General features: G+C 39.1%; 1 protein-coding gene across 2 annotated transcripts; it reads left to right on the forward strand.

The window, feature by feature from the left end:
- Positions 1-823: 823 nt before the first annotated feature.
- Positions 824-119137, forward strand: LOC121349269 (collagen alpha-1(XV) chain-like). 2 transcript variants are annotated; one of them, XM_041459519.1, is made up of 42 exons: positions 824-940; positions 1060-1142; positions 39061-39608; positions 43184-43258; positions 43693-43785; positions 46150-46276; positions 47536-47654; positions 50211-50339; positions 50913-50939; positions 53311-53373; positions 56960-57037; positions 58691-58753; positions 60527-60652; positions 64197-64259; positions 66327-66362; positions 67911-68063; positions 71956-72024; positions 74376-74420; positions 79387-79449; positions 80353-80388; positions 80482-80565; positions 86072-86137; positions 87970-88005; positions 90514-90576; positions 92580-92657; positions 92778-92813; positions 95965-96018; positions 96099-96158; positions 98430-98498; positions 98857-98898; positions 101246-101291; positions 101750-101839; positions 104726-104775; positions 106513-106623; positions 107989-108133; positions 111603-111667; positions 112658-112786; positions 112954-113013; positions 114213-114272; positions 115141-115326; positions 116302-116417; positions 116747-119137. In XM_041459519.1, exons 1-42 carry the CDS (start codon positions 930-932, stop codon positions 116961-116963), a joined length of 3870 nt encoding a protein of 1289 aa, XP_041315453.1. In that variant the 5' UTR covers positions 824-929; the 3' UTR covers positions 116964-119137. The 2 variants fall into 2 exon arrangements, with proteins under 2 accessions (XP_041315453.1, XP_041315454.1); XM_041459520.1 differs by lacking the exon at positions 50913-50939.
- The last annotated feature ends 13964 nt before the right edge of the window (positions 119138-133101 follow it).

The following is a 133101-nucleotide window of genomic DNA, read 5'->3' on the forward strand; positions in this document are numbered from 1 at the left end:
GCAGCCTTTGTTAAACATCTGATGACTTAAAAATTGTCAGATTAATTTCAAGCATATCCTTGCAGAATTTCTTTCTTGGGCAAGTGCTAGCTTAGAAGAACTACAAGTGGAAAAAAATGCTTTTCATTGAGTTAGGAGGGAGGAGTGAAGTAACACTTTTAATGGAAACTATTAGAAATGCTCAGCTACAGGATCTGTATAGCAGACACATAAATGTGCAGCTGCTGAGGCAGAGACACACTCTCAAACTACATGCAGGGTGTAAATCTCTGTAAATATGAGTATTAAACTTAGAGAACTTGTCAGAGAAAAGGGTGTACTTCAAAATGTCTTTGTAGGTGATAAAATCTGTAACACAGTGCAGGTGTGAATCCCAGGCGTTTGTTGCCATTTAACTGCCGCTCTGTCCTGCACGTACCTTCAAACTTGCTTCTGATGAAGTTTGGCTAGAATGGCAGGAGAAATGTTCATTCCATATAAGAATTTGTATCACTGCCTGTGTAATGCTGGATGAAAGGATGTTGGAGGTAATTTTTTATTGAATAAGTGGAGACTGTGAGCAGGCAGGAGGGGAAGCTGGAGAAGCTGTGCTGCTGCCTGTCAGGGTACACAGCATAACGAGTGAGCTGGATAATGACAGCGCTGGGATGGTGCACAGCAGTAAGGGGTGTCCATCCATAAATACAGTAGGAAGTTTTCGGCAGTGGTCTGACAGGAAAGTATACACGGAGTCAGATTTCAGAGCTGGAGCAGTGAATTGCAGTGAGTCACACAGAGAGCCTGAGTGCTGCCTTTGTTCCACTTGTGTCTGAACGTTGGAGGCGAAACAGCAGGCTCCAGTTTTTATTAACTTCTTATTTTCATAAGCATAAAACTCATGTGCACTGCACTTTTTTCTCACTTAAGTTCTTTCCACTGACTTTCAGAAAATGCTCTCATGGTAAGAACTCTTTCTTCTAAATTTTACTTTTTCTTTCCCCCCTACCATGTGTTTCTGTGTTACACTCTTTGGTCTCATTCTTCCCCCACCCTCCTTTTTTTTTGGCACACCTGCTCCAGGCATGCCTGGTGGACCTGGGACTTGTCGCTACTGCTCTTTGGCTTGTCAATCCATGCTGGTGCAGCAGCTCAGATCATAGAAGGTAAGGCTTCTCCAAATCATGTTTATAATTTGAGAGTAAGTGTGGATTTTAAGATTTGCTTTCCTAATATGGAAAGAGGCTCTGCCATTTCAGATCTTCATTTTATCTGCTTCTTACTGTTCATCATTTAATATAGGAAAGCTGCTGTGAGTTAGGAGCTTAAATTCCCATTCATTCTGAATGAGGATAAATAAATACATTGGTTCTCCAGCTCTAAGGCAGCCTGTCATGACAGCTTTCTCAATGTATCTTCAGAGTGCAATCGTTAACAGAAAGTACTTTAAGGAAATTCAGAATACTGTAAGTTTTACAATTCGGATAGATACATGTGTCACTGTGGGCACATCAGGAATGTGCCAGGGATGGTGTGAGTGCAAAGACAGATGTGATGCTCGTTCCAGTGCATAGAGATTTCTCCGGGTAAAAGCCTGGACAAATTGAGATTTTCTAATTACTTGAGTTAAATGTTTAGTTTTACCAGTCCAGTCTTCATGGACTTTCAGTGAAAAGTCTTTTTGTAATTTCAGATCATACGTTCTTGTAACACAGCCAAATTCCTCAGCATCACCGGAAGGCTTAGCCTTACATTTAACTAGTGAGAGACAACACTGATTTAAAAGTTTACATGTAATTTTGAGAAAAGAGAAAAAGTTTCACATACTACTTTGCCATTAGGAATGGTGATATTTACACCAAAAAGCTTTTTTAACTTTCTTGCAAAACTAGTTGGCATTTGTTATGTAAATGACCTCTAGATAACTGTGTGATAGGAGCATTAGAAAGTATTGATGGGAAGTACCACACATGAAGACTTTATTGTTATTCAATGGTTTTTGCCTTTCAATTGACACTCTCATAGATCACTGACACTTTAGCATCTAAAAGCCAAAGCCCCAGGTAGTTATTTCAGTAGAAGAAAAAGTCACGTATTAGTTATCAGTAAAAAATGCTGTAGGTACAGACGAGAAATATGTAATGCTGTACATGTAATTAATTAAGGAAACAAACAGAAACCAGCTCTTAGAATTAAGAAATGTATATCAAAATGGTGACTGATATATAATAAATTGTCTATCCACTGGAGGCAGATATGTTGCAACAGGTAAAAATGTTTTTCTTGAGCTGATGAATGACAGTGCATGAGACAGGTCTGGACAGGAGAGAACCAAATTTGGCACACACAAGTAAATAATCAGAAGATCATTAGAGCTGCAAGTAAAGTGACAAATCCTGCAAATATTTATTGGACACACAACTTCTTTTTTGGTGGATCTATGCTAGTTTCTCTTACCTGAATATCTGTTTTTTTAAAATCTCCTATCTGTGAAAGTCAGATCAGATGTCAGAAGTAGGAAAGATAATCACTATTGTTTCTGAAGAGTTTCTTTCAGTGCAGAATTTTACTGCTGCTGGAAGGACTCCTAACCTTACCATGAATGAAGATCAAGTGAGGTTATGGAAGTGTCCTAATATCACTGGAGACTTAGACACTGCTCTGGGAATATATTCCTTCATAATTGACTTGGCCTCATATTCCCTACTCACGTGTCTATTAACACAGAAGTTCCTGTTCCCAAATGTTTATTAATTTTTCACATATGATTTTTAACTGCTTGACATAATGGGGGTCTCATGCTTTCTATTACCCAGCACCTTTTCCTAACACTTGATTTAAATTATTTCATCTTCTGATATCAGGTGTTGAACGTCAGAGACAGGAATAATATTCCTTTCCTTCTGGTGCTGCAAATACATGACCAATAGAAATTCTACCTGTAATTGAAGGGAAGAGTTTCATACTTTAAATCTTTCAGTCTAACTATTGGAGAAATAACCTCATTTTCCTTTCTCACAGTTCCTTTCAGCAGTAGAGTGCACAGAAATAAACTGTGTATTTAAGATGAAAATGCTTGGAGACACAGAGTGATGAACTGGCCCTCTGCTATTCAGGTCTTTTGCTACTAAACATATGCTTTATCCAGTGTCCTTTTGGTCACTGTCTCCTTCTAGGTTACTGCTTTCCAGGATTCTCCAGCCCTGTGAATAATGCTGTACTGCTTTTCTGAGCCTAGCTCTACTCTATCTACCCATAGCACAGATGGGTATCTCTAAATTAATTTGAATGAAAAACTGTGAATGAGTAAGTGCAGTTTTAGAGGATTGGCGCATGTGCCTTCTGTTGTACCATTGTGCTGGCCACATGCAAGAAGGAAAAAAATACCTTAAGATGTTCTTGAGTTGGTTAAATAATGGCAAGAAAATTGTTCAGGGATTGAACTATTCACTGAGAGATGGGGAAGGGGTAAGTTATTTTTTACAAACCTGAAAACAAAGCAGTCACCCTCAGATTTTAGAAAAAATTGCCATCTTTGCCTTCACCATCTTTGTCTTCTTGTTTTCCCCAGGGGAGCACTGAATTGTGGAGCAGGGTTGAAGGTGCTGAATAAAACAAAAGCCTCAGCAGATGTCCAGCAGAGGGCTTGAGCTCTTTTATGACTTTGGGAGAGATACTAGAAAGATTAGTTAGAAATTTTTAATCTGTTTCCTATCAGGAACAATGTTTTGACCAAGTCTTGTTTCTCTTGAGGAAATTCTGTAGTTATGATTATTTCCTACATAGAAAAAGAGGGGGGGAAAGAATGATGGAAAGTTGTCATTCAGATGATAGTCTTTGAAATTGTTTGAGAACTTCTGGGCTGTAGTTTAACTTTGTAGTAAACTTGTGAGATGTTGGGTCTTTTAGTAGAAGTCTTGCTTTCATTTCCAAGTCCTAGAATTTCTGGTTACTGCTTTCATGGTAGAATAAAACAGCAAATAAAAAAAGAGAAAGTATCTAAAAATTATATTTGAAGCAATGAACTACTAGTTGTAAAACAAACATTTAAGAACTTCAAAATTCAGTTCCATGGTCTGTAAATTGATGGGATTTAGTCATTACTTCAACAAAACTTTTAAGAAATAATGTGACCTTGCTTCAGAGTGAAACTGAACAGGAGTTATGAAATCTCAGCGGTTTCTCTGAGTTAGAATGATGAATTTTACTACCTCTGTTGATAGTTTTTTGTCCATTTCACTGCAGCTAGGATAGCACATGTGCAAATAGATAAGGAATAAAATGCTGTCTTCCTCTTCACTCAAATGTAACGTTATTTGAGCCATGGGGAGCTTTTGCAGTTTTTCTCTTGTGTTCACAAAAATTTTGCAAATACAGTACCCTATTCTTCTTGGGTTTGTATAGGAGGACTGAAGATATGTTGGTGTCTTAATGAATTACTTAATCACTCCTCTTTTGTTCAATTGACATGCATCTATCTGTTCATAAAAGCATGGTCTGTCTTATTTATCTGGTACTGCCTTGCAGTGCATGTACTTCGCCCTTAATTATGCCTGACAATGTATCTTGATTTACACTAATTACCCTGGCTGCTCTTAACATGTTTTGCTTCTTCAACAACGAATTAAGTTAGTGAACTGCAGGTACTCAGAGCACAGTCTTGAACGTGCTGGCACCCAAACTGTGGAGAGAGGAGAGAGATAAAGTTAGAAAATCTCAATGCCAGCCCTGCTGAAGTTTGAGTGATAGACTCCTCCCTATGACTTGCTCTAGTTCTTGCAGAAGTGACAATTATTCTTCTAGGCTATCTAGGCAGTTAGCAGTGTTTCTCAGTTCTTTACAGTCAAATCAGTGCCTGCATTTTAAAAAGATATTTTAAAAATGTTTAAATGTGTGTGGTTCTGCAGTTTATGTTATGTTTATGAGCTCTAAAAGAAGCTTTACAAATTTCTCATTGACATCTGGGTTTTATTATTAGCCAAACTGAACAGCTCTTTCTTGGCCTAAATAACATGCTTAGCAATAGTTTATATAAAGTAAATATTTGTCTCTTTCATTGGCCCTCTGTACACAGAAAGGCTGTCATTAGGCTGTTGACATAAACTCTGCACTCCTGACCTGCTGAGTTTAATGGAGGAATTGTGAATTATTGACTTTCATTGGCTGATGATCAGCTGGTGTGATTCTTACAAGCAGAGAACCGGAACTTCTCTTCACAGTAAACTGACATCATGAGTGTAAACAAACTTGTCTATGCATCTAAATCTTGTTTCTACCAAGTAATTACTGTATGTGCCCTGAGTGTCAAATGTGTGCAATTACACGTGTGATGGGGATGGCTCAGTCTATTCTTTCCAAAGACAAGACACAATTACAGTGATAATAAAGCACAATCCTCCTTAAAGAGAACTCAGATGGCATTGCAATCCTCTTGTACTAGAATGCGCATTTGGACATCATCAAACTGCAGTTGAGTCTAAATTGAATGAGCCACTGTGATCCTTCAGGCACGTCTTCAAGCTGTTACCAGCTGTTGTGCATGTTTTTAATGTGGAGCTGAGCCTGATTTCATAGCTGAAAAAAGAGCCTTTCTATGCAGAACACAGTAATTTACAATAGAAAATCAGTTTGTTTCAGTTGGGGTCACCTCTTTCAGTAGCTGAAGAGACTGATAACACCAGTAGAACAAACCTGACTTAGAAAATTTGTTCCATTTTATCCCTTTTCTAAATGGATTCTTTTTCCATGTAATGCTCTCTACATGTTAATTCTCTTGGACAATAAACTGCATGCTTCCTAAGCAACTCTACCAGGCAACAGAAGACATTTTTTAGCTTTTTTTTGAGGCCTCAGAAGAGGAAACCAGCTGGGGTGGATATACTGTTATAATGACTGTCTTAATTTCCTCTCTGGAGGCGTCCTTGGGCACACTAGAAGTCTGGAGTAAGCAGTTGTTTCCATAATCTTGAATAGAACTCAAAGTCACATTTGTGCTTGCATTTGTCACTAGCACTTAGATTTGAAGGATCATTCCAATAAACGAGCATCACAAGGAAAGATCTGACTACATTACTTATGTTTGGTATATTCAAAGGTTTCCAAAGAACATGTTTCTTATTCTAACATGTTAATTATGAGATCAAATGCTTCTTTTGGAGGATGTCTGTCCCTTTGGTTGTGATTTCCTCCCCTTTCCTTCACTGTGTTAGCCATGGATCAGTTTGGTTTTTCTTGTAGCGGTGTCTCATATTTGACCAAATTCATACAGTACGTTTCCCAATTTATGCAAGCGTGCCATGGCTAGAAAGACAGTAAATTTTACAGTTCAGTGAAATCTGATTGCTTTATTTAGGCTGTCATTAATGTCATTAACTATTTAAGAGAGTATGTCTATTTATCATCATTAATTTTAAGTCCTCAAACAATCTTTTCCCATTTGGCCAACCTGCACAATTACAGCAGGTTCATAAAGCAACAAAATCAAACAGCAATTTAGACTGTGGTTAATTCTCTTAATGAAACATTCCCATCTCTAGCAGCTCCTACTCTCAAACCTAAAAATTCATAAATGTTGCAGAGAGTCAAATGCAGGTAGCATTCTCCCAAAGAATGAATAAAATGAGCAAACCTCATTTGCATATGAGTAGCGTGAAATCACAGATGTATTATTCAGGATACTTTCTGGTCAGAAAACCTTGGAAAAAGCAACTGCCAGAGCTAAATGTGTCTCAAAAAGCAATTGCAGTGTTTTAAATCATTTGTGGCTACCTTACAGCCCAGTCTGAGAAGAACTGGGGTCTGTACCAAGTTTTCCTGAAGGGTTCTGAAAAGAACCAGGGTTTTCTGGAAGCACTCAAATGTGTTTTATTCAAAACATTAAATTACTGGAAGCATAAATCTGGTAACAGTGATTCAGCAATGAGATTTGAATATCAACTGCCCCATCACTCATGGTCTTTTGCTTTACCTTCAGTAGAGAAGACAAAATACTAACAAGTAAGGGCTTCAGCCAGTTCATTCTATATTTGGGAACCTCTTGGGTCTTATCATCCTGGGTCTACCTCCTCTGCTGCCACTGAATCCACTTCTTGCTGTGAAGAGTTACTGCAGTAACTTATAACTGCTCAGGTAGCATTAACTTTCACTCCTATTTGTGATATATCTTGCTCTGAACTGTGAAATCAGAGTTCCATACATAGTCATGATGTCTGGCTCTGCTTCTTTGGAAAGCAGAATATAGATTTTATTTTCTCTGTACTTTTTTGGTGGTCGGTGACCAAGAGGGCATGATAGCATTTGTCATTACTCATTGCATTTTATAATCACTGCCCTTTTTTTAGAAATGACACACATAACCTAACTCAAGGAGAACAGAACCCACCTAGAAGTAATTTTATATTTTGTGCTGCCTGCTAAAGAGTAAGCTGATGACTCTTGAGAGAAAAGAATAGTGCTCCAAGACATGCTTCAAAATTTCCTATAAGCTGGGGATATTTTGAGTAGCTTGTAACTGGGGTTTGCTGAAAAACAGTTACAGAACATAAACCTGTGTGACATCGAAGCTCTGATTCATCTCTGGTGATATTTCATATAAGTACACTCAAACAGTAAAATTAAACATATGAGAGTTGCAAACAGGGTCAGGTAGCATGGCAAAAATATAGAGACACAGTCTGAGAGCATGGGAATGAGCTCAGGAAAGTCAAAACCCAGTTGGAATTAAATTTAGCAACGGAAGAGAAGTGCAACAAGAAAGGATTTTACAGGTATACCAGCAGAAAAAAAAATTATTAAGAGAAAATGTGGATCTGCTGCAAAATTAAATGGGGTGATGAATCTGGTGATGGGGCATGGAAACAACCCAGGTACTCAACACCTTCTTTGCCTCACTTTTTACCAGTAAGATTTCCCTCCAGAAAACTGAGACTCTGAGCCCACTGGGAAAGTATGAAGGCATGAATTCAAGTCCTCCATTGAGGCAGACTGAGAGAAGGGACATTGAAGTCAGTTGGATATCTGCAAGTTTACAGGACCTCATGAGACACATCCATGAGGGCTCATCAAACTGGCTGATATCATTGAAACAGAACTTTGGAATACAATCTTTGAAAGACTGTGGTGATCAGAAGATCCTATGAACGGGGAAAAATCCAGTGTCACTCCTATTTTCAACAAGAGCAAGGAGCAGGACCTGGGGATCTGCAGGCTGAGCAGCTGACCTCAGTTCCTGGGAAGGCATGGGAGCACATTACTGTGGAAGACATTCTACTAAGAACAAGGTGATTAGGAGTAGTCAGCAGAAAAGTGGGAAAGGGAAAATCTTGCCCGGGAATCTCATAGCCTTAAGCAATGAAATGACCAGCACAGTGTGTGAGGAAAAGACAGCTCGTATTTGTGTAAGACTTTCAGCACTGTCTCCTGTAACATCCACGTAGATAAACTCTTGAAGTAAGGATGAGATGAGTGAGCAGTGATGCATATTGACAACAGTCTGACATGTGCTTGAAGGGGCGTAATCAGTGGTGTGAAGTGCAGTTACTGCGTGCCAGTTACCACTCCATCAGTGCACTACTTTGTGGCGCATACTGAGCCCAACACTCCTTACCATCTTCATTCACAACATAAATTGTGTGATAGATTGAACCCTGAACATCTCAGGTAGAATCTAGTCCCATAATCAAGAGCAATCCCTTCAAAAATTTTACAACTTGAGTGTTGTGGCTATCGGAACCCGGGCTAACTCTTAGAACTCCAGCGCAACGCCAGGAGTGGGGAACTCCCTCAGTATGGGGATTAACTGAGGCAGAACATTCAGAGCCACTTGCTCTAAAGTGCCAGACACAAGCCATGACAGGGACCAGGCAGAGAAGAACAGAGGAGGTTCTCTGTCTTGATGTGCCACAAGGAAACACTTATTCCACATAAACAGATGAGACACAAAGAGCCCCAGGCACTCCAGCGCAAGGGGTATTTGTACAAATATGAACAGGGCACGGATACAAACAACTAACCAACAGGGAATCCTCAGGGGAGGGGTGAGGGGATTACATCCAGTGTCTGGGGCCAATTGGGGTAGGAGGGTGGAGAGGATGGGTCACATGGGCCAATGGGGCTTTGGGGAGTAGGAGAATTCCAAAGCGGTGTTGCAGACAGGGATTGGCTCAAGGTTTAAGTGGCAGAGAAGGTTTGGGAATCAAGGGCTGGGTTGCCTTGATAGGCAGGGAAAGATCTGGAACAAGGGGTGGGGAATGGCATGAGGGACAGCTTTGAGGGAGGGTAAACCAACTTGGGGAGAATATGGGGGTACAACAGCATGAACCACTTAACAAGGAATCAGTAAAATAAATTTGAACTGCAACACTTGAGCTGCGAGCCATGCCCATTTGAAAAACAGGCAACTAGAAAGAGCAGATCTGTTTGGGGTTGGAAAAGAACTGTATAGCTTTTCTACATTTATTATTTTCTGCTCTTTGACAGTACCAAAGAAACCAGATGACAATATGTATCAAGCCCTTTTTTCCCCATCATTATGCATATGCACTGTATCATGGCATGTTTGATGTCTTAATTTGTTAACTAACAGCTGTCAAGCACACACTGCAGGTACAACATTTCTTGAATTATATTAATTTAGAATTGTTGCTGCTTCTCCCTGTGTTTCTTTCTGTCCCAAAGAAGGTGTCTGTCTCAGCGCTATTGTGTTGCACGGGAAGGTAAATCTTCAGGTGTAAAAAAGTTGTGGATAGTTGAAACAAATGTGCTGGTAGCCTCAGTAATTATTAGGCATTAATGTGTACATGGTGGTCTACAAAGCAAACTGTGGAGAGAATGATGCAAAACCTAAGGCTTTTCTAGGAATCCTCTCATTTTTGGAATTCCTAACACCAAAATATCCATTGGTTAGGAATCCTTCTTGCCAGTGCTTTGGCTGCCTCACAGAGGGAGGTGTGAGGGAGCAGTGTCTCCCCACAGTAAAGATTTTTACTTTTGCCATCCTGCTTTGGTTAGCTATGGACCAACTTAATATACTGCGTCACTTCTGTGAATGTGATGCTTTTTTATTCTCAGAGGGCCAAAGTCTTAGCTTTTCTTAGTCTTCAACTTTCCAAAGGCTGTTCCAGTTCCATCTGTTTCAACACTCTGCCAAACCAGCACAGCTTTTGACTCGGTAAGGCGGAACCACTCATCTGTAATGAATGCTCCACAGTAGTGCTGCCACTTTGTGGTGCTTGTGGGTGTGGGTATACATGACTCGAACCCTTTCATGCTTTTCACAGTAAAAAACAAGGAAACATTTCATCCTGTTCAGGCTGGCCATGAATGTGGTTTAACCCACATGGTTTGATTTTTTTTTTTTAGTTTCTGTCTTTAGTTCCTTTCACATGCGATTACAGGAAAGGTATAAAACACATACTAGTTTTGAAAGTTGTCTCAGCTGAAAAAATCTGGCTCTTGATCAAAATAACCTATTAGTTATTGTAGTGGAATGGTATTAATGTAAACACACTTACCTGAAAGAGTTTTAGTTTTCAGTGTTCTATAACGTGTGTCATATTAGTGTATAGCTCCATTTGTTTTTACCAAACAGTACTTGACTGAACTCAAAGTCCTGCTTGAGGTGGCCCTATATTATAATCAAGGCTTTGATTCTACATGCATTTTTGTTGGTTTATTTGTATGTTGGGTTTTCAGGGTGTTTTGGGGGTGTATGCTTTTTTTCTGATGCACTTAAAGTGAAACTTAAATCTATCACGAGATGCAAATCTGACAAATGAATACCACATGGCAACATCCTGATCCAGAGATATGATGAGTTGGGGAGTGGGGGCGGTGTTCAGTGCAAGTGTAAACATTCATAAAATTTCAAGGATGCTTTTTCAGTGGAAAAATGAACAAACCACTGGTGACCTGAAGTATTGTATCTCCTTTTTTACACTTCTCTTACAGAATTTCAAAAGACAGGATGGAATTGTGGCAACTCTGTTACTGCTTTGCCCACGTGAGCTTTGACTTGTTCAACAAAGAAGTTTTCATTAAAAAAAAAGGAAGTGGGGATAAAACTGCTGCTCCATTTAGGAGTTAACGCAGACACTCCCAAGTATATACAGTATGAATGTTAAATTAATACTTGCTTACAAGCCCTCTGATGCACTGAAGCTACTCATATCTTAAGTGTCCTATTCCAAGACATATTGTTTACAGAAACATTGCAAAATTTCCATAAAGAGCATTGAAAAGAAGCTACTGTTCATTTAGCTGCTGTACAGTCAGCCAAACAATAGTAAATACAAGATTTGGTACAAATGCCTGAAACAACTACGGGGAAAGCAAGACCATCTGCATGAATACCTTGTCTTGTCCTCTGTTCTGTGTGTAATGACGATACACCGAAGTATTTTGGAAATATTAACTATCTCGGTGTGTGTGATATGTTTATCTGATATGAACAAAAGGTTTTCCTGTGTCTGAATACTTAGCTCTGTTGTGTTTTCTTCATGGATGAATTTCTAAACCTAAACAAACAATGCAGACTGAAATCATGAAGGAAAATTCGTGTGGAACAGTCTGTTAGAATGACACCATCATCAAAATGGTTGACAGGTGGTGTTTATTTCCTTACTGAGGAGGCTGTGACAACTGTGTACCTCCAACTTCTTTCAGCCTTTCCATTTTTGATTCACAGTATGTAGAAGGAGCAAACTTTGCATTTTGAAACCATAAGAGGCAGGGAGACACTCAGTACTTGTCTCCACATCCTCTTGCATCTGCACAAGGATCGGAGAGGAACTTGGTCATAATGCCTTTATCTGTCCTGAAGTGGAAGTGGATCAGTTTTACAGGCTTCAGATGGTTCTCTGCCTCTGTAATGGACATGAAACAAAGAGTTCTCAACTGCCAGTTTACTTAAAATACATCTCAGAAGTTGTAGGGAAAGCATAAAGATTGAGGGTTCACATTCATGTTACCTGTGGGTTTCCCAAACTGAGCCTGTCTTGCTGCAATTTAGAAACTTAAGGCATTCTTCATCTCAAGATGAAGCTTCTTGTTAAGCAGCTAAAATAGCCTCTTATTTTTGACAGCCTCTCTCTCTCTCACTTTATTGGTATATCACCATTTTGTCAGCTGCTCCTGTTCAGTATTCTATTATTGTTGACTTGTAGATCCTAGTTGTTGTCTTTCTTAGGAACTTCAGCCACCCTGTACCTCAAGAAGTTTCCACTCTTGGGCAAGGTGATGATGTGGTCCTCATCATCGCTGTTTGAATGGTGGGAGAGACAAAAGAGGCAGACTCTTCTTAGAGAGTAAAACAGGGCAAGAAGAAAGTAATAAGTAGCAGCCAAAAGATGCCACAAAGGAAATTTTGATTGAAAAAATGGGGAAAAAAATCCTCACCATGGCAGCAGTTAAGTTCTGGAAGAAGTTGGTGAGAGGGTTTGTGGAATCTCCTTTCTTACAAGTATTTCGAAACTTGACTAGATAGGGTTCTTGACAACACTATTCTTCAGGATAGCCCTGCACTAAGCAGCACATTGGATTAGATGACTTTTGCAGGGCTCTTGCAAACTACTTTTTCCTGTGATTTTTAAAAAGGGAACTTAAAATTGGGTTTTGCATGGTTATTTTGTTTCTGAGCCTCATTCTCAGTGATATGATCAGAGAAAAGGGCAATCAAAGATGAGGAAAGTGAATATAGTTAATACTAAAAGACGTGGATTGTGCTTGGCTGTCTTAATCCCTTGCTGTTTGTGAGCCTTGTTAGAACAATCAGAGACCTGATAGGCTGTTAATACTTATACCCAATAACCATATGGAATCAAATTAGCCTTTTCCACTTTATATGCTTGTCTGAAGATAGGTCAAAGGATATACCTTTTTCATTATCCATTTTTCACTTTCTTCCTTTTTCCCTTTTCCCCTTTTCTCTTTTCCCCTTTCTCCATTTGACTCTTTCTCCATTTTTATTTCTCCATTTGACTCTTTCTCCTCCCTTTCAATTTCCACTTCTGTTTCTCATTTTGTTTTGTTTTGAAGTTCTGTAGAATGCTTTTGGGAAAATAATCTTGGAGGAAAACACAGGAATATGTTACTGTAACCATATGATTTCTCATCTTTCCTCATGGTCCTGCTGATCGTGAGGCTCTTTAAACAATGCTCTTGTCCTCCCTTTCCAAGAGAGTAGAGGTGAAAGATTTCTGAAATTTATATGCCTTCTTGCTCTCTGGCCTTTCAGGGACTCATGGTCAGGCAGGCTACACTGACCACGAACTCTGGGGTCCATCCTTCTCTGCAGCTGTTTGCACTCAGTATCAGAAGGATCCTGTCACAGTGACTTCAGTCACAGACTTCAGCTGTTTGGGACAGAGGCAGACTGTACCTCTGCATTAACACAAGCAAACCTGTTATTATCGTGACTGTGATGGCATTTCCTCCTGAATTATTGTCCTTCTACTAATGCACTAGATAAACTCTCAATATAAAAAGGGAAGTCTCTGAGTTCAAGAAATACTTCTCAAACCAAAACAGACCTGAGCATGGACACGTGTCTAAAGACAGAAAAGCAGAAAATGAAAAGCTGTCACATTAACTATATTACTAGCAAGACCAATATAGTACATAAGACCAATTGCATTTTTTTTAATGTCCTGTTTACACATATTTTCATTTTTGCAATATGGAAGAGTATGGAGGAGAATTTCCCCTCTGTCTAACTCCAGGACCTAATATGTTACCTGGAGTTAGTTTTTTTAAACTGTCCTATTCTATCTAATAGGCTTGCCTCGAATTTAAAAAAAAAAAAAAAAAAAAAAAAAAAAAAAATCAGACCCAGAAGACTGTCTTAAATGGGCTGGAGTCTTAAAATATCAGTGACTCTGTGAGCTAAGTTGTGATTTATTGTTCTTGTTCTGTGTTATTCCTGCTATATGCACATCATAGAAAATAGCATTCTAGTTTAGGGTAGTCACTGAACATTATGAAGGGTTTCTACCCACAATATTAATGGGTATTTTAAACTTAAAACCAACAATGAGTCCTTGCTTAAACTGGTGTTTTATTTAGCTCTTAAAAGCTAATCTCAGCCCTGTAGGATCAAGGCTTGAATAAACAAAAAAGAGTATGCTGCAAGATCAAGAAAGCAAACACATTCTTCCCTTAGAGGCCAAAATTCATAAAATGCAGTAAAACCTCACTCAGTTGTGCTATCATTGTCTATACTGCTTTCTCCTAACTTTAACTCAGAAACAAATACATCTGTTCTTCTCTAACTGGAAATCATTCTGCTGGAAGAGACTTGGGTCTGGATTAGTTGTGATCACTAATCCACTAATCACTAGTAATTAGAATCACTAATAAATTCTTAGTGTATTTTTCATTATATAAAGTTTTACAGACATTTCACCTTACAAAGAATTAGTTGGCTGAATTCTGTCTTTGAAGAGTACAAATTACTGTACTTAAAAATTCTTTGTATCTTCTTATTAATCGGATTACACATTATGTGTTTCTCTAGATACAAAAAAGTTTTGGCACTCTATTACATGAATATATTTTTTCATTCATAGTTTTTCTTCATTTTGAAGCCATGTCATGAATATATTTATGCTCTAAATACATAATTGGGAGAATGTTACTGTAGTTTTCATTTTCTTGATAGCAGGTGTAGACTGTCAGAGAGCACCAAAGGCAGGCTGCTCTGCAGTGGTCAGGGAGCAGGAAGCCAAACCTCTGAGCAAGTGACCTCACCAGCAAGGACATGGTTCCACAGAAAGAAAGCAAAATTATCAGAGTATGTTTGTTGATGGCAGCCAAGTTCAGCTAAGAGTCTGTATCATTGCACAAGTCCACAGTGATGAGGAAGCCAGAAAGTCAAGCCAGGAATACAAGTTTTTGGGTAAGGCTGTGGGTCTGAGTCAGCAGGACTCATGGCTGGCTGGACATGGACTAGCCAGCTGCAACATAACACAGGCACGGACCAAAGGCAAGATCCTCAGTTTAAAGGCAACTGCCAAAAGAAGGAGTGAGGGAAAGCCCTGCTGTGTCTTCTTCAAAACCTACACTGTCACAGAGCAATGAAGTTTCTGCCTCTGCTCTGGAGGTGAACCTCTTTGTTACTGAGTTGTCTTCAGATTTTAACATGTAGAGGAGAGCACTGTCTTAGTTTCCTGTCTGGACACAGAATAAAAAAGGTCCTCCTGGCTTTTACTGTAGCTGAAGTGATTATGTACTGGATGGTGTCTAAAATTGTCTCAGAGAGAATGGTAGTTACACTGCACAATCTTCTGATCCAGACTGTCACTTCAGGGTGTTGCCTTAGTATTAATCTGTGCCTATTATGTGCCTTTGTCGCAGAGAAGCAATGGTACCAGCAGCAATCCTTGTCAGATGGAAATGGCAGAAGGGTGTTAGAAGGGTGGCAGAAGGGCATCTAAGCCCTAACAAATGATACTATGAGATATTCCTGAAGCATTTTGAACTTTGTACTGCTGGAACTTTGTCTCACCTGGGTATGGAGGGAGGTTTGAAAGGGTTTGTGGTGCAGGACAAAGCCCCACAGTAGCACAGACATTGTATGATTTGGAGATTGAAAAGCTTAGAGATGTCACTATGCAAAACGCCCTCTTTCACAGCCAGAAGTTACTCTGTCACTGATGATGATGATGATGATGATGATGATGATGATGATGGTGATGATCATGATGATGATGGTGGTGATGATATGAAATCTTTCTCGGTCTTGGGATTCCCTGCTCCATCATACTTTTACAGAACTATTTATGCTTACACACTGAGAAAAAATATGCCTATTTGCCAAAGCAGAGAACCAGATATTTTCCAAATTTGCAATGCCATTTTAACTATTAAAATTAGTAATTAATGTGGTAACTAATATAATAACTTCCAACAAGAAAAACTAGAGAGACCTGTGTGCAGCTCATAATGATTTTGGGGTACCATAGCTTACCCTTAGATGCATGGTATTTTGTCCAGAGAAAACCATGTTGCCTTCTTATTAACAATAATTTGGTTTTAGTTTTGCTGCCTTGCATCTGTTGTTTTAATATGGCCAACAGTAGAAATTTGAGAGATGCAATGGCATGTGCTCCTTGAGAACCTCCTTTCTAGGCAGACAAGAAAAATAAAGGTGGTTTTGAAATTCTCTTTACTCTGTCTGACAAAACCCAGTGGCCTTGTGGCAACTGCAAAACCTGATGTGTTTCAGACATCAGTTTTGTCTGTGTTCATGATGTCTTTTTTTTTATGCTAAGGGTACTGACCAAATCCATTGTAACTGTCATTTATTAAACTTTACATTAGGAATAGCATATGGGAATGGAGTCATGGTTCGTAGAGAAATTGCTATTTATAACAGCTTCCAGCTTTCTCTTTCTCTATATTAAAGCATTTCATGCTACAGCCCACTGTTCAAACATATAGTCCTGTGTATGTAGAACATTGACACTTTGAAGTCTGGATCATTTCAAAACAAACTGTCTTCTGCTTTGTGAACTCAGTATTGTTACTGGCTTCTTTTTCCCCTGATTGTTTTGAATTTCAGCCAAGTGAAGGCAGTTTTGCAGTAGTTGAATGTGGCTCTTCTTCAGAAAAGTTGATTGCAATGTGTTGTATAGAGAAAGTAATTTTATTTTCTTAAGCATTTCTGTAAAACCTCTGACCCCTGGCCATAAACCAGCACATTTGTGAGGGGAGGTGCTCCATGCACCCAGAGTGAAGATACACAATTGTGACACAGAGGGCAACTGTTGATCTACAGAGATTAATGAGGGAAAACTGCCTTTGGATATCTGTCAACTTCTAAAAATTTTTGGTTGTAGCAGATGGTCTGGGGTTACTACTAAAGGAAATGAACATTAATTTGGATAAACTAGATGCTAAAATTCATGCAAGAACATGAATTTTTAAGGACTTTTTTTAAAACAAAGAACAGCTCTTGTTCCTCCAGGAACAAGCTGACCAGTAAAAAGATGTAAGGATTCTGCAAGATTTGAAAGATTAACTTTCCCAGTGCACAGTGTATTCCATAATTACTCATTTACTTGTGCTCTGACTTGGGCACCAGCCACCACTGAAGACTGATGCGAACAGACATCTTACGAGGTAGCAAGAGAGTGCCTTCTTTGCTGCTGACAGAGTATGGCTCACGTTGTGCAGAAAAACAGCTGGCACCTGCTGAGGCTGGGCTAAGGATTTTATTTACGTCTTTTACTTCCACTGTAGTCCAAATTTGGTCCAATTGCTGCTGGATATATCCTTGCTGCTGGATATATCCTACATTTGAAACTGTGCCAAGGCCAAGGGAAACCTGCTATGATTAAACATAATAATTGGTTTTAACTTGTACCTTTGCCTTCCTTAAAAAGGTTTGTGCTTTCCCCACTTAAAGGTTTCACTACAGAAGGACTGCAGAAGTGAGACTAAGCTGCAGAATCTTCTTTCTATAGATTTAGCTCTAGATAAAGTCAACATTTGCTTTTCCTAGGCATTTCTGATACTCTTAAAAATGACAATAGCAATAATAATTTGTGTTTCTTTTTATTGTAAAGTGAAATGTTGACATTTTCTCAACAATTTTCCCCCACATATTCTGTAAGATATGAAATGTTACTAACCCTTGGAAATGTGTTCCATCATCTCCCAGTTCATTTGTGGTTCCAGAGTCCAACTCCTAACTCTGTGTCAGCCACAAAATGGGGATTTCTGTATTATGGAACTGTCCTGAAGCCTTGAACTTGAGATATACTTGTGAATTGCAGAAGTCAGTTACAATTTTATGCTTGACTTTACATAGCATGCCAGGCCCATCTAAAGAAGCACAATTGTATTTTGGCAGAAGTTCATTGGCACTCACATGTTTTCTAAAAATCTTTAATCAGTAGGCTTTTTAAAAAACTCACTTTGTTATGAAAATCCTCCTCAGAACAATTAGGAAAAAGAAATCAGACCTATGGACCTCAATAACAGGAGTAGTCTATATGGTATTTACTGTGGAAAATGAAAATTCAGGCTAGCTGGATGCTGAAATGAATACAAAAGCAATGGAAAACTGGAGCCAGAGGGGTTGAAATCTTTGCTGTTTTCTGCAAGCTTGGATCCTAAACTGGCACACAGTGTGATAAAGCCAAAGTAGCATCATGAAGACCCAGCACTGCCTTGAAAACAGAAACTGCCAGAGAATAGAGTAAGGGCAGATGAGATTTACTGAATGCTGCCAATTTTCTTTCCAGCTTTGCCAATTAGTGACTGCGATGTGATCAAACTGTTGCAATCTGTGACTAATGACTGGTTCGGTCATTCTATGTTGGAGATGGAAATGTTCAGTAGACACTGGAATGGTGTTGACCAAATTTGTGTCAAGACACTTTGGAAGATGGCTTCATTGCACAACAATTAGTGGTTGCCCAGCATAATTATGAGCTCTTTATAAAAATTGCAATTAATTCCATGGATGAATATGGATTCCCTGCTGTATTGAACACATAAAAATTTTTGAACAGAGGCAACTTTTTTTTTTAATGAGTGGGAATCTTATGAATGTTAAGAATCAAAAGGATTTTCATAAAAGATATAAATCAGAGAAAGCATTTTCAACCATCTATATGGAGAGATTGTGAATTTTTTGCTAAATTTTGTTTTCAGAAGTTCTGATAAAAGTTTGAGCCTTGAGGAACAAAGGATAAAAAATTGTCTTAAATGAAAAATTTTATAAATATTAGAGAAGAATTTTATTTGATCAGTCTTGAATTTTTCTATTTCTATAATCTGCAATGAAAAATGACCTCATGAAATTTGTCAAGTAACTGATTCTTTGTTTTATTAATAATAAGCATAAAGATAACAAAAAGTCTGTAAGATGTCATTATCTGTCTCCCTTAGCTGACTTATATGGGAAGTGTGAAATAACTGGAAGAATTAAGAGCTGATTTGTCTTTCTACATTATGTAAGAAGTTGTACAAACAATTTTAATTGCATTCAAATGAGATGTGTCATGTACTGCAAATTACATATATTTTTCTCTTTAATACTATAATGGCCATAGAGCTTGATTCAGAAAGCCTGGACAGGATGTTTTGATGTTGTTATTGCTGTCTTTGTTAAAAGAAGTTATATATAAAGTGGGTAATCAAAGGGAAAACATTCCTATGATGACTAAAAAGTAGACAAAAAAATACACAAACCAAAGGCATACCACTGTCAGTGTTTCTATCATTTCATCAGTCTACAATCAATCAGAATACTCAAAATTAGAAAACTGAGTATGAGAAAGACATAGACCTTCTTGAGTGTGTCCTGAAGAGGGCCATGAAGGTGGTCAGAGGGATGGAGCACTTCTCCTGTGAGGACTGACAGAGAATTGGGGCTGTTCAGCCTGCAGAACAGAGAAGCTTTTATGGCACCTTCCACTACCTTGAGGTGGCTTAAAAGAGAGCTGGAGAGTGACTTTTTACAAATGCACTTCATTTTGGGACACAGTGAATGGCTTTAAGCTAAAAGAGGATAGGTTTAGATTATATATCAGGAAGAAATTCTGCTCTCTGGGGGTGATGAAACACTGGCACAGGTTGCCCAGAGAGGTTGTGGATGCCCCATCCCTGGAAGTGTTCAAGGCCAGGTTGGATGGGGCTTTGAGCAGCCTGGTCTAGTGGTAGGTGTCCCTGTCCATGGCAGGAGGTTTGGAACTAGGTGATTTTTAAGGTTCCTTCCAGGCAAAACAATTCTATGACTCTATGGTATTCTGCCTGTGAGCTGTATGAAAATAAATTTTTAAAAAATCATACCACAGTCAGACACTGAGACATCTCACAGATCCCCTGTCTCTCCCTTGCCATATGCTAAGTTCCACAGTAAATCCTAGCTCAGGGGTGGGTGCTGACATGCAGTTTGGTTTATCTCAAGAAGGTAAATTCTTGCCAAGTAGTTTTGCTATACATTTGCTAAGCTCATTGCTGGCTTTTCAAAAATGACAACATATGCTTAAAATGCAAAAGTAGTCAGAGTATTGTAACATCAAGACTTGTTTGGAAAAATGCTTTGCAATGTTTTCAGTAAGATTTTGCAGGATTTCTGGGAGTTGCTAGTCTAAGACCATATATTTATTTCTGTAATGTTTTCCTCATTTGTATAATTTTATTCCTCCACATTCTCCATGTGCTTTCTTTAATCCTGTTTCAAGGATTAAAACATTTATAATTTTTTTAAAAGTATTTGCTTGGTCATCTGCTCATTTTTATTTTATCTATTACAGGTGACAGAGGGGTATCTATTCTGAGGCTTTTGAGATCATAGTTCTCCAAGACTATCTCTTGTATACCAGCAAAAATCCCATATCATTTAGTAAATCTAACATTGATGGGTTGCTTGATAGACTGTTAAAAACATAACAGAAAAATTTTACTCCACAGTCCTTTTAAAATAATAATATTTGTGAAAGGAGAGCTAACATAAATGCTATTAAAGTCTGTCATGATTTGCTTCTGCAAAATGTTCTGGACTATGTCACTTAGAGTGCTGTTAGTATATACAGCCATATCAAGCATGTTAATTATAAAAAACCCTCCCTGGTGCATGAAAAATATTTTCCATTATATGATCCATTCTACAGTGTGTATGATGAGTGATGAAATAAAAGTCTGATTTCCTGCTGGTTGCAGTTCAGATTAAAGAATTACACAAGGATAAGTCAGTTCTATAAGAAGCACAGTAACAACTAGATCCACTATTGCCCAGTATCACAGAGCTGGACTGTCTGTGTCTAAGAAACATCTATTTTAGTAACTTTTCACACAAAGGTGCTTTTTCTTTCCATTTTAAATAAAAAATCCTTTAGCCATTGGCTTTACTTTTGAGGGAGTTACTGCTGCCCATCAGTAGGATGTCTGTTAACTTCTCACAGTAATGCTGTTGGATAGGATTATTTTGCTTTTGCTATGAGAAGCTTCATGAGATGTGAATTTAACATAAATTTAGCCAGAAAATACAAATCTGTGTTGTTGGGAACAGTGAGGATATCACCAGACAACAGAGGAAAACTTTATAATCTTTTTAAAAGCACGAAGATGCTCAGCCTTTTAAATACTCTATGAGTTTTGGTTTTCAGAGACTTGTTTTGTAAATTTCACATTACTTTTCTAATAATGAGATGATCATGAATAAGAGAACAGGCACAGCCACAGCTCGGGAGAGTATTTGAGTATGTCCCTGCTTTTAGAAGCATGAGTACGCACATGTGTGGTGTAATGTCCCAAAAGCTACATCCCTAAGTACCATTCTGAACCAGTCTAAAAAACACCATCCTGCAGCCTACTGATACCTTGAGATGACGCTTGAAAATATACAGTATCTTCTGAAACTGATAGAAGCAGAACTTGGCAAGCTGCTCTTCTATATGTTCCAGGATTATGTACATATTAGGAGGGAAACTACCTGGCAAGCAGAGCTGTATGAATGTTTGGGTGTTAGTAGCCTTGGCATTTACCATGCCTGGATTTTCAAAGCACTCCAGGAGACTGCAACATCCTCCAGTTTTCCTTTTTACTGCAATCCCTATTCACCCCATTTCCTAGCATTTGTTGCTTACAGCTCCCTCTCACCACCATGTGCTTCTCTACAACCTTTTTGTAAAGGTTTCTTCAAAAGAAATGCTGTCTACCACTCTTCTGCTCCACCAAGGTTTTTCTAAAGTCTTGTTACTTCCTTAGCAAATCGGTAGAGCAGGCTCAAGTGCATGCATTGAAGTTTATGCAGTATGGTCTCAACATTCTGAGAATTAACTCTGGGAAGCATAATAATGGAGTAATGAATGCACTGTAATAATCTCCTGTGGATTTGGTTATATTTCACAGTTATCCCAATAATATTCACAGTGATCTATCAGTGAGTAATGGCAGCTACAAAAATTATTTTCTACCTGTAAAACAAAATAATGGAAATGTAGATTGGAAGGAAAGGAACACTCAAGATCATCTATTCCAACTTTCCATTCAAATTATGATTATTATTAGATCAAATCAGCTTTGGCTTAGCCTGGTTAGCCTTGAACTTCCTAGATGTGATGGACCTACTTGGAGATAAGTATTTTAACCCTTCTAATGGGTTAATATACATGGCACTCACTATAGCCTGGCAACTGAAAGCAAAACATCATGTTTCTTAGGAAGGTGGTTCTGCAAAGCAGCACTGGTGATGTCATCCTCTCCTGTGTACACTGTTGCTCCATTCCACCCTGATATAATGCTGGATTCCAGTCTATGTCAGATGAGTTTGTACTCTAAGGCCAAGGAAGAAGTATCTGATTTTATTATCTTAAGCAGTTCTGGTGTCAGCATTGAAGAGATGGGAATGAAAAATGAATGTACATTTTAGATACAAAAATGATGTAATTATTTCAAGAGAAACTACTTTTATTCTGTAATCAAATATTTCTACATTATCTACTTATTTCACTGGTATTAGAAAACAATGTGTTGTGAAATGTGTGCATGGAGAGTATATTAAATAAGCACAAAATTCTGACTGCATCTAAATATGATTTGCAAAACCTGTGTTTAAAAATCTGAGTTATTAAATGTGATTCTAAAATACATAGTTTTGCTCCTCACAACCTCTTATAACCCTTAGCATGTTGGGGATAAATGAAGTGTCGCTTCACCCAAAAAATCTTTAAAACATGGCAGTGGCTCCTTTTTTTAACAGATCTCCACCTAGAAAAACATCTTTCACAAACTGTGAAGCAAGACTGCTGTAAATCAAACAGTAACTCCATTGATCAATGTAAGGAATGGAAGAAATTCCTATGGAATGTAGGAAACTCTAGAAAGAGAAAGGTAGCTACTGGAGCACTTTGTACAAAGAAAACAGTCAAGCAGTGTGTGCTTTGAAAAAAAATCCCATTTTCTTGCAATCATGATTTGGATCTGATGTTGATTGAGGCATTTAACATTTAGATGATATGTTTACCAGATGACACTTTGCTGGGCTTAATTTTTTGAGCTAAAACACATTTTGTCATAAGTGAATCTGATTCACAAGCTCAACAATAAATTTCCATCCATTTTTACCATCAAAATGAAAACCGAGAAATTAATTTAAAAACTGGTTGTCAGGAGCATGGCTACCATAAATGTGTATGATGAAATTATAAAGACATGAATAAAAATGTGAAGCAGGATTGTTTTCATGTCCAGCTAACTTGCTTCCTCTTTCAGCCTGGGAACCTCTTGGAAACTAAAGAGAAAAATCTGACAAATATTCAATAGTAATTTCAATAGTAATTTCAATTTACCTTTCCCCGTCTCTAAATTGTTAAAAGTTGAAAATAAATGTGTTCTGTAAAGCACTGTTTCTTTTCTGTAGTGGAGAATGTTTAGTTCACTGAAGGGAATTAACTCTGGGAAGTATAATAATGGAGAAATGCATGCACTGTAAAAATCTCCTGTGGATTTGGTTGTATTTCACAGTTTACAACAGAAAAGAAATTAAAAGAAAAGACTGAAAATCTGTCAGACAAGTAGATTAATTGCAGCAATCAAGACCCAATCCTCTGAAAGAGCTGAAGGAGTTATAATTTCTCCTAGAAGTGGGCCACAGAATTGGGCAACCCAGGAATATACAAATTTAAACATTAATTTGAAACACATTTGAACATTAAGCTCATTAACTGAGCTCAAGACTCAATCACATCATATTGGCTTTATAGTACCAGCAAGGAGACAATTCCTGGCAAACTGTAAAGGCAGACTCTACAAAGCTAAACTGGAAGTTTCTGCCTTAGCATTAGGTGATGAGGATATTTTTATACAGTTGCAGAAACCTTGAAATCTAAATTTATTGTATTGTTAAACCATGCCAGAATTATAATCCAAAGACATCTGGCATGGCTTCATGTTTTATTTTACAATGGGATAATTTATATCACTGCATCAATTAAAATAATTATTTTTGTATAATAAGAATTGTGTTGCACTGATTTCATCAATTAAAAAAGGCTAATTAAAAAAAGTTGTAAAGCAAATGCAAAATGGGTGCATGAAAATAATCACAGTCCACAAAATATTTCCAATCCCTCTTGAGGGATTTTCTTTGGCCTGAACAAAGTCTCCTTTTTACTAAAAAATGGCACACTCAGGTAATTTTATTGGTGATTACAGTAAGCAAATGCTTCAGTCCTGTTAGCTGTTAATGACCCAACAGTAAAATAAATTTTCAAAGGGAAGTATGGTTTTTTTCCCAGTTGTCTGTGGAGAGCATGTGCTTTGTTTTTTACTTTTCAGCATATTATTTCTCTGCCTTGTGTCCACTACTTGTGGTTTGGTTGTGGGTTTTTTTTTAGGAGAGAAAATCACAACCATTCCTACTTGAAGAGCTCCACATCTTCATGTTTGTTGCATTTGGGTGCAGGAAGCATGCCAGAGAATTAGACTTTTGTTTTTATTCTCTTCCACTGCTGGACTAAGTACAAATACAAGGACCCATTTCAGACTTGTCTCAGTGGAAATGAATGAGCAATAAATATCTGATCTTTAGTCTGGAATATCTATAGCTGCCACATAGGCAAAACTGGATCAAGCAGCATAAGGCCCTGTTGTTAGCAAACACTTCACCAACTGCTTCAAAACTAGACTGAGCAGCTCTTGTTAAAAAAAAAAAATAAAAAAAAAAATCTGCTACCACATACTGTTTTAATGTTTATGGGAATTCCAGAGTGGTTACATAATTTGAATTAATCTGTCACACTTCCATGTTTTGTTTCATGTAGTCTCAGAAAGAAATTTTTTATCATTATATAGTGACAACTAGATAAGTTGATTTTTTATAAAGGTATATTTTTATGCAGAAACATATCTATATACACATGTACCTCAGCAGCTTTGATCAACAAGAGAGTTCAGGCTTGCAGGTTTTTGGTGCATCACCTGCTATCATGGTTAACTACCTGAGCAGTCTGGCTGTTTGCACAGCAAGATTTATTCAGTCTTTGCTTTTTAGACAATTTCTCCTTAGTGGCACATTATGTTAAATAACATAATAATTATGTTAATAAAATGATGCTTCCAAGTGGGAAGTCAGTCAGTGGATCTTTTCACTATGAAAAGCATTGAAAGTAAAGGACAAAGAAAAATAGGGAAAATAAATACTTTATAGTCCATTTAGAGGTTGAAGGGGACCTCTGGAAGTCATCTGGTCTAGTCTCCCTGCTCACCTGCTGCCCAGGATCATGTCCATTTTTTAATATCTTCAAGGAAGGAGATTCCACAAACTTCCTGCATAATCTGTGTCAATGCTTAGTCATCCTCTGGGTGAGAAAGGTTCGCTCATGCTCAGAGGGGTTCCCGTGTTTTAGTTTGTGCCCATCACCTCTTTTCCAGTCCACAAGCACTGCTGAAAAGAGTTTGGCTCCATCCTCTTTCCATCCTCGCTTCATGTTTCTATGTAAATTAGTAAGATTATAATAATGTCAGATCTGTGTGTCAGATCATTGACACTTCTTTGAGAAAGTTGCCTCTAATAGCTACAAATCTAAGACACTACAAAGGATCCAAGCTCTCTTTTCTCCAGCCACATTTCCTCTGGAAAACATATGTGTGAGTGCGTGTAAAACTATGTATATATATAAAGAAGCTCTGTCAGATTCTTTACAGCTCATTCCTCCTTTGCTTACAAGGAGTTATTTGCTACATCCTGAAGTCTTTGACACTGTGATCAAACCAATGGATGAGGGTACCACTTTCTCCAAAAGAGTTTATGAAGAAAAGGAAAAGTCATAAAAGGAAGGACAATGGTGAAAACATCCATTCTTTTATATCTACATGTATTATGTTGCCATTCAAATACAGCACTACTTCATAAGTAGATTGTTTGTTACTAGAAGATCTGTCATTAACTGTGTTTCTCAGTAGATATTACTTTTTGTAATTAATAGTAGTTAGTATTAACCACCAAAAATTGCCAAGTAAGATGAATGTAATAAAGATACTGGCAGTATTTCTGGTATTTCTTTTGAACACTGTTTTTCCTGCTGATCAGAATGTGTATCTTTCTGTTTGTTCCCTTTCAGTCTGGCACAGAACCTCTGCTGGGACACAGATATAGATATCTGCTAAGTGGTTTTTGAAACCTGTCTTTATTTTCTGGCCTACCAGAATTCACTAGGTTACTTCAGGTCACTGCAGATGTTCAGATTCCAGATATGAGAGTGTAGCCAAATACATTAATATCTGTGTGACTTTGGCTACGTGGTCATGTAACAGAACCACAAAATTTCAGCTGCAGAAAGAGGCATCCTGTCAGATCCAAGATAAACCTCTTGGCCTGTTAAGTCTGTATAAGCCAAAATAATTTTGTGATTCTTTTCCTTCCTTCAAAATAACAGAAAAGCCCCTACATATGACCTCACAGGCTGTATCAGCTAGTTCCTTGGTGCTGCTCCAAAGCAAGCAGTGCAGCTGCCAGACAGACCACTGGGAACTGACCTGGCTCACAAGGAAGCTAATCCATATGGAAAAGTTCTTGGGGATGGATCTTTCAATCTCTGCATTGCAAACTTCAATGTTCTGTTTATACCCCCTGCATTCAGCTGCCATGATCACGCCAAATTGTAATTTATGTTTCTATGGAACATACTTAGCATTTTAACAAGAGGGTGATGATTAAATAAGAAAGTGATGAAATAACTGATGCATGCAAGTTTGGGTTTGCCATCAACCATGTGTTTCCACACTTGCAATTTTGGTGTTGAGAGTAGCTGCTGTATTATGTAAAATTGTCATTGCTGTACTAAAAGCAACAGAACTACTATGATTCATCCCATGTGAAAATTACTTGCACTTCTTTTTTTGACTGTATGTACAGAGCTCCTGGGAGTCAAAAAAACTATTTAACAGCAATACCTTTTCCTCAGTTTTCATAACTGTTTCAGGTTTAACCCACTACAGCATGATTCTGCCATTCTTTGAATGCTTTTTATTACTGCTGAATTTTGTGCACAGAGAAGGTCAAAGCTCACTGAATGTAAACTGAAGCCCTAATGTTTAGCTTCTGGGGAATGAACCTGAACATATTGAGGTTTTTGTTGGCAGGATTTGTGACCTATGGATGCTGGAAGAACAGATTATCTCTATGATTGAAAAGTGGTATTTCTATTACTATTCAATGACTAGACTAGTTTGCAAAAAAAAAAAAAAAAAATCAAACCAAATAAGATTAATATTCTTTTCAAAGACTGATAAGGGGGAGGATAGCTAGATCCTGTTCAACTTAAACTTTCTTCATATGTCCGCAAATGTAAGTGGGGAATGGGAGACAGAGAGGGGAGGTTTCGAAGGTTACTGTGACATTTTTGTTGACAAGAATGTTGACAGACTCAGAAGAGACGGAAGACTTTGGTGCCTGTTGGCTCATACAAGCTCATTACTGCTCACAGGTCTGGCAGTATGTGCTGCATGTGCCAGAGAACAAGATTCAGCTGTGGTACGTTCTCGGAGAAAAGGGCAGCAGCACTGCCTATAAGATTTGTCATAAAGCTTGCAGTTGGAAAAATGCCTCCTGGAGCTGCAGCTCAGCACATTGGATGGCATGTCTTTGTCCAGTGGTTTTGCCAAGAAGCTGCTAAACGAAGAACAAAGATGAGGTGCTATTTGACTATATAGGGAATGTTGGAGGGAGAAGGTGATTCCAGCTGATGTTGGAAGAAAAAGGAAGTGAGAGCAGACAGCTGAAAGGTCTGGAGAACTCACTGCTCGGAACATGGAAAACACAGCCTTTAGGCTGCATGATGCTATAGTTTCCACTACCTGGAGACTTCTGTTGGAGTCTGACTATCAAAAGGCATGCTTTAATTCAGACCTAATTAAAATTTTATGCAACATAGTTGTCCTGTTACTAACACACAGCTGTGCTTATCATGAGTAAAATTGGCGAAACCAGAGTTTTAAAATACAAATGAGGGCTTTCAGACAGTGAAAGTGTAGAGCAAAGCATATAATCAAAGGCAAAAAATGCCAATAGCATTGTGCTTTGTTCCTTATTATGTGAGTTTCTTTTTTGGACTTTCTGAATCTTCAGTTCAAACGAGCATTAAGAAAAACACAATAAATTCTAAGAACATCACTCTTTCTTATTCTTGTCACAACACTCATGGCCTTGAGAAAGTAACCTTTGAAATTTAAGCCAAAAGAACAACATTTTGTGTCAACCAACTTTTTAAAAGCAGAAGGCCAATATGCCAACACATTTTAAATGGATTTATAAATATTGGGTGCAGATGTAAATCAGCTATATTTTCCAAGTTAGGGACAGCATGCAATTGAGACTTCTCTGGGAAAGACTTTCAACTCTATATCAAGTATAAAGACCTAAGAATTAATGCTGTATGCTACTTTTGTCTCTTTCTCTATTTTCAGCTCTTGTCTCAACATTTGAGTGAACAAAAAATATAGTATTTACCAAGAATAAGACTTCATCTATTCTCTAAATACTCTGGAGGAAATGAAATTATTTTTGGCCATGCATATGTAAAACATAATATATTCTCTGTGTGATTTAAAAAAAAAAATCATTTTCCCCCTTTGTTCATACAGCTTGAAATCCTGAATAAAATATAACAGATGTTTCAGTTATTCTAGACAGAAGCTATTGATTAATTCACATTGTATACAAGCAGTGGAGAACTCATGAGGGCAATAAGCTGCACACACATCAGAATTAGTTTAATAATTCTGCATGATATTAAACCTGATAAAATTAATGTGCAAAGCTGGAAAATGTATTATCTTCTACTTCACTTTGAGTCAGTGTTCTTAAGGTTAATTGTGGTCTGGCAATCTGATCTCTCTGATTTATTTGTCAGGCAGTGATCAATGATCACATTGATATCTAGTCACAGCTAGATAACTCAAGATTTGGTACACACATGTGTGCATAAAAGATCTCATTTACATGCTAGATCCTTATTAAAACAGTGAACTGCATTGCTGAAAGGTCTAATCAATGGGGCTGTTCCAATATTGCCACACTGCTCCTGCCATATTTCCATGGAAATACACAAGAGAAATGCAGCTTTGAATCAGGGTGAAAGGTTGTTTAATCTCTCTTAAGTTTCTCAAGCCCCTGGTTGAGACTGCATTTTGGGTCATGTGATGATAGGTAGACAAGAATGGAGTGAAAAGGGGGAGTACATGCCTGAAAATGCAGCTACACTATAAGGAAAGACTTCTGGTCATCATCTACATAGAATAACACATTTCATAGCATGGTCACTTTCTGCATGATGCCTTTTTGGAAAAAAGTCAGCAGTTTATTGGTGTTCCATGGTAGTGCGTCAGTGAAAATAAAAAAATATTATAAATCTTGTTTGTAGAACTGATTGACACTTTTTGAACTATTTGACAGAGGCAACAGTGAGTAGATAAAATCCTCTGTATCTGAGGATTTTATCTGAATTTCCAGAGTTTCTGGCTGTAAAAAACTCCCAGAAACAAGGATAATGTAATGTATGAGGCTGCGCACATTTGAAGCTGGATGAAAGTAAAGTCACTGCACTGCGTTCTCCATCTGTATGAAGGGAGTAAGATACCTATATCCAGCATCTCATTTTTACTTCATTTGTCTTCTAAAGGCAATTTCTATATTCTTCTTAATAAAGATAGCAATTCATCTAAAAGATACTTGGCAAAATATTTGTTTATGAAGTCAGGTAGCTGAAACCAGATTTGCTTAGTTGACTGTTGAATGGGACCATGTGTGAGGTCCCTAGTGGGAAATCTGTGGTTTGTAAGTAGCAAAAGTAGTTACTCCACTGAGCTGAAAAAGAGAACCCACTATATTTGTGTTTAAGAGGATATCTGTAGGCAGGTATTACAGTGATGCTTTGAGTTTAACTTGGTTTCACTAGGAAATAATGCATATATTATTGCAGCACTTGTCTGTGCAATGATTTCTGAGTCTGCTTTGAGCCTGAACTTCTATGCACCAAATTTGACAAAGACACAGAGGCCTGATGGCCATTAAGTCCTTATAAACCTCATGGATCAGGAACAGAGTAAGGGTGGGAAATGTACTTGTGTCTCCACTTAGAGAGGGACTGTTTGGAAAAACAACATATTTGCATAAGATGCCTTAAATGCTGGAAAAGCTTTAGTGAGTGCTTACCCTTTCCTGGCAACAGAATCCAATCATAACACAAAATTCTAGGAATTTATATCAAGTAATCGCTGTAAAACCAGAAGGTCTTTCACTTAGGACTTTAGACAGGATTTCAACATAGAGCTTTTTGACTAGAGATGACATTTTAATGATATCTTGTTTAAAATCAATAACATTTTTTAAAACTCAGTGTGTTCACTGGGGAAGGCAAAAAACTAGGAGTATAATAAAAGCATATGTGATTTATACTAAGATATAAAAGTACTGTAACACAGCTCTTGGGAAATGAAATTCTTGGGAAATAGGAAGATGGAAAAAGAAGGACTATGTTGGCTAGATTTTATTTCTACATTTTTGCTGGTGCATTCATGCTATAAAAGCATTTAGCTGTCAGAAATATTAATGTTCAACACAAGACATACTTCTAGTTCCCATATTATCTACCTCACAATCTCTTTTTAACTTCTCTGAATCCTGGCTTTTTATAAATCAAATCTATTAGCTACTAAATCCAATAGTGTAAAGAATATATGAGAATACATTTAGAAGGATAAAAAGAAATGATAAATATCAGGTCGTAAATTTAAGAACATTTATGAAAGGGGTGCTCCTGGAAGACAATAGAAGTCCTCCTAAGGACTTGAAAATGAAACATCAGTAACAAAATATCAACTTCTGTTGCTTAGCATAAAAGGATGGATAGCTTAATCCTCTGAGAGAGACACACTGTCCACCAGGTCTCAAAGTGCTGTGGAAGAGTCAAAGATACATAAAATTTTTCATTACCTTACTGGGTTTATAGCCCTTAATTTTTAAAAATAAAAAACAGCAATAACATAACCCCAAAACAATAAAGACCAAAAAAAAAAAAGTCCAAAACATAACGTCAATTATTGCAATATTTATATTTTTCTGTTCTCACCTAGTCTGAACGGGAATGAAGTGATTTTCTACTCTCAGCTTAGCCGTGTGAGGAAGGTCTTATAATTCTGTGCCTAAAGCTCTGATGCTGTGTTATAAACATATCAGCCTCTATCACACAGAGACCATGACAGACTGTAGAAGCTACAAAAATATCTATTAGCACTTTGTTTCTTTCATGTTGCACTCAAAAAATCCCTGCATGCACCCTTTTCATACTGGAGATAATGCTTGTCCTTGGGTGTTCTTGGGTAGGTCTGCTTGCAAGATCAAACTGCACACAGCACACAGAGTTGGCCTGAAGGCTCACTGAACACACAGACTTTTACTGCTGTGATGAAACGGATGTCCTGACACTGGCATGGGCAGGGAGCATGACATCTGTCTTCTTACACAGGCACTGACTATGTACACGATTGTCAGGAGCAGGATTTCCTGACAGGAGAGAGCTTTCTGGGTCATTCACAGTGTCAGAGGAAAAGCAGGAAGGCATGATACTCATGGGAAACACAGGGAGAAGGCAGTGTTCAGGTCATTCAGGTGTGAGGAGCAAAGAGCATTTCTGGCTGAAGGTTTCTAATTTTCATTGAGCAAATTGTAACTCACAAATCCCACCTGTCCATATCCTTCTTATGCCCCTGTTCTATGACAGTAGTGGAGACAGGGTCTGGCAAAGACAGCAGGGGCAACTGCAGCAGCTGCTGATTAAGTGTTCTCTATCCTTGCTTCCCATTCAACCTCTTTATATGGGATGAGAATTTATATTCAGGTCAGTGTGCCAGACTATGCCTGTTTTTCCACATTTGGGCAGAGACTCTCTCTGCTGGCATGTACAACTGTTAAATCTAAGAGCTAAATCTAAATCAGCTCCCTCTGCCAGAATTTTAAAAGTGAACTGTCTTCATCATCTTAGAAATACTTTTTTTTTTTTTTTTTTGCAATGAGGGTGTTGATCATTTTATCCCTTAAAATTCAAGATAAAAAAAGAGAGAGGGAAAGATAAAATAAGAATGGCAATATATCCCCCCACACACAACCCCCCACAAGAAAATACACAGTAGACAATGTACTTTGTCTGATTTTCAAGGTCATTGTGAAAGAAGAAGAGTAGCATGATAATTCACATCTGCTTTGTTAGACATGTAATGGAAATTAAAACATCCTAGTTTAGATGTTGTAAAAGAGCTTGCACAGCAGACACTGACACTGGTGATTCATAAGCCATGTTCTCCTCAGCCAAAGCTCCCATCTGATTTATGAAGTGCTGTGTTGCTTCCTAGTGGTGAAATACAAAAGCTCCTGCTCTCCTGCAGATATTAAGGGCTACTTGCCTCTCTAGCTGGCAGTCAGACTGCTCACTTACAGTTACACACGTGCATCACCACAGACTTTATTTCATAATGTCAGTGTCCAACCTGGTCACAGGTGCCTGCTACTGAACAGCTGCAATATTTGTTGCAGACTCTGTAATTCTTACACAGGTTAGCTTTGTTGAGTTACCTTTAGGAGTCTGGATGTCCAAGCAAGTCTGGAAATCTTTTTCCATGAAGGGCTTCTGTGTTATTTGCTTTTGCTTTTTTCACTAATGCATATGGAATATATGGAATATATGCAACTGTAAAGAAAAATGTCTTGAAATTGATGGGCCTGGTACATCCCCAAAGGATTAGCATGAGAAAAAAGATCCCTTTGACAGGTAATTAAATGGCTCTAAAGGCCTCATAAGTAGAGTGTGAACCTGGCATGGTAGGAATAGAGCAAGTCCACACACGTCAGGGGCTGCAAACTCAGAAAGAGAAAAAAGACTCCAAGGTTCCAGATAGTTTCAGTCTCTTGACATGGTTAACAGCTCAGTTAGCTTTGCCTCACTACTGGAGCTGAACAGCTAAATATTTCCCACTTTTTCCTCTCGTCTGTTTGTGAGGAGAGAAGGAAAATGAATATTTAGTGTATATGCTGTATTTTTTATTATCTACTGCTGTGGCTGAAGGAAACCAGTGTGTTTAAAACATAGATTTTTGTCATTCTAGGAGAACAGTTAATTGAGTACACATTAAAAAACTTAGGGTTTATGTACAAAAAAAAGGTGCCCAAAAATATGTAGAAGGTCTTCTAGTAGAACAACTGACAAAACAATAAGAAAATAGTGCAGTATTAGATCGGGGGGAAGAAAAGAAAAACAGAAAAACGATTGTGTGGAAGACAGTATGTTGGTGGTGGTGGTGGTTAGTTTGAAAGCATTGAAATGAAATATGGTTTCACAAACAAGATAAAATGGGGACTGAGGGGAGCCCCCAAACAGTATTTTGTGCAAAAGAGATGTCTATTTAATTAACTATATTTAAGCTCTTTCGCCCAGTAGAGGGCAGAATGACAATGAGGGAAAAGCAGGAGCCGGCAGAAAGTGTTGGAAAGCGGTTTTCTCAAAGGAATGCCTGCCCTGCTCTGGCGTGTCAGTGAGTACCCCAACTCCTGCTGGCTGTGCCTGACTTCCAGGTGTGCAACACCACCAGAAAGTGCTTCTGAGGTTTCCTGAGGCATCTGGAAGGAAATGCTGCAGCCTTTAATACTAATATATTCTATCCATATTTTCCAACAGTGTATTAATAGCAGCTAAAAATGTGTTGAAGCAGAGCCAATGCTGTTTTTCCTGGTAGCAGCAATGATGCTGGCCTATTCCATTTCATGCAGCACATCTGGGACTATGTTACAATATTCCCCTTCATTTTCTTTCTGTAGTACTTGATTAAACTTTATTTGGTAGATGTGGAAATCCTTCTCTGCTTAATGATATTGCTATAAATATTTCTTGTTAGTTCAAAATAAAAGCACTTTGGCAGCAGGGAAGAAGTAATCCTCTTACTGCAGATCGTAACTGCACTCTGTGTAAAACAATGTTCTGTTACAGCATCTCGTTGAATGCAGAGTAGAGACAGCATGGGCGCTGCACCACTGAGACAGAGATGGTTTATTCATGCTTCTGGAAAGGGAGCTTGCAACCTGGAGTTATGATTATTTGGATGGCAAGAGGACAGGGAAGCAAGGTCACCTTTGCTCAAGTTTACACACAGAGAAGTGCCTGATCTTGGCTACTCTGAGCTTGGTTTGGTTATTAAACCTCAGTAAAATACTGCTTTTATCTCATTTCCTTAAAAGAACATGGAAAGGAGCTGCTAGCACGGTCATGCAGCAGTGAAATGAGCTGCTCTTGCACAGGATGAGAGTCAACGACCATGGAGTGAATGGAGCTTTACAGGCATGGGCCAGGAGCAGCTCCAATAAAAGTGTCTGAAGAGGAACAGGGGGAAACACTAGGTGAAGTTAAGCTAGAAACAAAGGGAAAATAATAATTTCATTCAAAAGCCAGTGCCCATCCCACTCCCATCTGTGTGGAGCCACCCAAGCACTCCCTTGAGTGAGTTAAAACCAGCTGTCATAGTCTTAGCAACGGGGTGGTTGACTTCTTATATTTAGCAAATAGCAACATACTTGAGCATGTTATTCTGATCCTTATGTACCCATCATGGTTCATTAACCTGGAGCAGAATTGGGCTAAAGGTGGCAGCTGATTTACTTGAATAATTGTTAACAGGCACTTCTAGCTGAAAACATAATAGAAAACCTAAATGGGACAATCCTTAAAATATCACCTGAATGAACATTACTGCTAAAGTGTAAGTGGTTGGGGCCAAACACGACAAACATCTGTAACTTCAGTCTTTGTATTCCTGTAGTTGAGATAGTCCAGCTCAAGCACCATCTCACAGCGAGGCAGGCAACAGCAGTGTGTTTGTCTTGCAGCAGTGTGATTTGGGTTGGTCTGACTGTACCATTGCCAATCATGTTCTTTTGCTCAAAGGACTTGTCAATACTTCTTTTTTTTTTTTTCCAGACTTGGAACATTGGAACTGCATATTTTAAAATTAGGCTGAGATAGGTAATTCTGTCTATGTCAGAGGTGAGGGCCTTGCCTTTGAACTCTGTTTCTATTTTCTAGTGGTGAAACCATGGATAAAAGTAGACTGACAGTGTCCTTATCTGTAACCCTGTAACCTTTGACTCTGTTGTAGTAGAGTTTCCCAAAGTCTGTGTGACAGTATGCTTTATACCACTTTTGAAGTTAGGTTGTGTTGAAGTGTGGTGTACCACAGGGACTGTGGGTATTCTAAGTTTTATATGAGCTCTTGTAGACAACGGGAAACACAAATACCCCACTCCCAGTGAATAATCTCATGTTTTAAATTACTATTTTTAAGAAAATTCTGGATTCTAGTAATATTCCTAGAGTAGCTTTTAATGTAGCATCCTGATAGCATCTTCTCTGGAGAAGAGAAATCTTTCAGGAGACTTTATAGCAAGTTCCAGTACCTAAAGGGGACTACAAGAGAGCTGGAGGGGGACTTTTCCCAAGGGCATGTAGTGGTCAGACACATAAACTGAAGGGTAGGCTTAGATTAGATATTAGGAAGACATTCCTTACTTACAAGTGTGGTGAGGGACTGGCACAGGTTGCCCAGAGAAGCCTTGGATGCCCCATCCCTGGAAGTGTTCAAGGTCAGGTTGGATGGCGCTCTGAACAACCTGGTCCAGTGAAAGGTGTCCATGCCCATGGCAGAAGGGCTGGAAATACTTGACTTTGAAGGTCCTTTCCAACCCAAAGGATTCTATGGTTCTATTATGCAGCTTGATCACCCAAGGGTTTTGCATCAGGTCTAGCATTGGGGCTACCCTGCTCCATAAGGGAAAACATGAGGAGGAGGCAGGATGACATAACACATGTGCACAGACCAGAGACAGTGCTGTGGGTGCCAGAAACTGCATCTGAAAGGAGGCTCCTAACCAAAAAGTCACAGTGTAATATGTCAAATTATATGAATGTGGACTTTTCTCTGTCTCCATTCCCTTTTATAACATATAAATATTGTGTTTGTGCCTTAACATCTAAAACAAATGTAATAGCGTCCAAGCAGGTGGGGTTTTTTCTCTCTTGATCCCTTGTAAGCAGTAAAAAAGCATTTTGGACCCCACAGATTTGAAATTCCACCCTGCCTAAGTAATTACATCAAAAAATTGGAGTAGAAGAAAAAAGCCCAACAACCTAACCCCTACTATTGTAGTCTGAATTCTTGAAACACTCCATATACTTACTTACCAGATGATTTTTACTACACAATGCTGCTTCTCCAACAGTCCCTGAAGCTACTCAGTGGGAATGGCCAGCTCTCAGCAAATTCCATAACAATTCCAGCTATGACATACAGTAATAAATAGGAACAAATGCAAAGTACAGCACAGCTCATAGCTCTAAATTATAAAAGTACCATCCCAATTTACGGGGTTATACTTGTTGAGCTAAAATATAGCTAATGTTAAAGCTGCTTTTGTACTACAGCTTCCAGTGCCCCAGGTCGAGGAAGCATGGATATAAATGGGATGAGTTCTCTATGCTCCCCAATATCCAGTGCCTTAGCAGTGTTTGAAACAAAACTATTCTGATGGAACATAGTTCTCGGTTTGCTTACAGTTACTTTAAATAGCATAGCATTTACCTGTTTATGTAAGGGAATAAGAGAGTATTTTTATTCTAACATTAATAAATGGAACATTAGGGACACATTAATTTTGTCAGACATAATTGAAAACCTGTGGCTGTAGGTCCAAATTCTGCTTTTAACTGTATCTCTAGGTCCTCATAAATCCATTAAGAGCTGGGTGTGAGCTGTAAGTATGGGATTTGGCTGGACACTTCTTGTTCCATTTTGATTTTCTGCAGCAGATAGGTGCAAGTTCTATCCCAACCTCACTGAAGTGCAGACTCTTCCTGGGCCTTCTGACTTATTTTGCTCAAATGAAAATCCTGACTCTTTGCTGCCTTTGCTGCCACCTTGTGCAAACATGTTTTGTTTGTCTCAGAGGCTAAAGGAGCTCATGCTTGGGGCTCTGTCTGTTGCTGTTGGGTAAGTGATGGGGAACTGCAACTAGACTGCAGCTTCACACATTGTGTGGGGAGAATGAATAGCTCCTTTCCAATCACCAATCTTTCCTTGAGAATGGGAAATGTGAAAACTACAGTTGTATTTATTAATTACGCTCCTAGGATGCATCCTGCTGTCCAAGCCTGATTGCTGAACATCTTAGATATTGCCCATCTCCTTTCTTGGTCACTTTACCATGACTCTTTGGATGTAGCTTTGGGATCAGTGTACAATTCCTATATTATCCCTCAAGATCACTATTTTCCTTACCTTCTTACCCTTGTGTAATGGCTTATGTATTTTGTTTGTAGCGCAGGTTTCTTTATGTGTTTGTATGTGTGAATAGAAACATGAAATCATGAAAACATGAAACAATATTAGACTCACAATCAAAAATTTGTTAGCTGTGTTTGGCCAGAAAATAAGTATATCCACTTTTAAGCTGTTGGGAAGGGGGAAAAAAAATCTTATCTGGCAAAGCATTTAAAAGTGCCAAAGGGATTTGGTTTCTGGATGAGGAGCTAGTGTTTCTAAACAAAACATCCATACTTTTGAAAATATTTTGGGGCAATTGTTTCTGTGTGAAGCACATCAGCCTTTTTTTTTCAGTTAATAAGCTCCCCTTGGAAGGGTTCAAAAGGTGTGTAGATGTGGCAGTTGTGGACACGGTTTAGCGGTGAATACGGTAGGGCTGGGTTAACATTTGGACTCAATGATCTTGGAGGTCTTTTCCAATTTTTTTGATTCTATGATTATAAAGTACAGAGAATAAGATAGATTAGGATTTATTTCAACTGTGCTATAGCATCTTTGGCACAGGAAGAACACTTTACAATTTCTTTGCAAAGCCACTAGTACAACGGAAGAATTTTGCCATGCATATGCCAGGCTGGTACTGCATATGAGCAGTGAATAACAAAAGTATCTTGCAACTCAATAAACTCTCTGGCTCTTTTTTAGAACCAGCTTGCCAGTTTACAGAGTGAAGAGTAAGATTCTTTTATTTTGCCTGATTTTAATCCGGTATTTCAAACAGTTTTTCAGTTCATTTTTGTGGTATTCAGATGGACTGTTATACCTTTTCCATTAGTGATCCTTTTGGATTTATTTAGCCTATAAAGCTGTTACAGTCACAGGTAAGTAAGTAAATTTAAAAATTGAAAGAGGATTTCTGTACGGATTCAGATCTGAATTGGTCATTATTATTAAAAATGTTATCTTTTCTTGCTTGCTTTTACTTCTTAGAAGAAGAAAATTGGTAGTTGTGTTTCTGGTATGTTGCTAGAATGTGACTCCCCAAGGTTCTAGTTAAAATTGGGTGCAGATACTTAGCTATTGTCATTGCTCCTTCATTACCTGGTAGGAGTTGTCACTCTGGGCATGTTTGACAGAGATACATAATTCTGCCTTTTTGCCAAAGCATAAATACTCTGTTTTCAAAACTGAGTTTTGGTTGCTGAACAGTATTTGTTATGTATGTAGTGCAATTTAGGAGATAAATGTGAAAATAGGGCATAAATAAAATCTAACCTTTGTTGTAGACATAGGTAATTGCAAGGGATAAAGCAAACCCACTGTAAATTTTATCCTGTTTTGTGAAACTGTGCCATGCTGTTTGTAGAGAAATATTGCTGTTTTTTTGAGAAAAAATTATCTTGATATATTTAAGAAATCAAATGTTGCTCATTTTCCACTGAATTCACTATGCAAGCACAATCAGCATTTTTTGCAGTTTATGGACAGCTGAAGTAAATATATGTTGCAGGAAATATTGTTGCCATTCAATTTCACCAAATGTTTACATGTACCTTCCTTTAGAATACAAGTAATCTCCGTTAGTTAAAGGACAAATAATGACGTGTGTACATAGCTAGATGTGTTTAAGCACTACCTGGACTGTGGCCTGATGTATCGGAAGTTTGTCCCTGGTATATAACAACACTGCATTTCAGTTTTCCAGGCCTTTCTTAAATCATGTAAATCAAATGGGCTGTGTACCTCAAGGACAAATAACACATTTTTTCTCATCAACAGAACGAGGCTCGAAAGGACACCTTGACCTCACAGAGTTGATAGGAGTCCCTCTTCCTCCTTCGGTCTACTTTGTCACGGGCTATGGAGGGTTCCCAGCTTACAGCTTTGGTCCAGATTCGAACATCGGCCGGCTGACCAGTGCTATCATACCATCGCCCTTCTATAGAGATTTTGCTATCATGGTTACAGTGAAACCAAACAGTGATCGTGGAGGAGTGCTCTTTGCAATAACAGATGCCTTCCAGAAAACAATCTACCTAGGACTGAGGATTTCACCAGTTGATGACAGCACCCAGAGAATAATCATGTACTACACAGAGCCTGGATCCCATATCTCCCGAGAGGCTGCTTCCTTTAAAGTGCCAGTGATGACTAACAGGTGGAATAAATTTACAGTGACTGTTGAAGGAAATGATATTACTTTGTTCATGGACTGTGAAGAGTTTCAGAGGCTTCAGTTTCAAAGGCCTGCTAGCACCTTGGTATTTGAATCTGGCTCTGGCATATTTGTTGGTAATGCAGGAGCCACGGGACTGGAAAAGTTCACAGTAAGTGCTGTCTGATAAATTTACATGCCTCAGTGTTTAATGCATGTACTCCCTACCCAAGAAGTCCTGCTTGATGTGGTTATATCCCAAGTGAGGGTCAAATCATATAGCTTGTATTTTCCATACCTAGCTAGGGTTTGGACGGCGAAGTTATATATCCTCTGGTTTAATATACAAATGTTCTGAGAGCCTCAGAATTTTATAAATAGTCCAGATATTAAGCCAAATCTTCAATTTGAATATTAGAAATTTCAAAGTAAATATGTCACGTAATTTTTTATGGCCTTTCTAAGAAGGGCAGAATTCAGAGAATTCATTTTCTAAATTTCTGAGAATACTTTACTATTAAGCCAATGCTTTAAATTCTTATTAGTTAGGTATTCATATTCAACATCAGAAGGAGAATGATGTCATCAAAGGTAAAGATAGTTGGAAGATAAAGGTGTGTTCTTACAATTTATTTGCTGTTTGAAGGTTATCAGGTGCTTTAGGAAATAGAATGCACCAAAACCACTACTACAAGGCTCCCAAGCCATCTTAGCTTGAGTGCAAGCGTCCCCTCTGCTGCATCCTGACTGAAATTCTCAGTCACTGAGTGCAGACACTGTGTGTGAGATCAACTCTGTCAAATGGAAAGGAAAATGTCACGCTTTGTCTGTCCTATTTTTGTATTTCCTGTACTTCAGAACTTGTACTGTGTTTTGAGAGATTAATGTCTCCTCTAAATTAGTCAAGCAGCAGCACAAAACAGAGTGGATCCTCTTCTTTAGGGAATGAAAATGTTCTTTCCAAAATGCAGGCATACTGGCAGGTTGTGAGATCCACCTGGTAAGCAGCAAGTTTAATGTACTTTTATAATTTGTCTGACTAGTCTAAGTACCTAGAATCACAGAACTATATGGATTAGCAGGAAATAAAGGATGGAAAGTGATATGTAGGAAAACTGCATATTGGTGCTACCTTTCTTAGGCAAATAGGAGGACTGGAGTATTGTGAACGCCTGATCACTAAGTAGGATTGAGAAACATTCAAGAAAAGGAAACCACTTTGGTATCTGTCTTGGTTTGAAAAAGACAGGTGTCTGCTAAGGAAGGCAGGAGCCTCCCCTGAAATGAAAAATGTAAACTCCCTCCCTCCAAATTGTTATAATTTTGAAATTAAAGGGGGACTCTCAGGCAAAGATATGGGAGCAGGAATAACAGTTCTTTATTAGGGAAGAAAATAAAAATAAAATAAAAAATGCAGTAATACAAAACAACACTGACAGAGTCAGACTAGGACCTGCATACTGTTGGTCAGGGTGTTGGTAGCAACCTGATTGAATGGTGGCTGCAGTCCTGCAGTGACAGATGTGGTTCTGTTGAAGCAGTGATCCTGTAGAAGGGTGTAGTTTTCCTCTGAAGATCTGGTGGTGGTGGGCCTGGTCTTCCTCTGAGAATCCAGTGGAGAACACAGCTGCTCCTCTAGGAATCCAGTGGAAAAGACTGACTCTGGTGTTTCAAATGTCTGATTATATCCAGTTAGGAATGCTTGGCTCCTCCCCCTGGGCAAAGCATCTCTCAAAAGAATGATGTAATTTTTATCAGTCATGCAGACATTCAATGGCCCATTAACAGAAGGTATTTCCTGCAGGGAGAATTGGTTTGTCGAAGAGATAAAGAAAAACTGCCCAATTAACAGAACATAACTGCCGCACCTCTAACAGATGGTAATAGAATACACACCCCCATCCACATCTTCCAACCCAGGACATTATCCCACCTGGAAAACACATGTGATGATCATTTGAGATGATCACCAATAAATCTGTAAATATGATGACAGAAATGCATGGTGGATGACAGTGTAATGCATTTCCATGGAAACAGGCTGTTCTGTATGCCACATTGAGTACATAAATTTCAGCCAATACTCTGAGTGCTTCATTAGCACTAATTGTGACTTGTAGTCTAGGTTCCCGCGCCTTTATTTCTTCTTGCATCATATGTCACAATTGCTTTTGAGCAGAAAAGCTAAATGCTTGAACCTCACTCAAACTCTGTTTCTATGCCAAGAACTGTTTACATTAATTGTCCAAAACAGAAACAAATCATAGCAGATTGTGCAAATGAATAGATGTCAAGTGCTGGTTTGTTCTGGCTAATGGAAATTCATGTGTCTAAGGCTGTGGTTGTGAGACACAAAAGGACATAACTATCATCAGTTTTATTGAAACCAAAGGCAAATCTAGCCCTGACACTTGTAAAGAAAGGTAGAAACCAGACAACAGCCAAGTATAGCTGAATCAGTGATGATGCCAGATGCTGCAAACTGGTTTTCACAGAGAAGGCAGCAGCAGCTATAAAACCCAGAGAGGGAGTACATATCACATACCTACCACCCCTATAATGCAGACTGGTCCATGATATTTCTAGCTGGAGGAATCAGCTAGCAGTAACACTTGGGAAACATTAGAGCTCTCCATTTTGCTTTCTTTATCATCCAGGGCCACAGATTAAAGCAAGAGGAGAAAAAATGTGTTCTCCAAATGTGATTCACTTGTACTGTGAAAAAAAAAGACCACTTACAGGAGACTGCTTAGTTGGTTGTGCCTCCGTTCATGTATGATTTTTCAGTGAACTGTTCAGTCAGCCTGACATCATTCAATATCTGAGTTGCCCATTAAGTTTTGAGAGAAATAGGATGTTGAGATTACAGAGCTACTGCCTCAGAAGTCGAGCAAACTCAGGAGGCACCAAGTGCATGAGTTTCATAGTCTTCAAAGGCAGATAAATTAGAGGATTTTTAAAGACAAAATCAAAAATTTTATTATTTTCTAAAATATTCTAGGTTGTGTGTTATATGTAAACAGGTTCTCAACTTGAATATCTATCTTTGTGCCTTATTGTGCATCATGTCTAACTCTGTGAGATCTTGTAATATGGAAACATCCCCCACATTTCTTAAAGCACTTCGAGTCTTTGCAGAAATAATAGTTAAATGTTTTAAATGAAATTTTTACTGCTCCTTCAGCATGTCAGATTGAGAAGTACAGTTTGTGACTCTGAAAAAAACCCCCATTTATTATCAGAAAATCCATCTCCTTTATTTCTTTTCTGGAAAGTTTTAAACTGGTTTCTTCCTGACTCAGTTCATCACTTATTGGTATTCCCTTCCCATCCTTTGTCTCCATTTTTAGGGTTTTCACATGCTACTTCTGGAGCTGCAATGCACTTCTTACCTAAAAAACCCAGCGTTTTTTGTAGCATGTATGACATAACCCAGGACTAGACTCTTCAGCTGGGGCACTAACAATGCAGTGTGATGATCATGTCCCTGGGACATGACAGTCATTATATTCCAGCAGCTTCCATTTGCTCTACATTTTGCAAAAGAAAAATTTGTGAACATATTTATGTCTTAAATTTGGATTACTACCATGAAATTTTAAACTTTAGACCATTTTCCAAGTAAACCAGAACACAATTTGGGGTATTTTGTTGCTTTGTTTAATTCCCACCCCTCCACCCTCGCTCCCATTCACATATGCTACTTAAAATATTACGTCCTTGAAATGTTTTTGATGTTCCATGTAGGGCTCGATTCAACATCTGACAATCAAATCTGACTCAAGGGCTACTGAAGATCATTGTGAAGATGATGACCCTTATGTAAGTATTCTTACAAACACTACCTCAATGCCTCAGAGATTTCAAAGTAAATTTCCGTTTGACATCTTTCATAATGCTAAATTATGGAATTTTTATAATGCTAAATGTGGAATTTTTTTCTTGGAAGCATTGTATCATACTTAATCTGTGGGGTGGATTTTGTTTCCTGTACAACCCTCAAAGCTATTTTTTCAAAAAGTATCGTTTTGTCTAAAAGAGCTTTCAGGAAATAAACTATGGCTTTTATTTTTCTGAAGGGTCATTTTCATGGAATGCTGTAAGTACTGAAAAAAGTTAACATCATAATGACACTGAGGCTTTACCAGGCAAAAAAGGGGCATTTTTCTGCATTTAAATAAGCCTGTTCCTTGGAGATCATGCTTTTGTCTCCTGACTTTTATGAACTTCCTCCTCAATAATTGGGTTTTGCACAGGCTTCAGGGGACAGCAGTGGCAATGGCAGCATTCAAGAACATGACAGTTCTGAGGCACAAGAAGCCCTTGCACCTTCTCGTCTTCCCATAAGGGTAAATTTATTTGATTTATCTACTTTAAAATTCTGTTTTAATATTACTCTTTTAAAGGGTGGGGTCTGGATTTGATGAATAGCTTTCATATTTGGCAGTTTCCAAAGGCTCCCGTGAGAATAATGTGCACCCATCCATGAGAATGGCACAGTGCCAGATAAAAAAATCTGGTATATTTGATAACAATCAACAATCAGATTTTGGGAAGAGATCACAAGGTCTTGGGAAGAGTATAATACAAGATTGGGAAAAATATATGACACTTCCTGGGAGCACTCTTACTCTGCACCAATTTTTATCTCAGGAAATGTTTGCACCAAGACTATATGTGGTTAGTAGAACTCAGCTGAGTTATTCATCCTCAAATTTCTTGCTTTGTTGTTGGGGTTTTTTTAACACATGAGAATTTTATCACCTTCTGATTCCTGCTGCAGAATTTCTTAGCTAATTTAATGACATGTTTTGTGAAGGACATGCACCTTTTTGTTGCCCTTCTGAACATGCTCACCGCGGCTCTCATTTGGTGGTTAATTTACTGGATAACAGAGTAAACAGCTGTTTCTTACTATTTTTAGAGATTTCCAACACATTTTGTCCTCCTCACTTTTTGTACCAGGTTTAAATATTCCAGGGCATTCCTCACAATGAAGCTTTCCATGCTGTTTGTGTCAAACATTCTTTTTTTAAAATACAAGTTCTCATTGGTTCCTTTAGAGAAAATCAGTTGTTTTCTGAGAAATGATTTCATAGAAATGATGCTCACATTTGTCTGATATTGTACATACTTCAGCTATTTCACTGTTGAATCTTACAGAACCCGTGGGCAAATACTTTTTGGTTGTGTTGTCCTGTCATTCACTTACTGTGTTTCCAAACCCTTTTCATACAAAGGCTTCCGTTTTAGTCATATTCACTGCTGAGTTTCCTAAGAATATTTTTCTGCAGGAATTTTAACTCTTCCAGGGTCAACATGAATGGAAGAAAACCTTCTTTTTTTCTATTATAGACCTCAAATTCTCTGATCACTCTTTTTATAACTCTATTAAGTATTGACCCAGCCTTCTGCTCCTGATGTGTTTGAATAAATTTTTATTAATTATTTGCCTTTTACACATAGCTCACTAAACTCATTTTGCCTGCCTTGTGCTTTGCACAGAATCACAGACTAGTTGAGTTTGAAAGGGACCTTTGAAAATTGCCCTGTCCAATTCCCTTTTCAAAGCAGAGCCAAATACAGCAGGTTGCTCAGTAAGCAGGTTGTTCCGTGCCAGTTGGTTTTGGATTTCCAAAATAATGGAGACTCCACAGCCTTTCTGAGTTTCAACCAAGTGTTTTTTCTGACATAGAGCCTGAATTTCTTGTATTTCAATGTGTGTCCATTGTCTCTTTTCCCTTCACTGGCTACAGAAAAGGATCTGGTTCTGTCTTCTTTACTCCCTCTTACGAAGATCTTCTACTCATTGATAAGATAGTTCTGAGCCTTCTTGAGGCAGTCCTTGCTCTCTCATCTTTCACGAAGTGATCAAAAGACAGGCAGCTGGCCCCAAATGGAACTGCTGCAGAGGGTAACTCCTGACTGGATGCAGGATTTGCACTATACTTTTCCTGAATTTTTGCAGCCAGGTAGGGTTTTTCCAAATGGCAGCAAAATCACCTTAGTGCTTGATGACTCCTCTGCATTTTACATCACACCACAAAATTTAAGCCACGAAATCTTACTGCGTCTTGACTTTTTCTCATTTGGATAAAACTGTAGCTAATTCAGGAAATATGTCTAGCTTCTCAAGCCAGAAAAATGTCAATTAATTTAGCTATTGTTTTTAGCTTCTGCTTAAGAATCTTCATAATTACTGCACTATTCAAAATTACACACAGCAATAGTAGAATTTTTGGCTTTTATTCCTCCTTATGAAAGATGTGATTCAATCCCAACTGGCCACTAAGCACCACACAGCCATTTCCTCATTGCCCCTCCAGAGGGATGGGCATAGAATTGGAAGAGAAGTCAGAAAAATCATGGGTTGAAATAAAGACACTTTAGTAGGTAAAGCAATACTAAGCTGGAATGAACCCGGCTGGAATGAACCAAGCCAAAGGTCCTGTCTGAAAATACAGTCTCTGGCAAGTGTGCATTGCTTGCGGTTTCCTCCCTCTCTATGGGTTTCTCAAGTACACATCACTTGCTTTGGAGCAGTGGAGTCCAAGGATGCAACACTAATTTTTTCTCTGAATTCTGGTTTGCTTCACAGATGTGGTAGTTCTGATTACTGTGCTTTGAGGAAGGTAATCTAGTGATTCTTCCTTTAAAACATGTGATAAGCCTTTAGTCTAAACCATTCTTTGGGATTTTTTTTTTTTTTTTAGCCTGAAGATACGTTGGCTGAGCCAGTGGAAGCCCCCCCAACCATATTGGCTTACTTGGAAGAGAATGATTTCTCTGGAAATCACAGATCAGAAGAAACCTCAGAAGCAGCTAAATTTAAAGAGCAAGGCACTGCCTCAAGTTTTGGGGCTTTTTTTGGGGGGGTGGGGTCATTTACATTCTCTGGTTTTGAGTCTGTCATTTCCCTGTGTATGGAAAGCCACTGTCATATTTTGCGTGCTGCCAGGAAAGAAAAATCCTATGGTTTTGGACATCCTGTGTACTAGAAAAGAATTGGCACATCAAACATTTGGTCTTTGAAAGTGCAGTCTGTTAAACTGCAATTTATTAATAGCAGTAAAGGTAAGTGGTAGCAACTACAACCACTGTTCAAAACATCTCTCACTTCTCCCTCCACATAGGGGCTGATCTCAGACTGATTGTTGTTAAACATGCAGAGAATAGATTTACCCTTCTATAGTGTGAAGTCTCAGTTACAGAATTGTAGTTCATATTTTAAAATCTTTAAAAATAATCCTCGGATAAAACTAAGAAAGTGACCTGAGGAGCTGCTGCTGTAACAATCTACCAAAAAAAAAGTGCAAGTGTTAGGCAAAGGGAATGAAAGAAGAAAAATCATCTTCATTCAGCTCAGTTTGGTGAGAAGCATGGCACCCCTTGAGTCATACCTCTGCAAACAGTCCTGCTGGCTCTAAAACCACATGGCGCCTTTAAAAGGGATTTAAGATGGATATTTATTTCATTACTTGGTACAGTAAAGCACAGCCTTTCAGTAAAACTGAATCCTGCCAAGGAATAAACAACTATTTACCACTTCTAGTGCCTCCAAAGGATGTGAATGTGCCTAATGTACCGATGGGGTATTTTGGGTGCAAGTGTGGGCAGCAAAGCAATGACAAGGCATAATGCAGTGAGGAATCCTGTTCTCCACTGCTAGGACAACTTCAGGGCACACCTAGAAAACAAGAAAAAAAGCTAAACATATTAATAAGGCCAAAGACACTATTGCTATTTTAACTCCACACATACTTCAGATAGTATCTGTTGTAATTAACTCTCATTTTTTTGTGTTACATGGATGATAAATAGGCAACCATTAGACTAGAGCTTGAGGGAAACATGATGATGCAGTACAGTCCTTGACATTAAAATAGACATGTTTTGTAATTTTACTTTCACCTTTCTCTTTTTTCTTTTCTTTTAAAATTTTCAGAGTTGTAAAATAGCTAATATTAATCTTTGGAATGTATTTTAGTCATAATCTGAATAATTTCTTTTTTCATAAAACTTGCAGCATCTGTCTCTGATAAATACCTCTGGGCAGGTTTTGTTTTGGTCTCTCATTAATAAGGAATTCTTTTATTTAGATTTAGCTGTCATGGAAACTGGACAAGGCAACAGTGAGTCTACCACTGTCACACAGAAAGTGTTAAGAGAAGAAGATGGCTCTGGTGCTGGTGTTTTCCCAGGAGTAAGCAGAGAGGAGGTCTGTATAACAGGTGGATCACATGTCTAATCTTTTAGTCCCAAGAACAGGAAAATCTTGGCTTTGAAACATATGGCATTTGTAAGGCAGTGCGTAACCTGAATTCTGTGTCATTCTACAAATTAGAATTACACAGGTCACCCATTTGGAATCCTGTGAGCTACTGCAATACTTGCCCTATTTGTTGGTATGTTTCAAAATAATCATCTGGCAGTACATTTCTTATTGATTAACATTCCTACATCAACAGCCACCACAGATTTTTCTAAGCAAAAAATAAATAATGACCTTTCCTTCCTCTTGCCTTGAGACTCCTACACCAAAAGTTTGTTCTTTTTAATGCTTGAAACTACAGTCATGACAGCTTCTTTTTGCCAGTAAACACACTGTGTAATAAATGACAGAAATTTAGAATAAAATTTCCACATTGTGTGTGTTTAGTTCAAGTGTTTAAGGCTGCTCCTTGCAGGGTCTTCTTGTGCTCCTGTGTTTACTGTGGTAAAATATAGCAAGTGGTGAAACATTAAGTTAAGGATCATCTATTGGAGCTGACATACAAGAAGTTTTAGCATTTCTTAGAGAGCTTCCAAATATAATTCCTCTAACATTTTCATGACTGCATTCACATATTTTTAAAGCAGCAATTATAATATTAGTTTATATAAATAAATAGATAAACCAAATATGAGATGAAATATTACTATCTTTTTTTTTTTCATTTTGGGCCATTTTTCTTAAATAAAAATTCGGTCTTGATTTAGGAATTGTGACACATTAAGTTTAAATTTGTTGTGACAAGTAGTTTTGCTGCTTACTGTTCTTTATAAGTTTTCCTTAACTTTATTTAAATTTTGACATATTTTTCATTACACACATACCCAAGATGATTATATATCATAGTAATGGCCAATAATTTATAAAATAATAATTTTTAAGAGTTGTTACTGCCACTTCTCTCTCAGTTTTTGCTTCATTTCGTGCTAATAATCACTGCCCAATGCTTCAGTCTCTCCCTTTGTGAGGCCTCCTGTCCCTCAGGAGCACCAGCAGCACCTCCAGGTTTGGAATCATCAGCAATCTTCTAATGGTGCATTCAAGCCTGCATCCAGATTATCAAGGGATATATTGAACAGAACCAGCCCTGGCATGGAGCCCTGAGGAACACAACTGGTGACCAGTCACCAGCCAGATGTGGCCCTGTTCACCACAACCCTTGAGCTCTGTCCTTCAGCCAGATCTTCACCCAGCACACCATGAACCCACTCATCCCACACCTGGAAAATTTGTCCCAAAGGATGCTGTGCTGAACAGCATAAAAAACCTTACAAAAACCCAGGAAATTACATGACCTCTGTCTCTTCATCCTTCATGTGGCTGACTTCCCCACAGAAAGATAGCAAATTAGTTAAACAGGACTTTGGTTTGTGAACCCAGGCTGAGTGTTTTTGATAAGTGCAGTGTTCTTTAAATGTTTTTCAGTGGTACTCAGTGCAATCTTCTCCTTAACCTAGCCTGAGTTTAGGCTGACAGGTGTGTAGTTCTGCATCTTCCCTTACACCCTTTTTGTAGACTGGAATAACACTGATTATCTTCCAGTCAACAGGAACCTGCCCAGACTCTCAAGATCTTCAGCAGATGATTGAGAGGGGTCCTGCCATACCACCTGCTACCTCCTTCAGTACCCTAACACTGAATCAAGAATCGCATTATCTCATTCAAGCTATGATCTCTACCCACACTTTAACTAAATAGATTCTCTTCTAACACTTTTCCAGATGGAAAAAAATTCTGTAATTAGTCCAGATAAAAAAAATAAAATTCCTGATCTTTGGGACCTTTCCTTTTGGCAATGTTTTAAAATATAAGTAAATTCTTAAAATTTAATACAATACTGACTTATGTGTTTTGTTCTGTATAATGGTTTTTCATTTAAATATGTATTAATGTCCAAGCTTCATTCCTGGAAGGTTTTATTTTGTTCCTGGAATACTTGAATTATTCGTTTTGTTGTTATTACTTTCTCTTGACCAAATACTAATGTTTAGCAATATTTTAGTTTTTCTGTTGTCCGTTTTCACTCTTTGTTATCACTGTTTCATCTTCTGCCACTTTTTAACCAATATGTAGCCCTCCTTTGTTAGAGTTGTGGATCTTGGGAAGTTGGCTAAAACTCTCCAAAACATGTCTATCTTAACTCTTGCAATTTTTTCCCTGGTAGACTGAGTATGTGAAAACTGTATTTTTTCAAACCTACACTACTGACTTAGACTGTGCAGATTTATGTGGATATGAAATTAGATCATGGTCATTTGCATCTAGGTAACCAGCTCAGAGAGCAATTTATTTGTAGGTGCATGAATGATCTTTAACATGGATTGCCTCTGCTGAATAGAATATACAGTTTGTATGGTGCCTGTCAGGTTTTCTGACTGCCTTGAACAAAGCAAGGGTTGTAGGAGAAAGGGAAGGGGGGGNNGGGAGGAGGAGGGGGGGCTAGAGAGAGAAATGGGAAAGTAATACAACACATTTTTCATATTTCACATTTTAATTACTCAGGGCCAGAAAGGTCAGGATGTAGACGACGGGTCCACAGAGTCTCTAGGAGGGTCAGGAATAGAAGATGTGGAAAATAAAGGTCAAGGACCTCCTGGATCTCCACGGAAAACTGGACAGCTTGGTCAGCCTGTGAGTATTTTCTCTCTGTTGAAAGAGAACATGTATTTTAGAAAGGGTAATAGTGATCCATCACACATGCATGGAGAGCTGGAACAGCTCAGCCTTGCACACTGTCACCACTTACACTTCTATGAGATGGGTTTTAGCCCAGCAGCTCAGGAGGATCCTGCCTGCACTGCACACATACCAGGGGCAGGGGCCCAGTGACAGCCATCAGAAAGCAAAGGCAAACAGCTGCTGTGCCAACATGCAAATGTTCTCAGAGCAGCGATTCCTCCAACCCCTTGGGCAGTACTGCAGCACCCGCCCAGCTGTCACGTTTGAGTGTGTACAAAGGTGCAGAACTCACAGGCTTCCTTCTCTATATCCAGGATGTTTCACACTACAGATCCTTATGAACCATCAGCAGAAGATGCATGAGATTAAAGAGAGGTGCAGAACATTGCACTGTGTTTGATATAGTTCTGGTTTGTCATTTTGTCACTGCATGGCACATTGCAATTTAATTAATTGCTTTTATCTTTTGTTACTTCTATGTTACAGTGTTTTATTTATCTTTCTAACAAAGATTTTCTATTTAAGGGCATTTCTGGTAAAAATGGGTTACCTGTAAGTACTTTTTTTATACCTATTTTGGTTAACTGAATTAATAAAACACAACTTTTTAAAATGAGTCTGTGCTACATTGAGACTTAAGCAGCAAATGTTTTCTTTGTCTCCCCTCTTTTGAAGACAGTTCTGGTGTCATAGTTGACATCCTCAGGTTGTCAAGAGAGCAAAATCCAGATTTCTAAGATAAATGAATGATTTTCCAATTGCAAAGAAAGTAAGAGGCATGGCATGGCATAAGCAGCTGTACCAGGAATTCAGCTCTAGTGAGGCTGGCTTATTTTGCAGACAGAAATTTCAAAAAGGGGACATACTCAGACCCGTTCTAGAGGGGTGCTTCCTTGACCCTCCATAGACATGTGCTTCCATGTTGTCTGCTCCTAACCTCAGCTGCAATTAACTTTTTAGTTAATTGAGGGTACTCTTGAGTTAATTGAAATGTACCTCTCACCCCTTTACTCTTGTGCAGTAATTCAACTGCATCTTCTGTTCATCATTCCTGCTTGCCTTTCTCTGCGTTCCTCTGGTTTACCCTTCTCTGTCACATTTGCTGTCCTCTTCCTGGGGTGTTCCTTCTTGGCTTCTCCAGATAACTCCCACCCCTGGGTCAGTCCACCACAAGCACGTGCATCCTCTGTGTGAGGTATTGCCCAGCAAACCACACAAAAACAAACCCGTAGCTGTCATATTCTGTGCACATCTCAGCTGCTCTTCTGTATCTGTCCTCCACTGATGTTCTGCTGCCTGGCTTCTTTATTTCCTTTCTCATTTTTTTGTCACTGCCACTTTGTGCATCCTCCCCCTCTCCAGGACCTTACCACCCAGAAGATGTCACCATTCCCATGCCTGCTCCTCTTTTTCCATTCTAAAATGTGCCACTGCCAGGAGCTTCCTGACCCTTCCTGCCCTCTGCAACTGAACCTCAAATGAAACTGGTGTGTCTTAAGATATTAAAAAAATAATTCGTGGTCATTCATGGGGTGCATTATTGAGCTCCTTCCTGAATGCTGCCTTCAGACACTGGTATATTTAAAGAAACGTAGCTAGATTTGCAAATATTTAGCCAAAACTCAGGTTTTGTGCCATTAGGGTGTTTTTGGACAAGTTTATGTTTTATGTATTAATAGAAGTCTGACTACTTTCATGCATCATATCTTCAAAGAAAATTCTATGAAACCAATACATCTTAGAGAAAATTCTTCAAATGTAATTAAAATGCTTCAAAACCAATTGTCTTCTCCTTGTGAACACAATCTGAATTTCTATCATAGACATTTTGTGACAATGTCTTACTTTTTTTGTAGTTGCTCTTCTGTCCATGTGCATCTGGTTTCCAAACTTACACATACCCATGCAACTTTACTTTTGGTTTGATGGGGCTTCACTCAGCAATGAAATTAGCATGTTCTACATTTATGTTGGAAATATGTTCACTGTTTTTCTATGAACCTGCTACCAGTTACTCTACAGGAAAAATCATCATAGGAAAAAAACATCCTTCAGTCTTAGAGACACATTTTTCTCCCTAATGACTTTATATAACTCGTCTTTAAAATTAGGGCAGTCCTAAAACTTGTCCAGTAGAGTCCATAACCACAACTGTTCAGATTTCCAAAATGCCAAAATAGTGGAAACATATTATTTATTTGCCTTCTGAATATTGTCTTGAGTGTCCTAACTGAATTCATAAGCCCCATTTTATAATCGCCCTGACTTTAAAGCTGGTGGGAGTTCTTTCTAGCCAATGAATGAGCCTCTATAGGAAGAGCAAATGCATATTGTATGTAGGTGATATGAAGACGTAAAGAATAGTAATTTGGAATTCATTTGACTGGTGAAGTTTAGAATGGAAAATGGGGTGAATTGCTATCTAGTATACCACATTGCCAGTCAGAGACATATCTTCAGGAAGGATACTAGTTTGTAGAAGTTGAATAGATTCAAGTTGGTTAAGAAAAGAAAAAGTTTTAGTAGATGGTGGGAGCAGGCTTAAGTTAATGATGTGATTTTTTGCACTCAGAGCAGCAGCTGGCAGTAGTGTGTAACAAATATTACAGTTTTAAAAATCCTTGCCATCAGTGCCGTGACAGTCTTGTTGGCACTCTGTCAAATCCAAATGCAGCCTGCAGATGTTTCCATCTGTATCCGTCAAACAGGCTTCTCTTCTCTGTGGGAAGAGCAGATGTGGTAAGAGGCACATTTTTTGGGCACTGCCAGGGGCATTCTATGCCAAGTCTCATACTTCCTCCCACCGTAAAAATCAAGAGTTAGAAAGAACATAGCACCATTAAATCCACCTCTGATGCTGTGTACAGCCTGTTCAAGCTACATGAAAGAAAATGTCTAATTTAAAAAAATTATCTCCTTTTAGGGTAAAAATGGACTTCAGGGGTTGCCTGGACTGAAAGGAAAAGCAGGCCCAAAAGGTGAAAAGGTATGTGTCCTGTTAATACCCAAGAATCAACAATTTATTGTAAGACATGTATTGATTTGGTACACTCTAAGAGAGGCATAAAATACGGAATCACAAGAAGAATGAATGGCTGGACAGCACCACACCAGAATCATAAGTATTTTTCAAGGATGTGAATAAACGTCAGCATTAGAAAACGTTGGGCTTTCACAGAAGAGCTAAGGAAGATGTATTGAACACTTAATAAAGAAAAGTCAATTGTTGCATATAACTGCTCTGGGCAACTTACTCTACTGGCTAAGTTTTTTAATAGAGACAGTATAATCACATTACCCTTAGGAAATGGACATAATTGAAATAAGAGTTAAACCATCTGAAGTAGCAGCTTGTATTGCTTCTGAGATGAAGTGAGATGTAATGGATTCATCTATTATTAAAGTACGTGTTGTACACAAAATTGACATACAGATAATGAGTCCAAGTGTCAAATTAATAATCCCTTTGATCTGTTTAACAAAACAATACAGACTTCATAAATTCACAAACATGACCCATATAAATCTCATCTATTCAGATTAGTTTGAAATGATCCAGAATCATTTCAAAGGTCTCCAGTACAGGAATCAGGTAACGAGATTGCATGGCAGCCCCCCATCTCTATGTCCAGGTGTTATAGAAAGATTTGTTGAGCAGAGGGTTCTCATAAACTGTAGGGAGGTGAAAGCATGTGGGGCAGTCAGTGAGCATCTCATGTACATCATGATGGGGACACTTGCTCTCCTCTGGGACCTGTCTCAGGTACATGTTCACAAAGCCACACAGCGTGGGAGACAAACAGGAGGACTTACAAGTCCATGCACAATCACAGGGCTACCACCTCTCAGAGGCTACAGAGACATGGTGGGATTGCTCATAACAGGAGTGCTACAGTGTATGGATACAGGCCCTTCAGTAAAGATAGTCTGGGCAGGCAGATTATCATTAAAACACTCCATCAGTTCTCAGCAGGCATTACAGGCCCTTAAATGTCGTTTGACAATTAGCTTTTTAGGTTTCTTGCAAATCTGCTTTGGTCCTTCTTGTGACAAGAGTTATTTCTAGGATACTTGGTACTGACATAAATAATTCATGTGTAGGAAACCATAAAATCAGTCAGGATTCTTTTAATGTAAACAAAACAAAGGGAAAAGATGCCAAGATTATTTTGCAGCTGCTACAGCAAAATAATCTTGGCATCTTTTGGGTGACCATTCCAATATTCAGCAACAAGTGCTACACCTACACTGGCTAATGGAACAGGCCCAGGAACTGATTTGCTGATGGTTCAGACTTGCAGGCATGGTCCCTGACAATGTTTTGGCCTCTATCAAATAAACCTCACTCAGACAGTGCCTCAGGCCATCAGTCATTAATTGCACTCAGAACGCTGCAAGATGAGACTGAGCATAGGCTCTGTACTCCTCCAGTGTCATCCCAGTAAGCTTTTAACTTTCAAATACTCATGCTGATGGACTTCAGTATATGTCTAGTTATTTCATGCAAAATGCACAAAAACCTGTGCTCAAAATACTAGCTTTGAACATGCAGGGCTAAAAGGAATCTCAGAGTCAAGTACCTAAGGATTGTGGGCCCAGCCAGTCTGTTCCAGCTGACCTCACAACCAAAGGCCATCCAGCCTTAGTTTATTGATCAGAATAGCCATCAGGAGAAAATTCTAGCAGCAGGAGAAGCAGCTTAGCTATAGAGAGCAAAAGTTATATTGGAAAGGAAAATACTCCAGTAGTCTAGTCCTGATTACTTTTATGTCTACTTTAGCAAAGACATCTTAATCTTAGTTTTTCTTTTAAAATTTGGACAAATATTTTCAAGGAACACTTCAAGAAGACACTGTGAAGTTAGCAAAACAGTGCTAAAAATCCTAATGATACTTTCAAGAGCATTGAGGAAAGCTGACAGCTTCATATGCAGAGCTTTGTCTTGGCAATACTTTAAACAGACAATTCCTGCAGTAAAAAAAGGACAAACAAGACACTGCTCTGATCCTCTTATATATATGTAAATTATTTTTAAGTTATCAGTTGTTCAGCAAATTGTTTCAATATTCTAATCATTATGATTTCCTAGGACTGGCTGTGTTGGTAGAGTGACAAAAGCTCAAAGAACACGCAAAAATTCGTTACTGTTATGCTGTCTAAAGACAGTCAGCACCTTTTCCAGTATAACAATATCTAAATTTCAGGAACAGTAGTAGGATCCACCTTCCTCTTTCTGGTCCTTCTAACTGAAAACTGAATGCCAGGAATGAATGGGGCACTACATATTGGTGAAGAGTGGGGAGCTGCTGTCACTTTTCCACCATGGTCCATGTTCTCTGTAGAGGTACAGCCATGAGATGCTCCTTGGGAATGGATACAGTCAGGCTTCCTAAAAATGACCATGACCCAAATGTGATATCTGGGGTTTTTGTCTTCCTTGCAGTACACACAAAGTGGAAGAAATTGCATGAAAGGAAGTGCCAAACAAGTACTGCCAGGAACTAATGTAATAGTCATTGGAAAAAGCGAGGACGTGTTAAAATGAATGAAGAGCATCTGTAACTGAACACGCTGGCAGACAGTGAAAATAGCCCCAAATTAATTAAACACATTCTGTGTGGATATGACTGAAGTATCACTATAGGAACCATTTGATAAAGCTGCAGGGAACAAAGAACTGAATGAATACATTTATCTAATGAACTCTCAAGCATAAAGAGCAAGTGACCAAGAGACAGTTAAAAGTCAGTGTTTCCTGCTATGTAACCAAATATGTGAATTTCTAGAACACAATTTAAATGCTCAAAAGCACAGATAGCAAATTGGCAGGTTAGAGGGTAAAGCACAGATCAGTGGAGGCAAAACCTCAACTCTTGGCTCAAGTGAAAAATACTGGACTTGAGCAGAAAAATTATTAAAAGTCACAAACATCTTAAGCTGAAGCAGTTCAAACTGACCTCAGCAAAATGTCAGAGGTGATGTAAGAAAGACAAATTATAAGAAATGATAGTAATTATGAGAGAAATTGGCACATATTTGAACAGTATCTTTCATTGTGTTGGCAGTAGATAAAGGTCAACACACAGCAGAAAAATCATGTTGTGGTAGTATTGAAAAAAACATTAGAGAGGTTAGCAATAAAATCAAGAAATTTTCAGATTGAATACCATGGTGTGACCACACTGACTACATTTTTTTCTGGTTTGGTTTGGTTTGGTTTGCTTTTGGGTTTTTTTTGGATGGGGTAAGGGTTCATATATAATATACCCTAAAAATGCAAGATCCACAGTTAAACCTTATTCTGGCAAGACATATGCACTGCCTAATGCTGTTAATGCTGCTTGTACATTTTCAAATTCATTGCAGAAATTAAAAAAGGAAGAGTTCTTTCTTCCGTTGCCAATGCGAAGATCATGTTCATTGGGAGCTTGGCTTAGAAATTAACAAAGTCCAACCCTGCTCATAGCATCTAAGCAGCCACTCTTGTGATTGGAAATCCACACAGATTCTAGCTAGTGCTTATAGTCTTTATATGGTAAATCCTTGCTGATTTATCTTAATTCCCATTTCAGGGTGATCCTGGCGAGGGATTGCCAGGACCCCCTGGACTACCAGGACCCACAGGACCATCTGCTCCTTCCAGAGGATTAGTGAGTATTTAGGGCTCTCTGTCAATGAGCTCAGCTTGCCACAGAGGAATCCAGAACTAAATAGGAGGTTTTCTCTGGGAAAGTAGCCTGACTGCCACAGAGATTATCATGTTTTCTAAAACATTCATGCAGAAATGCAAATAAATGTCTGACTGCAGTGTGTGAGGACTGTAAGCTACATAAACACCCAGTATTCACATTTTAAAATGTCGGTGGATGTGTGTGCTCTCCTGTGCAAAAGCAACAATATATGGGAGAACACAAAACAAAAATTTCCACAAAAAGGCATTCTAAACTTAAATTATTAATTTCTCCCTGCTACTGAACAGAGAAATGGTTTGACAGTCAGTTATGTTTGCTGTCATTAAATACTAGAACACATACCAACATGATGACAGTGTTTGTATTTTGAATGCTCAGTACTCAGGCAATGTTAAAGAATGAGTTTCAGATCCATCTCACTGCTGTACTTGGACTTTTCTCCCTATATCTGTGATGATACGTGTGCATGCAGCTAAAGAAGGAATCTGGCCTGAATTTTGGATTCATGGTGTGAGAGCTGATTTTATGCTTAGACAGTTCACCACTGACACCAGTGGAAATCCTGGGGTGGACTTTTACACAAAACCATCTGTCACACTGGGTATCAGGAGTGTTTAACAAAAGAGTTTGAAACATATTCCACTGGCCAAAATGGATTATATGCTCCCCTGATTCTGGGTTTGCTGAATTAAGCCAATATATTTCTGCAGCATAAAAACAGATTAACAGTGTTCTGCTGCACTACTGAGCCTGCCCTGATGCTGACTTCAAGAGACCAGCAGGGCAGCTCCAAATCCCCAAGACAAAGTGCTCCAGGCCAACAGTTTTACCCAGTCAAAGATCACTTCCATAAATGCAGCAGGGAACACCAAGTCCTACACTGCCTTTACTTCCTTGTTCTCTGTGACAGCAAGTTTCAAGGCCTTTTATTGTGTAGTGAAGTGGAAGAAGTCTCAGTGCAGTCAAGGAATGCATCCTTAAGTCCCAGGCATTTGAAACATTAGTTTTGGTACTATGATAACTTATTTAGGTAGTACTTCTCTCTGTGCTTTTCTTTGTAGTCTGCAAAATGTACACAGCTATGAAATTCTCCAAGGACTAAACACTAAGGTGTTTTTTCAACAGAGGATTTTAAAAAAGGCTTCAGTATATTGATTTTTCTTTATAAAACTCATCTTTTTGATTCCAGTTGTAGTAATCTCAGAATTAGGCTTTTTAAAGGAGGGGTACATTGTAGGAAACTGGGGTTATTTGTAAGTTCTGCATTTTAGGATATTCTTAATGTTAACAGGTACCTCTCTGAAGTTAAAATTTGTCTGCGATATTACTTCTGTTCACTTAAACAGTCTCATGGCATGTGTGTCCTGCAGGACAGTTATCACTGTGCTCATAGAGCACCTGCAGGTAAGTACAGTGCTCAGTGACTACAAAAGATGGTATGAAGCACCAGAAAGATAAGTGAAATGTTTTTGCTGTATTATAATTTATTTTACCAGTGACAGACTGCTGTAAGGATATTGATGACAGCTGTATTTCCAGTTAATGTCAAGTGATATTTGCATTTGTCATCTTTAAAAGCAATAATTTAAAGTGGAATTCTCCTAATTTCAGAATAGACTGGAACCTGAAGAATCGGGTTCTGGAGATACTGACAGAGAGACTAAGATTTTAACGGTAAGCAAAATATTTCTCATGATAAAGAGCTTTTTTTTGCTCATGCAGGTTGTAGAATTTCTCATAATGCAAGTTTTATACATGCTTAATTTACTTAATCTAGAAAGGATTTGTAGGGTTTCATTTCAAGGTCAGAAAAGGTCTAAATGCTAGAGTGGGAAGAAATATGAGATAGGAGGTGGCCACCAAAGAAATAATGGCAAGAGGACTTTTCAAAATGAGAAAATGCTCTTAATCTAGCTGTAAGAAGACAGTAAAGAGGAGAGAGATGGGAATAATAGATTAATGGAATCATAGAAAGACCTAAATGTCATCTTGTTCCAGCCCCCCTGCCATGGGCAGGGAAACCTTGCACTAGACCACGTTGCTCAGAGCCCCATCCAACCTGGCCTTGAACACTGCCAGGGATGGGGCATCCACAGCTGCTCTGGGCAACTGTACCCATGCCTCACCACCCTCAGAGTAAAGAATTTCTTCCTAATATCTAATCTAAACCTACCCTCTGTCAGATTGAAGCCATTGCCCCCTATCCTGTTACTACAGACCCTTGTAAACAGCCCCTCTTCTGCTCTCTTGTAAACCCCTTTTAGTCAGTGGAAGGCATTATATGGCCCTAGTCTTTGCTTTTTTCAATTTGGAGTACCTGTTCTAAAAAAATAAGTGTATCTGTATGAAATGTTTTATGGTGCAGCTTTCTGGTGAACTGAACATCAGTAACACTGCAGCTTTGTGAGTTCATTATGGTTCCTCTGAACTCCAGAATGCTATAGCACACTGAAGGCCTCTGCTTTGCAACACAACTAGTGATATTTCTCATTCTCTCAGATTGGTTTCTGCCTCCTCCTTCAGGACTCCTGTTTCTTTCTTTTTACTCAAAAGTGCTTAATACCTAATTCCCAAGACCCTTCAGGAGTCAATTGCCACATGCTGAAAGTTAGAAATCTTGCCTAATTTAGAAGCCACTTCAGATGCCCTTTGTAGGTGACAAAACAGGTGAGTGCCCTGCAGGAGGCTCTGTTTACTGTACTGAAAATCCAAGGGGAGCCTCTTCCAGATAGAATCCTGTACATGGTCCTAAGTCAGAATTAAAGATTTCCTGACTTACAGTGCCATGGCCCAAAACTTCAAGCTTTCTGTCTCTGCCTGCTAATGCAATCAGTAACACAGGTGGACCTGACATGAGAGGGAATATTTGTAAATGTCCTGTTCCTCCTAAAATAACATTTCACTCATTTCATACCATTCATTCAATTTAAATACCTCTGCTCATGTCCATGCAGGATAGATCTTTAGAGCAGAGGCCAGTTTTACAGCACTGAGCAGGTCTTGACCATGAGTAGGGATTCTCAGTGCTCCAGCAATAACATGGAGAAACCCTATGAAATGGTAGAGGAGAAAAAAGCCAATCACTTCCCTCTGTACAATGATGGTTTCTTTATGGTTAGGTCTCTTATAATTAGGTGGATCCTTGGGATATGTCTGAGATCTCTACTGGGTTACAAAGAGCTGACACAAAAGTTTTTGGTTTTCAATGTTTCTATTTCAGTGCTGTGAGGTGGCACAGTTCAGAGAGCATGGGTGAGGGAGGTCAGCGTGACCCTATGTAAGGGCGTATCTGTGAAACTAAAATTGGTTGTCAGTGAAGCAGAAGTGGGGTGGAAACCCCAGCTGAGTTTTATGAGCCTGAACAGTTACGTGAGTTTTTTCCTGTTCCATGTATACAGAAATGAACTAGGCTAGGACAATTTCTAACACTCCTGCTGATTTAACCAGGGTCTTCCAGGACCACCAGGCCCTCCAGGACTGCCTGGTCTTCCAGGAAACCCAGCACCTGATTCAGGTGTAGGACCTCCTGGGTCACCAGGAGAAGATGGAGCTTCTGGGGAACCAGGCCCTGAAGTGAGTACCCTTTCGTGCACAAAGCTTGAATCTTATGCTATATTTAATAAATCTAAATAAATCTAAATTTATTAAAAAAAAAAAGTCTTGTTAACCAAAGCAGAGCACTAATGTACATTTGACAGACAGATACTGGTGAATCTGGACCAGAATAAATAAAAATTAAGAATGCTTTTGCCAACACTGAATAAGACTAAGTATCAGTTCTCCTGTGGTTCAGGAAAATGAAATTTGCTAAATCACTTATATAAGCTTCAGGGAATTTGTAAAATAAACTGAATTTTCCTCTTTCCTCTTCTATCCTTTTCTTCAGCAAGGTAGAAACACTTATTCCTCTGGACATGTGAATATAATTCTACTGTAAAAAATGTTGCTAAAGTTTGACTTGCAAATAAATTCTCAATAAAGTGTTTTTTCCAGTGAAGAAAATAATTTTTTTTAGCATTGAACAGCTTTAAAAATCCTCTCTGGAATGATGAGATTAGCTCAGTTGTTTGGAGCATGGTGCTAATAAAGCCAAGGTTGTGGGTCTGATCTCTGTTCTGTCCATTCATCTAAGAGCTGCACTCGATGATCCTTCCCAATTCAGAACAATCCCTGTTTCCATATATTTACTAATATGGTTCCCTTATTCCCTATCAACCATCTGCCAGCAGCAGTTGTTCTCAGGACAAGATTTGTCTGTCCATCACATGACCCTCAGAGTGAGTCACCATTTCTGTACCTGACAAGGTGTTATTAGCATATATCAAGGAAGTGTTCAGGGGACGGGTGCTGAAAAGGAGATCTCACTATTTCTCAGCTGTCTTGGAGGTGTTTTTTTGTTTTTTTTTTTTAGGATAACCAAGCTGGGAGTTGATACAAAATCTAAAAAGTGTTTGGCCATCCAGGTGGAAAGCAGCATCTTTTGTGCAGAAAGAAATTAGGCACCTGAAAGTCTTAATATGGGATCCAAGAGTCAAGTGCATGGGAAGCCAAGGAAATCCATTACTCTCTGCATCTACTGATTGTTATATGGCTGGCAGTATAAAATAAAAAAGTCTGAAATGCTCACCAGATTTCATCTAATTGCTAAACTCTCAACAGCACTCTTTTTATTTTCTGAGTACAAGACAGGTCAAATTGTATTGAGGATTACATATCTAATTTTAAGTAAATGTATTGGCAAGTTTTATAAAAAAGGCAGTTATCCTAATGTTTTATTTACTGCATTTGATAAAATGCAGTGTTAGATAAAAAGGTTCTCTGTAAGAGCTTCTTTCCAATTACCTTCAACTTTCCTGACTGTGGCTATTTCCATATCCTTAGAATATAAAGTAATTCAAATTGATTAGGACTAGGAAATAGTACTAAAATTTGCCACAAAAGAATAATGTAAAAAGGAATTAAAAGAATATGGAGAAATAAGTATTGATTCATTATTATGTTATTTGGAATTTCACAGGCAATAACATGAACTACTTGTAGACAGTTTTCTGATCCAACAGAAATCATTGATTCAGGATAGTTCCTGGGAAATGTATCTGTTAAAAAAGTAGAATCTAAATGTTAATAAGACTACTAAAGAAACTGTCACTCTGCTTTTCAAAGATTTGTACACATTTGCACACTCTGGATAAAAGAAGTGAGCTCAATTCCCAGCAGAAATTTTTTGCTCAGGAATTCTCATTAAGTACCACATTAGCACATTTGTGTTATTAAGGGTTTTCAGCTGTGAATACTAATTCCAGAAGACCAGCCAATAACTGGAAGTTGGGGATAGGCTTAAGTCCTTGCTAAATCAAGAACTTTGTGATGTAGCACCTCTTCTCTCTAAAAACATGGCTTAGAAATGTTTCAGTAAAGGCTGCATTCTATAATGGGAAATACCCCCACACTGCTTCACAGTGCATTTCGTACTGATATGGTATTGATCTGATTTTCTAAATGCTACATGAAGTTAAATTGACCCATAGCATTGTATAGGGATAGTTTCTATCAAAATTTTTTGTTTGAGGTAGCTCACAAATGCATTCATGTACCCTGATGAGAATAACAAATGTCCCAGCATTGCCTGCTAGCTACATAAGAGAGACTATTCCAAAGCTCTTGAGGAAATTAGCAATTTTAGCACAATGAAACCTAAAATTGGAAAGCAGTAGAGTGGAAGTAATCAGTAGACTTTAGAATAGTTATTGCTCTTAGCTCAACCTCTTTTCTTACTCTCTTCTGTCTATGTAATCATGCCAAAATACAATATGAAAATGTTTGAAACATACTGAAAATATTTCTGATTATTCTCAATAAAAAAAAAAAAATCTATTAGTTACTCTATAATTTACAGTGCACCCAAAGAGCAAAAGCAGGGTGGGGGGGGACAGAGAGAGCCAGAAAAATGAGGTTTTGTGAAAATTCTGAAAGCATCAGAGGGAAACAATATTTTCTGTCTGCTTTGCTAGCCATTCATATCCTTTCCCAAAAGAGATGAATAAATAAATATTACTAAAGATCATCAGAGGCCAGAATATACCCCTGTAAATGTAGTCAAAGGCCTTCAGAGCCCGATTTTTAAAATGTAGGTGTGAAATATGCCTGTTACCTTTCATGCATGTCTAGTTACTGTGGGCTGGACTTCAGATTACTGTACAGATTTATTGGTTGACCCTACAAACCAGTGTGTTCCAGCCTGCCTGCTCACTCAAATGCATGCAGGATAGAAGTCATGGATACAACACCAGGAATTGGGTGGAGAACTTAATGTACACTTTTCAAGGCAAAACTAAAGTGAGGTGTCATGAACAATGTGAGTGCCATCAACCAAAGCAAAGTGGCAGCACCTTTTCTTCTGCAGAAGGACCCTTTGGGAGTACTGCTCCTGAAAGTGTAGTAATGCACCTCCAGGCTCAGCTACCCAGGGACACCTGGCAAAGTGAGTCTGAATAAGCCAAGTGCTGCCCCATAGGGGAGGACGAGGCCCAGCCTCAATGTTCCCACGTGAGGATATCACTGGAGTTTTATGAATCTGTCAACCTACAGGCTTTTCTGTTTGTAGCAATAACACAGAAGTCTCCTTCTTGACACCATTCCCTCCATATCACAAGTGCTTTTAGTGATTCTACCACACAGAAACCCTGGCCACTGATTTTGTCAATACCAAGGTTTCGTCAGCTGGGTCTCATCTAGCACTGACATTGCCAAAAGTGTTGATAACTGAGGTGTCTGGGGATTTCAACCCCATCATGTCTTTTACAGTGTTGTCAAAACCTACTTGGATAGCACCATAATCTTTCATGCAAAGGTTATATTTACAATATGCTGGGGTTTATTTTTGCTTACTATTTTATGATTTTTGTATATAGTTTTCTATTAAAATACATAAAAAGAGTGGTTTGATACAAAGCCAAGCTCTCAGATGACAAGAAATAAAAAAGTGTTAAAACTTAGTGGTGGCTACACATTAGTCTTTTGTAATGCTGTATCATCAGTTGGTCCCTAATACTTAAACACATGATCTAGAAATTGAGCTCTCAAGTGGCACCTGCTTTAGCTTTACTGTCATCTACAGGGCCCTCAAGGTCCTCCTGGCCGTGATGGAGTGGTTGGCTCACCAGGATCGAAGGGAGAAAAGGTGAGTTCAATGTCTGTCTTTCTCCTACGTCAGTGCAAAATCTTTGTCAATTCTAGGCTGTAAAAATCATAAACAGTTCTCCCTGCAACACAATAGCATCTGGCATCAGTATTTTTTAATGGAATCCAGATATCGATGGCTTATTAGAACACATCTCAAAGGCATATTCAGAAATACAGAATTTCCTATGGCTATCGTCTCATTTTCTGAAGCATGCAATATTCGATATGCAGTATGAGCATATCTCTTGTGATTTGCCACTCAAAAACCAGTAGTGACTGGGCTCACACAGTGAGTCTGGAGGGGGAAAGAGAGAACTCCAGTTAGCCCAGCCTGGCACAGAGTGACAGCACATTATATGACAGGAGAGAAGAGTCTGAAGGAGCACAGACCATTTAAATTGGCAAACAAGAGACGAAGTCATGGCCTATGCTGGCTGGACACCAGATGCCCACCAGTGAAAAGTTGAAGGGCCAAGATAAGGACAGAAAGATCACTCAGCAGTTACTGTCACACGCAAAACAGACTTGACTTGGGGAAATTAATATAATCCTTTGCTAATCAAAACATCATTTGGGCACCATTTTTTATACCTCACTTCAAGAAGGATGTGAAGAAAACAGAGACAAAGACTACAAGACAATTTCATCCTCTAGTGAGCTTCCACAACACACCTTACACACAAGAACTTGAAAGTACATTCCCAAGTGTACATTTTAAGCTCACACACTGTAACAGAAATGAAAAGGCAATTCTCAAATGGCCAGAATATTGACTTATTTTTATCTCTGGAGGCTGGAGGTTCTGAGCTGTGATATCAAAAGCCTGAAGCTGGTGAAAGTACAGTACACATGGGAACCAGCAGCCATCCAGAAAGTGCAGTATGTGTGTTGCAAAGCAGGCACCTGAAACCCATGTCCATTGTAATCAGTGGTGGGTGTTTTACATGGGGGAGCCTAAGAACAGAAAGAAGTCTAGTTGAAGTAAAGTGAACATGAATCACATACTATAGGAGGAGATTGATGGAGAAAGAGAAGCAATTTAAGAGAAATTAAATTTCTTTTAAAATCATAATCTTCTGAAAAAAGGGCTACAATATTTTGCTTCACTGAGTCTGCTGCATTCTGTATATTTGATAAAAGTTCAGTTAGAATTGAAGCACTATGTATCTGCACCTCTTCAATACAAGTAGGAGTATTTTTCAATTTTTACTATTTTTTTTTCTGAAAGCATTGATTTAATTTATATTGCAGTATCTGTTTTGTTCTTTATTGCAAATTAATCCAGAGAAGATAACAAGAAAGAAACAACAGGATGCACTGAAAGTTAATTCAGTTTGTTCATTGAGTGACATTCAACATGGAGTTTAGCCATTGCTTTTAGAAAAAAAATATGATCAGATGGTGCTTACTCTTTTTCTTCAGACTTTACTCAAGAAATATTTCTGTAAGTGAGTAAGGACAGGAACTTGCCAACATAATAATAATTCCACTAGATTCAGAGCAATTTTGAAAATAATTATTAGCACGCATTATTATTGTCTTTCTGTCTATGCCATGAAATAGAAATGGAAAAAAACAGTGTGCAAGTAAAGCATAAAAAAGCAAATATTGATGAAATCTTGATTGCAGCAGAGGAACCTTATAATATTTCTAGTCATCACATCCTGTGTTTGGAAGGGTGCCCTGGACAACTTGAGTGGGACCAGTTTCCAGTTCTGTTATAGCCCATAAGAATTTTGACATTTATGTTCAGAAGCATGATGATGTGACCTGCAATGTTTAATTCTCTGTGCTCCGAGCCCTTAAAATCTGCAGCAATAATTGAAATACAAGATTGAGTCCAGTCAGCATACCAGACCAGAGCTATTAATGTGTTATTGTGACTCCTGAATTGCAGATTGTTTTCTTTTTAACTGAGAGGTCTGATAAAAGGCTTCATGTAAAGGACATCGAATTAAACAACACAGAAATCTGTGGGCATTTGTATTAAGGAAAGATACCATAAATGTGCTTTTCTTGTGTAATGGTCTTATTCTAAGTATGTACAATTTATTTTCTTTTACAGGGTGATCAAGGTCTACCTGGTTCTGCTGGTCCAAAGGTAACAAAAAAGTGTCTTTATAGAATGACAGCATCACTGTGATACAGCACATTACTGAAAAGAGCTGAGAAGTCTTAGAGACTCTCATTGTGTAGCCTAAGTTTCTCAGCTGGCCAGCATGCTTCCCTATGAAGTGTCGTGTAGTCAGGTAACCTTGGCTGGGCACGGCTCTATCACTCCCTTCCAAGTGGGACTGGGGAGAGAGAATGAGACGGAAAACAACTTGTAGGTTGAGATAAGGCAGTGTTTACTAAAGCAAAAAGAAAGTGAAAATCTGCATGTGTATAAGCAAAGAGAAAAAACTTTTAATCGCTACTTCCCATCAGTGAGTAATATTCAGCCACTTCCAGGGAAGCAGTTGATCTGGAAGGCAAATACTACAAAACAAAAAAATGCTCCCATTCCTCCTCTCTCCCATAGCTTTTATATCTGAGCTGACATCATATGGTATGGAATTCTCCTTGGGTTAATTTGGGTCAGCTATTTTTGCCTAGTCCTTTCCAGGGTATTGCCCACTCCCAGCCCACTTGATGGGGGGCGGGTATGAGAGAATTGTTAAAGAGACAGTGCTGCTGGTGTGCCAGTGCTGCTCAGCAGCAGACAAAACACTGGTATGTTATCAACATTTCCAGCTACCAATACAAAGCACAGCACTGTGAGGGCTGCTGTGGGGAAAACAAACTCCAGCTCAGCCAGAACCAATACACATGATCAGCCAGCTGAGAGAGGTGATACTCCCTCTCTACTCTGCCATCATGAGAGCCCACCTGGAGAGCTGTGCCCGCCTCTGGGACCTCCAGCACAAGAAAGATATGCACCTATTGGAACAAGTCCAGGGGAGGGCCGTGAACATGATTCGTGGATGACCTCTTCCTGGAGATGTTCAAGGCCGGGTTGGATGTGGTTTTGAGCTACCCAGTCTAGTGGAAGATATGGAATTCTCCTTGGGTTAATTTGGGTCAGCTATTTTTGCCTAGTCCTTTCCAGGGTATTGCCCACTCCCAGCCCACTTGATGGGGGGCGGGTATGAGAGAATTGTTAAAGAGACAGTGCTGCTGGTGTGCCAGTGCTGCTCAGCAGCAGACAAAACACTGGTATGTTATCAACATTTCCAGCTACCAATACAAAGCACAGCACTGTGAGGGCTGCTGTGGGGAAAACAAACTCCAGCTCAGCCAGAACCAATACACATGATCAGCCAGCTGAGAGAGGTGATACTCCCTCTCTACTCTGCCATCATGAGAGCCCACCTGGAGAGCTGTGCCCGCCTCTGGGACCTCCAGCACAAGAAAGATATGCACCTATTGGAACAAGTCCAGGGGAGGGCCGTGAACATGATTCGTGGATGACCTCTTCCTGGAGATGTTCAAGGCCGGGTTGGATGTGGTTTTGAGCTACCCAGTCTAGTGGAAGATGTCCCTGCCCATGGCAGAGGGATTGAAAGTTGATGAGCTTTCCAACCCAAACCATTCTGTGATCCTGTGAAACTACTTATTTTCCCTTACTTAGACATATGAAGTATATCAATAGTCTGAATTTTTATTTTAGGGTGATACTGGAGTCACTGGATCAATAGGCCCCAAAGGAGAAGCTGGCCCTATTGGGTCTCCTGGAAAACCTGGACCACCAGGACCTCCTGGGCTGCCTGGGCCCCCTGGACCTCCTGGACCACCAGGACTAAGTTACAGCTTGGGATTTGAGGTATTTTGCTATTCTGAAGTTTGTTGTAACTATAGATATATTTCCTCCAGAAAAAAGACAGTGTGATCACCTGTATATTTCACAGGTATTTACATCTGAATTGATGACAACGTAATTAGTTCTGGATTGAAATTTGCCAAGGAGTGTAAATACAGAGACACATGTTGCTAATTTCTGACCTCATGGTCTGTTCTACTTAGGACAAAAATGTTCTATTGAAAATATAAAATTGCAGATGTTACTTTTTCTAGTTCTGAGAATAATACCTGCATCACTTAAAAATATGAGATCGGGCCAGGTCAAGATGAGTTTTGCATATCATTTGAGAACTGCTCATTTGGATAATGTTGGAACAGAAATTGGCTTTGCACTAAAGAACGGCAAGGGAATAACACTCAGGTTCAAGAATTAGAGCTACTCCATTAATGTCTTTGTGAAAAGAGGCCACAAAAATGTCATTATCAATATTCATATTTGTGACTTCACTTTTTTTTCCTTTTTTCCTCCTTTTTTTCCATGCATTTTTCAATTCTAGTTTACCTGTGTGGCTCAGCAAAGTCTTTCTAGAGTTTTTTATGTCATGGGATATAATTGAGTTGGCACAGTAACTCAGGGTAGTCTCATCAGAAAGTAAGAATGTTTGACCAAAATTACTGAACCTCTGTAGAATGATGGCAGTAAAGTGGTGGTGTTTAAAAGATACCAGTTTCCCTACATGTTTCTCTTAGTGGCTACCCCAACTCTTTTGTATTTTTCTTTTCTTTACTCTACAGACACTTTGAGGTGTCACGGACGTGACCACTAGTTCTTGTTTAGAGACCTAATTTGCTTTCTGATATCTGACTAAAGAATATTGTGCTATATACACTATTGGTTAATAATCCACTGATGTCAGTGAATTTCAATGGACAAAAATCTCTCTAGCAGTTCACAAGTTCTTAATTGCCAGCACTGAAATTGTTAGCAAGAAGCAGCTTGAAGTTTAAGCAAAGAGTCCTTTGCCTTGTCTTAGGCACACTACACTGGTACACAGTCTCCCCTGAATAAATATCTAGTTGTCTCAGAATGAGTTAAGGACCACTGGCAAGTCTCATCTTCATCCCAGGACTGGTCTGAGTCTTAGCCCAGAATGATGGCTTCTCTGACTTACAGTCATCTTCTGTGACCTGTGAGGACCCATTCTTTAAGATATTCTCCACTTTTCACCATTAGCACTATTTGAGTAAAAGGCAACATGCCCTTATTATGTCACCAAAGAGTTCTCCTGAAATTATGTGCTTAGGATCAAGCTCTGCCACTTTTAATACCTAAGTCTCAGAGGAGCAAACTTAGCAGATGAGCAGGAAAGGATAAAAACTGGGAGTCCCCACTTCTATGGATGAAAATGCAGAAGGATTTGAGCCGTAACTGCAGTAACAGTATCTTGACTGGCTTCATCTTGAACTTCATCTAGTCCAAACAAAATTGGTATGATTGTCATTTCCCTGAGAGGAATACTACTTTAAACAGGCTTGCTAGCTGTAGCTGATCTTTTGGATGCCCACCCCTGCCATCTGTTGAGGCAGCACCGTGGTCTGCCAGTTTGTTAGGGTGACACTACCTTTTGGTTGGCAGTCTGTTTATTGCGTTAAGGCTGTTTCTACAAAATACTCCTGTTAGCACTTGTTAGCATCTGTGATCAGCTATGTGCAAAACCCAAATGGCATGGTGTTTGCTGGCACTTATGCTTGCCAAAAGAACAGTTTGAGCTGCAGAAGGTACCTGGTAAACCCATTAAAAACATGCAGATGTCAAAAGAGATGATGTGTTATATAAAGCAGGCATCAAGCACTCTCTTAAAGGGAAAAACAGACTGGCACAGTGCAGCCAAGGGAAAGGGCCCGGAAACACAGTGTGTTTTACCCTCCACAGTCAGAGTTTGATTAAACAGGCCAAAGAGAATATGAGGAGATTTTCTGTAGGTGTTTGGTACACTGATAGCTGATGGAGGAGCAGAATGAAAGTCTGAAAAACTTTAAATCAATCTCAGATGAAGTTGCACAAAAGGTCTCTCACCTTGGTCCCCCAAAAGGAAGGACCCAATTCCAGCTGTGCATTCCTTCTGCTTCTCTTACTCTTGTGGAGTTGGCAGAAAAGGTCAGAAGAACAAGATCTCTCTTTTTCAGTGGAGTCAGGTCAGATTGTGTTTTCCATACCTTTGGTGTTAAGCTGTCATTCAGCAGCAGCTGAGGTGATCTAATTGGTGTCTCACCCTTCCCCTTACACCATCTCCCGAGTGCACCACAGCTGGGCTAAGCTGGGCCATTGCAAGTCACTAAACTGGCAGAAAGGTAAGTAGGCCAGGAGTGGGTCCTCTGACAAAAGGGCTTGCTGTCACTAGGAGGTGGAGGTTCTCCTTTGCTCCTCTTCCTTCCCCATCTGCAGACATTCCTGGCACATTCCTACCCTTCATATGCACTAGCATTCAGTATTCCATCAATTCTTCCACAAGCCAATTTAATTTACTAAAATTTTAGAGAACACTCACACCCCAAAAGTGGGTCATTTATTTTCTGCCATTTTAGTCATCTAAAGGAAAGTGAGAGGATTCAATTCAACACACAATGCTGATGTTGCAAATGAAGGCTGTATGGCTGTGAGCATGGATGTGAAACAAAGATTAAGATTTTCACTCTTCAGAAAAAGGAAACAATTAATCCAGCACAGCTCCAACTAAAACTGCAGCTAAAACAAAGTGAACAGTTCCCTGCTGGCATGGCTCACGCAGATGTTTTGAAGAACAGTCTGACAAGTTTTGGCTAGGCACAAGCCAGGGGATAGGAACATGAGAGATGCTGGGCCTGAAACAAGTAATTATGGCAGCTGCACTTTTATTTCTTTATTGCTTTGGAACTGGCAGCTCCTGCTTCTGCCATGTATCTGGAATATCGTAGAACAATGAAAGCTGGAGGGAGGTTGCTGCTTTCTGTGTAGTTTCCTTGAAAACTACTAAAAAATCTCCATGGGAAATAGTAGGTAGTCTGCTCTCAAGGACTCCCACTACACAGAGACTTATTTCTGAAGTCAACAGAGGGCAATAGAAATGGACAGTGGGCTGGAGCAGATGAGCTGTAATGAAAGCCTCAGGGAATTGAGCTTGCTTAGTCCGGAGAACGCTTAACCTTAATCTCTGGAAGGTTCCAAGGCCTGAGTTTGCAATGCCCTAAACAACCTGATTGGAATTCAGTGTTGACACTGCTTTTGGCAGGAAGTTGGGCCAGGCAGCCTCTGAGAGACCTTTCAACATAATTAATTCTACAATTTGATGGTGGAATTTTCTTCTTCTTTTTTCTGCAATTTCAGAAAGCAGTATTTTAGGCAGGAGTTCTATATTCGACTGTGAGAATTGGGAAGAACCTTTATTGATGAAAAGTGATTGCTGCCCTTAACAAACTGTTTGCAAGTTCTCCCTACCATAAATCAGTTCTGGTAACCTTTACTAGTCATTAGTGTTTCAGTAGCTGGGTGACAGGTAAATGCTACACAGAAAAATACTGCTTAAAAGTGTGCTTAAACACAGTACGCACAGTCTCAATTCTGCTTGATGCTTGTCAGCCTGAAGTGCTGGAGCAATGGTGTCAAGTTGGCAAGACAGTAAAGACCAGAGTTTCTGTAAGGAAGACCAGCATGTTTTTATCACATTTGAGCAAAGCCTACCTCCAGAACATCATCCATTTTTTTCTGAAAAAAAAATTAATGAGAAAATATTAAAATATTTGTGCTCAGTATGTTTCCAGTTTTTACAGAACTTCAGAAAACAGAGCAGTTGGAAAAAAACCAAAACAACACAACCAGAAAAAAAACCCCAAAAGATAAATTCTTAAATTCTGTAGCATTTTGTCTCTTCCATTAGGATATGGAAGGATCAGGTAGCATCGACCTGTTGAGTGAATCAAGAATTCCTGGATCAAGAGGACCAAAGGTGAGTAGGTGTTTTAGGGGAGGGGAGTATAATTTGTTGCTAGGTTGTTTAGTTTGTTTGGGGTTTTTTTCCAAACAGAAGTTTCCTCCATTCTGCTTTTTGGAAACATATAGCCCCAGTTAGCTATAGATTGAGAGTCACTACATTGAAATGGACTCACTTGCCCTAGAATGTCATTAAAATAACTATGTCCTCCAAAGAATCTGAATGGTATTTCTCTGACACCTCATTAGCTAATGATTTTTTTTTTCTGCTCTGGTATATTTTTGAGATATCAAAGGGTGAAATAAGAGTTTTGTGTTATCTAGCTCTCTATTTCTCCCTTCACCATAATAGATTCCTTTCTCGCATATGAAGGTGACTCACATGTATGAAGATAAAGATGAAATGTTATAGTTTGACAAACAAATGTGCATAATACAACATGCCACTTTTAAACTAAAAAATTGTTCACAGTAGTGTGGAAGCAATGTCGCATACAAAGGGATGCTTTTTTCTCCATCACTGTGTCTCAGGAGATTTTTTGCTAGTGTGGGCCACTTAAATCATCAAGTAGGGAATATGGGAATATCATCTATCAGTACCAAGCAGGTGATTTGGATTTATTGTCATTCTTAACAATAGAAGGAGTTCCAGTGGTTTAGTCTGGCAACAAAAGGAGACAAAGGCATGATCCAGTAGCTACTTAAAGAGTCTCTGAGGGGCAGCTGCGAGAATGATGAAGCCAAACTGTTCCTTGTAGTGCCAGATGGTGCAGCAAGGGACAGTGGTCACAATTTGCAGTTGTGATGTTCAGGCTAAGCCTTAGGAGAAGGCTGTTCACTAGAAGGTTGGGGCAATTGCCCAGGGAGGTTGCAGAAGGTCTGGTCTTGGAGTTATCGAGGCTTTGCTGGACAGAAACACGGCTGACCTGATCTGAGCTGGTGACAGTTCTGCTTCAAGGGGGTGATTGGATTAGATGGCCTCCATAGGCCTGTACAATCCTCTGCCTGGGATTCCATGAATCATCAGACACCAACTGAACACTGGAGGCAGGAGTGACTTTGAGCAGCTCTTTACTGTGTTGGTTTAAAGTACTAGTAATTGTGAGTCACTGAAGCTGTAGCTATAGCTTAGAGAACTTTGCCCCCTCTTATGTCTTTTCCTAGATACTAAAAATAGCACAAAAATACAGTTGCAAAAATAAGTATTGAATCTGTTTGCTGAAACAAGGAGATATCTGCAAGCAGGGACAAAATTCCACATTCTGACCTGCCTTAGTCACGGCCTTACTCTCACATATGGTTTTATAACAGGCATTGTTTCCAAGTCACTCAGCTATAAATATTCAAAAAATGTTTTGTTGCAGTTGAACAAAATTTTCCTGTTACTGCTTAATTACTCTGCAAAGTTTGAGTCAATACAGAAGGCAGATGAGAAAAAGAAGATAAGAAAAATAAGAATTTTGCTGAAATTATGAAAATGCTTTTCCATACTTACTGGTACTTCACTATGAGCCATTTACACCTTATCACAACTCCAGAGTACTCAGTAATGTTTAGGTAAAAACAAAGAATCTGCTTCAAAGGGGGTTGCAACTCAAAACAGCTGCAAAGAAATAAATTACATTTATTGGTACTGTCTTCGTATCTGTTGAGATTTCTATTAATTTTTTTATCAGAAAATAGTGATTGGGTTTTGAAGCAGAAATATAATTTTTTTTTTTCTGATAGCTCAGCTCTCGTTTCCAGGGCTTCTATTCTTTTCTTCCACAGATCAGTGTACAGTTTCATTGGTGTTTTCTCATTATTTAGCATTACTGTTTATACCTGCCTTCATAGTCTAGATAAAAACAATTCAATCACCTTGTTGAATTCCTTTCTCTTCCATTCAACTTTCTACAATGTCCAGTAATGAACTGCTGTCCATTTTACTGTCAAAGAGCCGTAATTGTTCTTTCCAACCCATGTCACCATATAGAGATGAGAAGAATTTGAATTTCCAAATTACTTTTGAAACAAACTTTTTGGGAAACTGCTTTCAAACCTAGCAAGACTGTGTTGCCTCTAAACTAGTAGCATATCTTAATTTTAGCCAAGAATTAAAATTTGAAAAATTGTAAGCAGTTGAAAGCAATACATCACAACAAATGCACTTGGACAAACTTATTTCTAATATTTTCTAAAAATATGTATAGTATGCAGTGACAGCACTAAAATGGTATTTGTAAGAAAAAGTGCTCTCTGTTAACACTACAGGTCTCCGCATTGTTTTTTTTAACAGTCATGGTAGTGAGTTAAATTTTTTTTCTGAAAAAAATTTATTTTGAAGTGCCATGTGGATTTACTAGTAAATTCAGTGTATTTTTATAGGGTTCTGCAGGAAGACCTGGACAGCGTGGACCATTAGGACCAAAGGTAAAAACACTTGAAAGATAACCTATATTGCTTTAGCATATTTTTTCATATATTTTTAATTTCTATATTCCCAGAATTTGCCTGAATATAACAGCTTTCCTTTAAGATTCATAAAGTGATTAAGTTGGGAAAAATTTTGTTCCCTTTTACACTGGATATCTATGCAGAATGTGTATTATTAGAATGATTTCACATCCGACAAGAGCAGTGAGTAAATACTAACTGGGCTATTACATTCCGTTACATCTTTGTTAAATTTTTTTTGGACATCTGTCAATTTCTCTTCGTTGCTCATTTATATGTCATTTTGGTCTCAGAGAGGTTACATGTGTGCTGTTGAAAGAGAAATCTGCATGAGGAGGCATTCTGCTCCCAGAAAGTGAGAGGAAAACTTTCTGGAAGGTGCTGGGGGGAAGAAGGGAGGAGCAGTGACTATTTTGCCTTGGTTTTGAGCTTAGAAGCGACTGAATTTTTCCACTTTGATGCTGCTACTGGTTGTGTAATCGATGAGGAAAAAAATGGAGAGATGAAAAATCACATAAGAAAAGGGCAGATTTGTAGAATGGGTCCTTAGACAGAAAGAGGCTTTTCCTATTCCTATGTAAAGCTCGACTACCACTCATGTTAACAGTACAGCATGACAACACCTTAAATGTGAAGTTAAAGGAATTTAAGGTATTCGTTGCCCTGGGAAATAACAGTAACATTGAAAGAGCAGGAAGTGGAACATGAGAAGTGACAGTGCCCATCCTCTCACTGTGAAATTTTCACCTGAACTTACAGCCAGCACTAATCACTGACTGCCCATTGTCAGCAATAACTACACACACCTAATTCAGAGCACAACAACCACCAAAGATCTGGCCGGCCCCCTCTGTCTAAAGTCTGTAAAGCTCAGCTTCTAGGGCTGAAAAAAGTCCCTCCGTAGTGTACTATTCCTGTTACCGCTGGAGCATATTACTTATGAGAAAAACCACAATTTGCACAGCACGTGTTGGTGAGTGATACTGCAGTGGACTGGCAAGAATAGATGTGCTCTCACATGATGCTGCTCTGTGCACATGTGTAGGTGCCGAGTCTCCATGCTGAAAATACTTATTCTCTGCCCTTAGCTAGAAATTTTGTTTCTAAGAAATTCTGCTTCACAAGGATTTCAGAACATGAGGTAGCGATATTCCTAGAATTTAGGAAATGGACTGGAGTGGTAGGGGTAGTCATAAACCTTGGCCAAGAGACCTCTCCATCACCTTGGTTTAATCATGAGTCATTCGTCCCCAAGATACAGGAAAAACAGAAAGGAACATGCTATTGACTGGCATCTTACAAAACCAGGTATACTATGGCAAAATTAATATAAAGTGGTTAAAATACACTATCATTCTCATGGGGATGAATTTTACACCCACTTTTCATGATTATAAATGACTTCACTAGGCAACAGTGGCAAAATACAACAACGACCCACTTCCCAAAACCAAGAGCTAATGCATCACAAGGAGTTGAAAGTATAGTTCTGTTTCGTGCGTCCTTCGTCCTTCAAACACCCAGACAAGTACAGCTGTCAGAGAAGATTAGCTATGATCAATTTCTTCCTTTTCCTAGCAAGTAAGCATGGAACCAAATTCTGCTTTCCCTTTTATTATTATGAAAAGGTGTTTTCATTAAAAAACAGCCTGCAGTCTTCATACACTCTTGAATATATGAACGCCCAAAAAGCAGTAAGCATAAACATAACATTTGAGGCAATGGCTGATTTATTCCACTTTATATTCTCTATCTCCAAAGAAAAAACTAAATTGGATATTCCCTGTCTGTTACAAAATTGAGGAACCGTGTCTACTTAGGTCTAAAATCCTGCAAAATCAGTCCCAAAGGTGGAACAGTGCAGTGTTCATTATTTCACTTGTGATTTGAGGCAGTGCCTGGGTAGGTGGAGAGAGCAGCAGTGTGGGGGGACTGAGCTAGCTGTTTTGGAGGAAGACGGTGAGTCCTTCGTGGAGGCACAAGGTCATGGCTGCAGCGGTAGATCTGGGGAATGTTACCATGAGCTGTTTTCAGACATCAAAATGAGGCTTTCAGGAACGTGGCTTGATCAATGCTCAGCAAAAATAATGAGTCATGACCACAAACTCTTCAGATGTGGGTGGCAACTGGAGTGTTAAAATCTCAGAACCAAATCACAAATGTATGCTGAGCATCACTTTACCAAAAATATGCCATATTTTTACTAATTGTTTTACTCCATTTGATTCCTTTGTTTTTAAGGAAAGTAGCGTACATGTTTAAAATCCTTGCAATTACTCCTCACTTTAATACTTGAGCCCTACTGTGTCTCTGTGTCAGGGAGAAAGAGGCAACATAGGTCCCCCAGGTTCAAAAGTGGGAAGTTTATTTAACCTGATCTAAAACCTCAGTTGTTTCTTTCCTCTGTTTCTTTTCATCTCTTCATGCACTTAGTGAGTGCACCTAATGAACCTTTCTTGCTCTGTCAGTGTGTTAAAGCCCAGGGTGGCTTCACAAACCCCTTTCTCTGGTGGATTGTGGGTATCGGAAGCCAGCAAAACCTGGTGCTTAAGACTTCTGCCTAAAATGTGGTTAAAATTGTGTCTAAAATTGCATCTAAAAGGTACTTGTCTTCAAAGGCATCTTGCAAAGTCCTGCACGTTTTCACCAGAAGGAAGATAAAAATCGGCAAAGCTTAAACAGAAAACTGAGTTCCACGTGCCTCTGTTCCTTCATGTGGTGGTGTGTAGCTTTCACCCCACACCAGAGCGCCCCACAGGTGTGTGCTACAGTAAGAGGCTCATGTCTGTGTTAATCCCTGCCTGTTCTTCTTTGAGCTCCTCTTGGATCCCATCCCAAAACTCCTGTTTGGGACTGCGCTGCTCCTTGCTGGTCCCTGTCTGACCTGAGTGTCTTTTGCAGGCATAAACCAGCAGAGAGCGCTGATGTGACTCATAGAAAATTTTAAAAAATTATAAAATAAAATAAAATAAAATAAAATAAAATAAAATAAAATAAAATAGCCTTCTCCTGCATTTGGGACAGACCTGAAATCAAAATTTACTCTAGGAAACAAGATAAATGCAGTTATCCTTGCTAAGTATTTACAAGAGTATTATCACAGTCTTATAGCAGCATCTGCTTGTTTATTTTTTAAAAATACCAACAATGTAGCAGGACTCTTCTTGCCATAAATTCCATCTGCTGTACATATTATGAGTGTTGTCATTTCACATAGATATTTGTCAGCATGATAATTAAAGCTGATGCATTGACACAGAGGACAGTAGTTTAACTTTTCTTAACCAGTTTGAGACTATGGAATATTTTCTTTATTATTCCTACATGTCCTTTCTTCTGAGGTCCTTTTTCTAGTAATTATTATTGTTTTATGTGAGAGTGCATTTGAAATATGTGTATATTTTAAGTGAAGTGACTACAGGATTATTTTAAAAATAAGCTATTTATCCCTTTAAGCCTCAGACTAAAAAAGATCTTTTTCCTCTTGTACCTGAGCAATGAGCTGCATTCTTAAAATATGATGGGAGTTAGAAATAAGGATGTCTCTGGATACATTAGTTGCAATAAAACGTCTTACCTGTCCTGGATCTTTTCTTCCCATTTAAATTTTGTTAGGAAAACAAATGGAAGAAATTACTCAGCATTTGTAATGGTGGGAAGCTATCCTGCAAGTATCAACGTGCCTGAAATGGCAACATTCTGTTGCAGAAATGCTGTTGTTCCAACGTTATTTCCTCAGCCCATTTAACTTTGCTGCAGATAGATACTCATAATTTTCCATAAGCACTTGAGAAACTTACGTCCCAAGCACCATTTTTACTGCTCATGCAGATACCAAAATCCCAGTAGCTGCTTTGATGCCCAAATTCCATTAGCAGTCAGACACCCTTTATCCTGGCTATAAAGTTGTTTATAAAATGAAGAATAGAGTACTTCAGAAATCATACTTTATTCCTGACCCACACACTTCACTGATCACTGACAAAAACAGAAATAGCAGTGACAATATCCCTTCTTAATGAAGCAGGCACATTAAATCTCTTTTGGTGGTACTATCTCCTGTTAAAACCCAAAAATATTTTCTTCAAGCAGAGCAAAAAGTTGGAAACAAAAAAGTATTTTCCAAAAACCAAAACTAAACAAAAAAAAAATCCCTGGCATATTAAAAAAAAACCCTCAAAGCCAAAAAAAAAAAAAAAAAAAACAAACCTCAAAACCACATACAAAACAAACACCCAAAAAAACCCACCAAAAAAACAAGCTAACAAGAGTAGTTGGTCCCTTGGATGAATCATAAGGCTGCTCTGTGTCATTTCCTTTGCTCTTTCATATGATGCAGAGAAAAACAGATGCAAAAAGTGTAGCTCACTGTTTATCTGGTCCTTTAAAAATTTAGAACCTTCTTTTATCCATTTTTCTCAGGGCAAACTGCATTATCATTACTGCTTCAGGTTTTCCCATAGAGCAGAGTAGCTGCATATTTTCCCATAGAGCAGAGTCAGATTCCAGCAGTCATATACAGGTCTGTATTAAAATACAGCAGGAGGTATTTTTGTCCCACATACTGACTCCTGTCTACATCCAATGCCAATGTCTACATCCCTTCTCTTCCTCCAGCTTGAGAGTCACTTAAGTGAAGGGTGGAAATAACTCATCAAATGTATGTTGGGGGAAAGCAACGAAATTCCCCCTTTTGCTAAGCAAGGGTGGAAGCAGAAAAACTATTGAAGCTGCAGGGGGAAAAAAGCCATAAGCCTGCTCTGGAGAGGGAGAAAGAGCAGGAGGAGTGGAGAGAGCGGATGACTAATGAGATAATGAGCCTCCCCCAAACCTGCCCACCAGCCCGTTCAGCGCCGTATCGTGACCCTCCCCAGTGGCAGCCTCTTGCTTGTGTGAAACTGAATGCAGTTTAGAGAGAATAACTATGTGTTTTTTGTGGCAGGGGATGCCGGGCACAGATGGAAAACCAGGCTTTCCTGGCATTGCTGGGCATCCTGGAGAAGTGGTGAGTAGGGTTATCATCATCTCTGATCACCTGACACACACTGGCTCCCAAAACTACCTCGTACGGGTCAGCAGGATGAGCGCTTGCTAGCAGAGTGAAGGCCTGGGTCTGTGTTTGTCCTGCTTAACCTGGAGAAGTTACCTCAGACAAAAAACACAGAAGCAGAGTGTAACTTGTCCATGCCTCCCTCATCAGTCAGAAGAGATACAGGCATCTCCAGAGGCTAGTTCTGATTCCTCAATGCTCCTTCTGCTTTTAATTATTCAGAAATCAGCTCTGCCTTTAATTAGACAAAAGCCAGCAGGCTCATAGGTGATTTTAATGTATTTCTCATGCTTAAGACCCTCGAGCATTGCAGTGTGCTTTGCCTGGGAAGTCCCACGGCTCATCCCCTGGCGCCTTCCTCTCACTTGAGCCAGACGTGTCTGCATTTCCAGCACAGGGAGTTCTACAGAGGGGCTGATCAAGCTTAGAAATAAGCTGCCTGAAAGATGACAGTTTAGATTCCCTGTCTTCTCCTATCTGGTTCCCTGGGAAATCCTGGACACAGCTGATGTGGTTGATGCTGGAAAAGGACAGTGCAGCCAGGGATGGCTGATTTCAGCACAGTGAAAGAAAGTTTCACTGGATTAATTCCCAGCTAATGAAATGTTTTGTGCCCGTTTGCTTCTAGTCATTTGTGAACTCTGTCAAAGTTCTGGGAAATACTTTTAAACATCAAACCTTCAGAAGATCTGAGTTGAAACTAGTTGGCCCCATGTGTGTTTTGAGAGAGCTGGGAATTGATCATTCTGTACGTGAAATTCACTGCTGTGCTTTTTGTGAAGCAAGAGAGAGCACATTTCATAATTTCCCCTTTTAAATCACTTATGCTTTTTTTTTTTTTTTTTAATACTCCTGAAGGGTCCAAAAGGAGAGAAGGGTGACCCAGGACCTCGGGTGAGATTGTGTGGATTTCATTCTTTTCGAGAAACCTATGTGAAATGTTGCAGTAAGTGTATGGGTTTTCCACATGTAATGCTTTTGGAATAGGGTGAACCAGGACAGGATGGGAACAGTATTGTGGGACCTCCTGGACCACCAGGACCACCGGGACCAGTCATAGCAATACCTAAGGTAAGTGTGCATGTCGAGCATTGAGGTCTGTAACTCGCCTTACAGAGAAGAGGGCACTAGTGGTTAACACACTGGCAATTCTGCTGCTCACATTCAGGTCATAAGTCTACTCCTCAAAATAAAAGAATCTCAATATGTCTCTGTATCAAATTGTTTCATTTTGAAAATATTAGATTGGAAGAAAGTGGGTAAAGAGCTTAACTATAAGAGTTGTGAGGTCATATTGAGCATGTCACACAAACTCTTTAGGTGATTCTGCAGTTGGGAGCATCAAATAGAAACCAACAGAGAAATACAAAACTGGGTATATTTAACAAAGCAAAGCACCTGAGGCACAGCAGTGTGTGTGGGAGAGTAATTCCCTGATAGTTGTCCACTACACAAACCAGAGCACTGACTCTGGAAGCAGCAAAGGGTGAAATAGTAGAAGCCCATAAAAACTCTCCAGTATGCTTTAGATGCAGGTGTATTTTGAGTGAGTTTGGCTGTGTGTACATCAGCCTTTGCAAAAACAATACTATATGCAGTAATGAAGGCTGGAGTTTAGGATGAATCCCACTTGGAGCTGACAACAAAAATCTTAGTAGCTGGCCTGGTGTGACATTAAGATCTGGAGGAACTGTGAGTGACTGCAGGAAACTTCACCTCTGAGAGGTGGAGGTGCCTAAATCAGCCAGACATGTCCACAGGAATGCATGTAAGGGCAGTAAGAAGTGTTTAGTAATTGCAAGAGAAAATGCCCATCTGAGAAATCTGCGCCATCATTATCATAAAGCTGAACTATGCATAACCTTTTTTGACTGAAGCAACTAGGCTTTCACTTAAGCTTCTGCTACCAATAGCAAATATAGCATTAATTTTTATCCAGTAGGCCACGTCACTCGTCCTAACTGAAGGGGTTTTTTCGTTACTGAATTTACTGGGAATCCATGCAGAACACTAGGGTCTTGGATCCTCAGTCTTGGATGAGCAGAATTATAGACCCACAGAAATGTTGGTTGTGTTCAAAGTCCTGCTCATAGTGGGACTGTCAGCAGCTCTACACTTTATCATAATTCTGTTGGAGTTTCTGGGAAACTGCTCAATAACTGTGATAGAAATGCTGATGTAAAATTCATGTTCTTTCTCACAGCCCTGCCACAGTGTTGCTGTGGGGCCTTAACTCTTATCAGTGACTAAACATCTCTGTTTGCTGTAAAAATGAACCTCAATGTGTTGCTCCATAGCTCATTAATACTTGAAGAAAGCACTATGACAGCCTCAGAGAGGAGACAGTACGTATAAAGAACATAAAAAGATTATTGAAGCTGACATAAGCTAATGATGCTTGCTGGAGGCTGCATGGCTTCATACATGCACTAGTCACAGTCTACACATGTATGAAACATGAAGCTGTGTCTGAAGAAACCTAAAGTGCATCCTCTGAATCCTCCTGATCCCCTGTATGAGCTACTTTTACCACGTATTACAGAAATGTTTACAGCCTGGTAGAATCTGTATCACATTAGGTGTATTATAAGTCCATACAGAATCCCATTTCCTTCTCTAAGTACTTTTAGTCTTTAAAAGTAAGCTTTTTTAAAAAACTGAGAGCTTTTATGGCTTTATATACATTTGTAATATAGGTGTTCTGGGAAGGTACAGCAAGAGCTGTCAAATCGTCTGTATTGTTAATCAGAAGATTTCTCTGAGAGCTTGCTGGACTGGATTTTGATACAGTTCATGAAATGTGTGTGGAAGTATATGTCACTATGTATGACATTGAATTCTTCCCATCTCACAAATGTTTGTGTAAGAACAGGAAATTTGTTTGCAGTAAGTTTGCTGAGATAGACATTAAATTATCCAAGTGTGTTTTGTTGATTCAGTCTCTCATCTTTCATAGTAAGCTTAAAATATGGAAAAGAACTATTGCAAGCAGGCCTATCAATTCCAGTTGGAATTGCAGAACTAAAATAAATAACACTGTCAGCTGTTGTAATGTGGATATTGGCTTGATGTGGATAGAGCAGCAGAGATCAGTGATTTGAGTGAACCACAGGGCACTTAGAGAGATTAGTCTCCAGGTCAAGGTCATTCATTTAACCATTGTGTAGCCAAGAAAAATACTTCTTGGGCTACAGAAGTCCAATGGACTTATCCATCAGAGTTGGAAGAAAATTTTCTTAAGAAGGGCTGTGTGGCTACAACTAAACCAACTTTATGTTGCTTGACCAAAAAAAAAAAAATCAAATAAAGAGTTAGTTCAGTTTCAGCACTGTTGAAATATTTAGAGCTGACATGGACAGATGTGGCTCAGGGCCAGGCCTCACCAGTAAGTATCTGGCTGATAGCACATTGATTGAGCTGCAGTGAAAAGTGGGTCTTGGTTTCATTCTCATTTCACCTGGTCCCTATGTGAATGGAGGGGATTTAGTTCCTTCAAGAACCACCTCTCATGAAAGTAAATGTTAGGGGAAAACTGAAGTCTGCAGTGGAACTGATCCATTTCCAGGCTTTTGCAGTTCCCACCAGCAATGTGGTCTCAGAGGCTTCCTGTCCCTGCTATCTCCTCTGTTGCCTCCTGTGATTGATCTGGAAGTCTGCTCTGACTCACCATGTTTAAAAAAAAAAAAAAAAAACAGTGTCCCTCTGTTGCTGTTTGATATTCCAAAACATTAAAATCAATATTTCTCATCCTATATTAGCTATTTCACTTTTTTTGAAGCATAGTTGCTGATACTCAGTGCATTTTCATGAATGGAATTAGTGATAACCAGAAAACTATAATATTTGTTGCTATGATTTTATCACACGAATTTAGTTTGGTACAGTACAGAGTAATTTTGAATAGAGAAATGTTATTGGATTTAAATTTCAAACTTTTAAACCTTTATTTTTGGCTGGCACTATTCACCCATAGTTTAGGTTAAAGAAACAAAAGTCACAAAGAAAGGTTAATGTTGAAGGTGTAAAGCAGATGTCAAAAGATTTTGTTCAACCTGTTCTTTCTATAATTTTGACAACGTCAGAATTTCTATAATTTTGACAAGGAATTTCTATATTATAGAATTTCTATAATTCTGACAAGGCCTTTTGGATGCAAAGCTGAAGGTTTACTTAGAAACCAACCCAGACAATCATCCTAAAATATAACAGTGAAGAAAATATGGAAAACAATGTTGTCCCTACTATTGTAGTCAGCACTTTCTAAACTAATTCAATGTTCATACTGAATTAGTTTAGAAAGTGAATAATTGAAGAGTTATATTGCTGGATTGTTGTTATTAAAGCTGTGTGCACACCCAAACACAAAGAAAGTGAATAATTGAAGAGTTATATTGCTGGATTGTTGTTATTAAAGCTGTTTGCACACACAAACACAAAGATGAATAATTATATACCTGGAGGAAGTTGTGAAGAGTGCAATATTTTCCTCTAATCATCACTCTTCTACCTTTTGTTTTCAAATGTTCCTCAGCATTATGCACAGTTTTCTGACTTCCAATCACAATTTCCATTTGCAGATCAACTGTATGTGTAAAATATACAATGTGTCTGATCCCAAACTCAGCAAAGCTTTTGGGATTCTTTTCACTGACTTCAATATAGTTTGGATTGAGCCCAAAAACAATGAATAATGAGTAATTCCACAATGAAAAGACCATGTAAACCGAGGGCTTCTGGATTTCTGCCACCAGATAAAGCAAAACAACTGCAGCAGCAGGACTCTTTTATTACTGTCATTAAAATAGCAGCCTTTGTCCTGTTCCTTTTCTGGGCCATGTAAAGCTGGAAATAGAGTTGGGACCAAGGGCATCATACTATCCCTGAAGAGTGCAGCAGAGTTCATGCAGCCTGGGAGATGGAGTACTGCCTGTAGGATCTAAACTCTATTTTTACTTGACAGTTTTTCCAGTGGTTTTTGTAGAACATGAGGACAGGGAGTAGAAAGAAGCACCCAGTAGAAGCAGCAAGCTTTACCTGTATTAATTATTCAACATGACCTCAAAGTACAGAAAGCTGACCACACATTGCCATGCTCAGATGATGATTAGGATAGGATAGGATAGAATAGGATAGGATAGGATAGGATAGGATAGGATAGGATAGGATAGGATAGGATAGGATAGGATAGGATAGGATAGGATAGGATAGGATAGGATAGGATAGGATAGGATAGGATCCTGTTCCTTTTCTGGGCCATGTAAAGCTGGAAATAGAGTTGGGACCAAGGGCATCATACTATCCCTGAAGAGTGCAGCAGAGTTCATGCAGCCTGGGAGATGGAGTACTGCCTGTAGGATCTAAACTCTATTTTTACTTGACAGTTTTTCCAGTGGTTTTTGTAGAACATGAGGACAGGGAGTAGAAAGAAGCACCCAGTAGAAGCAGCAAGCTTTACCTGTATTAATTATTCAACATGACCTCAAAGTACAGAAAGCTGACCACACATTGCCATGCTCAGATGATGATTAGGATAGGATAGGATAGAATAGGATAGGATAGGATAGGATAGGATAGGATAGGATAGGATGTGATCTGGATTCGAAAAATAGTACTCAGAGACTCATAAGAGTATTGGAAGTGATCTCTGGAGGGCATATAGTCAAACCTCCTATTCAAAGCAAGGTAGTTTCAAACTCAATTCTTGGATACTGTATTCATGTCAAATGTTGGAAAATATTGATGGTCTGGCCATGTTGATCTACACATGGTTGCAGGCAGTAAAAGAGACATTCAAATCTCAGAAAACCTCAGTGACAATGTGTTTATTCATGTGCTAAGTAAATCCCTGGCACCTGAAGACATGCCCTGTCCTGGTGTTGAGGAGTGTTGGACCAGAGCTCCAAAAGTCCCTGTCCGCCTTTGTTATCAGGATTCTGCAATCAAATTATGCATAAATGCGTGGGCTAAGGGGGAGCTCACCAGTTCCAGGATAGGAAGCAGTGCAATTCCACTGTGCTGTTCAGGCATCTTGAGACTCAGTGCTGGGTAGTGCAGGAGCTGCTCCACATCGCAGTTTGGGGTTCCAAGCTAGTTTCAGACGCAGCAGTGTGATCAGTGCTGACTTAGGAATCGCAGCATGGCGCTGCATGGTGTGATGCAGACATGTCCAGGATATAATTAAAACTTCAACTCTGCAGCAGAGGATGAGTGTGCTCAGACTGATTCACCATCTTAGAATGCCAGTGACACACTGGAGCATAAAACCTCCATTTGATCTTTATCTTGCTGAGGAGAAATGTCTCCAGGCTGTAAAATTTGGTGTCATAGCTTTCAAATTAAAAACGTGAGTCAATTTCTGAAAACATTCTGAGATCTTTACAGAAGAAACGTAAAAGAAATTCTAGGTTTTTTTATTCCAGATATATAAAGAAAATTAGAAGTAGAGAGGCTTTTCTGTCACCTTATTTATTTTGGGGGGTTTTTCATAGTTACAAAGAGATAACTTTACATTTCTAAAAATTTGTGTGTGCCTTAGGTAAACCATTTGAAATAACCTGTTTCTTAACCCTTTTTTCAGTTACTTCTCAATGACACAGGTGGAATTTATAATTTTACTGAAATTAAAGGACTGCTTGGGCCTCCAGTGAGTATATGCTGCTTTATTAAATCTTCAGATTTGCTTTATCTTCAACATTTTCTTTTGAGTATCAATCAGAGATGAGATTCCTATACATTAAGATTGTGTTTCTGCTAACTTCAGCACCAAACTGAGGAAGTACTTTCCAAACTGTGGAAGTACTTTCAGGCAGAACTCAGTTCTGTGTGAACAAACTACTCTTACACATTTGTATGAAATAAATTGGCTTATCTTTGTTTCTGAACTATATGCTTGGGATTATAGAAATGTAGAACTGTTGCAAAAATAGAGTCCAAGATTTACATTTCTTCCATCTTTTTTCCTTCTTTTTTTTTCAAGTCACAGTGTTTTTCAAGTCACAAAGCATTGGGATAAAAAGTATTTTGCTCAGTTCTGCTTGAGACTTTAGAAATGCTAGGCTCCTGTCTATGAGTTTAGTCTCACACAAGTTATAGCTGTGAATGAAAAACTAGGTATTTCATAAGAGAACAACAGATGTGAAATTGAGGTTCTCTTCTAGATGCAAAATAGTTCAGTCAAATACTTGAAATCCTGAATGCTTCTTGGTAATGATTTCAAGTTCCTAGGACTGGGTCCAAAGAGAAATCTATGTATTTCAGCCATAGACTCTATTCAAACTTTCCCAAAAGTGTACAACATGTTGCAATTTGCAAAATCTTAACCACCACAAATTAAGCACCTTACTTTACAGCTAGTTTAATTTGTGAGTTCCAGTTTGTGTATTTCATTTTATCTGTTTTCTTGTTGGTGAGTACAGTGATCTCCTCCACGTTAAATCCCTGATGAAGCAAGGAAAGTCAGAATGTTCATAGCCAATAGCAGAATTTCACTCTACATAAAGTTTGCAAAAGTTTTGTATCTTATTATTACAGCTGCCCAAAACAAATATTTACTGAATCTGTCATGGAACTGGGAGGAAGGGCATTAGCTCCAGCAGCAGCTTGTAACCTTTTTCTGCTAGCCTAGCATGGCTCTTTCCCACTAGTTAAACCATAGGACAACTTCATGTTATTGTGGCTGCATCCAGCCATGCTTATTGTAAAACAGTTTTCATGGAAGAGTATTTTCATGTATTTCCCAAAGACCTGGTTCTTCTAATCCCAGGATGCCAGGACAGTATGGGTCCCCTTGTGTGAGCTCTGCCACAGTACTTGCCACAGGTAATTCAAACCTTTATTTTGTGAGAGATGTTAGAGTCACATTCCCACAAAAAAGGAGTGGATCCTGTAGCTTGAAGAGCAGTTGCAGTGAGAAAGATTTGAACTGCAGTCTCAAAGCTCTAACCCTAGTCGGGAAACAAGTGCAGTCTCGTAGTGGATGGGGAAATAAACATTCTGCTGATCTGAACCAGAATTAAAGTGTCTCTCTGCAGTTACTAGGGCAGGGCAATCTTAAATGTGCCCAATACAAATCCCAATCTGTGATTCTTTTCACCGCCTATTACACACTCTGTTTTCTATCCAAAGACATCCAGGTCCAAAATGGGAAAGGTGAGGGGCTACTGTGATCTGTGTATTGGCATCTGGAAAAGATTCAGAGGAGGCTGAATAATGGTTGCATGCCTTTCATATGTAGAAAATGCCATCCTTTTTCAGTCTTTTCTGGATCTCTGCCACACCAGTTTTTGAAAGTAAATGCTAAATTAGAAGCATAGGGTGTTGTGGAGGTTCACACCTTTACTGTCAACTGAATGAAGTTCTTAATTCAGTAGCAGATGAGTTGATATTCACAAATCACACAATACATGAAAAATGCATATTCTGTTTTGCAAGTCTGTAATCTGTGTCTGTAAGGGTGTGAGTTTTTTAATTTTGCAGGGGCCAGATGGCAAGCCAGGTCTACCAGGATTTCCTGTAAGTATTAATTGCCTGGGATTTAAACATATTTCCTAGGATTTTTAAGTATTTTTAAATATAGTTTAATATTTTTTAAAATGTTTATTGTACACAATTTGCATTAAGTCTAATAAATTTTTGTATAGGATGCTGCAGGTCTTAGGAAGTTTCCAACCAAGTTAGAAATTTATTCTGTCGGAAACAAAGTGTACTCTGCTAGGCTTATCTCAGTGTCAGTTTTGTGGTTTAAATCTGGGTGTAATTAATGGAAAATTACTACCTAAGGAAAGGTCTATGCCATACAGGAGAAACAAATGGAACAAATGGAATTCTAAATGTTATCTGCATATATATATATGTAACTGTGTTATTCCTCAGGCTTTTTTGTCACCACTACAGAATACAGGAAAGCCCTATGAGATGTACCCTTTTTATTTTATCCTTTAGGAAATATTTATGATTTTTTATAATAACATACCAGGGCTACCATATAAACATTTCACAACCATAGTATCAAAAGTTGCCTTTTGCTGTGCTACCTACCTATTGCGCTCAGACTGCCATACAAACATGTATAAGCATTTTCATCAATGACGTAGATGTGGGACTTGGAGGGATACCAAGTTAGCAAATCATACAAAATTGGGAGGAGCTATGAACTCCTTCCAAGGCGGAAAGAGCCTGAAGAGATACCTACATAAATCAGAGGGCTGAAGGATCACCAGCTGTATGACATTCAGCAAGGGAAAGGGGCAGATTCTGCACCTGGGATGGTCATTCTGGTTGTGCATGCAGACCAGGGAATGAGATGCTGGAGAACAGTGCCAGGGAAAAAGACCTGGAGGTCCTGGTTGGTGCCGGGGTGAATCTGAGTCAGCAGTGCCCTGGCAGCCAGAAGCACCAACCATGTCCTGGGGAGCATCAGGCACAGCATCACCAGCCAGGCAAGGGAGGGGATTGTCCCACTCTGCTCTGCATTTGGGCTACCTCACCTCAAGTCCTGGGGGCGGTTTTGAGTGGCACAATATGAAGAAGACATTAAACTGTTAGAAAGTGTCCAAAGGAGGCCTGTGAAGATGGGGAAGGGCTTTGAAGGGAAACCATGTGATGAGCAGCTGAGGTAATTTGGTCTGTTCAGCTTGGAGAAGAGGAGATGGAGGGGAGACCTCATTGCAGTCAGCAACTTCCTTGTGAGGGGACAAGGAGGGGCAGACATTGCTCTCTTCTCTGTGGTGGCCAGTGACAGGACCTGAGGGAATGGCATGAAGTCATGTCAGGGGAGGTTTAGGTTGGATATTAGGAAAAGGCTCTTCATCCGCAGGTTCGTTGGGCACTAGAACAGGCTCCACAGGGAAATGGTCACAGCACCAAGCCTGACAGAATTCAAGGAGTGTTTAGACAATGCTCTCAGGCACATGGTATGACTCTTGGGGTCCTGGGCAGAGCCAAGAGTTGGACTTTGATGATCCTTGTAGGGGTCTTCCAACCCAGAATACTCTGTGATTCTGTGATTATTTGGCTTATGACTTCAGACAATATTGTTCTAATTATTGTATTCATATTCTGTGTGATGTGATGGAATTACTTTCCCTCGTTATGATTGTTCGACAGTTCAGAGCATGCATATGGCTCAGGATCCTTTGTCTATTGTCTGAGAACAATTAAGCAGAAAACTGGGAAAGCTGACAAAATATGTTAACAAAATGCTGGCAAATTGCCCAAAATTCCACAGAAGGTTGCTTGCTGAGTCCTGAATGTCATGGACTGCAAAGAAAGGGGGGGGAAACTTCTTAGACATACATTTAACTTGAAAAAGAGCTGATAACATTTAGAAGGTGATATAAAGTATTGGTCTCTGTCTTTTATAGAATTTCTACAGACATGAAAATACCATTCTTGATCTCACCTCATGTCATTTATTTATCTCTTGACAAATGCAGAAATTATGTAGACTTGAGTTTAGATCTTGGTGGGTAAAAAGAATGCTTCTGAATGCTCTTGGAAAACTGTAAAGTACAATTTTATCTGACGAGAATGCTTTCCCCAGAAAGCAGATAAGGAAATCATCTTGTTTTCAAGTAGATAAACTCTATTTCATATACTTTTTTTTTTTTTTTAAATATATTGTTAAAAATATACCTCCAGAAATTCTGTTGAAAATCAGTCTGGCTGAATGATCATGGAGAGAGACAGGATTAAGTACAGAAGAAATAGAGAATTTTAGGTTGAATTTCCACTCTTATTAATGTTTGCATATTTCCCTTTGTGAATGTGTGTATCATCCACACTGTGATAAACATCAGGCATTTTTCATTTTGGTCTTTCTAAAAGATTTTCCTTATGTAATATCTGGTTTAGGGAATAACTTAATTCAGAGAGCCATTTAGTCTTGTAAGAATTCTTAAATTGTAACCAGAGTGATTTAAGTTCAAGTTTGCCAGTAATTTAAAATTATATTTAGTAAAATAGCCTAGTTCCATATTGTTCATAAATATCACTATGGGTTTATTACTTGCTTTTGCCTAGGGCCCTCGGGGTCCAAAGGGTGATACTGGTTTGCCTGGATCACAAGGACCTAAAGGACAACAGGTATGAAAAAATGCATAGTGGAAAGTATATGCTGAGAAATGTTAGATGACAAGTACTTAGTGACATTAAAAGTTTAATGATTCTAATTTTAGTAGGACTTGGGATTTTAATAAGTTCATAAGTGAAAAATGTACTAGGGGGAATGTGAAAATGCTAAATGACATCCCCTGATATAATCTCACCAAGAGCTAATCTTCCTGCACCAGTGTTGAAATTCATCAGTGCAGTATGCACTTATCAGGTTAAGTCTCTTTAAACATTAAACATGAAGTGATCTCTTCTTGCCAAATAATTGTTGTGCTGACACCCTGGGATCCTATCCAAAAGCCCAAGTAAAAAAAAAAAAAATAGATCTTTTCCTCCTCCTATGCCAGATAGGGCTTTGCCTACAGAATGAAGATTGAAATTTTCAATTCCCAAAGAAAGTTTAAGACTTGAGGTGCTCACTTCTTAGGATTCTTTCTCTTGTTTCTTCACAAAAAGTGTATATTTTATAGCACTGCTGAGAGGGTGTTAAAGACTGACTCTGTTCTTCTGTAAGTACTGCAGCTGTTCCAGTTTTTTCCCCTTCTTATCCACCTTTGGGAAGCAGGGGAGAGGAACATCTAATATCTTGGGGATACCAAGAAAGAAAAACAAAAGCACTTTCTGCTTATTCTAAGTAGCTGAGCTCCCTTTCTCACAAGTAATAGGAAGACTTGGAAATGGTTAATGATGGTTTAAATGGGGTAGCAGATGAACAGCATTGTCATTGCTCAGAAGGAAAGCTCTCAGGCCACGAATACCAGTCCCTGCTTATCATAAGATTTCCTGTTCTTATACAAAATGCATTAAATGATCAAGCTCAATCTTAGAACTAGTTGGGTGACTTTTGGTTTAGGTTGTGGAGGTTTTTGGGTTTTTGTTGTTGTTGTTGTTGTTGTTGTTTTTGGTTTTGTTTTTTTTTTTGGTGCCTTTTTTTTCACTTCTGGTGTCCACACTGACAAGAACTCAAAGCTTTGAAAGCATTTAATTTTGACGCACCAAAACATAGTGATGTATCTGATGGTGTTTCTGAGCTGTGAACACCAGGCTATGCTCTAGAGTGGTGATGTTTGGGTACCTCAGTGAAGATGTAGAGTCACCTTTACTTAAAGGATCATGAAATTCAATCTCAGGTCCATGAATTCTCACGGAAGATAAAGTCGGTGAAGCAAACCACATATCTTCAGGAAGATTTCCAAAACTCACAACAGCTTAAGAACCTGTGAGAAGAACTGAGTTACAGCACCTAGAGTTCAATGAAAGGTCTATAACCTGGACTGTCATTTTAATCAGCAATGCAATTGCTAGCTTCAAGACATATTTCTTCCATGACATCTTGGGAAAGATGTTGTAACAAGCTGCGTGAGGTAGGAAGTGGGAAGTTACAGCTGAATGATCCAGAGTGAGAACCATGCACTTAGCACTGAGAAGTGGTAATTCGTGGTGGTGGAACAGGAAAGCAGAGGGTCACAGTTTGAGTGCTGGGACTTGACCTTCATTAAAGTTAATGAGATTGCATCATGCCAGGCACATAGAGAGAATGATTCATGCTTTCCTGGTAGTAAAATCTGAACATTTACTGGTCTATCAAGATGGAGCATTTCCAGCAGGGTTTACTGACCATTAAGTTGATGGTACACAAGAAGACACCAACAACCTGTTTGCCTTTGGCAGAGACCTTTTGTGAACACAGCATGTTTCACATAGTTACTCTATAGAGAGCAAATTAAGGCTTTTTAGAAAAATAAGAACTTATTCTTCTTAGGGAGATATTTTTAGTGTACTTTATTATGTTTTTAGAAAGATCATCTCTTTTCTTCCCCAGAATCAAGATTCACCCAACTCATACTGATATCACTTTATGTTTGATATCACAGCATGACTAATCTGTCATGCTTCAAATAAAAGTAATGCTGCCTTGCCTTCTTCTGATTCACTGGGAACTGCTTTGTAAACAGTAATTACTCTGATAATTGCAGGGTGAAAAGGGAGAACCAGGAGCTATAATTTCTGCTGATGGATCTTTAACTGAATTATTAGGAAGAAAAGGGGAGAAGGTGAGCTAATACTCTGTTGTGTTCCTCTGGAATTATTTGGTGGCCATGTTACCAGCCACCTCTGCTAGACATTGCAGGAATTCTCCTTGTCATTGCTCTCTCTGTGTTGGTCCTCAACAGGGCGAAGCTGGAGTGATGGGACCAGTGGGACCCATGGTAAGATGATTCCAAAGATCAATGTTTTTTTATTTTTTAATTTTACTTTGGTCTTACAAATATTAGTAGATGTAAAGGTAGTATGGTTTAGCTTTTCATTCCTTCTGAGTAGGGATGATAAGGAGTATTCATGCTTCAGGGCCATCAGTGTCCTTCAGAAAAGAATGTGTTTTTTACATATATGGTGCTGTAACTACTGACTTGATGCAGAGCTTAAATTCTGGTAGAACAAATGTATCTGTTACTGTCTAAGCCAACAGTGAAATATCATCAGAGCTAGAAACTTACATGATTTAAGACTCTGAGTGAATTGGGCTTGTTTAGCTCTGAAGATAAAAGACTGAGAGGAGCTCTAAGTGCTCCCTGCTGCAGCCTGAAAGGGAATGATAAAAAAAAAGTCAGGTCCTTCTCAGAGGTGCACAGGAAAAATACAAGTAACAAAGATCACAGGTTCCAGCTTGTGACATGTATAGATGTAAAGGCAAAAATTCATGTTAAAAGTGATTAAACACAGAAATAGGTGCCCAGAGAGATGATGGATTCTGGAACAAGGTACAAGCCTAACATATAAGTTTGTCTTGTAAGCAAGGGGTTGTGCAAGAGGATCCCTCTCTTTCCACCTAAATTATTCTCTGTTTATATGATTTTTTCCTGTCAGCCCCAAACTTTGTGTTTTACATCTCCTTTTATACTGCCACGAGTTGCTTCATACAGTTCAGCAAGCAGACAAGGAAGTTCTTGCCAGCACTGGTGGGAATGGTTACATTTCATGAAAGTTTGGCACATGGAGCTTGTCTCAAGGCTTTGCTCAGCCAGTTCTCTTCTGAGCGCAGAACTCCTGTTTGATCATCACTGCTAATGGGATGATGCAATTTGGTGTTGTCCCATAGAAAAAATCCATCTGTAATTAGTGTGAGGTCTGTGCAGCAAAAATATCCAGACTTCAAGTGCTGTACCAGAGACTCTAACAGATAACTTATTAAAGGTTTTAGTGCAATGGTTCTGTTCTGCTTTGCTGCAAGTGAGTCTCTGGCCCAGGAACAACTTTGAGGTAGTGGGGGACTCTGATTGTACCTCTCTGCTCTTAGACCCATACACAGATTTCCAGAATTTAAAATCAAATCCCTAGTCATTGCTCTGCTCCTTTTTGGGACTTCAGCTGGACAGAAGGTAGGTTCACAGGAGCTTGGAGCACAAGGAGCTACAGAGAAGTAGTAGTTTGGCAGATGAGAACTGGGGATAGTCAGGAGGTCAGTACAATTGTTAGCAAAAGCAGAAGCAACAGACTTGAATACAAGCTCCTGCCACTGGAGAAAAGAGAATATTTTACATGCTGGATTGTGCCGTTCCCTATCAGTGAAGCAAATGGCTGCGTATCACTGAAGGAGAGCACTTAGTAAGAAGCTCAGTGTCAGCCTGTCCAGATCTACTGTGCTGTTGTAAATGAAACTTTTGTGGTCAGCAAAACTCATGTGGCTTCCATGCTTCCTTCTTTCACTTCTAGCTGGGACTGCTAGCTTCTCTCAGGGAGTTGCTAACACCTGACAGACTGGGCTGGCACCTAGAGAAAATAGTAAAGGTGGCCCCAGCTGAGTCAACTCTCCCATTGTTAATGTTTGAAATCCCAGTTAAAGCACAGAATCAGACACTGCTCTTTATTTAAACTGAAAAAGAAGTCTGTTTGAAGAAGTCTAATTGTCCTCATTGATGATTAAAGTTCAGATTTACATAATCTTTAAAGGCTCTGGTACCAGAGAGTGAAATAGGAAAATGCTTTTGGATTGCTTTTTTTTAACATTTTGGATTGGTTTTTGTTTTTGCTTTTTTTTCTTCCCAAGCCTCATTATTGGATGTGGTATCATGGAAAGGTGAATTTTGAAATTTTGGGGCACACAATTGTGGCACGTGCATTAACTTTGATCACATCTGCATAAATTGCCTTCAAACAGGAAATAAAATAGAAGTTCAATAAAAGTCTTACCACCTGAAGTAGTTTCAGCTGACATTAGTAAGCTTTAAATTCTGATTACAATGGTGGCATTATAAATTAATATGTTCATATGGTAACTGCTTATGAATTTCAGGTCTATTCCTGAAATTCATAAGTCTTCAGTTTCAGCAGGAGAAAAATTACAACAATTAATCCATAAATTTCAGCTAGATGATAAGAGAAATTATCTTCTTCATCAGATACATTTTTCATTAATGTACATATCACTTTTCACTGAAAAGATATCATGTGAAGGGTTAAACACACTGACTGTCGCATGTAAGTGGTATCCGTGTGAGATCTACAGACAGATTATTTAACAAGTAATTCAAGAAGGAGTATCTCAGGATTTCAGCGGACTGAAAAAAGGAAATGAAAACAGAAAAGCTGACACAAATGTAAAGATGTTGTCTAGACCCTTGTGGTTTTGGTGAGTTTCAAGAAGCTGACATCAGTTGAAAGTTTGTAGATCCTCAGATTTGCTGCTTTTTGTTGATCACTTGCAGGCTGCCTAGAAGCTGCACACTTGCAAATGCCCCATCATAAGCCATCCATAGTCCTGGACCACCTTTCCCAGGCAGCCTGCTTGTCCCCTCTTTTTGCAGTGGCTTGTATTACTTTGTGGAGCCTGGTGAGTCAGTCAAACCTGTATAAAGAAGGAACAATTCTGTTTCAGCTGTCATCCCCATGAATGCACAAACCCAGGCTGGTGAGAGGCAAGTAGAAGCCTGGCACTGCATGAATTCTTAGGCCAATCCACAGATATTTCCTCACAGAGCCTGATTAAAAAATAATTAGAAATAAAAAAGAGGGGGAAAAAATATTAACAAAGCATATATCTCTAACTTTCTTTCCTTTTCCTGACTGATGCATTTAATTTTTCTTCAGTACATGGTGAGTCAGTTTTGAATTGTACGCTCTACAAGGGCCTGGGAATTCAGACTTCATTTCAGATAGGTGGTCTTTTCCAAACCAGAGCTGTTACATGCAGTGCTCAGCTTCTGAGATCGTTCAGTACAGCAAGCAGAGAGAATGTTCTGTGCAATCACAGGCAATCACAAACTGATTTTTAATGTAGATATAAAATTATATTTCTTAGTCTAAATAATCAAACATAGGTTGACAAAATGGGCCATAATCACTTCTTTTTTCTTTGTTCAGGGACCAATAGGACCTACTGGACCCAAAGGAGATCTTGGCTTCCCAGGACGCCCAGTATGTATTATGCTCTCAAGTGGGATAAATATAGGAAAGCTTGCTTCTGACACATAATAAATTATTTCTACTTATATCAGGGCCGTCCGGGACTGAATGGATTGAGAGGTGTGAAAGGTGATCGAGGTGAAGCATTTAATGTAAGTTTTTTGTATTTCAATTAGTTGAAAATAAAATCTGTTAAAATCTGAAGTCTGATTTATACTGATCCCTTTCAAATGATGATGGGACTAAAAACCTGAAATGTTCTAGAAATAATTGTGTTTCTGCTACTTTTCCTCTCCAGCAGCAGTCATTGAAAAGTCAACTTCTGGGTCTGTCTGGGCAATTCTTGCAGATACACATATTTGTGTCAGCTCCCAGGTGTAACAATTATGTGTGTGTGCAACTCACTGCTACCATAGCAGCTTCAAATAGCAAAAGATTTGGAATTCCAGGTTTTTTTATATGTGTCAAGGACTTCCTCATCCAGGCCACCGGTGTGACCTCTCTTGATATGAAGATACTCCCACAGGCTCTGACCTTTCTAGCCCAGGTACAAACAGCACTTGAGCGTATCACAAGGAAGTGGTATCTACCTTACTAACAAGGAGATACTCACTAATACCTGCTACCTGCTACTGTTACCCTGTACATGTATCCAAAACAATGACCTCTGCACAGCTGACAGCATATTCATGCTCACCTACAACCTGTAATTGTGGAATGACAAGTGATGAAGCAAGCTCCTGTTGCTGTGTGGTAGTCATATTTTCTGGAAAAATCCCCTCACCCAGGATTCTTCTCCTGGGAAGCTGAGAAGCTTCAGAGAACAAGGAAAACAATATTATCTCATTTGCTTCTCCTGTGTCTTGCTGCTTTGGAATGTGGTTGGAGATTGTTTATCCAACAGGTGGTTGTTTCATTGGTTTCATGTGAATTGTTTTGACTTATTGGCCAATCAGAGTCCAGCTGTGTTGAGGCTCTGGAAAGAGTCACGAGTTTTTCATTAGTATCTTTTAGCCTTCTGTCTGCATGCTTTCTGTATTCTTTAGTATAGTTTAGTATAGTTTAGATTAGCATTCTTTAATATAATATAGTATCATAAAATAATAAATTAGCCTTCTAAGAACATGGAGTCAGATTCATCATTTCCTTCCTTCGTCTGGGAACCCCACAAATACAATATTGCTGCAAGTGTGTTCTCATGAAAATATTTCAGACAAGCTGTCTCATGACAAACATTGAAACTGGACTGCACAAGAACTAGCACTGCTGAGCATAAACAATGAGCTCCACAACAGCAGAGTCATTTGTGGGGTTGTTCTGATGTCATGTGACAATCTGTGCTAGAAAAATTGGTACCCATGCCACAACAGCAGCTAATGCTGTTTCATCTGCATCAGAGATAATGCTGAAAAAATTTACAAGAGTATGTTACTGTGCTAGCATAAAGTCAGTATCACTGTATTTCATTAGAGCAATTTTTGTAAATGGATTCTCTTGTAAGAAGCCTCTGGTTCTAATTTGTTCAAGACAAAAGAAAATATGGCACACAAACTGCAAGGCACAAGTGTCTTGTCCATCTAGACAATAAATATAAGTGAGATGATACTGCTTTATGTGAGTAGCAGGGAGACTGAGAACTGGTAAGTATCTTTGCAGAATTAGTAAGTATTTAGGTATCTCCACAGTAAAAAAAGACCAGGTACTGAATGTGGCTTACATCCCTAGAAGAATGTATAAATAGAAATATAGTTCCGAGAAAGTGAAAACAGACAAATTAGACAAATTATAATTGGAAGAAAATGACAGGTAAAATTACACTGAGAAAAAAATATAAGAGTAGATTTTCCTTTCCTCCATGTCTTCAAAAAATATTAAAGTTCATCTTCTGGATTGTCTGCCTTAACCACACAAAAGCTATTGTAGCAATTATAACTAGACGAAGTACATCAGGCTGACAGGTTAAAGCAAACAAGCAAACAAAGGAGGCTGCATGTTCTAGTAGCCCTTCCTGGAGTGCTCAGGGAAGATAAAATCTAATGGATTTCTAGTTATTGATGAGATGACATATGTCACCATACAGAAAGTTGCATTGATGTGGACTGAAAACTTGTGCCTTGTGCCAAGTTTTCAAATTACACAGCTCAGAGATGACATACATTTTTTGTAAAAGGCAGTCACGCCCTCAGTCTAGCAGGGCTCCTCAGGGTTGCTAATTAGCATGTATGACGTATCTGACTGGCACTTGAAAATTTATGAATCTTAGCAGTCTTGAGAGATCTAGATCAGTGTAGAATACCTAATTTTCCTTGGATGAGAGATACACTCTTTAATTTGTCTCAATATGCAGTGCTTTAGGTGTTCCAGTTTCCAGTTGGGGTTTTTTTTTTGTCTAATAGCTTCCTTCTCTCACTTTCTCTTACCAGGGCCTTCCTGGCTTGCCTGGGCCCCCAGGGCCCCCCGGACCTCCAGGACGTATACTTTACATCAAAGGAGTAAGTGCAATGGGTACCAGTGACTGGTTTGTAGCAGAAACGTGCTGCTCTAGAACTAGTTTGCAAAAGGAAACATCAAAACTGGTTTCAGTCTACACAGTTCGCTGTGGGTGACCTTGCTTGTGTGCAGAGAAAAAAGATCTCTTAACCAAAGCCAGTGTCATGGAAGAGTTTTGCCCTCATGGCCCCACAAAGAGGGACATGATGACAGCCCTGGCAGCCAGCTGGGCTTTCTTCTAGGGAGGTGGGGGTTTTGTTTCCAGGCTTAGCCTCATCATGACTGTTAGGTTTATATGGTGTGTTACATGCTGTATCATACCTATGCTCATTAAAGTAATTTCCCTCCTGTTTTCAATAGACAGTTTTCCCAGTCCCTCCCAGGCCTCATTGCAAAATGCCAGTAAGTGACACATGCAGAATCTGCTCTTAGCAGGATGCATGGCCATGACAGAACATAACCCAAGCAGCTGTACACCTAAACACCATAACCTTGCAGCTTTTTTCCCCTGCCTTCTGCTTTGCACCAGGGATGTGTTTTATTTGTTCTTCAGGATAACAGATTTTCAAGTGTTTAGCCATTTATGAAAACTTAGCCATGTATTAAATATATAACAGAACTACAAACACTAGACTCTTTTGCTTAAAATACTTTGATTACTTGTTTGTTTTTTTTTCTAATACTTTTAATGCTTTTCAAAGCTTGTGTTTCCATAGCTTAGGAGTTGCTTTGGGGACCTGAATGTGTATGCATACAGGTACACGTATGTTTTAGATATATGTATAAATACAGTCCCCATGTTGTTATGTCTTTAGCCGTTTTTAATTTCCTTGTCCAAAATAAGATTTGTTATGTGTTTCATTGTGGCATGAAAGATGCATCAGAAAAGAAAGATCATCTTCTTTATTTGACCCTCAAATGCACTCTGTCCACATAGAACTGCAGCAGGTGAAGATCTGCCCCTCCTTTTCAGAGAGTATGACAAAGCCTTCATCATCTTCAAAGAACCTGGAGTTTCACACATAGTATGAAATGAGAGGAGATGGATTTAATATTTTCAGAATGTCCTAGTGCAATTTTTCTTTAATGAATTATAGAAATTGCATCTTAGAATGACTGATGAACATAGTTCAGTCCTGGAAGTATTTTCCCTAGGGCAATATCCTGTTGTTAAGCTGTGGGGTATGTATTTGGAAAGGATTCTGTCTTTGGGAGCCACCCCTGAATAGTGTAGAGTTATACCTTTCTGTTAAACAGCTGTAAAAGCTCCGAGTAATACTGTGCCCTCTCCTCCAATTTGCATTCCAGTTCTTTTTCGCTGATTTTAGAGAAACAGCTCTTGACTTCCTCTCTACTAAATGTATTGATACTCATCATCACCCTAACCCTACTGCTGAAAAAAGTTGTATCCCAACTTGTGATCTTTGTAGGAATTAATGATAAATAGCCATTACTCTGTGGTAATTTGCCATTTCTACAGTTTTGGTCTACCACCTCCACACATCATTTGTTTACCTCTTTGAATTTCTCCCTTTAATCTTCTTGCTCCCATTGTATAACACTGTAGTACATTGATAACATATGTCCCTAATCACATTCATATTTGTCAGCCTCACTCCTGAAACCTGACTGGATGAGGCCCTGAACAACCTGCTGTAGTTGATTCTCCTTCAGGATAGACAACCTCCAGAGATGCCTCCAGCCTCCACTCTCTTCTGATTCTCTGTGGAATGATTCAAACAAATCAAGACTATTTTCTCTGAATTTCAGATAATAATAGCCACTTTTCCAGAAGGTTACCATCAGTGAAAAATAGCACTAACTTTAACATGCACAAGTAATAGAAACATGTAAACATCTCTTCATGCACCTGAGTGTGCTGGATAGATCTGTCCTACATTTGTGAGTAATCTCCTAAACCTACCCAAGTTTATAGATAAGAAGTCTGCTGTTCATGCCTACATAAATGAGTGTCGATAAATAACTACAGACTGAGCCCCACCAGTTTTTCTTCATGGGGACTGAACTTCTCAAGTTAATAGAGCTGTCCATGTGAGTAAGACTTCTCCACGCTGGTACTACAGGATTAGCCAGATGCAGCAACTTCCATTTTTTCATACAGTAGCTTAGTTTCCTATAAATAGTACTAGGAAGTACCAAGATTTCCAAGCACTGTGCCACATTTCAGTTCCTGCATTGTCCCTAGTTTGAAGACAGGCACAGAGGTAGGTAGCATGCCCACTGTTACAGGTAGCTGGTGACAGAAGAGGGTAGACTGGAATAGCTTCTGTCTCCCCACTGTGGTTTCAATGCATCTGGAGCACAGGTTAACATCAGATATGACATAACATTACCCTGGTCTGATGAAGATAATTATAAACACAAGCTGTTACCTCACAGTCAAAAATGAAATCCTGCTTCCAAACACAGTATTGTAAATTCAGAATTGTTCTTGGAGAATGAGTTTTCTGATGCTTCACTGGCACAATCAAGAGTAGGATTTGCTGATGCCTCCAAAATGCATGATGTTACCCTTTTGCTGAAAGCATGTTGCATGTCAAAGAGAGCATAATCCTCATAAAAACTTGATCAGCTAATACTCAGACCCTGTCAACCTGGAAATAATCCCAGACTGTTGTTATAATATTTGATATCATGCAAACTGGCCAGGCTTTTCAGTCACACTAAGTAGTACATTTCCATTGATTAATATGTATGGATGATTTTAAATGGATTTCTTTGTCTGAAGGTGAACCCTCCCTATCCTGGAAATCAAGAAGTTCTTCATGACCATGGTGGGTAATTCCTTGCTTTTTCTTGGCTATTGTATATCTGGAGGAGGGGAGGGGAGGGGAGGGAAGGGAAGGGAAGGGAAGGGAAGGGAAGGGAAGGGAAGGGAAGGGAAGGGAAGGGCAATTCAAGAACTGCTTCTGCATCTGCCCCAGTGAAATTCATAAATGGAAAAATAGAACCAGATTTGTTCAGAGGGTCTTAGGCTTGGTGGCTAGGGAAAGGGGAGTTAGGGAGGGAAAAAGATTTTTGTGAGAGAGAGATTGACTTGCACATATTGGGGTTGCTAAGAGAGGACAGTCATGCAGCCATTCAATGATCATGAGTGAGAGGCATAGAGGGACAGGGACCATGTGCCCCACATATTGGAATAGTCTGCTCCCACTTTCAGTGGCTTGGTTGTGACTGCTACAGTGTCTGCTGTTTTCAAGTTCTTATGAATTTGTGATGCTATTTATGGCAGGCGCTAAAGCAAACAGAGATTCCTGGGGACTGCACAGTTCAGCACACTTAAAAGGAGAAAAGGGAGACAGAGGTGCTCCAGGACCACCAGGTATACTAAATCTAATATGTCATTGACACCCTGTGGAGGAATATGTGTCTAACTTGAAAAGCAATTCATCAAGATACTTAGATACTTATCTCTGCAGCCTTACCTGCCTAGAGATTTACACCAGTGTTCACTGATGAACTGACACACAGACCAGCAAAGCTCAGAATGTTATCCAAAATATCTTCTGAAAAGACAGACTGCACATTTGTGAGCATTAGGAAAGTGTTAAGTATAAGAATAGGTATCAAAATGTAAGTGGCTGGTCACAGGTTTTCTGACATTTTGGAAGGACATCATGGGCACTTCCTGAGGTATTATTTTGTTGTCAGTCTTTCTGAGCCAATTGTGCTAACATCCAGTGCTTCACATTACAGGGCAATACACCTGTGCATTTTGAGTTCAAGGCAGTCAGTTGTTTCTGACAGTCCCACTTCTAACAGGAGGTGGAAATATATTATTTCCATTTCAACCACTTTTTTAGTATTTTCTGATTTATTTGTGAAAATCATTAAGAGTCTGTGTGCACTGAAAATTCCAATTGACTAGCAGTAGGAACATCATAAAAATTATTCCTCACCCAAAGATTTGCTTTCTGTATCAAAAAGTGGATACACATTGCTAATTCCTACAAATTCAAAAAGAGTTACAGAAACAAGTGTCTGTTTGAAAATATTGTAATTACTAGCACTTCATTTTCTGTACATTTTTTGAAATCTCATATACTGAGATAAGGCTTTGATCAGTGACAGAAATAATTTGAAATAGAAAATGCAATATATTGAATTTGTGTTTCTATACTATATTTATAGTAATTTTGCTTTAATGCATTGATAATAACTATATTCTCCCCATATAATAACTGTATAAACCCCTCACTAGATCTACATGGATATTTCTGTCTTTGTTCCAAAGACATAGCTGCTAACTGAAGACGATGTTTTGGTTATTTTGAAGAAAACACCTGTTTGTTGTGATAAAATCAATTTTCCTGTCTTGTCCTCATTAATTTTTATTCTGATCCGATATCTTAAAATAAGCAGTTAGTGATTTCCAGTCATCAATAAACTTGTCAAAAGAGGAAGCAAGAAATGTTCCTAAACAGAAAATAAGAAAATTTTCTCTTCAGTGCTGGTTTATCCATCATGAACATATCTGTTCCTTTCCAGGTTCTGTATTGAATGCAAATAATTTTCTTAGAAGTATTTTCTTGCCTATATCTGATGATTTCAGGTGCTTCATAAGGAGAAGATTATGAGAGGATTGTTCTTAAGATTTTGCTGTAAAACTGCACTAGTAAAGGATGGTGAAAATAACAATTCTGGTTAAACTGAAAACTCAATTCACTTTTCTCCTAAAATAACAGAGGTTCATTCATTTGATCCAATAGATCAATTGGCTCCAACGTTTTCTTCAACATTAAGTTGAAGCGTGCTAATTTCAGACCAATTCTGTTGCTGTTTTAAAAAATATTCCTATTTGGTTTTTGCTTAATGATGCGGTTGCTAAACCACAATTCTTTCATAGAAAGCAGTTCTCTAGTTCTCACAGGTGTCCACATAACCACTGACAGGGAAAATTTGCAAGCCAGCAGTTGCATGATTAAAGTACAGGAAATTTTTCAAAACCTTTTCTGAGGGGAGGGTGGCTAAAGCTCTTTCCACTACATTTGTTGAGTTCCAGGAATGAGAAAATGTTTTTGAACTGTGGTATTTGTCCATGCAGTGGATTTATTTTTGCTTCTCGCAAAATGTCACCTCTCCTACCTTATAAACAGGGTCTATTAATTGATAACATTCAAAAATATGAAGCCAACACAAAAAGTGTGAGAGCAAACTCAACAAATATGGGCTTCATTCAGACCTAGACTGCTTGCTGGTCATCCTAGAAAGACTTCAAATAGTGCTCAATGTAGAGATTAATACTAAGTAGCGTCTGAGAAGGACACTTGCCATTCCATTCCACCTGTCCATTCCCTTCCCCTTACAAGGATCAAGCAGATCACTACTGCAAGCTGTAATTGGTAAGGTTGGAATAAAATCCAAACAGGTGCCATAATGAGAATACTTTTCTGCCCCACAATGGCTGCTTGATTTAATTTTATCTGAGGTGACACACTGGGAAATGAGCCCTATGGCTGGCAGAAGGTTGAGCCCAAAGATCTCAAAAAATAATCAAAACACATTTGAAGGAAATGCATTGGACTGTTACGGGAAGCTGCAAAATAGGGGGTTTTTCCAAATGCATACCAAGCAGATAATATATGAAGGCTTTTTGAACCTTTTGTGCTGGCTTGACAGCTTTGGCTGACCAACATTGGCAGACAACAGGAGTGATATAATTTGATACCGGTTTTCATTGCAGAAAAATGTCAAGGAAGAGTTATTGTGCAATTGTCGCAGCACAGCAGCAACACTATCTCTTTCTCTTGTCAGCTCTGGTACTGTTTTTGCAGGAAAGATCACACATCTACTGATGGATCACCCCACTACCAGAAAAATATATGAAAAGCTTCTCTTTTACCTTGGCTTGCGTCAAAGGTGTTAACATGGGTACTTCTCTTTCACTCCTATTCCCAGCTGCTATGTTTTCAGAAAACTGGGAATTTTTCGTATTTGAGCCTTCTTTGCTTCAAATTTCTCTGAAATCCCAATCAGATTCAGAAGTTTTTGAGGTGGAAGAGTGACAGACAAGGCACAGACGAGATAGGCTGTATAAGTCTTGCTCTGTTAGGAAACCAAACTAAAAATATGTTTGATATAAAGGTTAATGCCATTATTGTAAATAGTTTTCATTTAAACTCCTAAACCAGGAATACCAAAAGCAGTGCTTTTAAAAGGAAAATTACAGATAATTATTGTACTTTATTGTATTTTCTTCATTTTTCAGGTCCACCTCTGCCTCCATCATATTTCAGCCACTATATTAATAGCATAAAGGTAATTATATCCCATTTGTGTTTGAGTTCTGTTAAGCTTTTTTTAAAGTGCACTTTACTATAAATTAAGCACAAACCAATGCAACATGGTAAAATATACAAATATAAGGGCATCAGCAATTGCAAATTCTATTAAATTCTTAAACTCCAGCTACATAGGCAAGTTTATTACAACTATAGAGACAGCAGTTGTCAGAGTTATGTAAAGAATACTTTTGAAAGAAACTTTATTACTGAGGTTTTTTACCTTCCCAGTGGTATTAAAGTGAGTCATAATTCACTGTTATCTAACATATCTGCCTTAAATGAATGCTTTTGTTTCCATGTCAGCTCAGGTAAAAGACATCCATTACCTAAAGGGCTTCTAGAACACTGGATGAGGGGAAAGGGGGGTGGAAATCACTTCCATGTAATGTTATTTATCTTTTAAGTACACTGAATAAAATCAAATTATGAAAACTATTTTCCTGGAAGGTCTTACAGCAAAGTATACCCATATCTTGATTTGTTTAGTCTCTCTCTGTTCCATTATTCTCTTGACTACTTCAAGTGACAAAAATTAATAAAAATGTTATATTATTTTAAATGTTTTTAGGTAAATAGGACTCTATCAGTAGAAGAACTGAAAAAATGTGAATCAAATTATCATTTGATGATGCTACCAAAAGTGTTGTGCTGACAGTCTCTTGGAAGACTCTTAATGCTGCCTGGTTTCAGAATTTTATTTCTCCTTGGCTGAGTACACCCAAGTTATTCCTATGGCATAAAGTATCCCATGTATGTGGCAAAGCTGATAGGGTTTCTTTGACCTTACAGTGTAATGTCTGTAGCTTTACAGATTTAGCTGCCAAGAACTCATTTTTCATCTAGTCCTTCCACTCCCCAAAATGGTCTGGAAAAAGAAACCTTTTGAGTTGTGTTTACTGGGAATTTACAAAGACTAAAAGTCCGAGGAGGAGCTATACATAGCCATGTCCTCTGGCTGTCTGCAGATACCTGCCATTCTTGTTTTGCCCTTTACCTCTTCTATCCACAGGTTTATTTCTTGGAAACATGAAAAAAGTCAACCAAAAAAATTGAAGGGAAAAAAAAGCAGACAAACAGAAAAAAATAATGTGAGGAGAAATGTACAAATGCTGTGGCTCATCTTGCACAGAGACATAATAATGAAGTAATTAAATGCTGCTTCTTACCTATTGCTCTGTTTCCCAAACTATTTGATAATCAGCCATGCAGAAGAGAAGACTGTGTCTGCAATTTTATGTGTTGTCTCTTCTGTTATCCTGGTACACACTCCCACCCTGCTCTGCTCACTTTGTCAAATACTTTCAAATAGCTGTCCATTCGATGTCAATCTTGCTTTGGTTTTTCCTTGGTGATGGAGGAAAGCACAAAGCCAGGCTTTTATGCTTCCTGAAACTCTCTCTTTGCCTCCAGCTGTAGCACTGAACAAGGTTTTGCTGGGCAGAATAGCAGGAAACAGCAACAGAGGCATTTTCTCTGCCTCCATCAAACCCCACCTCCCCTAGCCCTTGCCCTGAATGAGCCTTGCAGCCTCAGTAGAGAAAGCATTCCTTTTCATCCGATATCACAGAAGAAGAAAGAAAGTGGTGTTAAAAGCATTTCAAGCAAGTGAAATGTTTGCCAAACTCAGAGATTTCATGAAAATTTAAAAGTTCAGTGCATTGTGTTCTGGTCTCACTTCAGCTCAACATTTTAAAATACATTTTCTTCAAAGGGTGAAAAAGGAGACAATGGAATCACTGGTGTAAAAGGAGAAAAAGGAGAACCAAATGGAGGTTTTTTTCTGACAGGACCTCCTGGACCACCGGGAAGACCAGGATTAATTGTAAGTCATGCAAGTTGTAGAATGGGAATATTTGTGACTACCCATTTAGAATTAATTTAGAAGGCACTAAAAAGAGACAAACATCAGGATTGGTAGGATTGCTAGGAGCTATATAAAAACTTATATGCTAAGCATTAGGTGAATAGGAGAAAATTGCATTGTGTAAACACAGACACTTCACTGTTGTGCATAGAATTACTTTGCTATGAAATTCTGACACCATGTTGTGCTCAACTGTCTCATATAGCTACACCAGTATGTAGATCATGTTATTAACAGCATTACAAATCAAAGCAGCATGTATAATTTGTGATACTACTACTTATACCCCCATAATACCAAAATAAGCCATATAAAGTTAGTCAGAGGCTGACTTGAAAATTACTGGCTATCTAAATAATTCATCCTAATTTCCTAGTAATCCAAAAACATGACTGAAAAGACCAGTGTGTAGCCATATGGACCATTTCTATAAAATTCAACCACTGCCTACTGTCTACCTTTTAATTTTATCTTCTGGCAATTGCCACCACAGCTGCTTTGGAATAAAATACACCAGTTCTTTGGAACCTAGTTTATCCCTGAGATCTGGCCACAAATACATGTGTTGCATTCCTCTATTGCCATGTCTGTGTCAAGAACCATGAATGAGTGGGCCACAGCTGAGGATTAAGAGTTAGGTTAGCAAGATCACCCTTAAAAATCCCTCTGGTTCTATTTCACATTGCTGAGAACCATCTCCCTGTTTAGAAACTGTTCTACTGGCACAGCTGAGCTCTCCTTGTCCAGGGTCCAATGCGTTCCATGTCTGCAGGATGGTGTGAGCACATAGAGCAGCAGTCCTCCTCTGTCAGGCTGAGGACACGCTGCTAAACTGGAAATAAAGGGAGTTGAAGTCTTTTTATTCTGCAAGTCTGGCAGCTGGAGAGGTTAAGGGCTAACATTTGATCACAGGAGGGAGAAGACAGCACTCATCATGAGATGTACACCTTGCATAGACACACTTTACATTAAAGTTTTCCACAAATTCTCTGAGCCCATCAAAGCAAACAGTCTCAGCATGAGCAGAGTAGAGATCCAGGACTTTGAGAGCACTGTTGAGAGTTTTGCAGGTATCAGCTGCTCAGGGGTAGGTATGAGATTTTTCAAAAAGCTTTCTGAAATTTAAATACTTGACTTTATTTCAGTATATGGTTAAAATTTTAATTTTCCATTATACCCATGCCTCCTTGGAGGTACTTACATACAGACTCATGTCTAAATGGCAGTGTAGTGGCAGGCACCTGGTAAATGTTGCCACCAGAGATGATGGCCCTGCAGCAATGAAACCAACACATTCAAGGAAATATTATTCATCACTGACAGGGACCAAAAGGAGACTCAATTGTTGGACCCAGAGGACCTCCAGGGTTACCTGGCCTACCTGGCTTACCAGGCTATGGAAAAATTGGACCTCCTGGCCCACCTGGACCACCTGGACCACCAGGCCCCCCTGCAATATATGGCTCAGGTGAGCTTTGCAGTGTATGTGTGAATGTACAGCCACATGCCCACAACCCACACATGACCAATTCTTTCTCACCTGGCAGGTTATCCCACCTGCCCACCCTCTCTGCATAGCTGAGCAGGTTTTTCCCTGCTCTCCTCCTGCCCTCCACCAATTTCTCCTGGGGGAAAGTTGGAACTGAGAGCACAAAAGGGACAATTTCTCTACAGACAGTTTTCACTGACTAGTGCCACGGAAGTGCTATTGTGTGAAGGATCTTGCTGTGGCTGTGGCTGGGAGGAAATTTGCATAGTAGAGATAGGTTACCTTGACAGCTTTGCAAAATCCATCAAATTGAACAGCTGGATAAATCTGGGACAAAATGCTCTTCTTGTGGGGAATGGAATTAAGTCCAGCTGGTGGCCAACACAAGGGGATTTTCCCAGGTCTCAGTATTGAGTCCAGACCTATCCAATATCAATTATCTGGGCTAGGGGATCAAATGCACACTTTAGTGAGTTTGCCCCCAAATTGGGTGGGAAGGCTGATCTGCTGAAATGTTCTACAGATGGGTCTGGACAGACTGAACCAATGGGCCAAGGTCAACTGTATGAGGGTCAGTAAGGCCAGGTGCCAGGTCCTGCGTTTGCATTTGCGTCACAACAACCCCACACAGACTGGCTGGAAAGCTGCCCAGCAGAAAAGGACCTGGGGGTGCTGGTTGGCAGTTGTTGAACCTGAGCCAGCAGTGCCCAGGTGGCCAAGAAGGCCAATGGCCCTGGCCTGCATCAGCGACAGTGTGGCCAGCAGGACGAGGGTAGTGATTGTCCCACTGCACCCAGCACTGGTCAGGCCACACCTTGAATCCTCTGCTCAGTTTTCAGCCCCTCACTACAAAAACAATATTGAGGTGCTGGAGCATGTTCAGAGAAGGGCAGTCAAGCTGGGGAAGGGTCTGGAGAACAAATCCTATGAGGAGTAGCTGAGGGAGCTGGGGATGTTCAGCCTGGAGCAAAGGAGGTGACCTTATCACTCCCCACAACTGCCTGAAAGGAGGCTGTAGCCAGGAGGGGCAGTCTCTTCTCCAAGGTTACAAGCAACAGGACAAGAGAAAATGGCCCCAAGTTGTACTAAGGGAGTTTTAAATTGGATATTAGGAATTTTTTTTCACCTGAAGGATTGCCACTGGAACAGGCTGCTCAGGGAAATGGTTGAGTCACTATCTCTGGAAGCAAAACAATGGCACTTAGGGACATGTTTTAGAAGCAGACTTTGCAGTTCTGGGTGTTGCCTATGGAGGTAATGATCTGAAGGGTCTTTTCCAGCCCAAGTGCTTCTCTGATTTTCTGGCAGTACCCACAGCAGAGTTTAGGTCTAGAATCAGACTGCTGGAAAACTGCTTGTAAAAACTAGTTGCTATGCAAATGCTGAATAGAATTTGAATAGAATAGAATAGAAATGGAACTTCAGGTTGCTTACTCTGCCTCTAATGGTTTTCAACTTACTGGGTTAGAAAAGGAGCAAAATGTGCCACAACTAGTCATATCAAGAGAGGAATTTTGCAAACAAGATGACATCAAAGGGAGTATGTGGTTAGAAATCAGGTGTCACAGTTCAAGATATTGGTGCTTTTCACTCCTTTTGGGTCACAGGTTTCCTAGTGACAAGCCTCATACTGTTAATGTCCAGCCTTGGGTTCTAGCGGATGGGGTCCTGGGCTCCTTTGACATTACTTGACAGGTATGCCTGAGAAAATGTCTGATTCCTCCCTCGAGGATCTGTGACCAGCATGGAAATCCAGCCAGGTAAAACCAGAGCAGAGCATTCCTTAATCTCAGCTGAAGATGGTGTACTAGTAGAAAGGGAGACTTTACTTGAATAGAGATGCTGTAACAGAGATCTGTTCTTCCTGAAGTTTTGACAGGTCTAGGAAATACAGTTCTCCATTCCTGAGAACAAACAATTAGCCTGTTTTCCCACAAGTGCTTCCAGTATACTAGTTTGACATATCTCTCTTCAATTTGTTCTCTCCTGGTATTTCTTAAACTTGGTCAGCCTCAATTATACAGCAAGTATAGAGACTCCCATCTGTCATCCAGTCAATACTATTAATTTAGTGTCTATCAGAAGTATTCATCCTCTGAATAATATTTGAAAAAGAAAAAATCCTTAATATGTTTAACATTGGAACACAGGCTTTATGTGAATCAGCCCTTGACCATCACAATACAGAAAGATCCACACATCCAATAAGCCTGTAAAGGTCTTCAGGCCTTTTCCTGTGTAATTTAGATTAAGTACTTCTGGATATTAGCTAAGAGACCCAGTCAGACAAAACAAATTATTATCAGTATTCCATCCCTATACTTTCATTTATGCTCTCTGCCATTAGTCTTCATCATCCTCCTACACATTTTCCTCTTTGCTTTCTAAAAGGGTTCTTTAAGCAGCACATATTTTACTAAATGTTTGGAACAGGTGTTTATTTATTCCCTATCTCCGTGGTTCAGTTATTTCTTTTAAAGCTATTACCATCTGTAATTATGGAGTTCACATACTGTAGTATGGAGTTCACATATTGCAATGTGGGGAAAGAGGAATAGCTTATCTGTAGGTAAATAGCTATAAACGCTTCTGAGAGCTGACCTCCTTCCCCTGCCATTGGCATGAAGGACCTGCTCTGGAGTATCCTTGCAAATGCCTCGGTGCAAAGATTCTTCTTGCAAAAGGTGATTTTGAGGTTCCTCTGGGTTTCACAAAACCAAACAAACAAGGTCCTTGTGTAGAAGCTCCTTACAAACAACTTCAAAGTTCCATTATCATGACATGCATTTGCACAAAATGAATGCTTTTAGTCTTCCATATCTTTGAATCTTTCCCACCTTAAAAGAAAGTTTTTACTCCAGAAAACAGCTCAAGATGAAGAAATTCACTTTTGGAATGGAGACAGATACTAGGTACCAGGTGGTGTGGACTGCAGTCATAGTAGTCCAAGTTCATACCCCTGAAGAATTTTTTTTTTTTTTTTTTTTTTTTGCTTTATAACGCAAGATGAGTTTACACACATGAATATTTTATCTAAGGAAAAGTAAATTTTTGTTTGCCTTTAGAGCAAAAGATGTTATGACTCCCTCGAAGCTTATATGGGCAGGAGCAGAAAGTTCTTCCTCTTCCATGTGCACTAGCTAACAGAATAGCATTCTGGTCAATTCAAGTGGGTTTAGTTCTCCATTTGCAGTTTCTACAACAGACTGCAATCTGTTGGCCTTAACCTCCCAAAAAAACAGAGAAAAGACTGTTCCATCATTGCTTCTTAAAATAAACCTTAGAATGTATTTTCTGTAGTTGACTTGAGCTATTAAGGACATGACTATGGCTATTTAAAACTTCTGCTGCTCCTGGACACCATCACTAAGTCCTTTCTTTGTGTCACTCACATTTTCTCTCAAAAAATATGACCTTCAGGATGTATTGTATGCTTATTTTTTTTTAGCAGCTGCAATGCCTGGGCCACCAGGTCCTCCTGGAGAGCCAGGGTCACCTGCCACAAGGAATCTGGTAAGAGAGCACAATAAGGAAGTTTGCTATAGAAAATGTTCTTCAAAACTTTTGGTGGTCACTGGTAGCACCGAAAGAGGAGTGAAAGTTCCATCCTGTGTTTTTATTTAGTAGAATGTTTTATAAACCACACAATTTTAAGATGCAAACTGTAGATTTCCCTAGCAATTCTAAAAATCCTTCTGCCAGAGCCTACATGTACATTTGTTTCCTTTTCTTATATTATGAAATGAATCAAAATTGGGTCTAAGATATCCATAAAAAAAAAAAAAAACCAAAAAAACAAACAAACAAAAAAAAACCAAAAAAAAAAAAAAAAAAAAAAAACAAAAAACCAGCAAATAAACTCACCAAAAAAGCTTGAGAAAACCACCCCCAAAAGCCCTGTTCAAGCTAGCAGAGGGCATTCATTGCAATTCTCAGGGGAGAAATAAATGTTCAAAGACTGATGTCCCAAGACAGAAGACTATAGTTGCAGGCTGGGAGCTACTGTATCAGACAGAAGGTCTGATCTTACTTAGGTCAAAACTAAGACTAATAAAAAAATATACAATTCTGTAGTAGGGTCTGCATTATTTATAAAGCATTCATATGCCTTCTGACAATGAAGAAATGAGGAAAAAAAAAAAGGGAAAGTGATTGCACTTTCTTGAAATTTGTCCCAGTTCTAAACTACTGCAGTTCTCTTCTGAACTCTGCCATTTTGACCCAGGATGCTAAATTGTAGGAGTGCAACAATCTTCACTCTGCACAAAATTAGTACAAAATTGCTGCCATTCTACTACAATACACAGAATGACGATGCCAGTATGCCAAAGTAGCGTGATATTCATACTATATTATGGATTAAACTGACTTTATGGATAAAACTGACTTTATGAGCATTTCCTGGGGAAGAAGCCTTGACATTTATGTATCCCAATGAGACTATTTAACCTGCAGAATGTTTTGTGTGTCTGATGAAGTATGTTTCATTCTCCTATTTGACAGGTTACAACATTCCAAAACATTGAGGGTATGTTGGAAAAAGTTCATTATGTAGCAGAAGGTACACTAATCTATCTGAGGGAAACCAGTGAGGTTTTTATCCGTGTTCAGAAAGGATGGAGAAAATTGCAGGTACTATTGCACTACACCCTAATCTTTTCCAACTCCCTTCCTCACAATGAAGGTGAGGGACATATTTTTACAGAGAGAGAGAAGTGTGGGTGCAAAGACTCCTTATTTTGAATTCAGAAGCTCCTGGTGATATGGTTTTTTTCTAATCTCCTTTTTGGTTCTTTCAGCTTGGTGAGCTAATTCCTATCCCTGCTGACAGCCTTCCTCCTCCAGCCATATCAAGCCATGTAAGTACAAAATACTGGACTGTGAAAAACTGAGTGTAGATGTGTGATACACTTGGCAGAAGTAGTATGCAGATCTCTGTACAATGTGATTTTCCACCAAGATTTGTCAATTCAAAATAAGCATCCTACCACTACATAAGCTTGCAGACTGATTTCCTTGGACAGTCATCTGTTCCCAGTATCTTCTGAGATTCCAAATACTAAAGACAGAAAGCAACATTTACAAAAAGCAGAATAAAGCAGAATAAGCAGCCCACAAAAAAAATCCCGAAAACCAAAAACAAACAAAAATCCCCAAAACAAAACAAAAGAGACCAAAAAACAAACAAAAGAAAAACCAAACAAAAACCCACAAACCCACAGAATTCTGTTTCATAAGCCTGGAATCAGTCATATCAAGCCCTGATCCCCTTCAAGGAAGGTCAGAAAAGGGTTTCAGAAAAGCAGATTTTCTTTGAAAGGTTGTAGTCCTGTATTCAGCATACCATAATCATCACCTGAATGTAGCTCACCCTGCAGTGTGCAGAGGGTGCTCTTTAAAGCCTCAATTGTTACTTCAGGCTTGACCCCATTCTGCAAGTTATTGTACCAGACTGCATGTGAACATGCTGTCTGTCCCAAAAAACTGTGGGAGGATGAAAACCAAGAAATGACAAAGGGAATAGAGAAGGTTTTTTGATGATAAGTTAATTGATCTGCTGAGAAAATGAAAGGGCAAGAGAGTGCTATGAAGGAGCAGTAAGAAGGAAGATGGCCAGAAACAAAAAAGGTTAAAGTAGGTCAGGGAGAAGTTCACCTAGCACACTGGAAAAATGTCTAGACCTCAAGTTATAAGAAATTTCCTGCAACCTCCAGTTGACACCACCTGAGTTTCCCATCTGCTCCAGCTGGTGGCTTGTTACTCATACTTGCCATAACTAGAGAAGAAAACTTTGCTGTTCCTGAAACAATTAACAGGGTTGAGAAGTGTTTCCACCCATTACATTTTCTGTTTTCACATCCTCCTTACCCTTTCATTTTTGATTTTCCTCAACTGCTCTTCTGCTCCTACCAAGAGCAGGCTGTTCTCATGCAGAATTTCAGGAATTTCAGGTGTAATTAAATTTTTATTTTAAATTTACTGAGTGTGTAAAATTCTGATATTTAACTTTTTTTTTTTTTTTTTTTTTTTGGTGTGTGTGTGTGTGTTTAAATAATAGGGATTTCAGTCTATTCCGGCACTGAGACCAATATCAAATATGAACAATGCAAAACCAGCAGTAAGTATGAGATCTGTATTGTAGCTGCAGAGCCATGCTTTGTAATGCGACAGTTTGCATCTCTAGAGACAGTTGTGATATTTGCTCTTCAAACTCAGATTCTACTTCAGAAATTTACAGATACACTTCTATTGTTCCCTCCATATCTATTTTCATCATCCCAGCCCCTTTCTCATCTCAAAGAAAAAAAAAAAACCTCCTGACTGAGTTAGGAATACCTCTTCACTTAGTGATTGTACCTGCAATACAGGTACAATCTAAACTAACAATAGTGCTACAAATAATTAAAATATTTGTTACAATATTTTCAATCTTCATGGTGCTACTTGGCCTAGGTGAACACTTTAGAACTTAAGCCTCTATTTAAAATACTTCAAAATATTTAGACAAAGAAAGCAAGGTAACTGACATATCTAAAAAATGAAACCAGAAGAAATAAAAAGGAAGCACGTGGATTAGTTCTTGCATTTGTACTGCTTGACTTAAGCATGCTACTTCTTCTATTTTTAAATGGTACCTAGTCGCTTCTTACTACTTTTTTCCATGTTTGCAGGATTTGTTATTTTGTTCATGTGAAAACTCCAAGATTTCCAATTGAAAATATAAGATGCTTCTAAAAGATTCTTATTTTTAGGAATACATAATATTCATGGTTTCCTTAACATTGAAAGATAAATTGATATTTCTGCTAAGGGTCTCATGGTTCTGAGAAATGTAAAGTTATGGCAGCAAATAACTTTCATACCTGTTATGAAGGGTAGGTGTTCTGTGCTGGCAGGAGGAAGGGGCACTGTTTTGTTTCCAGGATGTATCTTCCTTGCGGCATAAACTTTTTTTAAATGGTGCCCTTTCTTCTTTTTTCTTCCAGTTGCATCTGGTGGCTTTGAACTTCCCATTGTCTGGTGACATGCGAGCAGATTTTCAGTGTTTTCGGCAGGCCCAGCTTGCCGGTTTGACATCCACCTACAGAGCCTTCCTCTCATCACACTTGCAAGATCTGGCTACAGTTGTCAGAAAAACAGACCGACACCATTTGCCAGTAGTCAACCTTCAGGTAAAAATGGGTACTTAGTGCTTGTTTTTTATGATAGGCCGTAGGTTCCCCAAAAATCTTGGAAAATAGCAAAAGCACTAAGTTTCAGCCCAAACTGCATTTTATAAAGATGCAGCTTTGCTTCATATTTCACAGCCAGATTCAAGAAACAAAGAAGTAGTGATGAAGTTATGATGTTCTACCTTTTAGTGTGATCATAGGATAAAATGCCTATTTTTCTCATTTCGAAGAAAAATGCAAATTCTGTGCTTAGGCATGCTGTTGGATATACCCCAACAGAACGGAGAGGAGAGTCTAGAGCATGAGTCATTTTGTGGTCTCACATAAACAGACACACTCTAAAACTGAGGAAAACAAGCCATGTCTTTGTAGCATTGGCTGGCTCCCAGGACAGGCGGCCAAAGAAACCTACAGGAATAACACATGATGCTTGGAACATGTTGAACGGATGCTGCTCTGAAATGCATGCAAACACAGAGCCTTGAGAGAAATTTGTGAAGACAATGTTGTTTCAATCTTGACTGGAAAAACTCAAAAGCAGTTTGAGAGGAAGTCAAACGCAAAGGTTTTGCCCTGAATGTTTGCAACTCTTTTCACAAAACTGTGACCTTAACAGAAGTTCCAGTACAATTTATGTCTATATTTTCTCTACAGCTACAGTAGTTATAAGCAATTTTTCAAACAATGCCCTCAAAGGAAAAGGACAGGGGATGATCAAGCTGAATTTTTGGAATGACAGCAGAACAGACAACTTTGAGGCAAAGACATGGACCAGACAGCTATTTTTGCATAGAGTTGACAGACTAGACAAGTTTGTTCAGAAACATTATGCAGAAACTGGTGTGAAAGATGAAATCACAAGTGTCCTTAAATGCAGATAAAATTTTCAATTTACAGATAAGTCTATGAAGGTAGACTATTTGGTGTAGATTAGGGATTTTGTTTTTTTGTAAAAGTGGCTTTGAATTTTAACAGGGAGAAACCCTTTTTGGTAACTGGGAATCTATATTTGATGGAAATGGTGGACAATTCAACATTCATGTTCCAATATACTCCTTTGATGGCAGAAATGTCATGACTGATTCATCTTGGTGAGTTGATATTACCATTTATATGTTACATGTAAGGGGTTTTTTTCTACTTTTATCAGATAGTAAAAGAAATAGTAGCAGTATCTTGGGCTACTAGACGTGTGATAAAAATTTCTCACTTTCTTTATGTCATTTTTCTTTCCCGTTTCTGATAGTCTAGAAGTGGGATATCAGATTGTGTTCTCTTTTCTTTCTCTCCTTTCTGTCTTCATCTTTACCTAACCACTCTGCTTCAAGCACAAGGAATGCAGATCACCACACATACAGGTGTGCAGTTGAATAAAGCAAGAGACTTTTCCAGTAAATAACTTCTTAACATTACTTTTCAGGCCTCAAAAAATAATATGGCATGGTTCAACTTCAAATGGGATCCGACTGGTTAGCAACTACTGTGAAGCCTGGCACACAGCTGATATGGGAGCTATGGGACAAGCATCACCTCTGAACACAGGAAAACTTCTTGACCAGAAAGTATATAGCTGTAATAATCAGTTTATTGTTCTCTGTATTGAAAACAGTTTTGTCTCTGATCCCCAAGGAAAATAATTCACCTGCTGCACAGAGGAATATTCCATTTGACAAAAGAAAAAGCTGACACTGAAATTTCATTTGTAATGATGTAAATATTTTAATTTTTGTAATTGCACATTTCAGGAAAAAAATAGACAAAGAAAACATACCTCAACACAAACCACATTCCAGTTAGGTGGACCATCCAGTGCACATGACTGGCTTAAAGCCCTTACTTCCCCTTGAGCCCCATGCAGTTTGAAGCTTGCCAGCAGTTAACTCATGTTCTGCCTGAGCTGGAGGACACCTAAAGGCATGAGCCAAGTGTCATCTGAGAGGAAGATCCAGTAGCCTGCCAGTAAGCAGTGTGGCTCAGCAAGGCTGCTGCTTCACAGCTGAGAAGCTGCATGCTCTGTGCTCTCCTTTTCACTTGCATAGATTTTGGATGCCCAAGGCACCATTCATATATATTCGTATATACAGTGAATACTGAGAGGCTCTTTTGCCATACAGGGCTTGCATTTGCAAAACAAAGCTTTAAGAACAAAGGTACTCACCTCCTCTGAGTTTTGGTGGAAGCCAAGTACCTGACTCCTGTAAGCTTGTATGGATCTCAGCCTGGTGCTTACACAGGAATATAGCAGCTCCCACATCTTATTTCAGCTTTTCTCTTTGCAGATTCTAGGCATAAGACTTTATTCAGGAGGAGTAAATTTCACATTGACAAAATCTGCTCTTTATTTTGGTGCTATTGTTACCAGGAAACCTGAAAGCAATGTTAATAGAAAACATCCTGTTTAACTGGTAGAACTGAACAAAGCAAATGCAGAAAAATGAACCATCTGACCTTTATTTATTTCATTGCATGCTAGAGGAAGTAATTTCCTTTTGTGTCAGACTGAAGAATGAAATATGTCTCTCATGGTTTCTTTAAAAAGGTCCTACACATTGTTATCCCACTAAGTTATATGTAAAGTGATTTTCCTTTTTGTGAATTTACCCTTCTGACATTCACATAATTAAAGAATTGTTAATATAATATAACTGAAACAATTATAGGAATGATCAGGAAATTGTAATATTCTTCACTAACAGTATCACCATAATATTTGAAGTCTTTTGCTGATTTATTTGTCTACTGCATACTTTAAACATATTTACTTATGTTTTATCAGGTGGTGACTATGGAGGTCAAACTCCACATTATCATTTTTTTAAAGATTTTAACGAGAATCCGTGTTGGAAATACATGTTCATTTGCTGACAAATGGAGTAGTAAATAACTAGATAGCTTTTGTCAAGAAAAGCAAATTACAGAAGCAAAATTACACTTACAATACTAAAATGATATACAACTAAATATTTTGAAATACAGCTTTATTTTTCCATTTGATTATAAAAACTTATTTCCCATGGTCAGCTGAATGATATCTTCATTTTTTTCTGGAAAAGCAAAGAATGTAAATTACTCCATTGTTACAGCATGGTAATAAGGCAAAAGCCATTTTTATTACATTTAAAATGTATGCATAACAATTCACTGCACTCATTTATAGTCAGCTTTCCTAAAATACTGAGCTATTCTTGTGCCAAATTCCTCCAGTTCACAGAGCTGGAAGAGTTATTTATGTACAGCAGGGTTTTGCTCTGAGTCACAGAAGGATCAAGGGGGAAAAATAAAGTGCTTTTACCTGCTTCAAGCAGGAGCCATCTACTTTTAATCCTTTACAGGCCAGTGGGATCTCAGCCTGCAGCCACTCATCCACATCAGTGCCTGCTCTTCCTCTCCTGAGCTCAAGCAGCACTCAGGAAGCTGGGTGTCCCTTTGCCTGGAATTGCAGTGACAAGAGGTAGCAGGGGCATGGGGTCACACAGAAGAGCTCTGTGAAGGGGGACAAGAGAAGACTAACAAAAACATGCAGGTTTTAGGAGACACTGAGCTAGAGTTTAAGTTGGGTCCAGCAAAATGCATTCAGAGATCTTTGTGCCAGTCCTTCCACAGAGCTAACCCATCTCTGTATCCTGAACAGAGTTTAGCAAGGAACTGAAATTGTTAAGCACCATCAATAAGTTGCTAAAAAACTCTCCATGTTTGCTTCCCACCTCTAAGATTAATCTGCAGGCTACAGCAATTTATTGCACACCATTTAACTGAATACAGAGCATGAACTGTGCACCACCTGGGCTGCTGTGGTGCTGAGTTCACAGGCTTGCTCACACACCAAGGGAGATACCTCTACCAGAGAATGGCATGAGAGGTCTGTTAGAAATACAATGTTTCCTTTGGGGAAAACAACAACACCACACACTTTTTTTCAAACCCAGTGATGTTCTTTAGATTCCCTAGATAATTGAAAAGAAAAAATAATATTCATCAAGGATATGATGGAGAAATAAAATAGCCCAGTATTTAAGAATAAATTAGCTTTCTTTATCAAAGGAGAGTACTTTTTTCAGCACAGTTCCAGTACAAAGGTCAGCTGCATTTGAGGAAGAAGGTCTGCTAATTCAGGTAAGAAACTGTGTGTAGGCAAAGTAATCACCAAGAGAGCACTACAGCAAGATTGAAAACAGTAACTGCACAAGAAGTCAATGTAGCAGTCCAAATTGTACTGAATTGTGAACACCCCAATATCCTGATCTGGCCCACTGGTTTTGCTAGCAGTAGGTAATCAGCACGTCTTTCGCCCTTCTCAGTTCAGGGGTCTTTCCTCTGGGCAATCACAAACCATGTCATGTTTCCCTCTATCAGTAGTGTGCTGTTTTGCCCAGAAGAACTGTAGCGAGAGGAACAGTTTCTCCTCACATTGCTGTTATAATCAAGCCAAACCTGTGAATTTCTGCAGTGCAGCATATACATTTCAAGGGACTGACAATTAACAAAGCTCATTTTGGTGTAACCGAAGACTGCCAGCCTTGCTTCTGAGCTGTGCAGTGAAAGAAGAAAGAATGACTTGCAGTATGTCCTGCCTTGAAGATTCCACAAGAAGTTCCTCTTCTTTGGCATTGAGATTTAGGTATTACTTCTGCATTAATACTTGCAAGTCTCGTTTTCACTCCAGTACTGTCTTGGAGAAGGGAACCTAGACTTTTAAAAAATTAGATACTAGGATTTCAATTTCATTTTGGTATACTGGGACTAACTGTGCATCTTAAAAAAAAAATCTGATTGAGGTTTGGCTTTTATTTGCTGTCTGATACATAATTTGAACCTGCACTCTAACAGTTCTGCTGTTTCTCCTTAATGCTTCAACAGTAGCTGCCCAGAGATAGAAATACTTCTAGATGAACATCTACTTAACTACTTTGATACTTTAACCTGAACCTGGCCTTTCTTTTTTAACCAGTCAGAGGGCTGCTATTTGCTGCATCTTAAAAGGCCTATTCTGCACCTTCATGCAATTTCCACTGTTACCAGTTAATCTAAACTTTTTCCTACCATATTCCCTTCCCTGTATCCATATTAAAAAAAAAAAAAAAAACAAAAAAAAAACCAACCGAAAAAAAAAGGAAAAAAAACCACCATAACTCCACCCTGTTCTACTCCTAATGCTCCTAAGGAATGGCTCTATGTACACAGAGCCTAGCCTGGAGGTGCACCCAGAGTGGATGTCTCAGCTCCAGCAGCAACAGACTTTGCATAGGGGAGAGGGAACACAAAGTCAGAACATCTCCTCATCCTGTGTGGGCAGAAGAGAGTAATGGAATTACAGACAGCACAGGCTGTGGGAATTTCTACATTGTGCCAGTTTGCCTGGGGTAGAGTTCATTTTCTTCACAGTAGCTGGTATGGGGCTGTGTTTTGGCTGTTTGCTGACTACAGTGCTGTTAACACAGAGATGTTTTCGTTCTTGCTGATCAGGGCTTACACAGAGCCAAGACCTTTTCTGCCTCTCACCAGCAAGGCAGCTAGGAGTGCACAAGAAGTTGAGAGTGGATGCAGCTGGGACAGCTCACCACAGGGCTATCTCATATCAGATGGCATCATGCTCAGCATATAAAATGGGGAAAGAAGCAGAAAGGGGGAATAATTCCAGCAATGGCATATGTCATCCCAAGTCACCACTTCACCGTTCCATTCCAGTTCTGCTCTTCTGGGTGTGGCTTAACAATGCCCAAAAATGGGAGAAGCAGTGAATTAATTCCTTTTTTTGCTCTGCACATGTGTGTGGTTTTTGTTTTATATATCAAACCCAACCCATGAGTTTCTCATCTTTGCCATTTCAATTCTCTCCCCTATGCCACCCTGAGGGAAGTAAGCAAGCAACTGTGTGGGGCTGAGTTGCCAGTCAGGGCTAAGCCACAACATACATACGAGATCAATTCAGCATCACACGCTGGTTGTTGATTGGAGGTGACTTATAACCTTCCCTCAGCCTGTCTCAGGGATACTAGTAATGCTTGAGCAGAAAGGAGGCTGACAGCCCTGTTGGACCTTATAAGAAGTACCTAAGATCACATTCAAATTCAAGCCAGGATGGTGATGACATTGTCTCTGCAGGAAAGATATGTTTTATATCAAGCACTTTGAATGTGTTCACTATTGGAAAAACATAATCTCCCCACTGAGTTGGATGGGTTGGTTTTAACATCCAAAAAATGATTTGCCAGTATTTAGCTTTGCTCTACAGTTATATATTTTCACATTGCAGGCCTCAAGTCCTTTCAGCTGAGGCAAGTCTCATCCCCAAGGCTAACACTGTACTAGAAAATTACCACAGTCAAGGCAGAGCTATTAGCAGAAATATCACACCTGACTGACAGATGAACTGTTCCCTGACATTGTTCTGGTCAGTGCCATTTGTAATCCTCCCAGACACTTCTTTAGAGGATGATTTGTGGGGAAAGCATGTGCCAAGAACTACTCTTGTAGGTAGTCTGAAAGAGCCACAATATTTTGGAATATAAAGATTTCATTGTATTCACAGGTGCTTAAGCATTGTGCTTGGTCTCAGGGCTAACTGGAGTCCTCATGCCACTGAAAGCCTGTAGAGGGACTGCAGGACACATGTCTGATTGCCCACAGAACACACATCAATGGCTCTTTATGTCTTTTTGCCAAATTTTATGACATACATTCCTCCTGCAAACATTCTCCATTCATGTAAACCCCATGTCCAGACTGTGTTCATTCAGGGCAACTCCTAAAGCCATCATTGTCCTACACAAATTTTCTCAAGCTGTGTATAGATATATTGTGCCATTTCATTATCCTCACCTCTTTCAACACTGATGAGCACATTGGTTAGAGCATGGATTGACTGTTCACAGAGCTGGGATGTTTCAAACACCTGAGAATTAAAGGCTACTGATACAGTCATCCTGTACAACAGATAATTACTACCATGATGCCTTCAATAGCAAAAAGGGCAACACAAGATTTTTGTTTCTGTGCTTTACCCCAGCTGGTGGATCAGCCATGAGGTTTGTGTGCACAGCCTACCTGTTAGCACTACTGAACAGCTTCCCATTCTAAGGTCAGCAGCATCCTCTCAGTGACTTGTCAGAGTCTGGAGGTGTGCTTAAGTTAGCCTGAGACACAAAACATGACTTCCTAGAATCACCCAACACCCTTTGAGACCCCTATGAGAAGCCTCCCTGATACTTTGGAATGCAAGACTGCATCCGTTGATCCTGCACCATATTAGGGTAGCATGAGTGGTGTGTTTGAACTCCTGTGTTTACTAAATTCTTATTGTAGTGCTGACCAAAACCAAGCCCAAAGTCATATTACATTTCCTTTTTTCAGCTGAGTGAATTGGGAATTGTTCATCAGCTTCATCAAAGAAATTTCCAGTTTCTTGATCCCATTATTTTGAAGTCAGAGTTTCCTTCCAAGAAGGTATAACCCAGTGGGCACTGAACCTTCACAAGTCCCTGGTTTGGGAAGTCCCTAGGGTACATCTGTGAACAGTTTATTTCAGAAGTATTCACTACTCTATTTCATTGCCATTGGTTCTGCCTACAGAGTAAGAAACTGACTTGTTCTCAGCAGCTTTTTCCCACACTATTACTTGGCAAAGTTTCTGTATCATTATAGCAAGGCTGTTCTTAAACCACAAACTTATCTTGGACATTTTCTGTTCTTGATCTCAAACATCCAGGATTTGGAGGTAGTCTATATCAGGAAGATATACATCAATTTTGACATCATACACTCACAAGCTAAGGTCTTTTAAACATACCCTGAGACAGTTTGCCTCTTTTGCTGAGATATCTGGAGCCAAAACCAATATACAGAAGCTAATTGGCTCAAGAGTTTGGAAGAGCACGCTAAAATTTGCTATGGCAAAAAAATTACTCAGAGATTATCTGAGTAATTAAAACATATACCACTGACACAGCTTAAGCTTGGCTGGTGGTGGGGAGGGTATTTAAAAGGCTTTTCATCATGCAGAATTCCCATCTCAGTCTCCATTTTCATCCAAATAAAGCTTACAGAAACTCAAAAGAACAGACATAGGACTGCTATTTGTGCAAAGGCTTAAAATCCAGCCAAAACTGATGCTATGCATTAATCTACCTGAATCAGAAATGGACATACAGGCAGCTATTCAAAAGTTTTAAAAAATACTTATTAAAAGCCAGAATTCATTGAGATTCATAGTTAAATGTTTATTCACTATCGCTCTCCTCACTTTACTATAGCTTGATATGTCTTAGAATAGTAGAATAATTTAGATTGGAAATGGTCTCAGAAGGTCATCTAATCCAACTGCCTGCTCAAAGTACAGCTAAGCTAACTTCAAAGCTCGATCTCAAATTGCAAGCAAACAAACTGAAGGTGCAGCAGTGTGCTCAGATGTCTATGCCTCCATCTTGAGAAGGCCAGATGTCGGTATCATATGCTATGATTCTTTTCTGTTAGGTCAGAAAGTGTCGAGCTGATGGATAGAGGTAACTGCCACCAAAGTCAGAATAAATTTGTGGCTGGGCCTCTCAAAATTTATCTCCTGATGGAAGATCTCTGTTCTGACAAAGGAAAGGTTGAGGGAGAGAAGCAAGATGAGTTAGCAGCATCTAATTCAGTCACCTCCTAATGTGAATGTTTTTTTTTAAAGAAAGTCAACTCTCCCAGCCTAACTATTGATGATATATCAGAGGGCACTGCAAGCCTTGGGCACACCTTTACAAAGTCCTGTTCTCAACTGGGTGCTATATAATGACAGGTAATAAGCTACTAATTCCATCAAAGTTACTGAATCATGTTATGTTTCTTATAAAAACCCAATTGCTCATCACCAGGAGAAAAGCTCAGGGAAACTGATGAATAATCTAGAGGAGGGATCAAAATAGTCACAACTGTGTCCTGTTGTACTGGTACACTCAGTAAGACATAAGGTGGGAAGGGAGCAGGGTAAGACAAGTCAACAGGACTGGGGAGGAGGAATAATAATGTTCTGAAGTTGTGGCAAACTCATAACTTTATGAATGACAAGCTAGAAGGAGATATAGAATTATCAGTTCTGTATAGGTTCTATTAAAGCAAATATGAAGGCAATAAACAGCACTGGTACAGTCAGAGCTATAAAAGGGGGAGTGAACTAGGAGGAGGTGGTTGTGAAGGGCAGCCCAATTGAATCTGATAGATGTCAAACACACTGATAGAAAGGATTTCTGTATCCATGTCCAAGATTCATGGTCCTCCAATTTCTCCTTGGCCACAGGTAAGACATCCATGGGCAAATGTGCTGCCATTGACACTTCAGGCTATTAAAGAGCAAGAATCTTTCTGTAGTTCATGAATAGGAATTCAGAGTTGTTGAAGTAGCTCCACTAGGAAAGACCCTGAGCACTCCAAATATCCCTAGTCTTGCAAACAAGGTCTGTGAGCACAAATTACTTGGGCATTAAACATGTATTTTCCACTAGAATAATATGTCAAAATGTAACAGATCCCAGGAATACTTCTGTAGGAATACCCTGATTCTAGATAGAATCTATTAACTCTGTGGAGAGATTGAAGTTTAGGCAGCCTTGCTTCAAAATCTTCTGTTAATTTTTAAGTATCTCTCTCTACATTGTGCAGAGTACTGAAGCACTCAACCACAAAAAAAGCTACAGTGGTAAGACTTTGCTGCTTAATCTAAATTAAGTTACTTCTAAACTACTGAAACCTATTTTAATCAAAGGCTGGTCAAGATAAGAAGTAGAGCAGTGACTTTTGTTTTTACAAAATTAGAGCCTGCTTCAAAGTTAGTCCTAGTTCATAAGCAAGAGAAGAATAGGATAACAACACACCCACTCCACTTCTTCTCAGAAAATATGTCAGTGTCCTTCATTATTATCAGTAAAGTGCAGTGGCAGATGTGACTGTCCCTTTCAAGCCAGCTTGGAACCATACAGAGAACTACAGGGTGAAGTTAGAACAGTACAGAACAGGACAGGAACCTGATGAGACCCAATTATTCCTTCACAGTTTTTGATAGCAATTTTCAAATACACACTGCATTTCAGGCTCAAGTGGTCCATGGCAGTTTCCTTTTCACAAGGTTTCTTCCTCATTTTGCTCACAGGAAAGCAATATCCAGAGAATTAGGATTACTCATCAAGGCATGACTAAGGCATGGTGTGGCCCAAGAGAAAGGATGATCTCATGTTTGTGGCAACAGAACAGTGCCCAAAGGAATGCAATTCTGTCCCTGATTCACTCATGGAGGAAAAGCTCCACATAAATGGGTCCATTTTAAAGCAGGTGACAGATAGTGTGGAGTAGATCAACATGCAGTAACAGGCTAAAATAGACTAAAGACAGTTCAACCAGACACAAACACCTTTTTTTTCCATGTCCTGCATTCTTCCTTTTGCCCACCCTCAAAATCTTGAAACCCCAGAGAGAGTACAGTATATCAAAAACACCCTACAAACTAAAATATACTTGTTCCTTTCTGATTTTGCTCTTTGATTTGGTTCCTGTGGATGAGACATGGGCAGGTATCAGCAGATGGGAGGGATGAATCCCATAGCCTCTCAGGCTCAGAGAACAGTTATCCTACAAATGCTAGGAAGCATCTCTTAGCCAGGCTGTAAGAACAAACTAATGCTGGTGTGTTTGTGGGCCAAGCCAATTTCTGAGTTGGTTCAAGTGGAAACTAAAACTGCATTTAAAAAAGAGTCCCAGCCAGTCTCTAAAATGAAATATTTACATAGTCCTTTGACCTTCAGGAAAGTTCTGAGAAAATATGTATCCTGGAAAAAAAAAAACAAAGCATTCAGCTTCTCAAGAAAATCTGGACTTCTCATGGCTTCAACGACAGCTACAGAAGGAGTAACCTCCTCTATTAAACTAATCTACAACAGAATGATACACAGATACACTCTAGTATTTTGCTCTACTGAATTTTGAACATTATTTGGGCTCTGCATTTTCTGTCTTGTAATGCAATCATTAATATTTGCAAAATAGTCCCATGACCAGTTAGTTGAACTGAAATTATCTCCTTGCCAAAGAGGGCTTTTCCTTTCCCATCTTTTATTCTTCTTTAGATCAAATAAATATATATACTTACTACCATAATTTCCAGTATTCTTTTGGCAGAATAATCCAGTGCCATGATGGACATGCTCCTGATCTTCATTTAAAATGCTCTTTTTTTCCTCCCCTTAATATTATGCTATCTTTAAATTAGGAATGCATTTCCCTTGGTTTTTGGCAGTGGTTGCTTTTAAATATCACTGACACCAGGCAGTTGTGTTGAGCAGGTGTGATGAAAGTATTTTTGCCACTGCTATTGCAGAAGTTCTAGGCTATTAGTTTATCTAGGATCTCAATTTAACATGCTTAAATTCTCAAGAGAGAAAGTTTCTTCAGCAATCTAGTATCCAGACTACTAAGACTTCTTGGGTAAAAGTCAGCCTTTACAATCATACTCAAGGGATATGGCTGATGGAAAATGACCGCTGTAATAGAGAAACAGAATTCTGAGAAACAGAATGAAGTGATTGTTATTTGCAACCAGAAAAATGTTGTTCAGCAGAATTCCCATGCTAATTTGGACCTGAAAACATAATGAATTATTATTTTTACATAGGTCCAGTGTCAAAATCTCCCCTCTTAATAATGTCCCTTGGAAATGTAAAAATAAGCAAAGACTTGCACAATCTCAAAACTACATAATCTTGGAAAATAGTTAGAAACTTAATAGCTGATAAAGAATTAAGTTCTACAAATTATTTCCACCATCTTTCTCATCACTGCATAATTTGTCATTTTATTCAAATAAATTGTAACCTATTTTTATCTTCAGTTTTTATTCCTGAGTAGGTACAACCTCCATTACCTGATTTAAAGGAAAAAGCACCTTTTTAGAACACATTACAAAAAACTTGCATACAATTTTCTTGGGACTACTCAAGGTGCAGCACCTTTAGAGAGAACTCTAGCTATTGATTGCAAATAAACAAGTGAAAACTTACAGAAAATACTACTTAGAGAGACTACAGCAACAGGATTTTGAAGCAACCTTGTATAACCTGAACTGTGATAGAAAGTTTAATGCTATCATCTCAGGCAGCCTACAACCACATGCACTGAAGAATGAGAGTGGATGGGGAATATGTATCAAGTCTAGAAAAGCTGCAGCAAAGCAAGCCGTTCCTATAGCACGTGATAGAAGAACCTCTCTTTTCTCTTATTTTCAGTTTGCAGGGTTAATAAATCAGTGTCAGGAGTTAAATATTATTTTATTAATTTTAATTAGTTAATTAATTAAATGTTATTTTCTCATCTCTTTTTTATTTTATTTTTATTGTGAGTTTATACTCTACCGAACAAAATGTTATTTGAACAACAAAGTGAAAGTTTTATTAAAAAATTTGATTTTTAAAATTTTTTTTCAGGATAACTGATATTTAATCCAAGTTGTGATCTAGATCCCCAAAACTAATTTTGAGGTCTTAGCAGCTTGTCACCACAATTCCCGCTTTGTACTCTAGGAAATTTATTGTCTGATATGAGACTTTATTCCATGGAAAAAGAAATCAAGCTTGTTAACACCACAGTATGCCTGCCTGCTAATGGGTACACAGAGAACTACAGTAAGAAAACTTCATGATCATGATCATTGCCAGAAAGGCATTAACTTTTGGTCAGTTACCAAAGGTGCTCCTTCCCCACTCTAGACAAAACTGAGTCCAGTCTCTGGAGGAAAATTACTTTCCTTGATAAGCAGAATGATACGCATTATTACTTGCACCATCAAATTGGAATGGGTAGTGTCCAAGCAGGCAAAAGCGGTACCTCTCCCGGAAAAGAAATATCCTTTCTTAATTAGAGGCAAGCTACATTAACGCATGTATCCTTTGCTGCAGTTGTAGGTGAGATGCCCCTGCCATTTCAGAGTTACCAGAGTTATAGAGTTACTTCAGCAATGTAAGACCTTCAAACAGATAATAACAAACAGTCTCAAGTAATTTCCAGACATGGTTGATGTCAGCCTTTTTGCTTCTGGCAGCCACTCCCTAAGCTTCCAGTCTCCCTAGTCACTGCTGTGTTTAGCAGCATGTCTTGAACTACACACTTCTTCCCTACTTCCAGCATAAATCAGACCTCTCTGTAAGGAGACTTACCGTCAACACCTCTCTCTGTGAATAGATCATACCTGATTTCAAGTGAAGCTGCACTAAGACACATGTAATAAACCAGCTCAGCAGCTGATGGACTCTACAAGCTGGAATGAAACACCACATTTAAGGGGTTTAATTGTTGTCACTGAGATCTGCCTAAAGAACTTAGGACACTGCGATGTCCACAAATTCATTATCTGTGAAATAAGGTGGCTGTTGCTGCAGGGATCAAGCAGCTGCGCTCCTGTGTGGTGCATTGCTGGGCTGCCCAGCTCATAACTCAGGGATACAAAGTGTTCCACAGTGACTTAAAAGCAAAAAGGGCTTTATACATCTTAAGCTGTAACTGGCCTTCAGTTAAAGGAGATGATTAACTGGGTGTTTAATAACTAAGATCTCACAGTATTTTGTTCTGGAAACACTGATGAGTCAAATCAGGCAATGTTTATAAGGGCTATATAAAATGAGTAATTCTGAGTGTTTTATAAAGCAGTGACTTCAAAAAAGTGGTTCCTTTTGCTTGTCTCTGATTTAGAAAGATCACAGGCCTTTGTGAAACTTTCTGGTTTGCGTACATACAGAAACTGCACACTAATAAGCACTTTGATATTTTCTGTTCCAGTTTGAGTCAAACTGTTTGGAAAAATCAAGGACTAGGTGGAGAGGGCAATGTTGGGGTTTTATCAATAACTTATTCTATTTTGGTAAATGTTACACATTCAGTACTTTTCCTCTTGCTGAGTTCCTTGGTGAAAGTAATTTGTAAGTATCATGATGCACTGATAGACTCATGTCCAGTTCTTCCAAACAAACAAACATAACATTTAGCTACTTACCATGGATAGAAAACTGTAAAAATTTAGTTTAGTGCTAAAGCAATTAGTGATAAAGCAATAAAAATAAAGGTGTTTTTCTTTTTATTGCTTTAGCACTAATTGTGCATACACTGTGAGAGATTCTTTATTACCCTGATACAGTACCTCTTACACCAAAAGACAAATGAAACTTTTAGTCATCACCATACATACTATTTCCTATCACACTTCCATATATTTTTACTTTAAAAACCTAAGGAAAAAAATGTTTATTGGCACCCATTTTTGGAATCAAATCAGCTTATAATACAAGATTATTCATATCATTGATCTGTCTCAAAGACTAACCTATAGAACAAATTGGTTTGTATAATTGTCTCTCTATCCACTTGTCCCTTTCCAAAATGTCTTTTATTTCAATGCCCTACATAGTTTCTTACTTTGTGGAGCACGGAGTTCCAGAAGCACAGAGTTCCATTTGAAACTTTCATGCAGTTGCAATTCTTTTGTTTTCCATCTTCCAGAAGAGAAAAGATATAAGTAGTGTTCATACACTGCCAAGAATTCTTGCAGAAAATAAAAGTAGCACTAGGTAAAGACTAATTATTTCATTCTCTCTCCGTGTGGGTGCTGCACATGTGTATGACTGTCACATTCTAGTACAGAAGAAAGAAATTACTCAGTATTTAAATTGAAGATATTCCCTGTGTAATAACTTGATTTACTCAACCTAAAAAGCCAGGATTTTTCAAATCTGTCCAACCAATTTGATGATTTAAACAAATCTCATAAATCCAGATCATTTGGTTTTTCCATGTCATCTTGCTTTGTGTTTTACCTTGCATTAAAAAAATTTACTTTTGTTGCATATTTCTATAATTGGAATATAATTATGTCATAAATTCATTAGTTTATTATAAAAATGAAGCTGGGAAAAATGGGGGGGGAGGGGGGTTGCCTGTTCTTTTAAATTTGTGTCCACTGATGACATTATTTCCATCCTCAGTAAGCACTGAGGATTGCAGTTCATAAGTGCTTTTAAGTGTTCTTTTACAGGAAATACTGAAAAATTATATTTAATTCATCCAGTTAGAATGTCATAACCATACAATGGTCATGCATTGTTTTCTATTGAACTTGGCAAATTTGTACTGTGAAAATGTTTTTCCACGCTATGTTGGGAGGAAAGGCCAAGCAATTATTGCAATTTTGAAGAATCTGTGATAACAGAACAGTTATTTTCTTCTTAAACAAAATGTCACTTTACAGAAAGGCATATCTTGGAAACTGTTTCACTGACTGTGTCATTGTCTGACTTAGCCTCACTTGACTAACTAGCATGTTTAGAGGATGAAAATTTGTTTGCAGAAATAGGAAGGAACCAATGATTTAAATTTTTTCAGGCCATCATTTTCAGTTTGTAATTTTTATTTAACTGCTCCATTTTGTAAAGCAAAAACAAAGGCAAATTTTGTTGTTACCAAACAGGACATGTAACATGAATTAATTTGCATCTCGACCTGTGAATCCAACCTCTCCTACAGCCCTCCTAAAGATGCCAGATACTGCCTAGATGAGCAAACCCCTGCTGCACCAGAAGCAGTTATGAACCTCAAAAGAAGGAAGGGGGAGGCCTAAATGTTGGAAAAGGGGAACTGACAGCAGAAGTAAGAGTGGAAGAAAGATGATGGTAAAATACAAGGATGAATCTTACAGTGATAAGGGGGAGCTAACAGGGGAAGGTGCCAACAAGAACAAGACCTAGATGTTTACCAGAGCCTATTGAATATCAAGAGTCTTATCACAATCAGAAGTTCTTAGACCCCACCTTAATCAAGACCAGAAGCTGCAGTCCTAAGAATCTGGGCACATGGAAGCATAGCTTCCAAAGGGAGATTCTGGACATGCAGAACCTATTTCAGTAGCTTTGCTTCTGGCCCACATTTACTTTGACTTTTAAATCTAACATATCAGATCAGAGAGGGATCAGGATAGGGGATGACATAATTTTAGATATTTCTTCTGTAGTTGTCTTTACCTCATGAGTAATACAAAAGAAGAGTGAGGCCTGGCAAAAAAATATTTCCTTTGTAGTGGCACTATTGGAAGTGATCCGAATCCATCTTAGCTGCTGAGTTGGTACCTGCAAGTTATTGATTTATTTTAATTTTTTCTGTGTCTGTCAGCCAAATGTCACTCAGGATGTTAATTCAAAATGTTTCCCATAGGACTGAACCTGGAGCTCTGAAAAAAAATCCTTCACCATGCTCTGCTTACTGGTCCCTGCCTTCCTTCAGAGACATATTCTGTGACCCATCCTTAAACCCAGGAGATCTGCAATGGGGAAATAAATAGTGGATTTTTTTTTTTTCCCTGAGCATATAACTTCCTTAATTTATAGTTTCAATGATCTATATGAATTTAAAAGATGTCTCAGGATTTGAGCAATTTATCTGATTGCTTCAGTGTTTCTTCCTGATGCTAGTATATTTATTTGAGGATTAGCCCTCTAAGTATTTCTACATATGGATAAGTAAGAACGTGTTTGCCTGGCGTTGTCAGCTTCAGTAGTTCATTACAGCATGAATCTATATAAAATCCAGACATTTGGTTCAACATCTGTCATGAAGTGCATGTCATTAAAATCTTATTTGGTGAGGAAAAATACAACTAGTATGTGTTTATGTATGACACTGATCGTTGTTCAGAGAGAAAGGGGAAGAGAATGAATTAATAAATATTTACCTCACTTTGAACTATGACATTATCAAGATTCTTATCCAGGTGAAGTATACTGTAGCAGCAACAAAGCAGTGTTGGCTGAATAACTGCTAGTAAAAGGGAGGCAGGAGATCAGCGTGCCATGGCAGTGAATGTGGTTCTGGAGTGGGGAGAGCGCTGTCCTGAACACTGTGAGCTGGGAAAGCACCATCTGCCAGCTGCCGAGACAGCGCACGGGGCTTGCAAGAGAGACTGCAAGTAATGTGGAAAAACACCTCTGATCTTCATGACTTGGCCTATGACGAGAGGGTCACACTGCATGCAAAACAAGCAACAAAGGGAGTATAAAAGCATATGCTGAGAGAATCTGAACTGATTCAGGATCTGGACACAACAGTCAGATATTGGAGCTGGCGCGGTGGGTGGATTCCCAGAGCAAGAGGTAACTGCTGGGAGAAAGGTTACCTGATCCCAAGAGGGAAGAGGAGAGCCTCTCCTCCTGCTCTGCCATCCATGCAAAGCTAATAAAGCTGTGGTTAGAAATAACAGCCTCAGTCACGGTCATTTTCTTCACGAGGTACATCCCAGTTGCCCCAGGTTTCAAGATTCAAGGTGTACCTCAGTATTTGGCTATTTGGACTGGGCGAGTTTGCTTCCAACTCCCAGTTAACTTCTGAAGTCACATGCAGACTGTGCAATAAGCTGGCAGCTACACCTGTCGCCTGGCACCGCTCTTCCCTCGCACGGGGACAAAGCCTGTGGGCTCAGCGCTGCTGCGGGAGGGCAAACCCTCCGCTCCGGGACTGGCCGCGGGACTCCGCAGGACTGGCCGCGGGAGCGCCGGCCTGTCCCGTGCCGCCGGGAGCTGGCAGGGAGCGCGGGGAAGGAGCGGGAGAGCGGGGAAGGAGCGACCGGCCCGGGGTTCCGCACGGTCCGCCTGCCCACCCGCAGCGCCTCCCGAGAGGAGCAATTCCTCCGCTACCGCTCCTTTCCTCCGCTCCGGAGGCAACTCGAGGGCTGCCCACAGATTCCTGCACCTGCCCTCCAGCGGGGCCGGTGCCCCCGGGGCTCCG

The sequence above is a fragment of the Pyrgilauda ruficollis genome, unplaced genomic scaffold, assembly GCF_017590135.1.
Source record: "Pyrgilauda ruficollis isolate IOZ18807 unplaced genomic scaffold, ASM1759013v1 scaffold137, whole genome shotgun sequence".
Classification (NCBI taxonomy): Eukaryota; Metazoa; Chordata; class Aves; order Passeriformes; family Passeridae; genus Pyrgilauda; species Pyrgilauda ruficollis.

Coding starts and splice junctions, on each gene's coding strand:
- LOC121349269 (XM_041459519.1), top strand. Junction 60,653..64,196: donor CTGGGGAACCAGGCCCTGAA/GTGAGTACCCTT, acceptor TGTCATCTACAG/GGCCCTCAAGGTCCTCCTGG. Junction 74,421..79,386: donor GTGGACCATTAGGACCAAAG/GTAAAAACACTT, acceptor TTTTTGTGGCAG/GGGATGCCGGGCACAGATGG.